We start from the raw sequence: 137,807 nt of genomic DNA, 5'->3' as shown, positions 1-137,807 counted from the left end.
AAGCTTCCAGAGGGCTGTTATTGGAAAAGCAAAATTGCACCGTGAGAGGTCAGGAGTTCCTATTCACCTCCCTGTGGCCACATAAAGAGACTTTCTCTTTGGTGGGACCATAATATAGTGTGGAGCAGCGGGATCACACTTTTGGTGCCACCAGTTGAAATCAATTTTAGAAAATAAATCACCAGTTCATTCTGACCATTTTAAGAGTTCTGCAAATACTTTTAGGAATGTCAGGCTGAAATGTTTAACTAACCCCACTAATTGCCTCTGCCATCCCTAAACCAACTGGAACTGATCCGGCACCCATAATATGTATCTAACCCTCACTCACCTCTCCAGACTTTCAGAGAATGAGCTTGGTAAGGTGTCGAGAATGTTACTTCGCGCAGACAGAATGAAGCACTAATTGGGGCACGCCATTCATGTCACTTCCCAGAGTGGACTGCTATTCACTTTGGTCCCATCAACCTGAGAAGATAATGAAGGTTGTTGCCCAGATTTTTGATACAAAGGTCACCCAGAGCAGAAAGAGAAAAAGAGGGAGAAAGAATTGGAAGTGGATCTCAGTGCCCTGAGTTTGACAACACTGTAGGCATTTGCTGGGCTGTTTCCTTGACCTCTATAAAGACAAGTCCTTTGTTCTGGAAATCCTCTATTGAAACAGGAGCCAAATGACTTCAGAGATCACTCACAACTTCCTGCCTCTGTCAGCCCTCTGCCAAGGAGCAGATGGGGGTGTGTAACAGACTGTTAACTTCCAATGAGCTACCTGTGGTCCAAGACCCAAGAGCTAAGTGAGGAAAAGATGATTGGTGGATTAGAGTTCAAGATAAGTGAGAGAGAGAGAGAGAGAGAGAGAGAGAGAGAGAGAGTGAGCGGAGGAGGAGAGGAGAGCGAGAGAGGAGCGAGAGAGAGAGCAGAGAGAGAGACGAGAGACAGAGACAGAGACAGAGACAGAGAGAGAGAGACAGAGAGAGAATGTGGTATACATGTGGAGAGATAGCACAGTGGTTAAGAATACTCACCGCTCTTCCAGAGGACCCAGTTTCAACTCCCAACACCCACATGGTAGCTCACAACCAACTGCTACTACGATCCCAGGGGACCCATAACCTTCTTCTGGCCTTACCGTCACAGCATGTTCATGGCACACAGATATACATGCAGGCAAAACACCCATCCACATTAAAAAAAAAAGTAGAATTTTTTTGAAAGAACCATTCCTGTTACACAGTACAAAACAAAACAAAACAACAACAACAACAAAACCTCAAAGGCTGGAGAAATGGTTTCAGTAGTTTAAGCATTTGCCATGCAAGCACGAGGACCAGAGTTAAGATCCCTCATAGGTACTGGGAAGGTGTGGTGACTCACCTATAATTCCAGTACTGAGGAGAAAGACACAGGGGATTCCTAAAGTTTGCTGTGAGTTCAATTGAGAGCTCCTTCCTCAGTGAACAAGGTGGAAAGCAATAGAATAAACTCCTGGCTTTAACATTAGACCTACACACACACATGCACATGCATGCACACACAAACATACACCCCACACATGTGCACCCACCCTCATCAGACAATCACACAAATGCACACCTGCACACATATACTAAGGGGAGGAATACTAAAATTTCACATTTATCAAACCAAGTCTCCAACTGCTATGGACTGCCTTGCGTACAGTCTCTCTATCTAACTGACTTGAAAAACCTCCTTGCATTAGTGTTGCATGTTTCTTGCCCCCATGAAGTCTATTTCTTATTGTTTGGGTCTGGGGATTCTTACAGGGGTCTGCTTGGCCACATTCTACTGCTCAGTGTTTTCAGAACGCTCACTCAGTGCAACTTTCATCTTCAACACATGTATTCTATTAGCATTTACCACTTCAGCTTATAGCCCAGCAGACACACCCAGAATGGTATTTTTCCCCAGTCTTGCTTATCTAAAAGTAACACAAGAATAACGTAAGAAAAGCAGCCCAGAGTATGGAAAATACAATGGAAAGAAGTCCACTTGCCTAAGAAATGCCTTAACTGCTTCTGCTTTTAATTCTTATGCTTGCGACTTTCAAAATACTAAATAATAAGCATAGGAGATTTCTGAATGTATCAAACTTATATTTAGCCCATTGTCTCCCAGAAATGAAAGATGAGGATTTAATTAACTTATTCAGCCATTCTCTCCTCTCCACCTCTTCTTCCTTTTATTTGATGTATTATTATTTTTAGTTCTTTGCTTGTTTATCTTTAATTACTTTAAATAATATACTTATGCCTCACTGTCTTACTGTAGCAGGTTCAATTTTACTGAGCCATGTTCTTGGGAATAAAAAGGATTTACTTCCTTTATTTTCCGCAACTAAAAGACCACATTTCACCAGTAGGCAGAAGCCTTAATCACTGTCAATTCCAAGCAAACTGGATCATTTTACATTTGAACTCTGCAAAGTCAGACTTAATTCCTCCTTTCCCTCTCACTTTTCCTGGGCAGGCAGCCTGTCTTGGGGATTCACAGGAGTTGAAACACTCGAGTGGATAGGCATTTAGTACTTGATTGACCTTTGTCCTACTTGGCATTTTCCAGCAGTCATTAGCCGCTCTGTTGATGTCCACGGTGTGTGTTGTTAAGGCTCTGTCATGAACTCTGCCTGTTCATCCACTTGTGTAGTGCCGTTTATGCTGTGTTCTGGTAAGGGACCCCTCTTTAGGAGCTGCAGAAATGACTTAGTGGGCAAAGCGCTGTTGCACAAGCATCCGGACCTGAGTTCAGATCCCCGGCGCCCAAGTAGAAAACCAGACGTGGCAGCTCACACTTGTAATCCTAGGGCAGGGAGCTTCCTGGCGTTCACTGGCTGGCCAGTCTAGCTAATTAGTGAACAGTAGACTCAGGGAGATATGCTGTCTCCAAAAATTAAGATGGGAAATTATAAAGGAAACACGTGGCTTCAGCCTCTGTGTCCACGTGTTCAAACGCAATCCCCCTGTACCGTGGATGGCTCCATGTTGCTGGGAGGTGAGGCCATGTCTGTGAGGCTTGCCATCTAGCTTGCTCCAGAAGGGAGTGCACTGCCTCTTAGTATTCCTCCATTTTTCCAACCCACTACCTCTACTTCATCATTGGGGTGAAGTAGAGGCAGAGTCCAGGGAGCCTCCAAGTCTTTATTGTACCTGTCATTGCCCGACCTCCTGACCTCTCTCTCTTCAGACAAATCCTACCTTTGGACACTGATTTTTTTTTTCCAGCTCCATGACAAGTTGGTTTTTTGTTTGTTTGTTTTGTTTTGTTTCTTTTGCATAGCCAAAGGCTATATGACTGTGTGTTTTGTTTTGTTTTTCAAGACAGGGTTTCTTTGTGTATCCCTGGCTGTCTTGGAACTAGCTCTGTAGACAAAGTTGGCCTCAAACTCATAGAAATCCACCTGACTCTGCCTCCCTCGTGCTGGAATCAAAGGTGTGCACCACCACCACCACCACTGACAGTTATATGGCTTTTAAGATAATGTTTCACAAACACGTTCAGAATTTTAAAAGCCAATAACATGATTGATGCACGTAACTATATCAGCACTCCTCTATAGAGTAAACTCAGAATGTCTTAGCCTACCACTCTGTCTTTAAGAGGAAGAACACAACCTCGGGATTGAAGAAACAAATGCTCAGGGAGGTGGGGCCAACTATTACCATAGGCAGATTCTAATGACAGATGTCAGTACTACCTATCCTGCTCCATCAAGCAGGGCTATTAAGAATCAGCTGCAATCTTTCCTTCCTTCCTTCCATTATTAACTGAGTACCAATTGGTCCTTAAAAATGATGCCCTAACCAAATATAAACCATTTACTTAAATACCAGCAAGTACAGAAACAGGCGATCCTGAACTGATACAATGGATAATAACATTATCGAAAAGTCTACATTCTGTCTCCCGGCAACACCATCCTCAAGCATGTGAGCCTGTTACCCCGTGTTGGTAAGATGGCTGTAACTCCAGGAGTGCATCTTTTGTAAAGAGGAGGAAGGGCTGAAGCCAGCTGTGTGTGTTTCCTTCATCCACGAATGCAAATATTCTCCTATAGCAGCTCTCTGTCACACACTAAACTGCTGCACCCCATCAGCAGGAGACAACACATGGTGTCATTCAGTGACTGTACCAAGCTTAAAGTCTTCCATCCCTAAGGGCTGGGCCAGCCTCTCTGCAAGGTATGCACGGCTCTTCCTGGGGTTAGGGATGGTCATCTATGGCTAAGGCAAAATGCTTCTGTCTTAGTTGTGGTTACTATTGCTGTGTGCAACATTCTGACCAAAGCAAGTTGGGCATGGAAAGGACTTAGTTTATGCTTCCATATCATAGTCCATCACTGAAGGGAGTCAGGACAGGAACTCAAACAGGGCAGGAACCTGGAGGCAGGAGCTGATGCAGAGGCCATGGAGGGGTGCTGCTTACTGGCTTGCTCACCAAGGCTTGCTCAGCCTGCTACCTTATAGAACCCAGGGCCACTAACCCAGAAACGGCTCCCCCCACCATGGGCGAGGACTTCCCCAGTTGTTTACACATTAAGAAAATACCTTACAGCCGGATCTTACGGAGACATTTCTCTCAACTGAGTTTCCCTACTCTCATATAACTCTAGCTTGTGTCAAGTTGACATAGAAGTAGCCAGGATAACATCTGATACACAATGGAGAAGAGGAAATAGAATAATTGGAAAAAAAACTCATAAAACCCGAACCAAAGCAAGACAGAAAGACACCTATTCATTCGAGAGGAGGCAGAATGAGAAGCCGTCAGAGAGATGGCTGGTCCACATATGTACCAAATCACACTGTGGCAAAGAAAACTGTTGGACCCTTTTCCACCCATACTGGGTCCTCTGCTTCTAGTTCTGTTCTCTAGCATACTTGTTCTTGGCCATTGCCTCCCACGGCTCATTTCATGCTGGCCAAGGTTTCCACCTCCAGAATGATGCAACGTCATGGGACTGAGAGTTAGTGATGAGTGGTGCTTCTCAGAGCAGCCATTTTACCCCTAACCTCCCTGCACCCCAACCGCCCTGGGGAATGTGATAAATCTAGAGAAAGGTTGGGTAGTTACAAGGTAGATTGCCACTGGTATCTGGTGGGCAGAAGCCAGGGATGCTATTATAATCAAAAGACAATTCTCTCACAGCAGAGAAGGACCTGGTCCAATACGTCAGTCAGGAAGAGGATGAGCAGCCTAAGTCAGTCATAATAGTTTCGTGCCCATATATGAATATGTATTACATGTATTATAATGTGTATACATGGTATATATGTATACACCACTATCCTTGTGTAATTCTTCTGCCATTTGAAATCTGAGAAAATGCAGCGCTAACATGGTGAGGATGGTGGAACAGAAAGATGAACGCCCAAATCTTGGCTGAGCTGCCCCATGTAAGAACTCTCCACTCCCGTCTCCAGATATTTCTTCCTATGAGAAAACAAATGCCCTACTTGCTCAAATCCATTTTATTGGTATTTTCTCTTCTTTGTGGCTGAGTGAGTCTTAGTTGCTACAACTTAGTCCTGCTCCCACTTTCCCATTTCATTAACTGCTGTGCTTAAATGAGGGGCTCTTCCTATTTTGTCCCACAACTGATGCTGTTCTTTTATAGTTAACAGCAAAATCCGGGGTGATGAGAGAGGCTTTCCTCTGCTGTTTGTGGGTACCCCAAAAGCCCATCGCCTTGAGAGAATTCTGGATGAGCATGTCAACACAGCTTTGCTTTATAGCGTTTCCTTCAGGAAAGCACCAGTACTGCTGCAGGTCTTACTTACATGGATACCAACTCGCATCAGGAGGCTTCGCTGTTTTCTCTTCATGGCTTATATCTGTTTTTGGAAAGCAGCCCTCTATTCTTGCCCAGTGGCTAAGCAGATGACCAGACAATTGGTTTGGTTTATAGGTAAGACCTCGATTTCTTGTACTGCATACAGAGCTGTGGGACCCAGCTCTGTAGCTCTTCAGCTTATTGTGAATTCGTGGCCCTTATAGGAAAACCACTAATGTCATTATCTAATGTTAACTACTTTCCGGGGCCTCATCCTCAAATACCATTAACATGACCTTGAGAACTGAGTTTCTAACATGTGAACTTTTGGTGGTGGCACATTCTAACAGTAGCACCGTTTGGTCCTTCCAGTTTGTGGGATTATTACAAAGCAAATGCATGTTCAACCTGCCATTTTCTTTTTTTTTTTTTTTTTTTTTTCCTTTTTTTATTATTAATTTATTCAAATTACATATCAGTTGTTAGCCCATCCCTTGTATCCTCCCATTCCTCCCCGGCCTCCCACTTCCCCTCCTATTCCCCTCCCCTATGTCTGTGACTGAGGGGGACCTCCTCCCCCTGTATATGCTCATAGGGTATCAAGTCTCTTCTTGGTGACCTATTATCCTTCCTCTGAGTGCCACCAGGTGTCCCCATCCAAGGGACATGGTCAAATATGGGGCACCAGAGATTGTGTGAAAGTCAGATCTCCTTCTCCACTTAACGGTGCAGAATGTCTTGTCCATCGGCTAGTCTGGGTAGGGGTTCGAAGTTTACTGCCTATATTTTCCTTGGTTGGTGCATAGTTTGAGGAGGACCCCAGGGCCCGCCTGTAGTTTTCCAAGACCCTCTGGATCCTGCTATTTCCTCATTCTCCCAGGCTTCTCACACTTAAAGTCTCAATAGTCCCCTCTGACCCACTTTCCTGGTAGGTAAAGTTTTTCATGGGGACGAACCCCTTGGACTAGTATCTCGATTTAAGTTAGTATATACCATTTAACTCTTTTTGCTTCTGGGTGAACTCACTCATTATGATAATTTCTAGTTCAATCCATTTGTCCACAAATTTCAGAATTTCCTTGTTTTTAATAACTGAGTAGTATTCCATAGTGTAAATGTACCACAGTTTCTTTATCCGTTCTTCTACTGAGGGACACGTAGGCTGTTTCCATGTTCTGGCTATTATGAATAAGGCAGCTATGAACATGGTTGAGCATATGTCCCTGTTGTGTGGTAGTGCATCTTCTGGGTATATTCCAAGGAATGGAATAGCTGGGTCTTGAGGAAGCCATATTCCCATTTTTTCTGAGAAAGCGCCAGATAGATTTCCAAAGTCAACCTGCCATTTTCAAACCAAAGCATGTTTTTTTTGTCTTGAGTCCAGGTCTCACTATGTACACAAGCTGGCCTCAAACTCATAGAAACCCACCTGTCTCTGCCTCCCAAATACTGGGATTAAAGTCATATGGTACCACACAAAGATCTGTTTAGCATTTCACTAATAGTTGGTTGTTTTCCACGTGGGTTGCTGTGTGTCGTATTATCCATTAAAGAGTAATGATATACTATGTGCCATCAAGTGACTATAGGGAAATAAGTGCCCAGCACAACCTTACAAATGAGCAGTTGAGGGCATATTCTGTTACACCCCTGTAGGCCATTTCTCCAAGAAGGCACCATATGTTAGCTGGTAACATCCAATTTAGGGAAGGGGGATGCAAAATCAAAGCCAAGGCTAAAATTCAACAATGTTGTAGAATCTAGTTGCTTGAAAGGATGGATTGGGGACATTTGGTGACATCTTCATGGCCATGAAAAGAATTGAAAATGATTTTGCCAGGGAAGCTAAGATAAACTCAAGAAAGAAAACATAAGTCATGTATCAAGAATGACTATAATGTTTTAAATCAATCTCAAAAAGCTAATCCCTTGATGTAGTATTTCTGTATTTCTTTACCTTTTAATCTGGTAATATACTTTCATGTTTGCCTATAAAATAGCACTTGAACATTCTGAGAAATTTACAGCAGTCTATGGGATGTGTGAATCCAGCCCCTCTGATTGGAGCAGAGTTTGACAAGTGGGTCCTCTGAAAGCTTTTCCTCTCATTAGCAATGTTACTAAGGCAACATGAACAGCAGGGCCGATCGTAGGAAAAACTAATCTCTAAATTTGAATCCTCGTGATATTCAGAGAGAGAAGAGATCTCAGAGTTTCCTTAATAATTACATTTAAGTTCCCAGAACTGTAATCTGAGTACCTCAGCTTCCAGCCTCCTCTTCAGAAATGTAAGTAGGAAGGAGATTGAGGGTCGAATAAAGCTCTTGGGGCACAGTGGTCAGAGAATGCCACAGGCAGCCAAGCAGGGTGGTGCCTGGAATTGTGTGAGCGACTCCACTGCTTGATCTAGCCAAGTTCTTGAGAAGCAAACAAGGCCTTGCCAGGTTTAGCAGTCACTGGTCTCATCCTCATCCCAATAGTGTATAGTGAGGCTTGGACTCCTCCTCTGTGGATGCAGCCTCTGGATGGGCACTTATGGTCCTTGCTTCCTGCAATAAGAGCCCAAGTAGTAAGGTATCCCTGACAACAGAAGGTACCAGTTGTCTTAGCCACAATGGTTCTGCCATTCATGGTGGCTACCTTCTCCCACCGAAACCCAGCGTTTCCACTCACTGCTGTGCATCAAAGCCTGCAGCAAACCTGCCCAACACGAAGCCATTTCATGTTCACTTTCTGACTTCTATAAATGCCTCCATGCATTTGTGGCAAAGAGAGTTTTAACAAAAGTCCTGTGAGGACTGTAAAAATGCAATACTAAGTAAAGATTTTATTTTTATATATAACCTGCTTCTTCGAGTGTTTCCAGTGTGAACATATTTTAAAGCTCTCCAGGCAGGACAGCAACTGCTCATTTGCAAGGTTGTGCTGGGCACTTATTTCCCTATAGTCACTTGATGGCACATATTTATCTCATTACTCTTTAATGGATCATAAGACATATCTAAAGAGAACAGACCACCTAGCGGGAAATCCTGCATGCGGTTGTCACAGAGCAACCCACGTGGAAAATAACCAACTATTAGTGAAATGCTAAACTGGAAAATAAGCACCTGAACACCACGTTTGCCCTGTAACAGAGAACAACACTAAACTGTTCAGCCTAATCTATCTAAACCCACAAAGGTATTTAGAAAAAGTGCTGTGACGTGCTGCCAGTTAGAGTTTGCAAGGTGTTTGCCCTTAGGTAGGTGAAGTGTTTTCCATTGCAGCTCAGGTTTCTTGGGTTGGTTTTTTTGTTGTTGTTGTTGTTTTAAAAGTTTTTTGTTTATTTATTGGTTGGTTGGAAGATTAACCTTGTAAGTTTTTACAATAACCGATAACTGTTCTTTATGAATACTATGTTGAAGCTGGCGAGATGGCTCAGCAGTTAAGAACACTGCCTGTTCTTCCAGAGGACCTGGGTTCAATTTGCAGCACTCACATGGCAGCTCATAACTGTCTACAACTCCAAGATCTGACATCTTCACACAGACTGACAGACATGCAAACAAACACCAATGCAGTAAAGAACAAAAGAAAGAAACCTGAAAATTATATATTGTATATATGTGTGTGTGTTTATCTGTGTATGCCTCTATCTCATTCTGTACCTAAGTCTCTTTACCTGTCTCTGTCTTTCTCAATAGCCCTATCAATGTGTACATGTGCGTGTGTGCATGCGTGCATGCATGCGTGAGCTCTCTGCAAAGGAAGAGCTGGCTGAAGTTCATGACCCTGCTTGCGCACGGCAGTGATGGCAATAGCACATTCCTGGAGGGACTTTGCTAACTATTGCTTTTTCACACTCGTGATTCAAACTGTTCAGTCAGCTAAAATGGATAACAAGTGACCTGGTGCAAATTACAGGAATTTGCAGGACAAGCTCCAGAAAGCACTCAGCCAAGTGCCTGTGCAGTTCTATTAGACAAGCTGCGGAATTCTTCTGGAAACGGGCCAGAAGCCCCTTTGACAGGGAGCAGTTCTGATCTGGGCATCTTTAAGCGTCATGAGGGAAAGCAAGAGCATTACTTGTGAAGAGAGTCACTTCCAGGGCCGCAGAGTGGTTGTTTTTAATTTCTCTATCGACCTTCCGTCATGATGAGTAATAATCCTATGGAAGAACCGGTTCTCCGCTGGAATGTCAATACGCAAAGCAGTGTGAGTGGTTTGTGGGTTTCCTTGCTGACTTTAGAACACCAGATTGCAAATGGCAAACTAAAACTGCACACAGCCCCTTCACAGTTCTGATGTACAGGCTTTGCGCTTGCTCTGTTTTCCTCTGGTGAGCACACTTGTTCTATGTAAGACAAAGAAGACCGAGTGTCTGCTGAGTGATCTTCATCTTCCATAACTGAATCTCTACTTCTGTTGGATACAGCAAAGGGCAGGAGAAAACCAAGTTCCCTGAACACTTAGCTGCACTCATTTGATGACCAAGCCTTTGCGTATTTTATCACATTTAATTCACATGCCACCCTAAGAGATAGTTTGCATCATTACTTCAGTTTTATGAACAATTTCCCCAAATCACAATACTAATAGATTTTGTAATATCTGCCCAGCCTCAAAGACCATGTCTCCCGCCCCCCCCCAACCATGACTTTATGTTCTTGAACCAATTCATAGTATTATCTAAAAATTGAGGGTTGGTGACTTTTCTTCTAGGCCTGCCTTACTGCATTCTTGCAGAGTACTGTGTTAAATTAAGCTATTGTAGATTGACGTTAAGATGCATTCTCACTCCTGAGATAACGTGAAGTAATTTACAAGCTGACGCATCATGTAAAAATATGACATTCACATCAGAAATAGAACTGTGTGCATCAAAAGAAACTAATCCATTCCCCCATCATCAGCAAATAGGTATTAGCCAGGCTTTCTCTAGGAGTCATCACGGGACCAATACGAGCTCTGTATTACACATAAATACATCCTCAGTAATTCACAGGCAATTAAGAAAACGAGGAAACACCTTCTATTATGAAGTTTGAATTTTCTAATAAGTTAAAACTATAAATTTCACATGAAAAATAAAGATTCATTCAACAAGAAAAAAATCAAGTAGATTAGTCATATGGATCTTTACAGAAAGGGCACAGAGTAAACCCTGCAGAGAAAATCAAAACTGCCATTTTGAAAAGTACAACGCATCCCATCCAAATGGGCGATTCTCCTATCGATCTCCCATATACTTAAGCTTTAGAGGAATTAAAGTCTTGGTCATCAAACATCATGGATCAATAACTGGCACACAGAAGCATTTCAGAACCATCTGACAATACTACCAGTTTCCAGACTCCACACTACACTGGAAAAATATATTTACACAGAAAATTTGGTTTTCACAAATGAACTCAATCAAAGATGGTATCAATCATGTGTTTTCCTCAAAATGTTACAATGTGCTTTCAAAAGCCAGATACAGAGGAGGTCTAAATTATTCAACACAAAGCACATGTACTAGACATTGCTTGGTAACTACCTAATTCCTCCGATGAAAGAGGTCCAGACACTACACCTTCTCCGCCCAGCATCATCCATTGTGGCCTGACTGACACTGAGAAAGAATGGGAGGTAATAAGCAATCCTTCACCGAAGTGTAAGGAAACACTACATTTGAAAAGTAGTGCAGTAGTAAGATGAGATCTGTGGCGCTCCCTGGAAATGTTGTTTCATGATTCTTTTCTGCTTAAAATACAGTCATCTTACTCAAAAACTCTATTTGACATTTTGACAGCCCCACTATTTCTTAGGCTTTGTCGTCACTGCTTTTAGGGAGCAAGAGTTCTGGTGATTGCCCACTTTCCTTCTGGACCACTCCTCTCACTTTTGCCCTCACTTCTCTTAGCAACACACCAGGGCTTTTAGCACACTGGCACCCACACAGAAAACAGACGTTTGACCCTGTGCTCTTCGCCATCTGCACTCACTGACGATGTCACCTAAATTTCCCTATGAAACTCTTTCACAGACCCACAACTCGAGCCTGTCACCTGAGCTTTCCAGTGGCTTGATAGTTTTTGTTTTTTTTTTTTTACCATCTCCCTCATCATTGTGACAAATACATGTTGACAGAAACAAAGTACTATTTTCTTACACTGTGCCTCACCTTATATGCTGTGGCCCTAAAGCTGCCACACCATTTTCCTTCCTATGCAGATAAATGATTCAATTGTCGTGTGCTGTTAAGCTTTAAGCCACAGCTTCCAGGGAGGCATTTGAACCCTACCATGTGTCAAAATGGGGAAGGAAGGGAAAAGAGGCAGAGACTTGGAATGACACTGAGAAGGTGTGTACATATTGGTTAAAAATTAGGCAAGGAGCCGGGAATGTGGCGCATGCCTTTAATCCCAGTACTGGAGGCAGTGGCAGGTGGATCTCTGTGAGTTTGAGGCTAGCCTGGTCTAGAAAGCAAGCCCAGGACAGCCAAGGCTACATAGAGAAACCCTGTCTTGAGAAAAACAAAAAAAAAACTAACTAGGGAAGGCCTTAAATCATTAATGTTTCTTCTGACTATGAACTGCTATAGTTTAGCAAATGTCAAGATTAAAAAAGCCCAAGTGTTATAGGGGGCTGGGAGAGTCTTTATTGCAGAGGATTCTGGGAGTTTCTACACAGAGACATACTTCTTTCATCTTTGGACATTTGCCATCAGTCAAGTCTACACTCCTAGCCTTGCAGCCATACACACCACCAGGCAGAATCCTGGCACGTAGGCTGCACCCCCCAAAAGCTAATCTAATTGAGAATCCCCTATTGCAACTAGCAGGACTTGGGGTGAAGCGCATCCATGGAAGAAGAGAAATATGGTAGAAGATCTTGTGCCTTCTCAGATTCCCTTTGCAACTACAGATTACTGATGGCAGCCACTAGGGAAAAGTGGCTTCTCGTCAATGAAGACATTGTGAAAGGAAATAACATGAGAACCCAGGACAGGGGTAAGGGGGCAGAGACACACAGAAGGTGGGCGGAACTGAGACGATGCTGTCTTTGGGTGAATGTCTGAAAACTGTGTGGTTGTCTGACACACTACTCTGCCAATACCACTGAGCCCTAAAGTCCTTGTTTTGAATTCATTTTCCTCCGGGTAGTGTTATAAGTAGAGGGAGAAACTGGTTTCCCAATGACGTGAGCTCATATGGCTGTCATATCCACTGTCTATTTCCTTTGGTTCCAATTAATGACTTGACCAAACTTATGATTGGAATTTAGACTTTAAAGCATCACAAATGAGTGGTACTTCTAGTGACACTGGGTTGAGAAATGCTAGTATAAACACCAACATCAAAGCCTCATTGTTGCACACTAGGATAAAAATGAACGCTAGTGGTGGTAATGCTAAAGTAGGGAACAGTTGTTCCAGAAGAATTGAGGGAAAGAACAGAACCAGTAGCAGGCAGCCAAGTGGCAGAGTTGAAGGTATGTGACCCTATGACTTCTTAGGTAGGTGACAAGAATGGCCATCTGCTAATGCACCATGGCAAGAGAAATGGGAACCAAGCAGAGCGGATAGCATATGCAACGCTGTGTTCACAGACACTGCAGATTAGGAAAAGCTGGTTTCTATTGAGCATGGGACCACACAGGCTCCAGTTCCCCCAGAAGAAAAGTTCCTGTGCACAGTGGAGATGCCAAGAGTTGCCAAGAGGCTTGAGCACTCTTCTTGCTACTGGGGCTGGCCAGCTTAGGCTGCTCTATACCTGCCTGCCCACAGTCACCTGGGTAGTCCAGGTAAAACACACTGACTACATTCGACAACTGCGGCAAGGCTCCCTGCTCATTGTGTGTTTCTGGAAATGAATGAAGGTCCCATTGTCACAGATGGGGTCAGTGTTGTTCTTGACATTTGGGGGCAGAGTGTGGGTTTGCCCCAGCACTGGCATACTCCCAAGTGAGGGAACAAACCACAGAGGACGGGCTGGGGTGAAGGGTGGCTGTGTCTTTCCCCCTTGCTGGCTCACCTTCTTACACACTCTGCCTGTGAATGTCTTTGAAAATCTAACAAAAGGATGTGTCCTTGTGGTGGGCACCAGCCTTTCAGATCTCCCAGCTGTGTGCTTGGAAACAGAGCTGCTGTGTTTGCCCAGAGCCTGTGCTTCTGACAGCCTACTCCCAACAACTGCTACAGAGATCAGGAATAAACACAGGCATTCCTAAAAGATCAGGGGTTCAAGGATGGGTATTTTCGCTAAAGGCTGTAGTTTGAATGTCTCCTCCCAAACTCATGGTGAAATTTAATCACCACTGTGTTAATATTAAGAGAAAGAATCTTAGCTGGGTGTAGTGGCACACAACTGTAAGCCCAGCACTCACGGAAGCAGAGACAGGTGGTTCTTTGTGAGTTCCAGGCCAGCCTGTTCTACAAAGTGAGCCCAGGACAGCCAAAGCTACACAGAGAAACCCTGGGCAGTGGAGAGAAAGAGGGGGGGAGTGAGGGAGTGAGGGAGTGAGGGAGGGAGGGAGGGAGGGAGAGAGAGAGAGAGGGAGGGAGGGAGAGGGGGGAGGAGAGAGGGAGGAGAGAGGGAGAGAGAGAGAGAGGAGAGAGAGAGAGAGAGAGAGAGAGAGAGAGAGAGAGAGAGAGAGAGAGAGAGAGAGAGAATATATGTCGAGGCTCTAGAGAGATTGTTCAGTGGTTAAGAGCACTTGCTCTTACAGAGAACCCAGCTTCAGTTCCCAGCACTCATATGGTAGCTCACAAACATTGTAACTCCAGTCTCTGGGGATCTGACGCCCCTCTCTGGCTTCCTTAGGCATGTATATGCATGCACACACATAAAAACTTAAAAAATTTTTTTTAGAGAAAGACTCTTTTCTTTATTTTTTCTCTTTTCCTTTGGTTTTTCTAGACAAGGTTTCTCTGTGTAACAATCCCTGGCTGTTGTAGACACTCTTTGTAGACCAGAATAGGCTGGCCTCGAACTCAGAGATCCACCTACCCCCAAGTGCTCCCCAGTGCTGGGACTACAGGTGTGTACCACAAGAGAGGTGCCTAAGTCATGAGGATTGATGTCTTCATCTCAGTGTTCATAGAGGTGAGGCCCTGATAGAAAAGATGAGCTTAGCCCAAGTGTCCTACTTATCTTCTAAATGCTTCTTGGCCTTCTATCATATTGTGTCATGGCGCAAATGCCTCTGCCTGCCGATGTCAAGTTCTTGGATTTTGCAAGTCTTTAGACCCAGACCATATAAAATATTACTATTTATAAATTATCCAGTCTGTGGTGTTTTGTTATTGAAGATGAAAATGTACTTAGATACTTCAAGATTCCACAATGGCTTTACTGAATTTCTCTTACATGAACAGCAGTCTAAGAACTACTGGTACCCAACAGAACCATCCACCTTCCATCCTGCTTTTATCTCATCCTTTTCTTTCTTCCCTTCTCTCCCTTTCATCTTTCCTTCCCTCTCTCTGAGGACACTTTCAGTTGCTTTCCCATTATCTCACTCAGATAGTTCCTGTAAGAAAGTTCTTGAATTTTAGTCCTGTCTTAACATCTTCTTGTTGATGTAGGCTATTATGGTTTGGATATGAAAGGCTTCCCCCACAAATGTGGGGTTTGTATGTTTGGTTCTCAGTTGGTGTTGCTGTGTTAGGCAGTCACAAACCATAAGAACCGGGGCCTATCCAAAACAAGTAGGTGACTGGAGGTAGGCCCCTGGAGACAGTATCCTTGACCACTTCCTCTCTGCCAGGACAGGAACAGCTACCTTCTGCCATGTCCTCTCACTGCTGTGCTGTTCTGCTTAAGGACCCAGATCCAAGCCACCATGGATTGACCCCTCTGAGACAGAGAGCCCAAAGAAGCCTTTCCTTCCTTGTTTCTGTCAGGAGTTTTGGTCACTGTAATGCAAAAGTGCACTATAGTTCCCAACATCGGATAAACTGTCTTCGAGATTTTTACAACTCAGAGTCTACCCACGGGCCTTGTGGTGATTTCTGCCATCATGGTAAGATGGCCATCCTGCAACTTGTCCTTTCTTGCCCTTCTTCTATCTGGGCTTTATGTCATTTTTCGCTTGGGACTTAATGGTTTTCTCACTTACCTCTCTCCTTACAAAGGTCTACTATTCAATCTAGTCCTATGTGGCTTCCAGAAATATTTTTCTGAAGAGAAAAACAAAACCTTACATGCATCACCATCCTGTTCCCACACCACCAGCTACTTGCCTTCATGTAAAGGCGAGCCTGCACCTCAAGGACGCTTCAGCTAGGCCCAGCCTTTCTTCTTCTCAGTCTCCTTCCCCTCTGCAGCCACAGGGCCTATCTTGACACACTTCATGTCCCTCATCCATCTTAAGAAGACCAATTCTACTTGCTAAAAGTCATTTCCTTTTGGAGCAGGATGCTTGCCTGGTATCTGCAAGACCCTGGATTTTATCCCTGGCACTATTTTTTTAAAAAAATGCCCATAGCCCAGAGTGGTTTGTCAGCATTAGAAACCAAAAGTAAATCTTACCATTAATTAACTCATAAGTATAATTACAAAAAACCAAAAGCATTGTTTGCTGTTCTGCAAAAAGGGATACTTGTGGTAAAGCTCAGACTGATTAGAACACCTATGATCAGTATTTTTTCAATATAAGAAAATAAAAAAGGAATGTTAATTTAAAACCAAAAGAATACTTGATGGGCATAGAAAATAAATGAATTAGTAGTCTATATAATAACATCCTATACTAATTCATTTGTTCATCTAATTGGGTGTCTCTACAGGTTCTCTGATGCAGGCCTCTGCCCGTGCCATGCCTTTGGCCACTGAAGGGAGGTTACTAATCACTTGTGTGACACTCCCTCTTCTCTGACGGAGCTTGCTAGGCAGAGCACAATCTCATTTTCTAGGGACCTTGCTTTTCCTTATTATTCTCTTTACATGTTGTATGTTTATATATTCCATCTCATTAGAGTTCAGTCTCCTGGGCCCGAGGTCCAGTTCATTAATTAAGGTGACCTTGCATGTCTATTCTTGACCTGTGATGTATTGGCATACATACAGAGCTAGCTTTCCTTTCAGCTCTCTTACCAGGCTATAGACTGTGGCTTCCTCGCTATCCTCCATCTGCCAGGGAGCTTGCATGCTAACAACCCTGCTATACGATACGTTGCCTAAGAAGACATCCTGCTCAACTATGCCATCGGATACCTAATGCCCCCATGTGAGTTTCTCGATGTTGCCACCTCCAATGGCTTCGTCCCATCGGAGAATACTGACTTTGTGGCACTCCCATTGATAGCGAGTTTCGCGCATTCGTCTCTTTACCTATGCTGCCCGAGCATCTAGTTAACCTTGTATTCGGTGAACATTGAGTCTCATCAGCACTTTGAAAGCATGGGTTTTGCATTAAACATTAACAGTTGAGATAAGCATTGTATACTCGCTGCCGTCCCCTGTAACCCCCAGTAACCCTTTGACAGGACCATCTGTCATCACAATCTTGCTTCTGTTAGAAGACTCTTCTCGTGGCTCTCACTGTAGCCTTTCTGCCACAGGCCCGCGGTAAATCCTATTGGTTCTTGAACTCCCTGCCTCCTGCCTGACACTTGCACGGCTCACATTCTCTGATATTCCTTGACATCTTGGCAGCTATATGGACCTTTACAGTCATATATCAACCTGGAGCTCCCCAACCTCCAACCAAGAAATTTCAACCCGGGACTTACCATCTTCCCATTACCAATTTTAAAACGCAACAGGCGGGAGTAGAGGTCTGATCTCCAGCCTCTTCAGGGGCGTGGGTACTTGATGGTGTCATCGCGGATGTAGCACTCAGGCATCTGCCAGAACTTGTCGCCATCCCGGGACATGCAGATGACCTCCCGCAGGTTGATGTTCATCCAGTTGTCGCAGTTTACCAGGCACCCATTGTACGTCTCCCCATTTTTCAGCTCCACCAGCATGGGGTGATTCTATGTTGTCTTCACCAGCGACAAGGGGAGCATCTTCTCAGCGGAGACACCTCCGATGCCGCTCGCGCTCCCGCCGGCAGCCCACCGCGCGCCACGGGCCCGGAGGCCTTGTCCACTGTCCTGTCCCTGAGCCGTTCTCTCGAACGTAGGGAGGAGGCCGAGGCAACTCAGATAGAGGCGGCCCAGGAGCCGAAGGCTCCACCCCGGATTCTAGTTTGTCCATTTTCCGAGTCAGCTTTTCTACTTCCTCTTCTGAGTCCTCCCCCTCTGAATCTGATGATGTTACAGATTTTGCACCTAACAAGTCCTTAAGTGCGATAAACATAGGGCTGAATGGTAAATTTCCCATTTTACTTTGTTTCACTTCGTCCTCTACCGGGAACCTTATTGCTCTTACCGAGTCTTTATAGTCCTAACCGGAACCTTATAGTCTCTGCATCCGAGAACTTTATTCGTCCCTCGCTTACCAGGGAACTTTCCAGTCGACTGCCCTGACCACCAGGAGTTCTGAGCGCTCGTAAATGACGAGCGTCCCCGTACGGGCCACCACTTGCCGCGATCCTTCCGACCAGCGGAAAATAAGGACACGACCCGAACGTTCTTCTCCAGGCAGTTTATTCAGGAACCTTTTCTGCAAGCTTCTTCTTGTCCCGCTCGATCGCTGCTCCTCCCCCAACGCCTCCGCGCCCCTTTATATCCTCTGTCTCAACCAATCAGCAGCCCTTACGTCGGTAGCTCCAATTGGTTCCCGACAAGGCGGGATGCATACGTCAGAGCAAAGCACGGCCCACAACCCGAGTAAGGACTTGTTTACCAGGAGCAGAATTGCAAGTCATCCTGCCTGGCAGGTTGCCAGGCGCCATCTTAGCGAGGGCGATAGCTTCAGCTTCCCACAGGATGTGCCAACTACTCCTTCTTCCTTCTAGTCAGATGAGCCTTGGGGAAAGTTTGGCATTCATCAAACACAAATCTTAGGGTCAAAGAAGTGGATAGATGATAGGCTCACCCGTGACGCCCCTCAGATGGCAGCCTGATATCCCTGACCAGCCTGGACAACACAATTCATGATTTTGGAAGTCTGCTACTTCTCTTTTTAAAAAGTGATGAAGTGTTGAAAAAAATTCTCCTGGTGTCTCAGAACTAGTAGGAGACAAAGTTGATGCTCGCCTTGGCTGTCAGGTATATGGTCATTTTACAATATGACCCCCATAAAGGCCAATAGCTTTTTTTTATTATTTTAGTCAGTTTTAATAAAAAGCTCTCAGACAGAGCATCCGTTTACACATATCTTGTAATAAAGAATAGAAAAACTGACTGACACTCCTTCTTTCCTATTCTTTAGCTACTGAACAAAAATACTGGTTTTCTTCTGGCAGTGGCTGTCATACTTTTATTCCAATTTAATTCACTCAGCTTTATAACTGAATTCCTGTTCACACAGAGTGAAGGCAAAGGGGAGTCAGAGAAACCTTAGCCTGCCTGCACTATTTCTTTTGTTGTTGCAGTTGGTATGCGTTTGAGACAAGATTTCCCTATGTAGCCCAGGCAGGCCTTGAACTCATGAAGCCCAGGCAGGCCTTGAACTCATGATCCATCTGCCTTGGCCTCCCGAGAGCTGGGATCCCAGGCACACACTGCCACACTTCCCTACACTGCTCTCTTTTCACTGACTTGTTACCATAGAAACATGTACAGATGCACAAAACTGGTGTGGCAGGTTCCCAGAGAATCTCTAGTTCCTGACCACGACCCATGGTGCTTTTGACTTCTGGGACAAGCATGTTCTTGCATGAAAACATGAATGTGGAACCTGCGATTTCTTAGGCTTTGCTGGCAGTCCTCTTTGATAGAAATCCTAGTGCCAGTGGCTTCATCCTAGTCATGTATGCAAGGCGGACTGAGCTGCTATACTCTGTAAGAAACCAGATGTAGATCTCTCTCTGCCTCTCTCTGTCTCTGTCTCTGTCTCTCTCTCTCTGTCTGTCTGTCTCTGTCTCTCTGTATCTCTCTATCTCTGTCTCTCTCTCTGTGTATCTCTCTGTCTCCCTCTCTCTTCTTATTTTCAGTCTGTCTTAAGTACAAACCTGTTTTTCTTCAAATAGCAACATTAGCTTCCTGCTAAAATATTATTTGATTTTGAGCTACAAATACATCCTGTGATCAAATTTCAAATGTACCATGTGTGCCCTGGAAAAATAATATTTAGCCAGTTCTTGATTCAGAATTGTTATCATGAATGTGCACCATTTGAGTTTTTAGTAAGCAATACTGGTCCGAGTCTAGAATCTACCTAATAACTCCAGACCCATCATTTCCTGGCTCCAAACATGGCTCCAGTTCTCTTAAGACACTCTCTTTACTGACGTGTTTTAGCCTGTGCTTGCCATCCAAAGAGCAGGAGAAACTTGACTCCAGTGCTTGTAGAAAGGCCTGGTCAAGAAGAGTCAATAAGTCTGCTACGGGAGCTAAGGGCTTTTTCTGTGGCAGCGTTCCTTGAGTGGAGTCCTTACCACTTAACTTCTGTGCCAGGGCTACATTTTACAGAATGGAAGATATAAAATGAGTAAGTGGGAAACTAAACTCTTTAGTAAGCCCACATCTTCAGGGACAGAAAAAAAAGGGGGGGGGAGCGGCTTCTGTTTACTGACAATCGCATGACTCCTAAAACCCATCATCTCCTTGAGACCTTTCTTTTGAAGGGCACTCACATTTCTAGTGATCCAGTGAGGCCTTGGGAGAGCAAAAATAACATGGCTGAAAAGAACAAGAATATCACACACAGCCATGACTACTTGACTCTGAAGTGAGCATTCTGCCGGCAGACTGCTAATGGCTTATAAAGCCCAGAGGCTCTGGGCAGTGCAGCGCTGTAGCGTGTGCGGGTAACGCTAGGTCTAAGAAATGCTCCTTTTTGCTGTGCTTACTTTCTCTACTTTGGACTTATCATTGTCCCTGTCCTCAAATGCTTTGCATTCCAGTTAGAGGCCAGAATTCCACTTAGGGTTCCATAGTGAATTCTGTGGCTTCATGTCTAAAAGACCTCATGGACAGCAATGTGTGGCCCAAATTCCTCCAAATTATATCCCATCATGAACACACTTTCCCGATACACAGACCCTCAGTCAATTAAATACAAGAGCAAACTAAAATCGTTTTTTGGCATATTGTCCAAAATGCAATTATCTCATTTAAAACAGGTAGATTTATTTAGAAACTGAAACATATTTTTCAATTAATGCACACAGGAAGTACCAAGGTGCCATCGGTGAGAACATTATCCAGGCTTTATACGGTCATTGAGAGGCGCTAGTAACAGCTGTTCTCTTAGTTCACAGGCCCCCAGCCTCTTCCCATGCTCTGCAGTATAAAAGTCACACAGCTCAATCAATCACTTCTCCAAGTACCACACAAACCTCGGAATTACTTCCTAAGGATGACCCTAGCTTTCTGCACCTTGGACCCATACCATGGCCAAATGACTGTCATTGCAAGTAGGCAGCTACTCACATTATATTAAATAGAATTCAATTGCCATCAGTCTGCCCACCCCAACCCATCCTCTCAGTGAAAAAAGTTTCATCATCAACTGACACATTCTGTCTTAAACCTAAGCCTCTGTCTGAAACCGTTAACACCAAACTGTCAACTGGCCAATTCTTGTCAAAATCTCAGATCAAAACTAAAAGGTGATGTTGATGGATAGTTACTTTAAAAATACATGTGATGTTTTAGCATGTGCTCTGGTGGTGCCTAAAGCCTATTGTTTGCTCTAACTCCTCATCAGACTCACATAGCTGGGCCAGGCTATTGCTCATTTTCCTCACACTCTACTGCAGGTGATAAGCCCCTCACTTTGACCAAGAGACACTAGAAGAAGAGCCCTAGATAGCAGATGGCGCATTTACTTCTGGAATATGTCACAATGGCATTGCTCTCTTGGTCATTCAATGTTTCCCTGATGACCCGACTGTATATGACACTTTGGAATCCATGCAAACATAATCTATAGCCATCCAGAGAGACATAAGCTGTGTCAAAATCATGGCGTCACTTACTCTGGGCTGCAGTAATGGGCAAGTTCCTCCAGCCCAGGCAACAACATGATGATGCCTAGTGGAGCTCCTTAACTCAGGACTTTATGGATGATCTATTAAAAAGACCAGGAAGGAACGATATACTGTATACTGTGCAGTAAACACGAACCTCACTTAGTTAAGATGACTCATAACACTGGACAACAGAGTTGTGGTGTCCATTACCAGACCCAAATCAAAGGCCAGCGGGGGGCTCTCAGAATAGGCTGTTTTCTTTCCCTCTCGCCTTGTTCCACTCCTGCTAACAAGTGTGTTGCACGTTGTTCTCATACCACTCATGTCTGTGCCCTTGCTCAAGGTCACACCACAAGCAGCCTTCAGCCATGCTGCACCCCTACATGCTAAAAAGAAAAAAAAAAAATCCAGAACAGGACAATAGGCTGCCTCTCTTCTCTGAATGCCTCCAAGCCACACCTGCGACTAAGGCAGGTCACATTTACCCATCTCAGAGTTGAATTCCACGTCTTCTGAGGCAGTCCCTTGGCTCCCTCAACAGCAAACAATTCAGCAAGGCTCCTGGCAGAACAGCTCTCCTCACGGCTTTGGCTCAGAGTCCCTGACCTTGTCTAGACCCCTGTGTGATCTCAGGCAAGGAGGGTCACTTCGCTGCGCCCTGACTTCTCCATCTAGAGACAGCTTTAACTGTGGTAAGGGGCCAGGAAGGACTGCAAAATTCGGTTTCTGGGAAGTGGGAGGGGAGGATTCCAGAGAGGAGATGACAAGACAGATGGGCATTCTTTCAATAAAAACGAAAAACCACACCTCTTGGTTTTTGTGGGGTTTTTTGTTTGTTTTTGTGTTTTTGTTTTGTTTTGTTTTGTTTGCCTTTCAGCACACTTACAGATACATTTGATATTCACTTTGATTGGGAAAGTAGATGTGATCTTCTTGCCCATAAGCTTGAATGTTTGTTTCCCTTGCATCTTTTGTGGCCACTTTCACTGGCTTCTTGGATCCTCATTTTTACACTGTATTTATAGGTCATTATTCTGTGTGGATTTTTTTTAATGTGGGTTTTGAGCTTTGCCTGAGGTTTAAAGGATGTCTCAGATCTTTTATGGAATAAGACATGGTATGTATAAATGTGTATATATGCTGACCCAAGCATTTTTATGTTACACCATAACAATATAGTCTTATAACGTTATCTTGTCTTCCTTAATACTCCCAGTGACCCTATGAGACAGACATTATGAGCTCCATTGCTAAGATAAGGCAGCTTGGTCTCAGGAGCAGCGTCCCCCATGGTCAGCGTTTGATGTACCATCCTGTCTCTTGAATCCCAATCCAGAGCTTTTTCTTCTATCATCAACTTGCCTCTCCACAGACTCATTAGCCATGCAGGTTTGCTTCTGCCCTGACAAATAACACCAGTGACAAGAGCATATCTGTACCATTCACCTACTACGTGGCAGGCATTCTATATGCATTATCTTATTTAGTGCTCCCTGGAAGCCAATGATGTGGTGACTGTATTACCCTTTATAAGCTCTCAGTGATGCAGAGTCAAGTGCCCCACAGTCACACACCAGCAAAAGGGGACTGGAGATTTGAACCCAGATGAGTGCAACTCCCAAGTTCTTGTTCTTAAACAGCACCCTGCAAGGGCATTGGTTCTGTCACCAAGTGACACTTCCTGAGGGTAGTGTTCAAAAAACTTTGAGTCTGTGTGATGTCACTGTGTGGCCGCGATTGAAGCAGACAGGAGCAGCAGGCTGTCCCAGCTTTTCTGACCTCTTCCCAGAAGGAAGGCTACACCAAGCAGGCAGCAGGGTCGCCTTCGCCACTAACCTGCTGTGGTTCATTAAAGCCTTGGGCCTTTATGATCCCCTTCGGATCTGTGTGAAAGGGTCACGATCCCAGGCTTTGTGTCCCAGTTCACGGTTCCCTTTATGTCCAACCCGAGGTCTGTGATTTTCTTAGCATTCTCTTGGCTGCCTGTTTTAAGATTTTTGACATAGGTGAGAGTAACAAAACTCACATAGTAGTACTGGCCATTTAGAAGCATCGGAAAACTGGGGAAGTCTAATTATTACCTTGAAGTCTGTTCTTTTTATCTTTGAGATTTATTCGGCTTTTAGACCCTTTTACCTTAAGATATGCTTTTACATTACAACAAACAAGAAGGGCTCTTTCTGAAAATATTCAAACAAGGACTTCCATTTCTTTTTCATCTTAGTCCGCGCACTGACTCTTTTCATGTTAACAAGACTGCAGGATTGCTCCTTTCTGGGCTGGCTGTCTACTCAGTTGGTCAAGACTCATTGCCTCTTTGCTCCTCTCTCTTTAGCTCCTGAGACTGCTGCAATCTTTCCTGATGGCTGACCTGAGGCAGCAACATCACAACTTCTCACAACAGCCTTGCTTTCCTTTAGGCTCTAGTTATTCATAACAATGAAAAAAATGTTATTCTATCTCTTGGGTCCTTCTGAAGATTAAACGAGGCAATGTGTTAACATGCTTTGGAAACTATATGCTGTCATGAAAACATGGGCTCACCCCCTGTGGTCCCTGGGGCCAACTTCTGATAAAGGGCATGAGTTTAAGGAACAGTGTATGTTACAGAGGTGTGTGGGCTTGAAGCCTAATTATCTGGAAGAAATTCAGAGAAGTCAGTAACTATATCATGATGTCTGCCAATGATTCCAGAACTGGGGTTTTGATGACTGGCATCTTTAATCCACCATCATAGCATGCCTGCAGGCACAGGAAAAAACCGCCTCCCTTTTTGAATGCAGCCTGCTTCCTGGTGGGATTTGTCAGTCTTAAAGCAGAGGTCAGAAAGTTATGGCCTATGGGACAAATCTAGCCTTGCCATCTGTTTGTATACCAAGCCAAGATTTTTTGTTTTGTTTTGTTTTGTTTTGTTTTTACCTTTCAAAAGAGTTGAGAAGGAATCAAAATAATATTTTTAATATGTGAAAATTACACGGCATTCAAAATGCCAATGTCTATAGAACATATAACTTTATCAGCCAAGTGTGATAGGGCACACCTTTAATCTCAGCACTTTGGGAGGTAGAGGCAGGCAGACCTCTGTGAGTTCGAGGCCAGCCTGGTCTACAACGTGAATCCAGGACAGCCAGGACTACACAGAGAAATCCTGTCTAAAAAATAGATAAATAAATAAAAATTTTAAAAAAGACAAAAACAAAAGCAGAAAAAGAAGAATTTAAGTTTATCACTAAAAATAGTACATATCTGCCATTTCTCTTACTATAAATACTGACATAATGTTAACATTTGCCTGCTAGGCCACAAAAGCCAAGCATGTCTTATGGGGGCCTTTAAAGTCACGCGAGTCCTGTCTTAAAGTACTCATTCTCCTCCTGTATTCCAAATCCTCACCGTGGTGAGGCTGCCACGCTTCATCTATGCTAAACCTCAACAGAGAGATGATTATCTCAACAAAGAAGGCTTCGTCTTGAGGATTGTTTATGGTTCCATCTGGGTGGGAAGGGCCAAAAGTGACAGAGATGCAGAACTCAAAGGGTTGGGGGTGGAAGAATACAACTTCTCTTGGCCCTGTGACCCAGATACTGCTTAGACCCGCGCAGTCGCAATTCTCTTCCTGGTCCTCCTGGTCATTGAGCTCAGCGCTTGCCTTTATACTTGCTGTATGACTGAGCAATCAATATCTCACTGATGCCATCTCAGGAGACAGGAGGAATGTGGTGCCATGGGGGTTGCATTTTATGACCCTTAACCTCCACTTAGACTTTCCTACACCCCCTGCCTGTCCTCCTCCCTTGTTCCCCAGTGCTCCCAGCTCTGAGAACCAGTAGGTTCTGGAAGCCTCTAGCTCTCACACCTTCCTTCTAGGCTTTTGTTTTTTCTCCCTTTTGCATGACTTTGCTCTGCCTGAGAAAAATTCACACACACACACACACACACACACACACACACACACACACACATACATCAACACACACACACACACACACTTACTACTTGACTCTGCCTTGCAATTTGCCTCCTAGGAGAGAGGGGCTATAAATAATATATGAGGTTTCCCGGACCCTGCAAACATTGGGGAGTGAACTGGTGCTTTGAAAGCCTTTGTTAGTGGTTTGGGAGTATTGGCAAGTACTTCTGTCTATTGATGGATTTCTTACCCATAAGATAGAAAGCAAGGCTGAAAAAAAAAAAAAAATAGAGAGATTCCTATGAGAAATCAAAGTCAAAGAATAATTTCCTCGACAATTGCCAGGCAGGACCCAGTACAAGAAGTTGACCAGGAGTAAACAACTGAGCCAGCCCAGAAAACAAGAAAACCAAGGTTAAACCCGGAAGTGTTGCGGTTGTGGATACGTACACATCAAGGCTGTCCAGCCATTGTCAACCCTTCACCTGGCCTATGGTTTATACTGCTACGTGTTATACACTATTTAGACATCAGTTAAGCTTCTCAATGTGGCCAAGGTCAGTGATGAGTGGAGAGAACTAAAGGAGTGGAAGGGTGTACAGACCCCGCCTGCACCTAACGACCAGGATGAATTTGTACAGCAACTTTTCGATGAAAGCAGATACATTCTCATGGAACGGAGGAAAACCAGTGAAAGGAAGCAGCCGTCAACCCCAGGAAGAAAGAACCAAGGACAGAATAACCACTGGTGACTTTCTAACAAGCGCCTATTCTGGGGAGTCTTCAATTTTAAGAAAACGAAAGCTTATTTTGTTGCCACCAAGTCCTTTAAGCAGAACTGACTTCTTAGCGGGTAAAATAACACTGATTAGCACAGCACTACAGAGGCCTCCAGGGTTGCGTTTCACATCCCCTTTGGACTTTGTCTGCAGGCGGCTAAGCATTCAGGAGAAAATCCCTTCTCTTTATGTGACTTCTCCAGCCGGATCATGTGTGAGACGATTTCTACGAGACAAACACAACAGACTGCCACACTTGTACTCTGCTTATCCGAGACTCTTCAAGTTTCCAGCTGATCTTTTCATATGGCTGATTTCTCCACACCCCTAAGTTGCCACCATTAAATTAAAAAATAAATAAATAAATAAACAAAAGAGGGAGAAGGGGGAGGGAGTCCCTTGTGTTACTCAGCAAGAGTTAGGAGATTTGTAAGTTTCTAGAAATCCTTCCAGCCCTGCTTATTTTGACAAAACTACTTAACACTTCAAGCAATGAACTACAGGGCATAAAAGTATAATCTACAGAGAAAACCTTAATCCTCTGTAGTAACCCATTTGAATCTCCTCAAACACATTTCCGTGTGGAGGCCTGGAGAATTAAGTCAATTGTTTGATCTGAGAAGAAAGGCAATTAGGCCCCTCTCTTGATCTTTCTGGCTGAATTCTAGTCAGGAGCAGCCACTGTTACCCACAGCTCCTGAGAGCACTATTAGTGCAACAATTGAGGTGAGCGTCAGTCTTGCCACCACTACGCCTCATAGTGTTTCATTAGGAGTTGTTTTATCGGAGAGTTTGAAATCATGGTGGGCTCCTATGCAGCATACAAATGATTAGGTAGCCGGATTAAAAACAAAAACAAGAAACCCCATCTAAAACTTTCTCCTAATCTATCACTCGAGTGATAGATAGGGCAGCCAGCTTCACTTACCCTTGGGTTGCTGGCAGAAATGGAGGGGTGGGGGGACAGTGATTCTCTTCAAGGGGATGTCTCTAGGCCCCAGATTTGTGAGTCAGCAATAAGAATCTAGCTGGGGGGGCACAGCAAGGGAAACCTATCTGGATTTTTGTTTTGTTTTTGCTTTTGTTTGTTTGTTTGTTTTGAATTAAACTCAGAATAGCTCCCAAAGAACTAAACAGCAGCAGTTTGGTGACAATGTGGTTGCAAATGAAAAGAAGATGTGTTATAAAAAGATTACGTAAGATTACATAAAGGTCACTAGTCTGTAGTGAAATATATTGGCTGGAGATAATGGGTGTTGGTGAGAAAACTGGTCCCAACCCTCCAGTTAGTGCTCTCACCAAAGACCAAGGCTTCCCTTCCTGTTTCCTGAGGCTGCTATTGTCTTAACACTGCAGGAGCTGATACCTGATTTGTCCACTTCCTCACAGCTTCTGCCTTGAGAGGTAGACAAAGGTAACGCAGAGGTAGACAAAGCCAAAGCAAAGGCACTGCTTCCAGCTGGGTTCCACTGGGCTTGTGGGGTCCAGTGTGGATCACTAGTTTGTGCTGAGTCCAAGTGCAGGAGATCCTGAGAGGGCAGGCGTGTTCCAATGGCTTCTGACAGGTCACTCTCTTCAGCTCAGCCTCGAGGCCCTTCAGGAGGATGGTGTTTATATAGGAAGCTACATTACTGCAGAGGGAGCTGAGGCTTGTGGAAGAATGGCAAAGGGGAGCCCAGCTATGTTTACTCACTGGACAGTGGTAGAGTCCACAAGGAACAGTGTAGAGCTGGAAGCCAGGACCTCAGAGGTAGATCAATGATGGTCCAACTCGTTGGGAGCCGTGGATTAGCGAGGGAAGGTAGGTAAGCCAAAAGGTAGCGACAATAAAGATACTGGCCCATCCCTTTAATCCCAACACTTGGCAGAGGCCCGTGGGTCTTTTAAGTTTCAAATCATCCAGGGCCACACAGTGAGACTTTGGGGACAAGGTGGGGGTGGGGCAGCAGGGGAGGAGAAGGAAGGTGAAGGAGAGAGGAGAGAAGGGAAGCAGGGGGACACACAGAGAATGAGTATGGACAGAACGGACCAAGAAGAACTCAATAATGGACACGTCATTGGAAGGACACGAAAGAGTTACTGGAGTTCGTACCTGAGCTGAGGCCAAAAAGGAAGGAATGATTAGTGAAGAGACAGCCTACTTAGGGCAGTAAAGGCCCTGGAGGGAAGAGAAGTGTGTTGTGGGTTGCATGTATGTAGGTGGGGGCTGTCTCCTGCTCATGTCCAATTTTGATGCCACTGTAAGAAAACTGGACTTTATTCAAGAGGCTACAGGGGCCTCATGAGAGAACAAATTACCCCAAACTTGGCACCCTAAAACATCTGCAGCTTTCCTACCTGACATAAAACTAACCACCTCAACCACCTATTACCAAAAAGAAATAATAATTGGGGATGGGGGTGCTTCTAAAATACACATTTGCCAAAAATTTCTAACCTCAATCTAAAAATCAAGGCTTCAGACCCAAGCTAGAGGAAACAGGAGGAAAATAGATGCCACAAGAAACCAATGTGTTACGACAAGAATATGTAACACTATGGATTGACCTAGTTTCTTCAACTGGTCAGAAAAAGATGGGAGTAGAGGACATCCCTAGGGCAAAAGTCACTTAAGAGTCTACAAAGACTAATGTGTACATACATCAAGCTTATCTGAACCATTCCTTGCACCAGCCAACTGAACATCTGCATATAGCCTAGTTATTACAAGCTCTTAAAAACGTGGCAATTTCATGATGTCACAATACTATTTTGGTTAAATAAAGCGTTTGACTTTAAAGTCTTTTTGTCCAAGGGAATACAGTAGTCCATATTGTGGGATAGGCCATTCCTACAGACCAGACTAAACCCCAACCTTCCAGATGGAACAGGTTACTCTCTCCTGGTCCTGTGTGGTACCCAACACACACCTCCGCTTCTGAACACTGAGCTCCCTCAGGACATGGACTTAACTTTGAGCCTATACACCCAGATATATTATATGCTACAAGTTCTAGTAGATCTCTGAATGCAGTGTTCTTTGGAAACCCCTAATTTGTACGTAGGCCTGTTTCATGGCTGTCAATTTTAACATCTTTCAATCTTCACATAGGAGAATTAGAGGCATGGATAAGCATCAACGCAAGAAGCCTGTTGGTACTGGTTCTGGGACAGTGCTTGGCAATAAGGCAAGTAAACCAGTTCTTTTTATATGGTTGAGCTGTTAAATATCAGGTGCAGGAGTGGACAAGCCCCAGATTTCAGCTGTGGCAGACAGGTGTTTTTCACATAGTCCAGACATTTATTTGGCAGCTCCTGTTCATTGTCCCAGATGGATAAACCAACTGCAAAATCCTGCAAGAAGTCCATCTAGGCTGGGCTGCACCCCCTCCATGAGCACCCAGAGTCACTTGGAGTCCCTTCATCTGCATATGTGCACCCATTTGACTGTTCCCTCAACCACACCCAATTAACTTTCAGACTTCATGGCCAACGCGCCTTACCTCCAGTTGAGTTACTGCACGAGCTTACTCCTCGGCAGAACTGGAAGATGACCCTGGGTTGTGGAGAAGAGGCAGGGCTGGAGTCTGGTGAGAGTGGCCAATCTTCCCTGATGTGTCCACGACAAGTGCTGTACTAGTATTTTATAGACCTCACTTTACTTTGGGAAGCAGAAAAGAGCCTGAGGACTATAAGCCTCAATAAAGACTCTTGACTGGTATGCTAGATTTGGCATTATTTTTAAACACTTAAGAGTCATGAAAACACTTAAAGAACAGTTCAAGCCCAGCTGGTTAGAGCTCTTGCTGCACGATGAGGTGAGTTCCATCCCTGAAGCCACATGGTGGAGAACCCGCCCCCAGGAGGTGTCTTGACCCAAGTATGTCATAGGATGCTTAACACAGACGTACACACATAGCCTTTAAAATTCCAAGTATATTCCCTTGCATTTTGCTTATAGCATTGTCAAGGCCACTCAGGAATCTAGCATTCCCCACTTCCTGTCCTGCTATCCACTGCACACATAACTTAAACATGCTGCTCAGATACAACACCAATGACATGGAAGACATGCTAGAACAAGTGGCTCAAAATGAGCTCTTCTCCCTCCCCAGTGCTGGCATGTCATCCTGTCCCCAGCTTCCCTGGAGGGTTCAAAGGAAGGACATGTGATATATATTTAGAACCTACACATCTTTCAGGATCATAGCTAAAGATGGTACGTCCATACAGCCACTTACAATAACAACTGCATAGCACACCTTACCATATAATTTAACAATGGCAGTGGAAACTGAACATATAGCATTCCACTGACTAAATGTTTGAGTAGTGTGTACACATACATCCACACAGCTCTGGCAGGATGTACGAGTCATGAGGGGTTTACTTATTCTGTGCTAATATTTTCAAAGTAACAATTTTTACAATGCTAAAATGCATTTTAAAATGTTCAATGATGCATCATTATGTAGATAAGGAACACTTCTAGGTCCCTAACAGGTTCATTCCTGCCTTCCTCCTCCTAATTCAATGACAGCCTTTCAGGGAGACTTCCTCTACCATCCCACTTAAAACGGCACCCACTGACTTCCCTGCCTCACTTGTTCCTTGTATATTTACGGTGTTCCTGTGTTAGCATATGAGCTCTCTGAGGTGTGAGTGTGGTTTTGTTCACTGTAATACCCCCAGAGCCTGGAACAATACCTGACACACAGCAGGCATTTGCTATGTAATATCTGCTGAATAATGAATAAAGACACATTTGTGTTATAAGTTTTGCTTTTATTAATAAGAAATCCTTGATGTTCAGTGTAAAATAACTTAGAAAGAAAGAAAGAAGAAAGAAAGAAAGAAGAAAGAAAGAAAGAAAGAAAGAAAGAAAGAAAAAAGAAAAAGAAAGAAAGAAAGAAAGAAAGAAAGAAAGAAAAAGAAAGAGAAAATGCCCTGTCTTTTTACTAGAGGGACCATTAGAGAAGCTGCTAAAAGCAATAAAAACTTTTCTTCCTGACTCCTAGCCCTTCCTACCCACTCCCCCACACACGTAAATTAAACACAACTTCAAGAGACTCTGAAACACCCCCCCAAAGTCTCTCTATCAACGTCTCCAAAGGACTGCAAATCCCACTGTGAGAGCAGCTGGCTTAAAAGATGTTCTGACTGAGCACAGCAATCTCTTCCCTATTCTGACGACTCAAAGAATATGTGACTCAGCCCGAGTCCTTTTCCAGCTCCACGAACAGCTAGAGGCTGAGGGCCTCTTCTGCGTAGACTCAATTCTTGGAATAGGCTAGCTTCGGTATTATCACACGAGCAATACAGAAACACCCAGAGGAAAGCAGAAAAACATTTCAAAAAGTAAAGCTGCTACCACAGGCAGTAAGTAACAAGTAACCAAAAATATCTGGTGAAGTGAGTTTGTCTCTTGTCAGCTGACAGTCTGAAGTCACAACCTGAAACAAAACAGCATCTATTCCATAGAATATGCCTTCCTGAATGTTATTCTCTAAAGAGCAAAATGAAGGGAGCAATGCACATCCACTAAATAGAAATCCAATACTCTGTAATAAAGACTATCCAGCTGGAAACAGGATGCTCAAGCAGTGAGACGACAACCGCAGTTTGACTTGGAGCTTTATTTCAATGGGCACACTTCATTCATTGTCTGCAGGCAAACTAGGCTAGGTCTCGCTGGGCAGCAGTCACAGTTCCTAGGCAAGCAAATGCAGCACCACTTCCGTGCCCTCCTTTACTTCTTTATGTCTTCAGCCTCATCTGGCTCTCTCTCTTGATGCTCTCTTTCCCACCTCATTTCTTTTAACTCTTGTCTGTATTTCCGTTCAATGAACCGCTTCTGATGAGCCATCTGGGGAAAGTTATCTGACACAAGGAGATACGTTTAATACTTAATAAAGGATATCCATAGGCGCGAAGATGGTGAGAACAATGCACACAAGTATATAGTGACCACACATAGTGATTGTGTTTTATAAAACAGATTAAGAATGATTTATCTTCTTTTTACTCTTTTGTTATTCATACACATGCAGAGTCTGGACTGACGTCTTGGATTCCAGTGTCAACACAGGCACCAATAAAGGCACCAAGCCACACAGCAAGTTAAAATAAAATAAAGACAGAAGGTTCTGGAGTGTTTCCAAACAAGCAGGTGCTTTAAGCAGCATTCTCTACAACTAGTGAATTCCAGGGAGAGAGGCAGAAAGAAAGAAAGAGAAGGAGGAGGGGTGGGGGCAGGGGGGGAGGAGGCAGAGGTTTATAGTTCAGAAAACTTCAAACTAAAAGCTTCCAACACGCGAGGTTACCATACGCATGTTTACCAAGAAGGAAACTTTCTCAGTAGAGCGAAACCGTATCAGAGGGACAAAAGGAAGCCACAGTCTAAGTCTCTGTGTCCAGTGATCAATTCTATCTTTAGTGTACCATAAAAGGCCAAGGCTCTGTCTGCAGAGGTAACTCAGGTGGAGAACTCTGATGGATAAAAGGAGATCTGCCACTCAGTGGTGCTGTTTAGCTATAGTTAGTTTGATATCTATCTGACCCTGCATAACAGCACAGACACCGAGAAAATATGGACTGTGATTTAGGAATTCCACAATTCTCTTGTCACATGCAGTGCAGTATTAGTGTGACAATGGACTAAGAAACCAAGCTCAGAATGAGAAACAGTCATTGTGTACCTAGGCAGCCAGCACTCAGACAGACAAAGGTCATATAGGAGATCCGCTATCTGGCAATGCATGGAGAGAGGACACAGCTGTGCTGGCCAGCTAAGGACTACTCTGTACTTCACACATGAAGAGTTGGAGGCGCCCTGACCAGGAAAGCGAGTCTGTTTCCTTGTTTGCTGTAAGGGCGGGGAGTGATGAAGTGCACTATGACCCTAAGTTCTTCTCTATACTGTGTGCCATCGTCACCACAGGCTGGAGAAGACACGGACAGGGTGGAGAAAGCACTTGGAAGACAAGCAGGGAGGCAGAAAGGCCTCGTGCACCTGAGAGCTAAGGCAGGAGCACAGCGCCGTTCTATCAGCAATGCCGACTCCTCACAGACTCTATCAACTTTGACTTTGAGTACTGTAAGGACTAAAAACAACCAACCAACCAACCCTGGTCAAATACACCCCCAAAACTCAGCTGTAAAGGCAAGGCTTCCCAAATAGGGCCCATTTCTTCGGTAGATTCCATCGTGTAACTGAGTTTGTACTAAAAGCCCTCTTGCTTGTATCAAACCATGAACAAGCTTTCAGAGCGTATCCACAGCGCGCTCTTCAGAAAAGCTTCACTGCATTATGTAGTGTGTGTTTTTATGTGTGCACACATACACTCCCCACTCCTGCCCTGCTATGTATTACGGCTATCATATTTTCCTTTATCTCAGCACAAGCATTTCCTATAGCTCTATGTCAGTTTCCAACAGCATTATTTCAACAGTTACAAACATCACATCTGGATAGTCGGGAATTGGGAAAGTATTGCCAACAGGCCAAATACAGCTTCCAATCAGTTTCTGAAGATAAAAGAGAAACACAGACATTTGACACCTCCTGCGTCTGTGTGCTACAGTGTCAGACTCTAGTAACCGAGGCTGACTATGACCTGTGAAGACTAAATACACCCAGCTGGTCCTTCACAGAAAACGTCTGCTAATCCTTAAGATATCCATTTACTGATAAACATTTGCTTACTGTTAATGTGTAGTTTCACTTTATTTAAACATTTTGCTATTATAAACCAAGTTGTCATGATTACCACAGTGTGTGAGCTATAGTCCAGAATCCAAGTATTTCCTTAGGTTGGATTCCAACCTAGAGGTAAGAACTTCTCTAAGGACCAGACATAATGCCAAATTACTGTCCAGCAGCTAAGCAATCCACTCCTCTCAGTATGTCTGGGATGTCCGTCTTGGAATTAGTCATTTTCCAGTACCATTTTAGAGCTGAATGCAAGCATCCAAAGTGGGATGGACTCTAGTGTAACTGGAAAACAGAAGCCCACTCTCCTTCAAGAAATGATGGTGCATTTATACAACCCATCAATGAAAACATACTCAAAAAAAAAGTCAATGTAAAACTCTTACTGTAGACTGCAGGATGCGAGGCCCTGGCAGCACTGCTGCTGTCCCCACTAACTTCCCTCCCTGACCCCAACAGTAAGCCACTGCCTGCTGATTTCCACTTGGCCCTCTAACAGTTCCTGGAACCTCTCAAACCTGAGAATCCTGGGCCATTTCACTTTGAGTTTGTGTATTCACCCTCTCTTACTCCTTTGGCTGGTTCTTGAAGCACTGGCCTATCATGCCCACAGGGTCTTCTGTGCAACACAACAGACCTCAGAGGAACAATGTCCTGTATTCACACCTTCTGTTTACAAGACTAGGCAGCTCTCTACATGGTCAATTATGCAACTGAAGTCTCTTCAACATGTCTTCACACTTGAGACAATGTATCTTCAAAACTAAATGCAGCACAATATAGACATTTATTATAGACAGTGAACAGACAGACAGACAGACACACACACACACACACACACACACACACACACACACAGAGTACCCACCAATAATAAGAAAAACATCAATAAAATACAGCACACCCACAGAAGTAAATAATGTGTAACTATTCAGAAATCTGGAGCCATTCTCTCTGACATACTAGACGAAAGTGAGGTGTCTTATATACACACATTAGCATGTGAATGTATTCAGAAACATATAATTGCCACCCAACTTAAATAAGACAATGGTTAAAAACTATACAGAAAAAAAAAATCTTTCCATGTATATGTTTATGCCTACATAAGATTCCCCACCAACCCCCAACCCTCTACACCCCATCCCTAGCCTCACAAGATAGGGTTTCTCTGTGTACACCAGGCTGGCCTTGAACTCAGAAATCTACCTGCCTCTGCCCCCTCAGTGCTGGGATTATAGGCATGTACCACCATACCCCGTTTACAGAGATTTTTAGTTTTTTATTTCATTTGTTTTATTTTGCTTTGAAGCAAGGTCTCATGTGGCCCAGGCTCACCTTGACCTCACAATGTAGCCTCAGGTGGCCTCACCTCCTGCTATGCTGAATCTACCTTCCACGTGTCACCATGCCTGGCTGATGTGACTACGGAAGTATGGGAAATATGGTCAGAAACAGAAGGCCACTTCCAGAGGGTTCTATGAGGAAAATAAAAACCAAACACACTTAGGAATGCTTTCTAAAGACTACAGTCTGCTATTTACACGGCACAGTCTCCTATCCTCTGTATGGAGAATAATTATGAACAGAGTAAGACCCCATTTGATCAGAACTTAGCCATTCCTCTACATCCTCATCCTCCATCCACACACACTCACTACATTATCAGGTATAAATACAGAAAAGGAGATAGGCTTACATTTCTCCAGTGCATCCATTGCTGCTCCCATTTCTGCCTGCTGAATACTGTTGAGTAAAATAAAAGTGAGGTAGATTTTAAAGGTTTTCTTTTTCAAAAACACAAATTATAGCTACAGATTCATTAATGCTGATTTTCATAGCTAGTACATAAAATTTCACATGATTACTTCCACCACATATGGAATTGCATAGCTAGGAATACACACAAGAGCATTCAGAAATGTCTTTTATTTACACAAAGTCTCTTTAAGGTATCTGTTCCACACTTTCAATATGTAGTAGAGTATCTTCCATTTTCATTACGGCTACAGTATTTCTTGTCTCAAAATACTCCATGGAAAGTTTAAATATGAATAAGATAAAATGTATAGAGAGAAAAACAGGCAAAACATAGATTAGAAGGTTCGAAGAAAGGAGATTTTACATATATATTCCCCCCCCCCCCGCTTTTTTCCTAAAACTGGCAAGCATGCCCACAAAGCTCAAGTGACAGGAAACATCTAATGCTGTGCTATGCACACCATGACACACCTAACATGCCTGCATTCTGCTGAGGCTGAAACTCGACAGAACTAACTTATGTAACAACTGATGCGGCCCCTGGTACAATGGCGTGTCCTGTGCAAGGCTGATCACCAAGCCTTTCAGTCGGCTTAGAGGGGACATTGGTCCTCCGCATTCACTGTACTGTAACCAAAGACACCCACCCCACAGCCTAATGTGAGCCAGACTGCAGAGGTTTTAAATACCAGGTAGTCTTCCCTGAACACAGAAACACACTCAGGGAAACTGTGCTCTTTGCATACCTTGGTCCTTTCCCGCAGCCTATCCTTTCTCCCTTAAAATAAACAGCCACAGTGTAAGTTCTAGCATGGGATGGCCCCACTGTCTGCAGAGTCCTGAAACAAAAGAACATTAATTATGATACAATGCTCAGGTAGTGTGCTGGAATATAACTAACAAAATAGCAAAGAAAAAAAAAACCTCATTCTTATTGCCTAGAAACAGTATATAGTATATAGAATAGACATAAGTAAAAGCATATAAAAGAGAAATAAAAGTAACAATGTGGGAAAAGGAAGTAGTTCAGTGTTTGATTTGCTAACCTAACAAGATTTAGAGCTTTGAAACAGTAACGTTTTAAAAAATCTGCATTGCAGTTTTACATTTTTCTCAGATAGGATCAGTGTCTGAGGGCTCAAGTGTGGATATTTGAGTATCACATAATTAACAAACTTTCATTATGAAGAACTGTGGGCTTTAGTTGGTTATTTTACAATGTTTATCACAGCTAACAGCAATAAATGGATAATAACACCTCAAGACACACCTGAGTGGTTTCACACCCTTTATGGATTCTTTCTAATGTTTAGTATTTTACCTAAGAGATCAGCAAACATATTTAATTTCTGAAACATCTGTGATCATTTTAGAGATATGCTATAATGGCGAGTATATAACAGCCACTAAAAAACAAAGCTCCAGGTACTCTGGATGTAATGACAAGATGCAGATTTCAAACAGAGGAAAAAAAAAAAAAAAAAAAAAAACAAAAAACAAAAATCCCTGATAACTCATGGAAAGGGGAAATTAAAAGTAGCCGAGAATGATGATGGAATGAACAGTGCTCATGAAAACTATGTAAAGCAAGCCACCATCTTGATAACAACAAACAACGTCACCATGGACTTTTGTGGGAGGATTTATAGACAGAGAGCACAGCAATTTCCTTTGTGTTTCCATATTCAAGGGGTGCCCACTGTGGCTTAAAGTGGTACTTGCTAAAGCCTGTGCTATAAAACACACAGCACCTTTACCACTGACCCTTCGCCCTTTGAAGGGGAAATTCTGTTATTTGTTCACATCACACAGCTTATTATGTTTATCAAACAGCTCAATATGCTATTTCTAAATATTTAGGACTTTCCTCCAATAAAGAAACTGTTTTACACTGACAGCTTCTTGCCATGGGGTGACTAGTCTTCTGGCCTGTTTTGCTGGCAGCACAAATGCTTATTACAATGTTGTGACTTTAGTTATTTTAAAGTTTGAGAAGTCCAAAAGGAGGAGCTTTCAGAAGGAGCACACCTGCACAAATGGGTGTGCTTAGAACCCTGTGTTCCCAAAGGCATGGAGTAAACAGTATTGAAACTACTAGGCTTTTTTTAATTTAGTGAAAAATACATATGTATATGCATGTGGGTGTGTTGGAACACGGTCCAAGAATGGAGTCATGTAAGAATTTTGAGCGCTTGTAAGATAACTCCAAGAAAATAAGGCAAAGAGTCTTTTGGCCTCAGCTTCAAAACACAGACCTGTTCTTGGAAATGTGCTCCCGTGCTCCTCCCAGGTGTAGCGGGTAGGAGGAGTGAGCTTACTTCAGCTGCTGCTAGTCAAGTGCCTCCAAGGGGGAAAGCGTGTTAGCCACCTGCGGCCTGCCCTGGTGAATGAGCGCCTTACTCGTGTGGTTTTTCCTAACTCTCAGAGTATAAACTGTCTGCTGCCCTGAGTAGCGTTGCCTACTGCATGAGACTTTAGTCAGCCTCATTTTTAGCCCAGCTCTCCCCTGTCCCTCTGGCCCTGGACAGCGCCTGGACGTTTACCTCTTTAGCTGGGGCATGCCCTCTGAGCCTGCCCAGCCTGGGTGCTGGAAACTGAACTTGGGTCCCTCTGCAGGAGCAGCAAGTGCCTTAACTGCTGAGGATTTCTCCAGCCCAGGGAAAATGGATTTTTAAGCTTCCTAAAATCGTGTTATCGGTGCACCTTGGGAGGCAGCCATGTACTCGGATGATTCTTTACTTTGCAAATCCCATTTAGCCCCCTTCTCAATCCAGAGTCAAATCTGTTTTTATGAATACTGGTGTCAAGTGACACAGTGACTCACCCACATTCCTTCTGAATGTCTGCTGGCTACATTCACAAGTTGAAGGCAACTTTTGATTCAAATTCCAGGAAAAAGCAAGGACTTGAGTAACCAAGTAGCAGCAGTAAACATTTGTTCCATTTTGACCAGGCTTGGGAAACACTCTTTCAGCTAACAGTCAGAGGCCAGCAGAGGCTCAAGGGAAAGTACAGAGTGGCACTCAAATATTGCTACAGACAACACAGTCTATCACCCTCTGGGAAATCAGACAATAGACACCTGTACAAGAGAATCACTTCATCCCGGGGCTTGAGAGATAAGTTGGGGGGCAGGGTTAAGAGCTCTTGCTGCTCTTGTGGAGGGTCCACGTTATATTCCCAGCACCCACACGCAGCTCACACCTTCTATAACTCCAGTTCCAACAGATCTGATATTCTTTTCTGACCTCTACAGGCACCAAGCACTCATGTGATACACATACATACATGTAAGCAAGGCATATGCACATATATAAATGAATATAGCTTTAAGAAAAAAGCAAGCACAGCACCTGAATTGCTATACCCTCGGTCTTACACTCTTAGTATACCCTCTCCTATGGGAGAAATGTATGTATGGGAGAAAGCAGAAACAGTCAAGATGCGTCCACTAGGGCTAGGGCGGCGCGCTTCAGGCTTAGCTGCTGTCACATGAGGTCTCCTGTTATCCTTACCCTCTGAGTTTTCCATTTAAGTACTGACTGAGGACGCACCCTGCCCTGAATGGCTGGCAGACAGCAAGCACTTACTTGTATAAGGGGATGTCCGGCTCTTTCCCTTCTGTCCTCAGTGTCAGGCAGCACTGCTGCAGTTGGGATTTGGGGTCATTCCAATCCTGATTCAAAATGAACTCCTGTGGGAATCCCCAGAGCATTGAGTAGTGTGTTTCAGAGCCGCCGGAAACAAAGCACACAGTGACGTAAACGTTAGCACTTACCTTCAGCCGTGGAAAGAAGCAGACGTTCATGAAAGTATGAACATATTCCAGGTCTTTGTCGATGTACAGTGCTGCAATAAATGCTGAAAAACAGATGGGAAACATGCAATTCACTGTTAGTTATGAGAAACAGCAACAACAAAAGGTTCTTAATTTTTCTTAATCTTGATACTTCATTGCATGTATGTATGTGTGCCGTAAACGCTCTTAACTGTTGAGCCATCTCCCCGGCCATAAGGGCTAAGCTTTTTCACAAGGTTTTCAACTTCTAAACACTCTTTTTTAAGGCATAATTATTTGTTTTTCCTTCAATTAAAAATAAACCCCTTATCACTAATACCAGAAGCATCAACATAGACATGTGGTAAGATACAAAATCACAGAACACAGATACAGATCTGCACTTAGCTGATGGCTAAGTGAATAGTCTAAAGAAGTGGCTCTCAACCTCCCTGACGCGCGACCCTTTAATACAGTTCCTTATGCTATGGTGACCCCCAACCATAAAATTATTTCATTGCTACTTCATAACTGTTATTTTGCTACTATTAAGAATCACAATATAAATATCTGTGTTTTCCAATGGTCTTAGGCCACCCCTATGAAAGGATGGTTCAATTCCTAGGTTGAGATCCATTAGTCTAAAAGTATACCAAATATTGTATTATCCTACGGATGGTATCTGGGAGTATAACCAAGTTAACACCAATAGACTCAAACACGAGCTGCAGGTCATAGACAATGCTAGAATAAGCACATCTTTGGACCTGCCACTCCCAACACCAATCTCAAGACCACTCATGTGTACCAGTTCCATGTTAAATTTCATAAACAGAAAAATAAGTGAGAAAATTAAAAAATTTTTATCTGTCCAAGTTAAGAAAAACTCAGTAACAACAGCATAATCTATGTAAGTAAATTAATAGGTGACAATTCCAAAAAATGTTAAAATAAGTTCATTTAAATGAATTTTAACCAAGTAGACAATTTTAACCAAGTAGACTGGAAGCACCATTTATAGAGCTAAAATAAAAAGGTCAGTGACACCAATCAGAACTGACTTTTGCTTCCCTTTAGATGTCTTGGTTAGACTGCCTTTATACTTTGTAAATAAGCTGGCCTACACAGTGTACTTTATATTTTATATAATTACAATTCTGAAAAATACTATAACATAAAAAGCTAGAAAGCCCAGAGAATAGTCTAGTTCTTTTGAAGTAATATTAGAAATAATAAAATTATGTATATAATCCCTTAACTAGCTATAAGGGAATTATTTGTAATGCTCCCAGACCTTATCAGAAAATGAAAAAGATGGTGTCTGTTTACAGTTTTGTCTCATTCAGAACAACAGGTGATGATTTTGGTGTCTAGAGAATAAATTATCCTTCCTTCTGTGTCCCTTTATGAAGTATGCTGGATAGCAACAAGCAAACAAACGAACAAGCAAGCAAGCAAGCCCAGAATGCTACGGTGGCTCTCAATGCCTACTACTTCTCATTGTGCTCTTGTTTCCCACAAAGGGACTTGATGGCTGAGAGCCGGGAGGGTAGGACAGGCAGCCACCCCTGAATGTACACCAAACCAACAAATGTATCACTCACATGTCTTAGTGGAAAGAAAAAAAAAAAAAAAAAAAAAAAAAAAAAGTAAAAACAAGTTTCTTAGACAGATGTGGTCACCCAAGCCTGCAACACCAACACTTGGGAGGTAGGGGCAGGAGCACCCCAGGAGGTCAAGGCTACCTTTGACTACACAGAGGCTAGCCTGGGCTATACAAAACATTGTTTGAAAGACCTAGAAAAAGAGAAAAGAAGTTCTTTAGCCAAAATATCATCATCATCATGAGAAGAATAAGCTCTCAGTTTAATTTAAACCTTGACCCTGAAAGTTCAGCTTCCCACTGTGGGTAGGACTCACATTCCAACAGGTCCGCCAGAGTCTTGGTTCTTAGGGCCACGGGTCTCTTGGTTTTATCGTTGGTGATGGCATATTCTTGCATGCCCAGCTCTTCTGCTACCTTGGCTTGAGTTCTGTTATTCACTAAAGAACTTCGTAACAGCTGGTAAGAAGGGATTGGGGCACAGTTAGACACCTCTTCAGTTCTGGTCTCTCTCTCTTGCTCCCCTGTTAAACCCAGCCACCCTGACAGTTTGTCCTGAAGGTCTAAGTCCTCTGCCCTCGAGTGACAATGACATACTTCAAATGCTCCTATTGTCTCGTAATGACTCACCCTGAGATACTATCTGGATTTAACCCAATTACTATCTGGATTTAAGTACCCAATTACTTATTTAGTAGCAGTGAGCAGGATTTGGAGAAAGGGGTGCACAGCAATCTGACTAAGATATGACCACTAAGAAGCTCAAAGCTACCAAATCAGGAAGCATTAAAAAAACATTTTACTTAAATATGATTTACATTCAATAAAATATACCCCTTTTGTGTACAATTTGATAGAATTTGGAAACCTTACCCTTTTTTACTACTCCAAACAAATTTCCCATATTGTGAAATAACCAGCCTTCACCAATGATTAGAGCAGGCACACTTACCAAGCAAGCCTGTGTTTATGGTTGTCTATGAGAAGCATCATACTTCATGACACAGATCCTAATTTTAATACTACATGACTTAGGGAAAAGACGTTTTAATATTATTGAAAGATCTATTTATTTATATCGTTATTAAAGACATATTATGTACCCTGTATCTCTGTCTTTTCATACTCAGACCCTTCATCTTTAACCAATTTTAAATATAACTTTAAAGATTTAACTTTTATTTATATACTGTGTGTATGCAGTATATGCATATATGTGCACCACAAGTGTACAGATGCCTATGGAGGCCAGAGGATGCTGGAATCCCCGGAGAGAACAGCTGTATGCCTCCCCACACAGCTATTAAGAACAGAACTTAGACCCCCTAGAAGAGCAGCAAGCTCTTTAATAAACCACTGAGCATTGCTCCAGCCCCAAATTTCAAAATTATTTATATATTTTAACCTCAGGAACTCAAAACAGAAATGTCTGCTAAGAATTTGAGACCATTATCAGCCCTCCAAGGACTATTCCATAGTAATGTTAGATACTGCCTAAAAATTGTTCTGATCTATCCCAAGTGTCCACACAACAAGCCAAATTTAAGCACTTGACACACACTAGAAGAGAGAAGGCAAAGGAGACTAGGGGAAAGAGGCAGACACCACGATGGGAATGCACTGAACTTTTAACAAGTGACATAATTATCCCCGATCCCTAAGACTCAAGGGACTAATGTACCGAAATCTATGTTTTCTTACCAGAAGCATACACAAATTGCTGTGTCCTGAGCACAGGATCAAGAAGAAGCCACTGTGAGTCCTGCTAGCATCACACCCACCACTGCTCCACAGTGCACTGTGTTTATTAGATACAAGTTTTATACTCTATGGCTCCACAGTGTCAACAAAGCTTATGAAAATCAAGATTTATTCTCAATGCTTGATATTGAATCCTTGACAATGGATAAATAAGGAACAATATGTTCTTAATTTGTCCGACAATGATTCATGAAGCAGAGATACAATTTGATCTTCATAAGCCTCACCTGCTACTGAATTTCAGACTGTAACTCTTTGCCTGTCTCTGTTCCATTTTCTTTCTAACTCCTCCTTAACTACAGCTTTTCTTTAGTACACTAGTTCTTTAAGTATATATATGTTATTTTGTACAGCCAACATATACCAATAAAAAGATAAAAATTAAAATGCACAAAGAAGCCTAAAATCTAAAAGGCCAAATGTGACATGCGATACAAACAATAGAAAACCCACCATAGCCATTTACTGAACACATGAGCTGGAGATGACTCTCTTTCTGTGGTTTAGATTTCAAGTTAAAGTAGGATAAGCATAGGGGAGGGGGCATCTGTGTGCTGTGCCTGTGGCATCACCTGCAGGATAAGAAGCTTATTTGGGAGTATGGTTATGTTGAACAAATAGAATCCACTTTGGGGAAGGAGGGAAACACCACGGGCTGTGTAAACGCTCTTCCCCAGGACCAATGGGCACAATGTAAGCAAACAAGAGCACACAGCAGTGATGACACGCTGCTGGCTGTCATGCCCAGCTGCCACCTTCCAGTGTCAGGGACCCAGCTTCAGCGCTATGTAACAATGCTATGTGACAGAGAAGGAACCAGGATACTCCCAGCTTTGCTTTAAGACAAGCCCTGGCAGATCTTAAAGCAGTGAAGTAGCTAAAAGTGAGGTATGCTAAGTTCTTGCCAAAAACTCAGAGTATAACCCAAAAGTCGGCAAGGAAAAAGGAGAGCAGTCATTAACCTCTATTGTTGCAGTCCACTTACATCTGGAACATGAGATCAACCAAGGTAAACAGGTATCATCTCGGGGTTCACAATGGGTTCAAAATGTCCTGCAACAAGTCTCTATTCAAGCATGAAAGCCCAAATGGGGGTTCATCCAAGGGACAGTTTCCATCTCTGTCCCCAGCTGAATTCAACCTTAGTAAAGCTACTATTTGGCACACCATGGGTCCAGCGAGGATGGGCACAAGAAGCAAGGCCTGCGGCGAGGTTCTGGGTTAGCAGGCAGCAGGAAGCAATGCTTCACAGGGGACCTGCTCCTCAGAAAGCCACACCTTGCTCAACCACAAGCATCACCAGGCTGATGGAGACGCAGGCACAGCACCCAGCTGCCCCCTCCCCCATGCTCTCTAGAGGCGCTGACCTGGGTAACCCCTCTCCAGAGTGTTTAGCCAACTTCAGTCCTAAGGCCTAAGATGCTTCTCCTCAGATACTAGTGCCCACATTTCTCCCAAACACCAAGGAATCAGAATTTTGAACTCTGAACTTGGGATGCTTGCCTTTTGAAAAAGTTTGTGTGGATTCTGTTGAACATAAAATTGGAACTGAAAAAGACTGAGTTAGTTAATGGGAAAATGGCTGGAGGGAATTTCCTAGGAAAATTAAACATAGTGGCAAAAGTAGAGACCACGACACAGCAAGGTGACCATAGGGGGAACTAGAAAGAAAATCAGAACCAAGTGAGGGAGACCAAGGCCACCAGAAGATGGAAGGAAGTGTCAATGTCCCAGCAAACGATATGGAATCCCCAATGGGGAAGAGGCAAGGCAAGATGTTGACACTGAAATTACTATTTCTACAGAGGCACTGTCTGTAGTGGTGGTGGCGACAGCAGGTAAGGTTTGCTTGCTCCTCAATAACAGGAAAAAGAGTCTAGAAAGCTTTGGAATCCCTCTAGGCTCTACTTTAATACGAAATCTTCTCGATACCCATTTCCTTGCTGGCTTCAAACTTCTCCCCTTTACCAAATCGTTACCTGTCTCTAATAACCTTTCTAGCCCTCGCTAAAGTTTAATTGCAAATCAGAAACAGTGAGGACGAGTACAGCTAAGACCTTTATAAAGCTGTCAAAGGGACTGTTGATCTCTGGTGCAATGCCAAGGGCCAGCAAGCACTCCAAAGCTCAGACTCTGGTTGTAATATTTCTGAATGTTCCCACAATCTCAGCAGAAGTCTCCCACACTTACTTTAAACTTAAATTTCCATAAGAATAAGATTTCCTGGATTAAAACACGGAGACTGACATTCTTCCCTTAACTTCCCTTGTCATCCTAGGTTGCAGAAGGAAACCACAGCATGAGACATAAGCTGCCCAAGAGGGCCACCTAGTGTAAGGCAAGCACACTTAGATCTATTATCTTGAGGGCTTTAATAGAAGACAGTGGAGTGAAAGCAAAATATACAATTAAAATTAACAGTGATATGCCACACAGGTCTTTTATACCAAGAGTGGTAGCTAGATGGTCTCCATTTCTATGACAATTAAAGAAAAGCTACACAGATGATAGGCGGCAGAACGCAGGTCAGACACAAGGAGCCAAACTATGTCAGTGATAGAGAACTCCTGTCAGGATGCTGGGGAATCCATCTTCTCGGGGCTCTGTTAGGTAGGGTACCTGGCAGCCTGCGTGATTTATACTCCAGCTGGCAGGAGGCAGCAGGGCAGGATGAGGTCACCACTTCTCAAGCTTTTTGTTTGTAATCTCTGCTCTCTTTCTATTATCCTGCATCCTTCCTCTACAATCAAGCAAACAGCTCCCACAAGTTCACTGTGCGGGTGCACTCCACCACCGGACACAGTGCCTGGCACACGGGAGGCACGGGATGAGCAGCTGCACTCCACCACCAGACACAGTGCCTGGCACACAGGAGGCACGGGATGAGCAGCTCCTGTTAACTCACCAGCGGAGCGAAAGGCTACGTAGAAAGGGTGCTAATTTGCAAGTGCCGTAAGACAGTCGTTCTGGCCAGAGTAAAAGGTTTCTTTGTGGCACTCTATTCTCACTGACCTTCCAGGTAGGCTTACCCTGAAGAACAGAAGCATCAGTGTATAGACAGAACATCTTCCCTAGACACCCCAATTCAAATTTGATTAACTATGGCAACTGTATATACATGATGCGCATTCCTTCCCCAACAGGCCCTTTCAGGACTCACTCACAGAGTAATACTTTTCCCCAACAACCTGAAAAACTTGGCAGACACAGTTACATTTGCCCTGTGTCTTTATTCTTTGTAAAACAAGTGTGTCCCCAACTAGCTCGATGCTAAGGCTCTCAGACGTGATTAACTGCCATCTTGTGCCTGTAATTACAAGAAGGAATCAATTACTACCCTTCCAGTGCAATTCCAGTAATCTGCACGCCTAAAAATTTTTAATCCTTAAACATTTCAAAGTCAGTTTCCTGTTCATTACTTGACACATAAAGTAACATGCCCATTTCTCTGGAGAACCGCCTCCACTGCCCTACGTGACTTACCCTTCTGCAAACCCTCCCTCGCTTACTTCTCTATCACGTCTGTATTGAGAACCTAACACATGCTGGGCACTACTGGGCTAAAGAGGAAACAAAACATGCTCCTTCAAAACATCTGGTCTAGCGGGGTAGGCAAGCTGAAGAAAGTGTGGAACAGGAGTGAAGAATTTGGCCTCGGGTGGAGTGAGGGGTCAGGGGCGTTTCTCCTACATCCAGAAGTCTGGTCAGAATTGCCAAGTGAAGGAAACACTAGAGGACACTAAGCAAAATAAAGAATCAGCTGCAGAATGGTTTCCAGGTAGAGGAACTGCATGTGCAAAGGCAATGGTAGAAAGGCCTGAACCTAGCAGGCTAGTGCAGAGCGGAAACAGCACACGACACACGGCTGAACAGGTGGCAGGGACCTGCTGGTTCTGTAGGCATTGTCCAAAGAGGAACCAAAGACCATTAATCTGGGCTGTGAAGATCATTCATTCAAAGCCTATCTGCCGAGTACATACAGAATAGGAATTTGGCTACAGGGACCTCGTAGAGAGGAGCATCATAGCACATGCTACATCCCCACTCTGGTAGGCCAGTGTCAAGACGATGGGACTAAACAGCATTTTCTTCTTAGATGTAAAGAGGTCTGATGCAGAGGACGCTTGTTACTGGTTGCCCTGTCAAACAATCGCTCTAGGTGATGCAGCTCAGAGGTAAGAGCACCTGCCTGCCATGTACAACCCCTGTGGTTCAGTCTCCAACACTGGAAGCAGAATTCCTCCACACACCGTACTGAAGACAGACCGCAGAGGAAGAAAGGGCCAATGTGACAGGAGAGCATGGCTGCACTTTAGACAACAGCATCAGCAGAGAAGCTGGAGCCAGGACTCAGAAGAACTAAGACAGTCGAGCTGACAGGCGGTGTGAACGGTGAGGAGGTATAATAGGAGACGAAGATGAGTTAAGGGTGATGCTAAGGCTTTAACAACTGAGATAATGGAATAATCCTTACTGGTATGAAGAATCCTGAGTGGTACCAGGACGGAGGGTGAAAACTGAAAACTGTTTTGCTTTAGACACATTTGTCTGAGGTACTGTTAGAAATCTAATTAAAGATGTGCATGTTTTTATATCTAGGTACTTGAGTGCCGTTATATTCTATAGATATGTGTCTAGAGTGTGAGAAGGAGATGAAGGCTTTGGACAGAAGTCAGAAAATAACATACAGATGTCTCAAAACCACAAGACACACAGAATGAGATCACCTATGGAGCAGAAGTCAAAGGAGGAGAAGAGGTCTGAGAACTGAGAACAGGGACAGTCTCGGCGTTAACAGATTGCGGATAAATGGCTCACTGGGCATAGTCCCAGGAGAGCTGTTGTGAAAAAGACTCTTCTGGCAGGAACACATAAAATGGATGGGATCACAGTACAAGCTGATAGAAGAAAAATGAGTTCATGCCATCCTGAGATCTGTGTCTCCTAAAGATTCTGGCTTTAAACTGTCCATCTCTTAGGCAGACTACAAAAATGCCTTCAGAAAATATCAAGGCAAGCTTTTCAAAGAGTAGCAGGCAGTCTGCAGGGCCTGGGGAGCCCACTCCTCTTGAGAAGGATGCTCCTTCTCCTGTGCTTTGTTCGACCAGAACCCTAAGCTGGGCATCTGTTACAACACTATGAATGTTCCTACTTCTAATTGGGTCCCCCATCAATCACATTCTTCCTGTAACACTCCGATAGCGATGAAGGGCGCACTTCAGTAACCCAGGTGATCAGGACTGGTGTGTGTGATGGAGATTAGGTGGTGACAGAAGGACATGTCCCAGAAATACTGGAGTAGCACTGTTAGGACTTGGGAGGAGAAGTAAAGGGTAGAAGCAAAGATGACTTCTAGGTTTCTAATGCACCGTACTGGATAGCTGATGTTATCCTCAGTGCACACACAGGAAAACTTCAAGAAGACCGAGGTGGAGGAATATTCTGCTCATTCGTGGCATCTGGAACTGGAGCTCAGGACACAAGTGAACCTGCAGACATCAGGTGCATGTTTTCTGCCAATAAGATAAAACTGCTGAACACATGGAGTAGACTGTCTGAGAGACAGTATATTAGGAGGAGGCATGGTCTAGCAGTGACCTCTTAGATCTGACATGTTTACTAACTGCAAGGAATATGCGGAACCTGCAAAGGATGCTAAGCCACAGCAGTTAAGAAAAGAGGCACAGAAAAATCCAGAATACGGTGCGATAGAAACCAATGGAGAAGCCATTTCAAGGACAGAGCACTCCTGTCAGTGTTTACCAGCCTTTAAATTACGTGCTTACGACAGATCAGCTTCGCCTTGCCTACAGATCTGCTGCTGCTACTCTTTTCTTCCAAAGGTTTCTGTAACGATACTTCATAAAGCCGCCATATGTATCGGAGTTTTATCATTGCTAACACCAGTCTAGTAAAAGCTCTGACTTTAAGACAGCAAGGCTTATAATTATAAATTCATTTTGTACAAAGCTATGTGTCTGCAGCAGGGTATGCTGGATCTCACCCATAATGCCCGCACTTGGGAGACTCAGGCAAGGAGACTGCCATGAGTTTGAGACCAGCCTGGAGTACAGAACCAAATCTTATCTCAAAACAACAAAACCAAACCAACTACACTCCTAGCACTGAAGTAACAGTGGAAAGAAGCCAGGGCCTGAATCTGCAGCACTGCCCTGGGCCTGGCTTTGCTTCACCTGCATCTCATGGCAGGACTCAGGCCTCCTGTGCTTAGTCTATTGTCTACTCAGGGCTGGAGCTAGTGAGGGGCAGCACATCTGAGAACAGGTCCCATCCCAGAAGATCTAGAGTCCGCAGTTAGTTATGAAGAGCAGGAGGAGGGTGCCGTATTCAAGCAGCTAGTTTCCAGAGTCCAGGAATCGAGCGTCTTCAGGCCACCTACTGGCAACTTCACTGATAAAGCTGGTACTTTTGACATCTATAAAGTCTCTTCTCTAATGGGGAAGAGTGAATACACAATTTGCTGTCGTCCTCAGCGAGATGTGAGACACTGGCTCTCAAACAGTTCATATTTTCTAAAGAATTCAATGATCAACTAAAGAAAGAAATCCTTGCCTTTCTAAGAGCAGCTCATTTTAAATGGCAGTCAACATGTTCACTTAAAGCTAAAGGTGTACTGCTGATTCCTGAGCACTTACCATAGGACACGGCAGGACATGGCGGACGACAGAAGCACAATACAGAGAGTGAACACTGACATGAGAAATACTGCTGAGAATTTACATCTAACTCCACGTTCTCTCTGCTCCCAATACTTACAGAACTAAGATCCAATTCTATTCATAGAAAACCATGCATAACAATTTAAAGAGTATGAAACTATTGCTGTTAACTTCATCACGATAAGGATCACACGGAAGAGCATTCAGTGCAGCTTTCCTAATAGATTAGCACCAGCTTTCCCAATACATGGTTCTCAAGCGGCTTCTCAGAGGTCACTCGCAGGCCTGAGACCACTGCTTCCCCAGACTCAGTTTGAAGGAAGGAAACACTGCATACAAAGTGCCTCCTACTAAATTCACAGTGGCGACATCCTGCCCATCACCAGACCCACGAAGCCTTCCTTGCCCTCTGTGGCTACAAGAATTTTCCCTGACCATGTACGTCTAGCAACTGGCCTGTACTTTTGTATCTGACATGTCCTACCTTGCATCGAGTTATACTCACTCACACTTTTATAGTGTGTGCATGCACACCCACAAAATTTACATGGCAGAGTATCTGTAATTACCTTATTTTTGGGGGATATGAAAAGTGACTATATCATAAGTCACCTTAGGTTAAGTTAAACAAGTATGTATGTGGGCCTCCTATTTCTTACCTACTACCGTGCAAACTTACAAGAGGCAGTAACTGAAGACAAACTCACCGTTAAGTGTCCTTCATGATGATCTGGGAAATGAATGAACAAGTACTCTGTGGCTACCAGCTGCATGATGGAGTCACCTAGAAATTCCATCCTCTGATTGTGTCCTCTGAAAAGGAAATATCACAGTAAATAAAACAATAAGTATTTGTGGATTTTAAAAAACCCACATAATTTTTAAGATTACTTTTAAAGCATAAAACTAAATATTATTCCCTGAACATTCTCAATTGTTGAGAATTTCTGAAAAGAATTTTTTAAATTTAATTTTTATTTAAATCATGGGTATATGTGGTGTGTATGTGTCTGTGTATAAGTTTGTGCAATGAGTTTTGAGTACCTGATATGGGTGCTAGGAACCAAACTCAGGTCCTGTGAAAGAGCAATACTACTTACTCTAACCACCAACCCATGTGTCCAGCCCAAAACTGAATGCTTTCAGGATTAAATGGCTACCAAATTAAATTAGTAAACAGCACCTGGCCAGAGGCAGAGTAATACCAATTGAAAAATAAAGTCAAAATTAGAAAAGACTTTTGTAAGATAGAGCCCCTAATTTTCCAAACCTATTAAACATGTATGTCCTTTATTCAAAGAATATCTGGACTTTACAAATATTTACAAAATCTGTGTCTTTTTTTTTTTTGTTTTTCGAGACAGGGTTTCTCTGTGTACCCTTGGCTGTCCTGGACTCACTTTGTAGACCAGGCTGGCTTCGATCTCACAGAGATCCGCCTGCCTCTGCCTCCCGAGTGCTGGGATTAAAGGCGTGCGCCACCACGCCCGGCTTGTGTCTTTACTCTTACAGTTTAAAGAGAGTTTAGAATTTTCCAATTAAGGAAGGAAAAACATTTTATATTATATTGCCCCACGTATACACTGGTACCTAAAATTTTGCTAGTGTTCTTATTTTTTTTCTTTTTCACTGTGCCGAGGACTGAACCCAGGGTTTTAATCTCTAGCAGAGTTTTTCTTATTTTCAATTTCAATAGTCTCAATAAATCATTTGTCTAAAGCAGGAGTTAGAAAGCCATATCCAGCCACAGCCTGCCTGAAAGTTTTACTAGAGTGGTCACACTTAGGTTTTTTGTTTTTTTAATCTATGGCTGTTTTTATAGTATTATGGCAAATAATGACAAATAGACCACATGGTCTGTAAAACTTCTACTGTTTAGTGCATGTCTCTGAATGGACAAAAGTTTTACTCCCTTCAGATCTCAAAAACATCATGACCACATCAAGATGTATGTTAATGGGATCAAAAGCTGCCTGGCTGCTGCCTACCACGCCACATGACTGGTGCAGCGTGTCTGCCCTCTCGGCTCGTCTGGAGGGTAGGGCCATTTGGAAGCTGCTCCCCTGCACAGTCAAGTGGACCAGATGAGCGCTCTTCACTCACAGGGTCAGGTGGTTGAAGCCCACAGTTCTCAGTGTGAACGCCCGGGCCAGAAGGCGGACATGAGTGAAGATCACTCCGATTGCTTCTTCAAACTCAGTAAGTTTTTGTAGAACTGGGGAAGTTTCAATAAGTTGTCGATCTGTATTTGGCTCTTGTAGCTACAGAAAAATAAATTTAAAACCACATGTAGTTTTTGTTACAAGAATAATTATCAATTCCCGGACACTGTTCTTTAAAATTCCATCTCCCGTGGGCAGAAATTTCTGAAATGCCAGATAAAACATGAAAGCCTCTTTCTCATCTCTTAGAATAGCAAACAAACCTAATATTTAAAGAAGGCTCAAATAATATTTTCCAATCTTCATTCAAATTTCAGGGCCAAGTTCTGTACACAGATAGTTCAAAATCCCTGGTATTAGACTAACTCTCTAAGGAAGATGCAAGTTGAAGAACAGCTGCCATAGACATATGTGTGTGTTTGTGTGTGTGCGCACGTGTGTGTGTGCGCATGTGTGCAAGCACATGTGTGAGCATGTGTATGCATGCATGTGTTTGTGTTTGTATGTGTGTATATGTGTGTGAGCATGTGTGTATGTGTGTGAGCATGTGTGTATGTGTGCGTGTGCTTGCATGCATGCACTGGAGTGTGTGCTGAGAACCTGTCTTTCTGACAAGTGTGCAGGTGATAGGCTGCTGTTGTCTGGGAACTGCCCTTTAAGAGTCACTGGTTTTGGAGTATCTGGACTACTGTGCATCGTGACATACTGTGTAAACTATTTTGGTAAATGAGCATCATTAAAACTGAATTTAGCTTCCAGTGGATATGATTATTCCACGAGACAGGTGGTGCTCCATGTAACAATGAGCCTTTAACAACTGGCAAAGAGAAAATTTAAGAAGTGTAACTAAAACTAACATATTCAACAACATTGGGCAACCTTTTATTTTTAACAATTTACAGCACTAAGTTGCCTTTTATTATCATAACCTCCATGAACAATTGATCATTAGTGATTACTATTTGTGTTAAATACATATCCACATGAAAGATGTGTGACCAGAAATGCATAGATGCATATCCTACACTAAATCAGAAAGAAAAATATAGAAACTCTTAGAGCCAACTGAGGAAAAGAATGTCACCATGTGTTGTAGATCTTTTGAACTCCTAAATCCTGAGTAAAAAGCTATTACATAGGCATTAAATTTTTAATGTGCAGTAAATTTTATGCAATCTGAATCAATTTCTAAGGCCCAAATTAGGTTATAATTTAGCAATATTAATTTAGTATTTGTTCTACTTTTTAGCAATGCCTAAAATTGCCCCTAACATCATTTTCCCCATAACAGCAGGCATGCGGGTGTGTAAGAGTTAACACAGCACACTCTTATGGAGAGGGCTAGTCCTGCACTCCCATGCTTTCCAGACCACGTGAGCACACACAACACATGCACATGGCCCTACTTACTTCCAAAATTTCCCTGACACCCAAACTAAAGTGCTAATTCCAGGGAAGAGACTCAGAGAATAAAGGTGGGAAAGAAGCAAAGAAAGCCATGGAGTTACAAGGTTCGCGGGGACAAGAAGGCCATACGTACTTGGAGTGGATGGAGAGGATAATTGAGCCAGACTTCTCGCAGGTCCTGGAAAATGGAATGATGCCTTTAGCGCTCAAGGGAGTCATTTAACACACTAAATAAAATGTCATTATTTGAAATACTAAACTATTTCAGATGCTGACTCCACTTACTGCAAATTCAATAGTGCTAGCAAACTAATTTTTTAAAGTGTATTCACCACTCAAACTGCCTGTAGTGACTCTAATTAGCCTATTAAGCTGGGGAGGAAAAGAGCCTTTTAAAACTAAGTTCCACATCTGCTGAACCTAACACACTGGATGGAACTAGTGTTTTATCCATACTTTTCCACCCACACCCCGAGACCTGGGCGTCTCTGCAGCTTTTGTGACACTCGCCTCGCATATCTTTTATTTCACTTCATTGTCATAAGCTTGTTTCAGAGGAAGCAGGACTGTCCCACATCAAGTTCCTAAGTCCTCCCCTCGCAACCATGAGTCCATGCTTTAACACGGCTCACACAAATGTTTATTTGACACACAATAATAAACAAACTGTACAGAAAATCCTGATATACTGTCTCGCTGGCTGAGTTAAATCTAAGAGCATTTATAATTCTAATTTCCTTGGGATTAAAGTGTTTTTCTCTGAGGTTCAGACTCTAGTGAACCTCTATCTAGACCTACTCTCAGGCCATGATCTAGGCTTTTTAAAATAAGTGAGAAAAATAACCTTTAAAAAAAAGTTTGTTTTTGGCAGGATACAGGAAAATTTAGGCTTATTTGTGACACATAAGGTGAGAAAGTGAAATAAAAGTCCAATGGTTCTGAACGACTTACAGAGCTTCTCAGACAATGTTTAAAGACAGTGTTTAAATATCAAACTGTTGTTTAAAGGCACAGGAAAGGCTTCTGTTAACCAAATCAATAACCTCTCCCTTTTACTCCCCAGAGTGAATTACACAGAATATCCCCCCCCAGCCCCCGCCCACCTGCTGTTCTCTCCCCTCCCACAGCATGAGTGCTTCCAAACCAGCCCCTGGCCTGCCTGTCTTACCGCTCTTCCCTTGCTTCAGTCTGGGTTATTTTATTCCGCTACAACGACCTCTCGTCTAAGTCATAACTTGGAATGCCTTATGGGCATCTTTTACCTCACATGCACTCGAGCAGTGACCGTCGTTCACTTTCCACGCTAAGCTAGGGAGTGTGCGGGCTCCGCTGCAGCGCTTAGGTTTAGTTCTCAGTCCATGTGGGTAACTTACTTGTTCTCTCCGAGCCTCTATTTCCACGGGTATAAAGCAAATCCTAATGCTGCGACCCACTACAGTGCGCTCCCTCACCTCAGTGAGGACGTAGTGCAAGCACTAAACCCAGCGCGGGGTCAGAGGGCAGACTCCTAGCAGGAACACGGTAGCAGCAGTGTCTCGGCCAGCCTTCCCAGCGTCCCCAGAACTCAAGGTTCACATGGACATCCTCATTCATTTTCTTCTTGCTGCCTCATGTTTTTCACTTTAAAAACATTTATGATTGCTCCTTGGGTGTCCACGGCCACCCGTCTTGGTGTAAATGTATGCCATCTTGTGACCAAACAATTCCCCTCACACCCGTTTCCTTGCATGTATCCCAGTGTAGCAGAGAGAAAATACACATGAAGATCTAGACTGGGGTCCCAGCAATACTGTTAATTAGCTCTAGGACTGCAGCATGCTTCTAGAAGATGCTTAAGACTGACTGGCCATTCATTGACATGGCATATTGGTATTAAATACCTATTATGCATTAGGTTACTAAGATAAATAAGACACAACTCTGTCCTCAAAGACACCTAATGAGGTGAATAAACAGAGCTTAGGTACCTGCAGTAGGTCCTTAATAGTGAAAAATCATCAGAAGCTACACCACAGGTGCCACTTTCTTGGACTACACCCCTTATGAAAGGAAATGGATACAGCTGAGATGGGCTCACTGAAGGCTGTTAGGTTATTACACCGAGATGGGAGGAAGTGGGCACCAGAGGACAGCCATCACTCTGCCCCAGGCTGCTAGAAAAGGCTTCAAAGAAGACTTGGAAGAATATGGAAAATCTAGCGAGTCCCAGCAGAGGGTGAGAACCAACTGTTAGGCAGACACAGGCAGAAAAGGGAATGTCTAAGGATGACATAAAGATTAGGCAAGAAGGAGACAGAAACAGGTAGAAAACATTGGATCTAGATGTTTGGTGCCAATATAATCCCAGCAGGAGGCAGAGATAAGTCTGCACCCTAAGCTCCTGGGGAGCCAGGGATACACAGTGAGGCTCTGTTTAAAACAACAACAAAACCCCACCCAAGCCTTCCAGATGTTACGTTGTACAGACTAACAAATGACTGAGGCAGTGTGGACGGCAGACAGTTAAACAGGAGAGCGATGAGAGGCCTTAGCAAGAAGCAGGCAGCTTTGAGTGGAGTGCGCCAAGAGTCACTTGAGTCAACAATGATGAAATTTAAAACTGAATGGAAACACGGAGAAAAAAAGCTTAGGGGGAGAGAAGAACCTGAGGTTTCTGATTTAAAGATAAAAATAAAAGCAAAATATGTTGGAAACTAAAGGTGACAGGGCCAATTCTAAACATGCTAAAATGGCAAGTCTGTGGAAGACCCACACCAGGCTGCTCAGAAGCAATTTGAAGAGATGCCTTTTCCAATATCTAGAAGGCCAGAGAAAGGCCTGGGTCAGAGAGGCTGAGGACAGATGTACAATGAGAAAAGAGAGGTGAAGATAGGAAAAATTACATAATGCCTTCCATTGCTGTAAGAGGGCCAGCAGGGCAGTCAAACCGAACCGTTCTATATATGCAAACTCACTGGTAAGCCTGAAAGTTATACAAACTAAAAGCAAACATTTTTTTAGAAAGAAAAATCACTTGAGGAAGAAAAGGAAAGACAGGCCTGCTATTAAGAGGGCTGGAAAGAGAGCACAGACAGGGAAGTTAACAGAAAACAAGGCTTCCTTCTCAGCCAGCAGCAAGAGAAACACCCGAAGGACCCTCTCCTTGAGACCCTGCTGCCTTCCTGGCACTGCCCTCTCACCTGCTTTGCTGCACCCTACCCTAAACAACCGCCTTCACTTCACGGCAGCACCGTATTTCAAACTAACCCTTGTCTGAATTTAGTCTCGCACATAGCAGCCAACCAGCATCCTCGTTATTCAGCATCAGCCTGGCCTTAAAGGGTGCCCCTCTCCCCACTAACAAACAGCCCTTCCTCACAGAGCTCGTCAACCTGCATTGCCTGTGTATGTTTCTTTTTTCCTGGCTGTGTTTGACGCGTGCGCGCGCATACATACACACACACACAGACACACGCACGCACGCACGCATGCACGCACGCACACACACACAGTTTGTCAATGTTTCACCCATTCAGTAGCTAGCAGATCCAAGCTAATTTAGAAGTGTCAATCAAGTAAAAAGTCTTAAGAGTGTATACATGAAAATTCTGTGGCAGAAAGTTATATATTACTGAGCCTTACTCAATTTTACAAGAGACACCAAAATGAATTCTGAAACTCAGCCGTTCTGGCTCTGATTTTCCATTTAGACACTTCTTCATTTCACCCTTTTAACAAATATCAAATGTTGGGCAGGTCAGCCCTGCACTAGGTGCTGGAGACATAGGATGAGCTTACTAAGTAGACAAACAGGATAGAGCAGTTTAAAGAAGGGGAAAAAAAAGTCTGAAAACACAAGTGGATCCAATTAGGAACATCAGACCCACACATGTGGGGAAGGAACGCAGGAGTGGGTGAGGTTAAGCCAGGACAGAGAAGCAGGATAAACAGGTGAGGAAGACACAAAAGAAGCAGGATAAGCAGAGGTGAGGAAGTCACTGAGGAAGCAGGGAAAGTCACTGGAATTGCCAACAAAGGACAAAGGCCAGAATACAATATTCTGAAATTTGAGAAAAAAGTCTAAAATATATGCCATCTGCCACAGACACAAATCAAGATGCACAGCTATTTGTGTCTGTAGGACAAAAATGTGGACCATAGGTCTACAGATAATCTCATATTGCAGGCAAATACACAAATATGAAAATCATCACATATCCAGAAAAATAAACTAATTCTTGGATGTAACATCGCAGTCATGTGTTTAAAGGTATCGACTTTTGACTACACACAGCCCTGCAATAACACCACCACCAGACAGTATGCAGAGGAAGGTCGCACAAGGTTCTGCAGCAGTGGCGTCCAGTGTCCCTCACTTCTCCACAGGCCAACTCATTCAGTTATGGTGCTATTTCAATTTGGAATAAAGAGCTGCCTTTTTCTTTCAATGTCAAATTGACTTGTTTGGGTACACAAAACATTTAGGGTGCTCTAGCACATGCAAGAGTGAGGGGGTGTCGCTAACAATATTAACAGCTTACAACATTAGCAACACAAACTATCTAAAAATCTTTTTTTTTTTTAAAACCTTGTAATTTGCTTTAGAAAAAAGTTCTCTTAGATTTATTTTTCTGTCGAAAATAGATGTGTTTTTTAAATCTACATCATTTACAAAAAAAAACCAACAAAACAAAAACAAATCATGAATAGACTAATATCTTTAACTAAGCCTGAATGGGGCAGGTCCTTACTTCTCAAAAAGTGTAAAATCATAATCAACTTAGAGAAACTACAGAGCACAACAACTCCTGTTGTACTTGTAATGCATATTTAATCTAGAAATGGCCACAAGGAAAGATGACCAGGTGAAAGGAAACCTCCTGGACAACATGTCGCAGAACTCTCCCACCTGCTCGAGTGGAGTAAGATGACTCTGGCGGGCTTGGCATGCCCCACCCATGAGAGAGCTGGCATTTAGTTTTCCCTACAGTCTTTTCAAAAAACAAAACGTCTGTATTGATATATAGCCGAGGAAAAAAGATGAGTGAATATAAATACCGGATCATTAAAGAGCAAACGCCCGAATAGCTGCTTGGCTTCCTCCAGGCTTCCCTCCAAGTACACCGCTCCTAGATGAAAGGGAGTGAATGTCGGGGGAAGGCTGCATTAATATTCTGAGAAAATTACACATCTCTATAAAAAGCAAAGAGGCAAGCCAAAACCAGTCACAGAAGAAAGCCTAGGAGCCAAGAGGAGAATGTTTTAAAGAAAACACTTCCCTACTTTTAGCTATGCTCTTGTGCTAAAATTCAGACTGAAATACAGATTTAATTGACTAACATTTGTAAGTAGAAGAAGCTAAATATGAACTCTGCTAAAAGATGTGGCATATGCCCCACCGAGGAGACAACGTGTGACCACAGTGAAGGACACACTTCAATTCAGTGTTTGTTTTTATAATGCATGTCTTAAAATACATATACATGCTAAGGGAGAAAAAGGACAGATGAAGCTGGAATCTAGACCAATGAAGGCTACTACTAATAAAAACCAGGATAAGCTACACTTTTAATTTGAAATAATTAAGTACTATAAATACACTTAGCATTAATCATAAGCTATAAGCACTGTAATAACATTTGAACTTGGTAGCAGAATAAACCTAGAGTAGAAAAGTCATATTGTCTTGAAATCAGAATTTCACATTTGTCTTCAGAATGGCTACATTTCCATGCCCAGTGTTGAAATGCTAACTAAGAGGCTTTTGATCACTAAATATCAGCAGTTATACAAGGTGAATGCCATAGCAGCTGTGGCTGAGGCACTGCGGGCTCCAGGCTGACTGCTCCACACTCGCTTTTCCCCTTTCAGCAAAGCGTCAGGACAGTCACAGGTGTGGAGCTCACTGCTGGGAAGGCTCAGTCTGTGGACCTCTACTCTGGACTGGGTGCTCCCAGGACTGGGATGATTCTTTCAGGAGCTCCTTGAGGAAGGGATGCTCTGTCCACCTCTGACAGGGAAATGCAGGCCAGAGATTGGACAGCTGACAACTGATGGACTAAAGAACCGAATCATGTCCGGTTAGCCCTGAAGCCAAACCATAACAAATATTATGTGGAGAAGGCACAATACTCTCCTATGATAAACTCTCTGGAAACAGAGCTATTTCTGAAAAACAGACCCTGCTGGGAAAGAGTGCATAATTATTAACATTCTTTTGCCACTATCATCAATATGAAGCTATAATAGGAAACTTTTGTGTTCATTTTCAAAGGAAGGGAGCAAAAAGAAATACAAAGGACTTTGAGAAATAATGTACTAAACCATTTACTTAAAAATCAAAAACCGTCGATAGATTATAACATTTTATTATAAAGTATATTTCAATTACTAGCCAATTAATTCTCCATTAATTTTCCTGTAACAACAGCTAACCATATGCTGTAAATACAAAACCTTGGTGAAAAGTATCTACATCAGCCTTGCTTTGCAAAAACAAACAGTAGTTACATAAATTTTTTAAATGGTTTGTTCTTTAAGCTATTAAAATCAGAAAACTTGGCTAACAATTTAAAACATGTTCAAAAGCCATACTGTGACCTTACTATAGCAACTTAGTTCTGTTTCCTTGTGTGTGTGTGTGTATGTGTGTGTGTGTGTGTGTGTGTGTGTGCGTGTGTGTCAAAGCTAGAAATCAATCTACATATAGATTCACCTCAATTCAGAAAGTGCTAAGTATGGTCTCAGACACGAAGGGCACAGTAACTAGAAAGCATGATTGATTCCTCAGACACTGCAATAACTACAGTGCAATGCGGTGGATGTTCGCACGCTTTAGGAACAAGCAATTCTATTGTAAGCTTCTACACTGAATTTCATGCACTCTCAACAAGCTCAATAAATAGAAAAGGCAGATTTTAAAGAGAAATTACCTATCAATGCTTCAAAACAATTGGCCATGGCATGCCGGAGGTCTGATTCTCTACAGAGGTCGGGCCCGTGGGCATACAGCATAAATCGATCCAGTTCAAGTTTCTACAAAATCCAAAGTGACAAAAAGTGAGACCATTCATTTGCCAAAGGAACCGTGCATCTCAGGGTGAAGGCAGCGATGGTAAAATGCACTGGTTTCTCAGGAGCTTAGTCTACCATTCTAAGAAATCCTTATGATCAATCCTGACCAGCTATGTATCTCCCAAATTCCAATAGTCAGATCTGGGGTCAGAAATGACTGGATCTGACTTTTCAAACCCAAGTGCAAACCAAGTCTGAGACTACACTAAAAAGGCGCTGCTACAAGAACACGGGCGTCTGCAGAACAGACACCTAACCCACGGGTCTGGCCAGGATCCTGCCTCCTTGATCCTGAATAACACAGCCCAGACAAAGTCTGTATCACACAGAACAGGTGAAGAAATTCCAAAAATACTTTCAGCTACATACAAATATTTTACGTGAAAACTCAAGGAGCTATGTTTCGCACACATGTCCCCTTTAAGAGGCTGCCACACTCATCTTCCTTGGGCTCACGGAGACTTGCCAAGTAATCACTGGATTAATCTTAAAAGTTTTATTCATCTGTACTTAGTAGTGTTTTCTTTTTTGGATGTAGCCTTAGAAAATGTGTGATCCCATATTGGACTAGGACTTGTTAAACCCATTAGTTTCTGCTTCTTTTTCATATGTTGACGTTTTATGGCCTTGCCCTTTTTTTCCCCTTTATTTTTGGGAGACAGGGTCTCACTGTGCAGCTATGGCTGGTTTAGCTCCTTTCACCTTCTAATTCCACCAGCAAGCCCAGCTCTTCTGCATTGGTTTCCACATCCACTCTTTTCAAATCCTAATATATAATTAAATATAAGACCTTTTAGATCTAGATCCAAACAAATAAATACTTCCTTATAAAATTCCTGAGACTGAAGTGATATTTTTCATAAAAGGAGACACATATAAATATTACATAAATATGTAATAAATCTGTTTTCATTTCCATAAAGTTAAAATTTAGAATACTTACTAAGCAAAAGTATGAAACATAGCTACAAGCTACAAGCTACAAGCTACAAACTAATGAACAACTTAACACAGCTGGAATCTCATCAGCCCTCGGATTAAAGACATCCAGATTTTATGCCTCACTCTCTATGATAGGCATCTAGACCCACTTGTATTGGAAGCACTGCTAAGAATCTAGAGTATAAAATATATTCAAATCAGTTTTGACTACCACAAATATTAACAGCAGAAAGTTCCTTAAAAAGCAAAAAACTACTTGATCCCAAAGTGCCTGCGTTTATACTAGAATATGTAAACGTCATCTGTTTCACAGGCTCACTGAGAAAACACAATTGCTTGCTATCTCTGGAGTCTTGCTTGAGAGCAGACTGCAAACTGCACTTCTACGTTATAAACAGTTATTCTGGAGTGCTGAGGATTTCCAACTTTTCTTATCCTTGTTTTTCTATGGAGGCATTAGCAGAACTCTGAGAGAGTGAGCACTAGGGCTGAAGTGCCTACGAGTCACAGCAGTGGATGCAGGGCCACTGCTCTAGAAAACGGTGGGGCCACCATGCCTTCTGCTGGAGACAAATGCTCCAGGGAAGCTAGGTGATAGGAGTCCAATGATATAATTTCAGTTTGAGGAACTTTGTAAGAAAATATTCTCTAAGCATGGGTCTGGTTCTACAAAGATTTATATTTAATATTATATTATGATAAGAAATGAGTAACTTCAGAAATCAAAGTGAAGGAGAATACGGTCATCATACTTTGAGACCTCGGTGGATCCACGAGGGTAGACCTGGTGAAACCTCCTATAGGAACACATGCCAGCCAGTCATCTCTCAGGGCTCTGGATAGCATCCGCTGTGTTATGTAACGGCTTGCTTTCAGGCTACAGCAATTTCCTACACCTAGTAAGTGCGCTCCCCACTGCCATCCCTGTGTCTGAAGAATAGCTGAGCAACTTCACTACAGCCCAATGAAAGAAAAACAAGCATGGGTGGGCTGGCAGTTCTTGGATGTTATATACTTCCAGTCATGAATATGAACTACCAGGAAACATTTGAAAAACCAACTGAACACCAAAGCAGTTTTACATGGCACTTGGATTTCACTCACTAGAAGGCTGCTAAAATCAAGTTAGTTTCCTTTGTTGCTTATAGTGTTTTACTAGGTTTTTTCATTTACATTAAAAGCAGTTTATGGCCTACCACTGAAACTGTGATAATGGTAATACACAGAATACAACAATGCTTTCTTGCTAACACAAAAATCATAGGCTACAATTTGTTACATTTTTAATGTTATTAACACCTTGGCATGATCAAATCAACAGGCCAGTCACAACACTAGTGTTTTCCAACTTTTATATCAAAGTGAAACAATAGGAAAAGAAACTACTTAAGGCAAAAGCAAAGAGAAGCTTTGTCAGTCACGCTGACATCTAGAGACCTAAAAGCCTTCATTCTTTCTGGTGTTGCATAAACACAAAGGCCTATAAGATGTGAGAATTTATCATCAGAACAACGGCAAACAACAGCAAAAATAACCAGCTACTGCAAATGTATTGACATTTTGTATGACTTCTCTGACTTGTGAAAATTCATAATCTCATTTAATTCCATAGCCAGCATGTGTGGGGGAAGCTGATGTGGCTCCCACCTTATAAACCAGAGAGTGGAGGCTTGGGGAGAGACCAACTCACCTGCTGCCACCTAGTATAGAGGAACAGAGATAGACAGAACCCTGAGGGGTCACCAAAGCGCCCATGTTCCTATCTGCTATGAGATACTATGAGACATCACATGGGAGCGGAAATGCCAGATCAGCCCAGGTGTAAAATCCTAGCATGAGTCTGAGTTAAACAGAGGTTCTGTCAGCCACTCAGCTAAGCCAAGGAGGCAGACAGCCTAAACCCTAAGTGTTAACTAATGGGATTCATGATTTGGAGAGTCTCAAAGGTCTAAAAGGTTTCCCTTATGAATGGGAACTGTCTGCAGTATTCTGTTCAGAGCTATAATTCTGCCTGTTAACATAAATAAAAAAATTGTAATACAGAAATAATATACAAATTACACAAAGTATTTCATTTCTTTTGCACTGCTCCCGTATTACTTTCTCCCCCAAAATGGTTAGCCTGCTCATGTGCATCTGTCAGTTTCACGTTACCTCCCTGTGGAGTTCATTAGCTGTTGGTGAAATTCACAAAGGTACCAATCAAAACAAGCAAACAAACACGACCCCGCCCATGGTATGTCTATAAACTAAGATTTCCCAATATGCTCTCTCAAGAATGACTCATTCAGCTGCAGACATCTGTGGACTCGAGGAGAGGGCTGACAATACCTTTGCAAGCATGGCGAGGTGCTGGTTCTGAACGATGGCAGTCCGGTAGGTGGCCAAGCCTCCTTCTTCCAAACTAGGGAACAAATAGTACAGGTGGACACTGCCGGAAAGAAGAGCGGTAGAGCACATAAATACGCATCATAAAGCTGTCTGTGGCTCTGTGATGCAGAGGTGACACTGCGTCTGCAGCAGACACTAGTCGCATGAACTAACCTAAAGAGTAAATGACTTATGCACACACTGAAACCCTAATAGCCACATTTACTCATATGTCTAACTATATTTCTGTTAAAACATCTCTCTGGAGGTAGATATGGTGACATGCGTCGGTAATCCTGGCATTCTAGAGATAAGACACAAGAGAGTCACCACAAGGTCAAAGCCAGCCTGCTGTACATGGGGAGTTCTATGCCAGTCAGGGCTGGGTAGTAAGACCATGGCTCATATGCAAAACCCAATGAAAAGGTTTCTCTGGGAACCGATAAGGATACAATCTGTCATACTTTTGTGACTAAAGAAAGCAAACATCCCAATGTCCAAACTTGGGACTATAAACAGATGCTTTCACTGGGCAGGATTACAGGTGGGCCCTGAAGACACTCCCAGGAAGCCCTGAGTGGCAATGCAGTGGGGTAAAGTGCACTGAAGCACAGCAGCCAGGAATAGAGCCGTGACACAACGGCAGGTTCTAGGCGATGCTGACTGAAGGGAACTCCTCAAGGGCAATGTGTGGCTAAGGGTGAAAGGCCACACAGAAAACTGAGCTGGATCACGACTGCAGCTGCCCTCTCCTGCAGCACAGCATTTCATCAGATCTGCTTCCCACCAGGAGAGCTAAGCTCATTTAGTCTTGGAGGATTAGGAAATGGCCCCTTGTCTCTATGTCCTTAGGAAAACAACTGACCTAGAGAGAATAAAAATAGTTCAAGATTGTTCCAAGGGAAGCATGTGTCACCTCCCTTAAGGAAAAGACTGTGAGCACGAAAAGACAAAATGAACTTTCCGGTCAAGATCTCTCTCTCTCTCTCTCTCTCTCTCTCTCTCTCTCTCTCTCTCTCTCTCTCTCTCTCTCTCACACACACACACACACACACACACACCCCTAGTATTAAAATTACGTGTAAGCATTATTTCTCTCAAGATTAGAAAGACAGACAGGATCAAAGGCAAATCCTGAAAGAAGAAATGACATTTAAAATATCATCCTTTCCCTTTCAAATGGAATATAAGCTCTGAAGCAGCTAGACCAGGGCCAGCTGATCTCCTGTGGCTGTAAGCAACTTTAACACATGCTTGACAGGACAGAGACATCAGCCTTTCATCTTGTAATCTCATTCATTACAGCAGCAGCAGCAGCAGCAGCTGTCAGAGCAAGAGCCACAGACATGTGGCTTTTAAGCTTTACAGAAGAGAAGATTCGTGGTGCTTCAATGCCTTGCTTGGCTAATTACAGAGGAATTGCATAACAACCATGCAACCTATCAAATGTAATTATGGGGGGGTGGGGTTGGGGGGAACCTACTTACCTGGTCAGAAACTCGACAACAGCATCTCCTAGGAACTCCAGCCTTTCATTGTGGTTAATCCTACAAAGAGAATTTAAAAGATCATTTAGAACAGCACACTTAGGGCCAGTAAAACGATTCAACAGGTAAAGCCATCGCCAGGATGCCTATATGGGGAATAGAAAGGAATGAGAGAAAATTTAAGATACACATCAATTTATGCCTAAGCTGAGAAAGTCTTGATCTCGCTGATTTTTTTAGAATGTAGATGGATGCATATATTGTACATACACACATATTAAAAAACAAAAACAAAAACAAAAAAACCAAACAGAGGCCTATAACAAACCTCTCTACCTCTGGCCAAATTTACACTTTCTCTTAGAGGACATCTTGGGTTTGTTGTTGTTTTTACAACTCCATCAGCCAAGAGTGACTGGGAAGATTGTATGTTGTTTATAACTGAGCCAAGCATGGTGGCGCATGTCTGTAACTCCCACTCAAGATGCTGAGGCAGAAGGACTCTGAGTTGAAGGACAGCCTGGACTACTTAGATTAGGGCAACATGGACTACACAATAAGACTCTGTCTCAACAATGAAAACAAAGAAACAAACAAACAATCAAAAAAAACCCCATGACTCCCAAGTGTCTGCTATTCGAGAAAGCACCAAGGAATAAAGACATATTTAAAGGTAGAATGAAGCAACCTCAAATTATCTTGATATGTGTGTGTTTTTAATTAGTCAGCTGTTGGTTTAAGAAGAAAGAGAATTGCCAGGTGTAAAGGCTCACACCTTAATCCTAGCACTGAGAGGCCGAGGCATGAAGAATGCCATTAAGTTCAAGGCCAATTTAGGCTACAGAATACTACCTTGTCTGTCTGCCTGCCTGCCCCATGTATGTCTTTCTCTTCACATACACACAAATTATAAAAGAATGGTAAGTTGTTTTCTTTTTAAGAAAAAAAATACATTATGCTGTTCTTTTTCATGAGCCATGAAAATAAAAATCCGTTTACCTTAAGGGATTTTTTTTCCCTAACAGTTCAAAGTATCACACAGCAAAGTTCATCTTTGAGAAAGCATGAAGCCCTGTTGGGAGTTGGCAGCACGGTAAGCAGACAGACCACATCTAAACCTCAGGCTTATTAGAGACAGTAAGACAGCAAGTCTAAGAACAGGAGCTACTTGAGCCACATGGCTTTAAATGGACATAGTGTGGTGGTTTGAATGAGAATGGCTGCCACAGGCTCAGAGATTTGAACCCTGGTCCCCAAGGCGGAACTATCTGGGAAGGACTGGGAGGGGTGGCCCTATTGGAGAACATGTGTCACTGAGGCTGGGTTCTGAGGTTTCAAAAGCCGGTACCATTCTCAGTGAGTTCTCTCTGCCCCTGGCTGCCATGCTCCCACCAAAATGGTCATGGCCTCACCATCTAGAAACGTGAGCCTCAAATCAAACACCTTCTTTTATAAGCTGCCTTGGTCACAGTGTTTTGTCCCAGCAGTATAACATGCAACAAAGACACAGAGTAGGCAAGCTACTGGTGCCCACAGCAACAGCAAACCTTCTGTTCCTTCCAATGTTCATGCTGTCACCAGCTTCTTCACCAATAAAGCAAGATCCAGGCTGAGATGTTTGCTCAGTAGTAAATGCTCTGTCTGTTTTTTGAGAACTGAATTAACACTCTGTACACCAGCAAACAGTGTAGGATGCCATTTATCCCATGCAAAGCCATCGTGGCATGGGCCAAATCCAAGGGTGAACACCCAACATTTTCTCACAGTCTCAAGCAGAGCTCTAGGATCCTTGATGGTCAAAGGAAACACTGACCATCCTTAGGAAGTTCTCTCACTGTATGTACATGGATTTGAGTGAAGCATGGAAAAGGCCACAGCCTCATCAGACCTCAGGCCTGCTGGACTTGCATGCATCATGTGAACAATGCTGGGTGGAGAATAAGAGGAAGACACTAACCTTTCACACACACACACACACACACACACACACACACACACACACACACACACACACGCATCATCTGTATGTACACACATGGACACATACATACCACACACAAACATTAATTATAGTGAACAGAAATTCTTTGTTTTAATACTTATTTACTGAAGTGTTTTCCCCATGAAAGGAAGTGATTACAAGATGAAAAGGAGAGAAAAGGAGCAGGACCACAGACATTCAAAACCCTCACTGTCTAGTAAAGAAAATTAGCTCTGCAGCATGATCATATACGCAAAAGAACAAGACACGTATGATGGAACAGACACCAGCAGGCTTTCCACAGGCCACCTGGGAATTCCACAGCAAATGTAACATGACAACCAGCATGTGAGGAAGAAAGAATGGCTGACAACTCAGAAGGCCTGTGGCTCTCCACAAGAGGAAGACATGCCCGTAAACATAGGCCAGGGCCCGGTCACATGAGCTGTGACTGTCAGGTGGTGGCACAGCCTTTGCTCAGTTGGTGGAAGCTTTGGAGCAGACAACTGCTAACATCTAAAGCTGAGGCTCAGAGGTAGATGTCTATCCCAACAGCAGCTCCAGAGCAAACAGGCAGAATGTGACCGGCCACTCATGATGGCACTGCAGGGTGGGCACAGGGTCCAGGGCACCAGAAGGAAAGTTCTGTCAAGAACTTAGTGGACCAAAGTTCTGGTGTAGGTGCCTCTCTTCTTCTCCCCTTGACCAGTATTAAAAACACTCTCTACCCAACGTCTCACTTGAGCTCTATCCACCAATTCTTAGGCTCCGGGGAAGTGTGCTTCAAAGATAAGCAGATGCTTCCAAGAAGAGACAACTGCATCCCATTTACAACAGCAACTAAGAAACAAACAAAGAAGGCAGCAAATAGTTTAAAGTCAACTCAATTATTCAAGCGCACAGTACAAACTGACCTATAATCCCGAAACAACGGCCCGAGCTATCCTGAGCCCCTAGGTAGTTTGCACGCTTCACTTTTGATCTCCACTAAAGCACTTACCAGAGCTGCTCCTATATAATTCAGGTTCCAAGCATTCTCATCCTACCCCAGGCAATCATGCCTCCCGATGAGTGGGGGTTTTGTGGTACTTGGCTTTGGATCCCCTAAAATACCTACAAACTGCCTCAAACTAAAAGACTCTGAATAAATGTCTGTTGAATTAAATTTGTACGAAGCTTCTTAAGTCTGGCTCCTGGGGCTGCACAGCTGCAGACACATAGCAGCAGTCACGCAGCAGACCCCGCAGCAAGGCCAGGAGGCTCCTTCAGATTAGACACTTGCGTCAATGCTACAGCCACAAAGCCCACATATTCACGGCAAAAGTCAAAGAATGAGAGAAGCTATTAGCTCTCTGTCAATGGCAGTATGAGAGCATTCTGCCTGCCTCCTCTGGGTTGCTGTTGCAGCCGGCCATCTAATGACTTCTGCTGCCTCAGTTGTAGATCTTAGCTGCTGTCTACACTGAAGTTTCAAAACAGTAAATTCAGAAATGGCATAATTCTGAGATTGCATTCTTTTTGCCATGGTTACATTTCTCGCCCCACCTGCCCCGCTGTTCCTTCTCTGCCTCCACTCTCCTTCACACGCACAGTCAAGCTCAGACCCCACACTCTCTGGAAATGAAATCCAGAGTGCTATGAATGCTAGGCATGCACGACCCAACAACTATGTCCCCACAAAACCTGTCTCTTTTAGTAGCAGAGGACAAGGATGTGGAGGAAGGAGGAAGAAGAGGAGGAGGAGGAGGGAGCCATCCTGTGATGTCAACAATGAGCACCATCAAAAGATGTACATCAACTGGGGTGGGAGTAGATGCTGCATTTTCACCTGTGATGTGCTCTGTTAGGGAGGCATGCAGCGTTCCTCTTATTAAGAACTGGTCATCAGGAGCTAGAAAGATGGCCTAGTGGCTAATACCACTGGATGCGCTTTCAGACAACCTGGGTTATATTTCAGCACCCATGTGATGGCTTGTAACTGTAACTCTACTTCCAGGAGACCTGCCACTCTCTTCTGGCCTCCACAGGGACCAGCCTGTGCACAGACACACTTTCAGGCAAAACATTCATACATATAAAATAAACTAACAAAACTACAACTGGTCATCGCAGGCCAGTGGGATAAAGCAAGTGAAGGCACTGGCTGCCGAGCCTGCTGATCTGAGTTAGAGCCCTGGGTACACATGGTGGAAGCAGAGAACGCAGTCCCTGCTAGCTGTCCTCTACTGTGTGCCCTGCTCCCCTAAGCAAAAATGTAATACAAGTACACAAGAACTGGCCACGTGGAGTGCACGACATAAACAATGTAAAGAGGAGCCAGGGCTTGCATCCCCAGGGTGTGACTAGGTAGCTCTGAGGCAGGTCCTCTGCACTCTCAGGCTCTGAAAGAGCGCCACAGTGAGGCATACACAAAACTTCACACTAGAATTTTAAAGCTCGGCACTGCTTTTCTTTGTCTCTCTTTGGTTTGTTGTTTTTGTTTTTCAAGACAGGGTTTCTCTGTGTAGCCCTGTCTGCCCTGGAACTTGCTCTGTAGACCAGGCTGACCTCAAACTCACAGATCTACCTGCCTCTGACTCCTGAGTGCTGGGATTAAAGGCATGTGCCACCACTGCCCAACTTTTCTTTGTACCGCTTAATTGAAGAGAAAAAAAAAATGGAGCTAAGACAACCTCAAAAGAAAGGAATTTGAGGCAAGCCAGTTGAGAAAGAAAACTGGCACACAGGCCTACAACAAATCCAACATCAAGATTGTTTCCTATCTCAGTGGTCCTAGTTTGCTTGACATAGCCAAGACTCAGCCTAAGGAGGAAGCTGCCCAGGTCAGCTTGTGTCCTTGTCTAGGAAGGGATGTCCTGATGTAAGAGGCCCCATCCACTTTAAGGCATCAGGTTCCCAGGCAGATGGCTCTGAGCTGTATAAGAAAGCTAGACTTGATATTCTGAGAGCATATATAGGGGGAGGAGATCTCCCTCAGTCACGGACATAAGGGAGGGGAGAAGGGGAGAAATGGGAGGGAGGGAAGAATGGGAGGAAACAGGGGAAGGGCTAACAATTGAGATGTAATATGAATAAATTAATAAAAAAAAAGTGGGAAAAAAAAAAGAAAAGAAAATACATTATTTAAAAAAAATAAAGGTTACAGTTTTGACTCTATATTTCTTGGACACAAATTATGTCAAAATGAATAAGGCCCTCAAATTGTATTAAGGATTAAATTTCTTTTGTAATGGATAACATTATATAAGGAACAGAATTGTGAATAAATATAAATGGTGATTAAAAAAAAAAAAAAAAGAAAGCTAGTTAAACATGAACTTGTGTGTGAGGGAGCCAGCAGGAACTTCAAGTTCCTAAGATTCCTGCCCTGACTTCCTTCAATAAATAGGCTGTAACTTACAAGCTGGAACTAACCCCCGCCCTTCTCTAAATTGCTTTTGGTCAGACTTTTTATTTTATTATTATTTTAATCACAGCAACAGAGGTGAAACTGGAACACAAAATTTTTCAAGCAATCATATCAGTGCCCTTAAAAATTTTAGAATTTTGGAACACTTAGACTTTTGGATTAGAGCTACTCAAAGTGATAAAGTCAATGCAGCATTCTAAAAGGTTTTTAAAAACTCAAACTCTAAAATGCTCTCAAATATTTCTGGTCCAAGAGTTTCAGATAAGCAATTATCAAGCTGCATGAAGGATAGAAAAGGAAGGTGTGGAGGAAGGCAGCCTCTAAGCAACTGCCGTAGCTCTGTCTTCCCTACCCAACCTGAGCCTAGATACAGGGAGCAGCCAAGGCTACTCAACATTCCCACCTCCCATCTTAAAAGGGAAGCTTCCCTCGAGCGCTCTCCTCAAGCGGCTTTCAAAATACAGTCTGCTCTACTTTACACACTAAGTAATGCTCCTGCTAGCAACCTCAGAGTCTGATCACCAACCAGACATGTGATTCTATTCAGATTTCGTGGGTACGCACCACATACCTGGCAAAAAGCAGCCTCAGGAAAGTTTACCATGGCTTACAGTTTAAGAATAAAAACAGGGTAGGTGGTGGTGGCAGCGCATGCCTTTAATCTCAGCACTTGGGAGGCAGAGGCAGGCGGATCTCTGTGAGTTTGAAGCCAGCCTGGTCTACAAAGTTAGTTCAGGACAGCCAAGGCTACACAGAGAAGCCCTGTCTCAAGAAAAAAGAAAAGAAAAGAAAGAAAGAAAAGAAAAAGAATAAATAGAGTACATCACAATGTAAAAGGCCCTGATGCCATCAGGAGCATAAGGCAGCTGGTGACACTGCATCTGCCATCAGGGAGTACTGATGGACCAGAAGTGGGCCATAAAACCTTAAGGCCTACCTACTCACAGTGTCCCATTTGCTCCAGTAAAGTGCCACTTCTTAAAGGTTCCACAGTTCTCCAAACAGTGCCACTAGCTGGGGACCAAGTGTTCAAACACACAAGTCTGTGAGCGACACTTCACATTTAAGCCACGTGATGTGGAGCTAACGTAGATCCAGCCCACTTCCTTCCCAGATTCTTCAAGGCCTCAAAGCCAAACAAAAACAAAGATGTTAAAAAGATAGCTTTTGTGAAATTAAGAAATAAGGAAATCTATTCATAATAGCCAGAACATGGAAACAGCCTAAGTGTCGATCAGTAGAAGAATGGATAAAGAAACTGTGGTACATATACACTATGGAATACTACTCAGATATTAAAAACAAGGAATTCCCAAAATTTGTGGACAAATGGATTGAGCTAGAAATGATCATAATGAGTGAGTTCACCCAGAAGCAGAAAGACTCAAATGGTATATACTCACTTATATCTGCATACTAGCCCAAGGGGCATGTCCCACGAAAGCCTTCACTTACCAGGAAACTGGGACAGAGGGGAGGACATCCTACTGGGACTCTAGATGAGAGAAGCATGGGAGAATGGCAAAGTAGAAGGATCCAGAGGGTCCTAGAAACCTACAAGTAGAACATTATGATAGGCAGATTTGGGCCCAGGGGTCCCGCTCAAACTAAGGCACCAGCCAAGGACAATACAGGCAGTAAACTTTAAACCCCTTCCCAGATCTAGCCAATGGTCTTAACAGTCTCCACACTTGAGTGGAGAGTGGGATATGACTTTCTCACGTACTCTGGTGCCTCACATTTGACCATGTCCCCTGGAGGGGGAGACCTGGTGGCACTCAGAGGAAGGACAGCAGGTTGCCAAGAAGAGACTTGATACCCTATGAGCATATACGGGGGAGGTAATCGCCCTCAGTAACAGTCATAGGGGAGGGGAATAATGAGAAAAGGGGGGGGGGGGGAAGAATGGGAGGATACAAGGGATGGGATAAACATTGAGATGTAACAAGAATAAATTAATTTTAAAAAATTATAAAAAAAAAAAAAAGAAATAAGGAAATCGACCAAGGGCCTGTCTTAATGTAATATGGCAGAAAGCAACAGAGGAAGTGCACACACACACACACACATACACACACACACACATGTAAATGCACACATTCACTATATGTACATGCTCTATACTAAACACTCACCAAAATTTTAAATTAAAATGTTGTTTAAGAGACATAGGGAGGCAGGAGAGATGGCTCAGAGGTTAAGAGCACTGACTGCTCTTCCAGAGATCCTGAGTTCAATTCCCAGCAACCACATGGTGCCTCACACCCATCTACAATGTGATCTGATGCCCTCAGATGTATACACAGGCAGAGCACTGTATACATAATAATAAATAAATAGATATTTTTTTAAAAAAGAGACATAGGAACACTTATACACTGCTGTTATGAATAGAAAATGGCGTGGCCACTTGAAAAACACAAAACAAAAGTTTTTTAAAAGATAAAACAGTTACCACATCTCCAAAACACCATTCCTGGATAAATATTAAGAGAAATCAAAGCATATGTCCACAGTCTATCAACTACTGAGTGAAGAAACAAATGTGCTGGATTTCACACCATGGGATATTATTTAGCACAAGAAGAAATACAGAATATTTGTTACAGACAAATTTTCGGTTGAGAGAAGTAAGCCGCAGAGACGAAGAGGAGCACAATGCTGCTCAGGCAAACGGTTCAGAAAGGTGTGAGCTGAGAGTGGCGGTTGCTTAGGGTTGGGGAGGCTGAGGGATTCGGGACTAGCTTTGGGCATAGGGTATTTGTTTTGACATAATAAAAACACCCTGAAATTAGACAGCCACAGTTGAAGAATTTTATGGACATACTCTCCAAATCATTTGATTGTACACTTGAAGTGAGTAAATTATAGAACATGATCATTACTTCTGATAAATCTGCTTTTTAAAAATTTACCTTGAAGGAGTTGGATCATCTTGGCCGAGGCGTGACATAATATTTATTAGGGTATTAATTCCTATTAGAAAACCACAAAGATACAAATAGATAATGTAAGAAACATTTTAGAATATCTATGATATACAGAAAGGAATTTTTCTCACCCCAATTTTACTTTAAAAAGTTTAACATCTTCATTCAAGTATTTAAAATACTTGCTAGAAGAAAGAACATTTTCTAAAATATGCATCTTTATTATGTAGCTCGACCCGCAGTGAGTGTTACTGAGTGTGCGTGAGCGGCACTGCAGTGCGGGGTTATGGAGCCTGGGGAGCTAGCCCCAGGACCAGGCCGAATCTGAGCCTTAGGAAGCAGCACAGAGCAAACAAAGTGGCAGCAGTGTCCTCCAACCACCCAGACAAACCTTTTTTCCTCATGTGCATGTGGTGAACTTTTCTGTCTCCATATTTGGGCTGTCGGATTCCGCAGTTAGACAAGGAATTCCTGGCATGATCAGGATTCATCCCAAAATTTAAATGATGGCTCGGATGAGTCATGGCCAGCTACAGTTTTAATGGGACAAGCGCAGTTTAAAAACTGGACACAGAGACACCGCCTTAGATTACTTCAAGCGCAACATTTGTGGGCCCTTAGCTCCTTCAGATCAAATCTGCAGAACCCTGCTGCAAGCAACCGCAAACAACCCTAAAACAAGGCAAAGCAATCCCCAAAGCCACCCTAAAACCCCACCGCTTTCAGGGGAGGATTAGAATCCTGGGCTGTAGAAAGAAGAGCCATAAACAAAGGTTGTATCTCAAAAGAGCTTTGTCATCTCCAAAGAGAACGCACTTTGCCCTTTAAACCCTGCAGGGTTCCCTCTTCCATCCCTCCTATGTGACTTCAGAGAGAAATTCTGTAACACAGCAGTTCTTACCTGTAGCAGACAGCGGTCTTGGAAAGTATATCCTATCAACTTGTCCAAGTGCATTAAGCATTGATGGTACCGGATGTGGTGGGTCAGAACAGGCAGCATCATTGCATGCTGGGGAGAAAAGTTCAATATATTTAACTCCTAAAACATTGTTTATTCTACAACAAGTAAGAACTATTTTATCCCCCCAAATTCCATCTCATACAGTCCTGCAGCCGGTGTGGTGAGCTGAGAGCTGCCTCCCAGGAGCAGTCTACTATAGTTCCTAAGTCTCTGGAGCCAGAGTGCCTGGATCTGGTCCGGACACTCACTCACTGTGTGACTTGGCACTATTTTTCTCTGCCTGTTTCCTCACCTGTAAAACAAGGATATTAAATATAGCTAACCTCAGGGACAGTTAAATGGATAAAAAGTAAGTGCAAGACTTGTTTTGCATGTACATGTGTGTATGTGCCTATGTGAAGGCCCAAGGTTAATTTAGGTGTCTTCCTCTTACGACTCCCCCCATTTTCAAACAGGCCTCTTACTGAACCTAGAGTTCACAGGTTCGGCTAGACCCCCTAGCCAGCAAAGTCCAGGGATCTACCTGTCTCTGGTCCATCCCCCTGGAGTCACAGGGATATGCTATCCCACTTAGCTTTTACAGGGGTGCTGGAGACCTGAGGCTTGAACACTCTCTTACCCACTAAGCCATCTCTTCAGCCTGTATTTATTTGTTTGTTCATTCATTCATTTATTTACTATTTGTTTTAAATCCAAAGCTTTGCTATATACCTAAAGCTAACTTGAAATTTGCTTTGCAGAAGGATGGCCTTGAATTCACAATCCTCCTGCCTCAAACTTCTAAGTGCTGGGATTGTGAGCATCATCTAAGGAATAAGTCTGGTGTATGAGTAGGCAGCAAGACAGCCTCAAGGATACCTTTCTGTGACTCCTTGTCTATCATTTCAAGGGAATAAACTAACACACGTTTGTACACTGTAGGGTCAAGACATTGTGTTTGTTGAGCCTCAGAAAAAAAGAAAGCTTTCTCCAGAACACTATCCATGTATGCAATTTTAATGTGTGCATAAACCCCTAAGGCGCACCATTATCCTTTAAGAGCACCACAGCCACATACCTAGCAAAGCTGCCCGAGGTCTACAGCTTCCTCCTCAGCACTCAAAGGCAGCCTGTACAGACCGCTAACCCAGTCAAGGTAGCACAAGACTCAGAACCTCAACCACTTTTCATCTGGCTAAAGAGAACTTATTGGGAGATGATCCCATGAAAGGCGCACCCTTTTCTTTTCTTTAACAATGTTTCCCTAGAATTCAAGAGAATGAAGGAATCAATCTTATTCATCATAATCTGGAGGGTGGGCACAGCCCACAGAATGACTAACACATGCTTTTCATTTTAGTCTCTGAAGTATTTTAAGCTGGCATTATTAAAATACACATGAAGAAGGGCCTACTCAAAGCTACAGACATCAGTCTGTTTTTTCTTTCTTTCTTTCTCTTTCTCTTTTTTGTTTTGTTTTGTTTTGTTTTTTGTTTTTTTGTTTTTCGAGACAGAGTTTCTGTGTAGTCTTGGTTGTCCTGGACTAACTTTATAGGCCAGGCTGGCCTCAAACTCAGAGATCCACCTGCCTCTGCCTCCCAGAGTGCTGGGATTACAGGTGTGTGCCACCGCATCCAGCTAGTCTTATCTTATTAACTTAAAAAGAACATTAGGTCTGGCAAACAGGATCTACCTGACAGCAAGCCTCTCACGCCCGTGCAGCTAAGTAAAGTATCTACTGAGCACCCACAAGTGCAAGGCCTCCCTGTGTCTGGAAAATAAAAAAAGAGGAATGCATAGTTTTCGCAGCAAGGGCTTCCAAGAGACACACTATTATGATATACACTACTGTCATTTTGTCAACTTTGTTTTTCTAAATGCAACATCTAAGAAATATGACAATTTGAACACAAAGCACGCAGCCAATATAATACTGATTCTGCCACTTAACCTGCATGAAGAGACTCATATGAACAGCCCAGTGTTAAAATGCAATTACCAAGCACCTTTACTTTCCTCTTAAGCCATGGCAAGTGCTTGTGTTTATTTAAAACGGAGAGAGACAGAGAGAGAGAGAGAGAGAGAAAGAGAGAGACAGAGACAGAGAGAGAGACAGACAGACAGACAGACAGACACACAGAGAGAAAGAATGAGAATGTTCCTTTGAAATAGGATGAGAAAACAGCAACGCATAGTTTTCTAGTGAAGCTCCTGGTGCGAGGTGAGGAGCTAATGGCTGTTAATGGCTGCTGAAGAAAGGTCACCTGTTCCTTGGCAGGGATGCGGTGAGCCACTGGTGATCGCCTAATGCCCTAGTAGATGGCCCTGCACACATACACACTAATTGGACTTAATTCACTATTAAAAAAGAATAAGAGGGAGGAAATGACATAAGTTAGGAAGATAGACAGGAGGCTGGGGTGGGGATGGGGCTTGAGGGATGGATATGACCATGAAACATTGTATACATATATGACATTTTCAAAAACTTAAAATGTAAAGATTAAAAAAAAAAGACTACCAAAATCCCTGAACAAGAGCACTGTGTAAAGACAGAGAACTATGGTGGCATCAGTATCTACCTGAGATAAAGGGCCAAACAAAGAGGAGGCCTAATGAACACAGGGCAGGGGAGCACAGCAGGTAGATCTAGCACGAGGCCGTGAGGGTCTGCAAAAACACAAGCTCAAGAACCACAGAAATCTGTCCGCCTCTCCTGCCTCAGAACGTACAGGAAAATATTTCACTTGGTTTGCTTAATTTAAACAACTTAGAAAACAAACAGAGCTACAGAGAACAATTATAATTAAGTCTCATCTAAAGATGCCAAGAGAAGTGTAAATAACATTTTTTAAAAAACAAAAAAAAATTTTTTAATGAAAATGGCAAAAGTTTTATAGAAGTGAAAAAGATGAGGAGAAAGGAAGATGTAAAGAGACAAAACTCCACAGAGCACAGAGCAAGTGTGAAGACCACAGACACAAATTAACCCAAACGGCAGTCACAATGAGGGGTGTGCAAACGTACAAGAATGAGCATACAAGCAGGGAGAGAGGCACACACCTATACTCCCAGCACACACTGGTTGAAACAAGGATCTGAGAGACTGTCCCAAAGCATCAAGTAAGCAAGAATGAATGTGCACTAAGGGTGCCATGGCAGTGACATACGGGAGGAGGAAAGATTGTAAGATCAGGCAGACAACAGCTATTTCCAATAATAACGGTTTTAAAGGAAGGGACTCTGTGCTTTAAAGCAACTGTGCTTAGAAAAACCAAGTGAGCGTGAAAACTACAGTAGGAAAGAAACGGAGCAAAACAGGGTATACCTTCAGACTGGTCGCCCACCATCCAGGAGCCATTTTGTATCTTGCAACTTTTGCTCCCCAAAAGTTTTGTTTGAAAATTCACTTTGAAGTTAACCAAATATGTAAGTTTAAAAAGACTGGATATGGGGCTAGAGAGACCTCAGCAGTTAAGAGTACTTGCTCTTCTTGCAGAGGACTCGAGTTTAGTTGTAAGCATACACATGGCGGCTCACAACCATCTGTAATGTCAATTCCAGGGAACCGGACACCTTTTTCTGACCTCCATGGGCTGTAGTGCACATGCATACATGTGGGCAGAGCACTCCTACACATAAAATAACTGAATCTTTTTAAAAAAGTATGTACACTGAAGGTCTCAAAGCTCTCTCCCATTTCACAATGTATCAGGTTCTCAGGACTCCCTGCCACGGTGCTGGTGCTGTTACACTGCAAAACCCAAACCCAGAAAGTTCATGATTCTTTTTTTTTTTTTTAATATAATTTAAAAATTTTATTTTATTAATTTATTCTTATTCCATCTCAATGTTTATCCCATCCTTGTATCCTCCCATTCCTCCCTCCCTCCCATTTTTCCCCTTATTCCCCTCCCCTATGACTGTTCCTGAGGGGGATTTCCTCCCCCTGTATATGCTCATAGGGTATCAAGTCTCTTCTTGGTAACCTGCTGTCCTTCCTCTGAGTGCCACCAGGTCTCCCCATCCAGGGGACATGGTCAAATGTGAGGCACCAGAGTACGTGTGAAAGTCATACCCCACTCTCCATTCAACTGTGGAGAATGTCCTGTCCATTGGCTAGATCTGGGTAGGGGTAAAGAATTATTTATTTATTTAATGTATTTCAGTGCTCTATTTCCATGTATACCTGTACGCCCAAAACGGGCACTAGATCACATTACAGATGGTTGTGAGCCACCATGTGGTCGCTAGGAATTGAACTCAGGACCTCTGGAAGAGCAGACAGTGCTTTTAACCGCTGAGCCATCTCTCCAGCCCAAGTTCATGGTTCTTAAGTAATCAACTATGAGTTGTCACTGAGATTACCAAGATTTTTTAGTAGCCTGCTCACCAGTCTGCTCATTATCTATGATATCACCTTACAACATCCTGTTTGGTTTTGGAGAAATACTACCAACCAGAAAAATCAGGTGATGACTTCAAACAGTCTGAGGGAGAACCAAAGCAGGTAAAATAACTGCACATTAAAGTAAGAAATATTGTCATGCTGGACATAGATGCACTGCACATAATCCAGAAAGGAAAGTGGTCAGCTGGCAAAACACTTGCGGTAGCTGACTATCCTCCAACTACTTCCAACTCTTTACAAACACTACGTCAACAGCAGCTCATCTTACTGCAAAGGCAGTTAGCTTTGACCATCACTCAGAATGTTAAGCGTCTAACAATATTTTAATAATTTGTATAAATTCTAACGTTCAATATAATTAAATGGCAACGTGAATTTTTTTTTTAATTCATTACAATGAAATGAATACCTACAAGTGCATAGTCTGAACTTATTAAAATACGTGCTACCATTAAATAGACACGTGTGACCTTGGAAGTATTTTGTTCGTACAAGACTGAAGGAAGTGAACTTCATAACCTGCCCCAGTCTGTGCTCATTTCCCTTTACTTCTCTTACTTTAACCAATACCAATCATGACAAAAGAATCAAGTACAAAGCCACAGAACGTGCCGGCTTGGTGGAACATCAACTCTGGTGTAAATTTCAACTACAAGATAGATAAAAATGCTTACTAATGAATCACTGACAAAAGAAGAAATGTTTCTCTATCCAGCTTAAGGGGGAAAGTACTGTCATTACCAAACAGGAAGTGCACACTGTGTTTACTGATGCCTTCAGTTCTCTGCAGTAAGTTTGAGTCATCAGCCCATAGACGTCACATTTCTGGTAACTCTCTGCACATGTGCTGCAATGTGGACATACCTCTGACGACAGATTTGTCTTCACCCAAAAAGAAAGAGATTGACGTTCCACCTGTGCTCCTCCCTACCGCACCTCCACACTACACCCCACAGCATCAACACAGAAAACACAACCTAAATAGCTAAAAAGAAACCCGTGTTTGGTGTTCCATTTCACGTACGGGTATAATCCACAGAAACTTCTCAATTAGAAGAAAACCTCATTGCCACCGCCTGTAAAGAGGAGATATGTGGGCATGACTGTTTTCAGAGGAGTGTCATCACCTGACAGACATCAGAACGAATGCCAGTTTTCCAGAATCCTTGACTACTTAGCTCCACAGTTACTTCTCGCCGCATTGTATTCTTCTGTCGTATTTTCTGGAGTGCTTCCTGGAAAAGAGCTCATTATAAGTAATCCAACAGCAGTGAAGCAATACTAAGCCAAGCATTAGAAAATAAAAGTCCCTCAACGTTGTCTTTACATTCAGGCACTAAACCATCTTTATGCAAAAGGACAATATTTTGTCTGAGATGAAGGCAGTGATGTGAGATGCTCTGGGTACAAAGCAATCTTTTCTATTAATCACGTGACAGAAATTCTAGACTAAATCCTACTAACCCAGCAGATTTGAACAAAATATGCTTTTACAAATGAGAAGCAATATACGGCTTGGGATCTGAATCCACCCTTTAAAAAGCTTGATATATATATATATCAAGCCTTACATTAAGCAGTTCCATTTAAGAAAGGCAATAAATCAGATACCTACATGATTCTAAAAGTTGCCTAATCGGTAAAACCCTTATAGTCTTGACGCAGGGTACATTTAGAAGGGACAGAGGGCTAGCCAGGAAGAATGGCACAACGGTGCACACCAATAGATTGAGCACTCACAGGCTGTTAGCAAGATGACTGCGAACTAGAGTACACCCTGGGCCATAAAATGAGACTTCACTGAAGAGAGGGGATAAACAATGACCTCAGGCTGCACCTCTGTGACACAATCAGGAATGAAGTCTTCCTTTTCACTGCCCTTCGTATACTTAACTGTACAAAAAAGTTGTATTTGGATGCCTATAATTTAATAAAAGTCCCAGGAATTCATGATGAAAACAGTAACTTTCAACACCTTCACCCTTGCGTTCCTACCAGAGGCTACCTAGCAGGAGAGGGTGTTCAAGGGCACAATTCAAAGGTCCACACTCGCACCTTTAGCTTGGGTGCTCAGCAGGCCAGGCAGCCTCTCAGCCTTGGCGCCTTCCTTGATAAAGACTGAACTGGCTAGAGTCACACGGAGTAACAATATATTCACATATTTTCCCAGCTTCTAAGCCACATGCTACATACAGTAGAATAAAGCCTCACTGAGAAAAAGTCTTGCTAATGTAAACTAAAACAATCCTGGAATAGAGACGAAACCTACTTGTTAGTAAAGAATATGGGACATGAGATATCAAGCTTTACAAAATAAGCTCACTGCTGGTCTAGAACTATGGGAAGATGGTCTTTTACAACTGTACCACCCAAAAATCTAGGATCCAATGTTCTGCGATGTAAAATTAGGAGTAAAGGTTGATTGACACATTTTAGGCTCTCTCTCTTTCTACAGAAGGCATATTTAAATGTGGCAGGGGCAACATGCTCACCTTGCATGCGTGTGCTTAAGTCCCTGGCTCAGTCACCAGTACCCAACCAAGCAACAGGCCCCTTTATGGGTAAAAATGGGCCACAGTGGATGGCCCCACGCCAATCAAATACCAGCAGCACTAACCAGAGCCAGTGGTTACAAAAGAAGGTTACATGAAGTTACAAGGGAGACCTGGCAAGGAGGATCTGCGAGCAGAGTTGGGAGGACGAATATGGATTGGATCCAAACACACTGTGAACATGTATGAAATTCTCAAATTAAAAAAAAAAGTTCCCTTGAACACTAAAAGGTTTTTAAGAACCAATCAATATACTAAATTACAGAGAGAAGTAACCCTAACTGCTTAAAACTATATTTTAAAAATCTTATTCTAGAGCTACAGCACAATGCAACCAACATGCGCCGTCACTGATTGCCAAGGAATTGATTCCATACCCACCTCCCTCTGAGCCAGCTTCTGTTTGTCAGTTTGCTTCACTTTGGGACTATTTGCTAGGAGGTGGCGAAGTTTCACATAACTTTTCCATAATTTTTGGTACCTAGGAAAAGGACAGATAGTCACCTTAGACAAAGAAAAGGCAAAATCTACAGTGAAAAAAATCAACCAATTATTCTGATAAGCCTGCTTGCTCATACATACGTTCCTTTAAATACTTTACTGGCAGAAAAAGCTCATTTTAAAGAGACATGGGGTTTGAGAGTTCGGGAGCTGGATGACCAAGTGATCTGGAGCCTGCTGACTGAGTGACTGATAGATTATTTCGATTAAAAGTGAGGTTCACACTAAACTGATGAGTCTCTGGAAACAACTGCACAGAAGACTCATAAAACCACTTCAGCCGATGGAATTATGGTCCATTTCTTAGTGTTACCTCTTTCTAAGTGTTTATTTAAAATTAAAATAAATCTTTTATGAAAAAAATCCCTTTCTTAAAATAGAGATGGGCAGTTCATGAGCACTAGAATGGAGGGCACCTTAGTGCCAATAGTCCAGCCACATTGGTGTACCCACTTTTCAACTGGAGCGGGGACAGGCAAAGAGTATGTGCATCCGAGTATGTGATAGCCTGGGTTCAGCCTGAGGGACACTGTTAAAGCGATCTGGGATGCAGAGACTATGTAGGCCTTTATCAGTTCACAGCCCTGCCTTGAGTTGACAAGCGCCTAGTCACATTCTACTAACAGTCTTCTGACAAGACGGGATTTTCCAAAGGCTTCCTGCCATGTTGAAATCGCTCCTTTCCTGGCCAGAGCCAGGCCTCTCTCCTTTTTCAGCAGCTTTAGAGAACGGAGGAAAGAAAGAAGTACTTACACGGGGCCTGGTTCACTGCTTCCTACTTTTATCCAAAGAGGGAAAAAAAAGAACAAAGCCCTTTAGCCTCTTCTAATATACGTCAGCCACAACTGCAGTTATGAACTGAAAATCTCCCGTGCCCTTTTCTCCCATTTTAAAATCCTTATTTTTTAAAAATTAAGTCAGGAAATTGTTTATTTGTCTAAAAGGTAGGAAATTCAAACACACCTGAAAGGTCCTATCTATCTCCATTCCCACATATCCTCATCTTCTCCCAGAAAAATATTAGTGTGCCAGTTGGAAAGGCTCACATCTGCAAAGTAATATGAACTCTAAGAGTAGGAACACACCGGTACATCCCACGCAGCCCGACTCTGTGTGCGATCTGCCAACTACCCCCATGCAAGGAACCACTATAGTGCTACTTGCCATGAAGGGCACTGAGCAAACGAAAAAACAAAACAAACAAGAATGAGTGGATCTTATTATAATGATAAAGAGCTCCCTAAAGTTTACATCCATGCAGGACTCTTGCTGACAAGACTGAGTGATTTAGTGTGGTTAAATGTGGAAAGAAACTCACTCATCACAAGCTACCGAATCTAACTTGTACATCTGGAAACATGGTTTGTTTCACGTCTAAGTTTTTAAAAAAGGAAGACGTCCGCTAAGGTACTCCTCTGCTAGTTCAGTTGTTAGTAGAAGGTGAAGTTGGCCAAGACAAACACCGAGAAATATCTTACTGTGGGTCTCCTGCATAACTCAACTGTGCAGGGCGTATCCCAAAGTGGACGATAATTGGAAAAGTAATCACTTCAGGGTTGAATTGCTCACGGTCCAGTTGATCAATGCGGACAGAGCTTGGTTTCTAGGGAGAAAAGAGTATCAGCATCATTTCTTTCCATCACAAGTCCTGAGGCACCAACTTTAACCTAAGGGATTAAGTGTTTTCCCCCTAGGAAAGCTGTTTCTAAACAGAAAAATTCCTTAGTATAGAAAATCCTATACTATATTTAAAAAGTGATATCACCCTGCATACAAATCTTTGCGCCTATTTGGTATAATGAACAATGATTTTCTTTTTTTTTTCCTCCTAGTCTAAACAGAAACCTTTAAAGATTAAACTTTTTTTTTTTTTTTTTTTTTTTTTTTTTCGAGACAGGGTTTCTCTGTGTAGCCTTGGCTGTCCTGGACTCACTTTGTAGACCAGGCTGGCCTCGAACTCACTGGGATCCGCCTGCCTCTGCCTCCTGAGTGCTGGGATTAAAGGCGTGCGCCACCACGCCCGGCTCAAAACTTTTAAGAGGACACCTGGTCAGATATAACTCTCCTCTAACTCCTCACAGGGGAATGGCTCTACATCACAGGAGAGGCGCAGGCTCAGTCTATCGTGACATCATATTCAAATAACTGAAGCACTGCTTGCTGTTTAACACAGATGTCTCTATTTAAATTTTCTACTAGATTTTAGTGTACCTTTATATCCCTTAATTCCTCACTTAGAATAAAAGATTTATTTTATGTATGAGTGCTTCATATGCATGCATGTGTATGTACCGCGTGCGGGCCTGGTACCCTTGAAGGTCAGTGCACTGGATCCCCTAGAAGTGGAGGTAGGACAAGGTGCTCCCTACTGTAATTCAGCCTGCTCAGCCAGCTAACAAACACAGCTAGATGACAAAGAGGATAGATTTGCACACATTCATTCACATTGTTAAAAAATAGCAGCAAACTTTTTTAAATATATGTCACCTAAAAATAAAAATCTCACAAGCTTGAAAAAGTTATCTTTGTCCTAAAAAAAAAAAAAAAAAAAAACCTTAGATGGCTTTTCTCACAGGTAACCTAAACATAAAGTTACATGAATATCCATTAGCAGTACAAATATGTCATTTAGGTCTCAAACTGTCTTGTTTGGGCATAAAGTGACATGCTATGTTTTTACACAAACTGTACAGGAATTCTACTGAGTTACGCATGCGTCCGCTGCCACACTGTGTCACCACGACCTACAGAGGCCCTAAGTACCTACAACTGCAGCGACTCAAGTGGCTGAGGTGGGAAGATCACGTGAGACTAGCCATCCAGGATGAGCCTGAGCCACACAGCAGGGTACCATAAACAGAACGGTAATAATCATCTCAACCATCCCAAGAAGTGATGTGTTAGCACAGGCATCTGGCCCAGAACCCAGGAGTGGAGGCAGGACAATCAGGAGCGCAAGGCCAACCTGGGTCATAAAATCTTGACTCAAAAAACCAAAAAATTTTTAAAAATTAAAAATCATTTCTGAGTTATAAGGACAGTGGGTTGGGGAATGAAGTAAATTCTAGACTTTGGCCATAGTCCACAAATCTATCATGCCATCTCTCTCTAAGAATTTAAAAGTGTTTTCACTAATGACCAAAGTGTTCTCAGGCAGAGGCAAAACTGTCAGGCAGGAACATTAATTATTTTAAGTCTGCAGCAAGAAAGTATTTAATGTGACCATAATGGCTTGAAAAACTTAATAAATTTCCCAATGTCCTTGCCACTGGGCCATCTTTCAAAATGAGTACTGTCCAGGATGAAATGCAGTGTCATGGCTGCTCTGCCCTGTGAGTACCACGTACACTTCTGAAGAGGACGTAATGAAAAGCTGGTTCTACGACAATGAGCTATCTTTGCATAAACAGTAAGAAATAACTGACTTCATCTTCATGGCCCTAACCCACACGCCTACTTTCCAAACATCTGTGCCTGCTCTAACATAAGCCTTTTATCCTGACTGATCTGCTTGCTTTCACTATCTACAAAACAAGCTTTTCACCACCTCAAGGCCGTACATTAGTCACGCCAGTAATCAACACAATTTCTTCATTTCTGTTAGTTTTCACTGGAGCATTTATGGCACATTGGCCTCTGCTAAACCTAGAGGTTTCAGTGTGGGAGCTGCTAACTAAACATTCATCGCAGGCTCCTCACGTTACAGACAAGCTTGAAATGGCTGTGGCTCACATAGTTGTTCATCAGCAAACCAGCTGCATGATGACTGGATGACAAGTAAGTGACCCACACCAATGCAGCAGAACAAAGTAGGAAAAACCAGAAGCACCTGGGACCTTTTTAAAATCCTAACTTCCTGGGGGCTGGAGAGACGGCTCAGAGGTTGAGAGTACTGGCTGATCTTCCAGAGGTCCTGAGTTCAATTCCCAGCAACCACATGGTGGTTCACAACCATCTATAATAAGATCTGGTGCCTTCTTCTGGCATGCAGGCATATGTGCATGTGGAACACTGTATACATAATAAATAAATAAATCTTAATTAAAAAAAAAACCTATAACTTCCTGGGCCCATTGTCTGGAACATATAGAATGAGTCAGTCAGAGTATTCTTAACTTCTTTCAAATGGCTTCCAACTGACCATAAAATTTCAGGAAAATTGAACTATGTTGTGGAAGCCAGCCCAGGGTGATATGTTCCCAAAGAGACCACTACAAAACATGACAAATCACGTCTTCTACCATCACCCACTCTCTGATTTATCTCTGAAGTGGCCAGAAGAAATGAAAATATATGAACCTGTTTATAATGAAAACAAAGATTCATTGCCACATAGTGCTATTATATTTCTCTTTTTAAAGATACTTTATTAATTTTGTGGTGTTTAACAGTATAGCAACAAAAAGTTACTTTCCTTTTCTAGTTTTAAACACAGCTTTGGATATATAGTGATTTAAAAAATAATATCTATGTGACAATGACCAATAACAAAAGGTAAGTATCACAAAATAAAACCAAATGGGTATCGACATGGAATCTATTACAAAAAAACAAAAAACAAAACAAACAAACAAACAAACAAAAAAACAAGAATTGGCAAGAAACATTTAAAATATGAATTGTCATTAGAAACTAAAATAAGTATGAAATGAGGCAAAATACTGATTTCCTCCACTACCAAACTGACAAGGTTTTTGTTTTGCTTGGTTTTGGAGCTAGTCTGAGCAGTATGAAGTAATGAGTATTCTCATATAACCTGCAATCCTCTTGGGGTGAAATCTGCAGTGTACATCGAAAGGCTTAAAGGTACAGACATCTTTATGCAGAATAGATATACTGGTCAGGTGAAATAAATACACCCAAATTATAGTACTTTTCTTATTTACTAAGTATTCAAAGAAAAATGACCCAAAGGACAAGAAGCTAGCATTCTCAAGATGCGGTCCACGTTGGTACTGCTTGTGTGGAACATCCAAACAAGGAAAGAGGATGACTCACAGCCCAGGCTGTGTGAGCACCAGAACTTACCGTGCCAGGGTTGGTAACTATCATGCCTTTGCACTCTTCTGCATATTTCTGCCACTCAAGCTCCTCCCATTGGAGCATGTTGGCAATTTCCTCCTCGGGTACCAAAGCCTTGCTACACCGGAGCAGGTAGAGGAGAATCTGGTGCATTGATAACACTTCTTTGCCTCCATCTTGGGTGAGAATACAGGGTGGGTGGGAGAGGAATAAAGCTACTCAATCAACAGCAAAGTGTCAGCTCACTGAGGTAAAACAAGACAACGGGTGTGGAAGAGCACATATAAAAAAGTAATTTAAAATTTACATTGTTCAGCCAGGTGCCAAATAATACGAACGCCATTTGTCTCACTGATGAACAGTGCTCATAAACCATCTCATTTACTAAAATGGGAACAACAACATTATAAATGATAAAGGCTTTATTTGTAAGGTATGAATACAAAAAAGGGTGCTTGCCTAAATAAATTTAAAGTAGCCTAGCATAAGAAATCACAGTTTATAATAAACAGAATCATATTATGTCTAAATATTTTATCATTCTTTCTAGAGTAACAGATGAAAGCTTTTCAGCAGCAATGTTACTGTCGTAGAGAAATTCTAAGCTTTATGAGATATTTATAGATGTTTTCAATAAGACATTGCTGCATTATGATCTAATTTGGGGGTGCTAACGTGCTGCACCTGCCATGATGAATGGAGCTGAAGAGCTTGTACTAGTATCACAGAGGATCGTTATGGAGTCAGTACAAGGATAAAATACCAACTGTCTGAGGTTTACAAGTACAGAGAACTGAAAACAACAAAAGACATAATTTAAAGTAGCTCAGTAAAGGATAATCTGTACTTTATAAACCAAAGGCACATAGTTCATGTGTCCCCCACGATGGGGGCTGCAGGGATCTGCTCTTCAGATTCACGACCAACATGGACAACACATTCTGTACCATGTTCTCGATCCACCCAAAAGGAGCAGAGCCCGCCCAGGGACTCTGAAGATTACTACCCTCCCCTCAAACTTCAGGTGCAAGTTAGGACCAAGCTAAACACTGAGTGACCAAAAAGGAGCAAGAAGACCCTTTTGGGTCAGAGGAACTAGGGGCACCTCAGAATCCAGAGGGTAGACAACAAGAGGATCAAGACTGTACAAGCTGTGCTGGCTGAGAACCTTGGTGGGCCAGCATACTTGAATGAAGGAACATAGACCAACATTTCTACGTCAGGTGTTGCTCTGGAAGTGCACACTGCCACCATTTACACACATGTACATGTGGATATCCAATTCTCATCACATCCACACACTCACTCACTCACACTTACTGAGTACCTGCCGTGTGCCAGGCACCATTCTAGAGGTCCCGGGAATACTGGCAGTGATCCTCTAACGTCCTAACACTTACAGCCCAGTGCAAAGGGACAGATAGTTCAACGCAACTGTATAGTAGAGCGGATCGAAAAGAACCTCCCTGGGAACAAGGAGACGGGCAGCACGGCACATGCCTGTAACCTCAGCAGTCAGGAGGATACAGCAAGAAAAGTGCGACTTTAAGGCCAGCTTGTGCAACACTTGGTGAAAAAAAGATATTACAAGATTGTCTAGTTAGAGAAAGCACTAAGAGATACACGAACAAAAGGATTGAGGAGATGCTCAGCAGTAGAGGTCTTCTCTAGCATGTGTAACACTGAGGTTTACCCCTCAGCAGTGAAAGAAATACAAAAACAAAAGACAGAACTTCAGCTGAGACCCACCATGCAGCTACCTGGGTGTCTTAATCTCCTTTCCCGTGGATGTGATAAAAACACTCTCACCATAGCAGCTTAGGGAGAAAGGGTTTATTTTAGCTCACAGTTCCACAGGCTGCATTACATTTTGGGAAAGTCACAGCTGCAAAAACTAAAACTGGCAGACACAGCAGAGCCACAGTCAAGGGCAGAGGGGGAATGAACCGTGTGCATGCTTGCACTTAGCTAAGCTTATCTTCTACAGTCCAGGACTCAGGAATGGTGTCACCAACTCTTAGGCTAGGTTTTCCTACATGGCTTAGCATAATCAGTCAGTCACGCAGACATGCCCACAAGCCCATCTGATGTACAGTCTCTCAATGAAACTCTTTACCCAGGTGGTCCTAGACCACGTAAAGTTGACAGTTGAAACTAGCCATCACAATGGGTAAAGAGCATCTCATAGAAGAATCAAGCAAACTCCAAAGACGATGAGATGGGTACATTCCCAGGAAGTCATAGGCCACTGTGTAGGGCACAAATTAAGCAGAAGAGGGCTAGAGAGGCAGCAAGATGTCAAAGCTTGCAGGACTTTATAGTCCTCACTACGAGCTTGGTGCTTTATTTTGCAACTGGAAGATACTTCTAATTATTAGGTGCCAGACTCTCTGAGTGGGCCCATGCTGCAATCATGCCCACTCAGCAAAATGCACAACCTTAGGCACACGAAAAGCACATATGGTAATAACAACCAGTCACAAGGGTTCTAAAAGAGGTAATATCCTGAAAACAAATTCTCTTCATCAAAGACCATGAGCCTCTTAAAAATATATCTAAATATAAAGAAACTACCCAAAGATTGTTCATAGTAGTGATATCTTTATTATCTTATGACAAGACATTTATCTTAAGGCAAAGTCTCATGGTGTTACAGACCGAAAGTTGTTTTCCTCAAAATTAGTATACTGACATCTGTCCTGGTTTCATGTCTGTGGTTGTGATAAAATACACTGACCAAAAACAACAACAACTTAGGGGGACCAGCAACATGGCTCAGTGGGTAAAGGTGACTGCTACCAAGACTGATCACCAGAATTTGACTCCTGGAACTCACATAGCGAAAGAAGGAAGCAGATCCCATTAGGTGTCCTCTGACCTCTACAAGCATGCCACGACACACCTGTGCATGTGCTTGTACCATCATGTGTGCAATCACACAGAAATACCCATAGTAAGCAAAGAAATTGTTTTTTTTTTTTTTGTTTTGTTTTAAAAAAAAGCTCTTTTTAAAGGGGAGATAGAGTTTATTTTAGCTTGCAGTTCCAGGGTATGGTACTTTCTGGGGGTTGGGGAGTCAGAGCTGTAGGAACTTGAAACAGCTAGTCACATGACATCAACAGTTAAAAGCCTGTGTGCTAAGCTCATTCTTTCTTACACACTCAGGTGCCCACACCTAGCAAATGGCAGAGCTGAGATTTCCCACGTCAACTAACACAGTGAGACAACCCTCCACAGGCATGTGCACAGGCCAGCCTAATCTAGACGATGCCTCGTAAGACTTCTTCCCCGGTGAGTCTAGACTGTCAAGTCAACACCAAAACAACATCTTAATCTCCAACGGGAAGGTACTAAGACACCAGTCTGTTGTGACGGGATATAGCCAGGCAGTAAACTGAGTACAATGCACTTGGAGATCGTTTTGGGGTGGGCATGATCACAATACCATGCTCCTACAGGAGAGAAAACCTGCCTTCCCTGCAGCTTATCCCATCCTCTGCATCTCTCCCTGGGGATGCTGTCTTTGAACTTATAAGATGTGGGAAGAAAGCAGAGGCTGGCGCTACATGCTTGTACTCTAGTTCTTCAGATGCAGAGGCAGGAGGATTATTGCAAGTTTGAGGTCAGCCTGAACAACTCTGCTAAGTTCTACCCTGAGCTACAGAGCAAGGCCCTGTCTCAGAGACAGGGATGGGGGAGGGAAAGAGAGACAGAGACAGAGAGAGAGAGAGAGAGAGACAGACAGACACAGACAGAGACGGACAGAGAGAGAGATTGATTCTGTCTTCCCTTTGTTTTCCGTTGCACGAGAAAACAATGACGGCATGCTAATCTCTCATCTTCCAATGGGTCTGAGGCTAACAGACAGATAACAGATACTATAAAGCAAATGATGACTGTACACGGCATGTGCCTACAGACAGAACAACAGAGATGAAGACCCGCAACACCTAAGCAGTAACTGCCAGACTGATTAGACTCAGCAGAAGGAAGGAGAGAACACACTAATGTTTGTATGATGTTTATAATCTAAAGTGAGCTAAGTGTATCTAGGAGAACTGTGGGCTACAACAGTACACAACAAGGCCAAGACACTGTACAGAGCAGAGCACTGTCTGCCTTAGGATCTGGAAAGTTTTCATATTTTGATGAGCGGTGGTAGGGAGGCGTGGGAAGAGGGGCAAAGAGAAACAGACACAGCTGTAAACAGCAACAGAACCTCTCTGCATGCAGTTGTGCCTGGCTAACTCCACAGCACTTCACATACAGTGAGATGGGTGAGAGGTATCTAAATGAAAAAGCTAAAAAGAGCTACAAAGGGAATTACTTAAGTCTACAAATCAACTGTCTCTTTTTAAAAAATCTCAAATTCTAGGCTAAATAAGTAGTACTGGCCAGTTTAGAAGAGGAATAGCTGCAAGATTAAAAAAACAAAACCAAAAACAAACAAACAAAAAAACAAGGCCAATAAATACTTATCAAGAAGCCAACTACCCAGTCTCCAGTTTGGGCTGGGAGCAAACTTGCTGATGAGAAGGAAGAGCGTTTTACAGCATCATCGAAACTGGACACCATTACACCAGCAAACAAAATGTACATCAGGTGCAAAGCTGCTACTGCTGAAAGAGAAAATACACTCATGCTAAACGGCTACCGAACAATTCACATGGCAGCTACAAAAAGATAGTTATTTACATCTGTGGAAGAAGTAGAAACCCAGGACAGGCAAGTTGAGGTGAAAGGTTTGTCCAGGAAGGGGGCTGAGGCTCTACGCCCTATTTGGTACCAGGATGTAATCTTCATGGATGTATTAGAAGAGGCAGACAAAACAGGAGTCCTGTAGCAGCCCACGGACTACACGCAGCATTCCTCACAGCCCGCCCAGCAATGAGACACCATAATAAATATTTGTGGAATGACTTCCTGAAGCAGATTAATCATATGGCCACTTGCTCTCATACTGCCATGAATTTACCAATGTTAATGAATTGGCTCTTTGGGTTTGTCTGTTTTGCTACATGTTTATGTTGAGGATTTATGGAATTATGTCACTGACGGCAACAAAGTAATTTTTATCTTGTTGGCTAGGATAAATAGGACACGATACAAATGAGAAATTAGAGCGGGTAAGCTAAGGTTAGCAGGAATTCTGCCAGCTCTGACGCTGGAACCGTGACAACGGCTCATTATTCGGGAGGAAGTGGAGTTAGTGTTTCAGGGAATGAATCTGGACAGTCACTAATGAACTGACAGACTTTATAAACTGTTTCTTAGAGACCCAGCTCCCTCAGATTATATTGCTTCATTATTTATATGGTTATTTGGGAGAGGGGGGACAAGTGGTTAGGGAATCTGTGTTAAGCATATGGCAGCTCGAACACATATTTGCCAATTACAGGACAAACAGTCAATTCAAAGAAATATAAAAATACTTTCCCCTTCCTTTACACTAACATAGTCCCACCATGATGACTTGGGATGATTTTATTTTGTAAATTTGGTATTCACAACAACTATTTTTTAATTTCAAAATATAATGTTATATTAGGAGCTGGATGGATGGCTTAGCAGTGGAAAGCACCTGCTGCTATTGTAGAGGACCTGGGTTTAGCTCCCAGCACCCACATGTGCATAAATAACTCCAGGTCAATAGGACCCAACGTACTCATCTGGCCATCAGGCATGCACACTGGTGCACACACATGCAGGCAAAACACCCACCCAATTTTTAAAATTTTTAAATAAAATAAAAAACTAAAGATGCTGTATCAATTGAAGTCCCTCCTCCCCCACAATACACACATACCCCAGCCCACTCCTGAATATTCTTGCTTCCTACAAATGTTGAACTATCTTCGCATCCTCGTGGCTTCCTGCCAGCCATACCTGACTACTGCCCAGATGAGGCCATTTCCAAAGATCATTGATAGACAGTCAATCTGCAAAACTAACTCAGGATTTTCCACTTCCCTCCAATAAGGATGTGGGCTTTTCTCTACAGGTACTTCCTGCCCCAATTAGTTAGGGTCAGAAAAATATCTTAAACTGGTCCAGTCCCTCCCACTTATTCTGCAGCCAGAGGGCAGGATACTAGAGGAACAAATGAAAGAAGATTCCTAAAATCTAAAAAACAACTTGGTTTCTGGCAAACTGGCACACACTGAACAGTTCCTAGTTTACAATCACAGGCAGGGATTTGTACAGATGTGTGAGCAACTGAAATAGATGCCTTCAAATTAGAATAATTATGACGACTGATAAAACTTTAGCATTCAATTTAGTATTATAATACATTGATATTAACAGACAGCAAACCAGGTATGGTGGTGCACCTCTTTAATGCCAGCACTAAGGATGCAAAAGCAGGGGTGAGGTGGGAGGTGGGAGAGGGGTTGTAAGTTCAAGGACAGCCTGGTCTACATAACGAGTTCCATGCCGGTCAGAGCAACACAGTGATACCCTGTCTCAAATTTGTTTAAAAAAAAAAAAAGTAGTAAGTGAAAAAAATATTTTACAAAAATCTAAGTAGAATGAACAGACCACAAAATACTTGAAATATCAAATAAAACTATCCAGTGTCTCAGAAATTCAAGCAGCATGTACATACTACAAAGGCACTGTTTTCTGTGAATCAGATGGACAACACTATAAAGGGCAGATAGTCATATTCAGTCAGCATATAATTTTTTTAAAAGAATACTTTCACAAAAATTCTTGGCCAGAGATACAAATTGGCTTGTACTTTTCCAAGAGGTAATCTGGCCACTCTTTCTTATTTAAAGTATGTGTGCTCTACTAACAAAGCAATCTTATTTCTGGAATTCTATCTTTAGGAACACACGAATGCAGATGGACAAACGCACAATCAGACTACTATTGAGTACGCTATAGAACAGATCAAACAGGAAGCCCACAAACTTCATCACTTGAGGAGCTGTCAAAAAAGAGTAATATCCATCTGTAATACACACTTCTTTGTCAGTGTTAAAAATGTCACATTTTACACGGAAAAGTGTGTGAAATATTTTGGAGTAAAAAAGCCAGGTTACATAGTGTGCTCAGTATACCCTCATTTGAAGAGTGAAACAAAATGCACCTCACACGGGTTAAAACACAAGTGGAAGAGTATGCTAGGTTTGCAATGTATATTCTAGTTTGTGTGCACGAACCAAGGGCAGATGATTACAGGCATATGACAAAAACACTCCAATGCCATCAAGAAATGTCTTTAATAAATAGTAGGCCACTGGGCGGTAGTGGCGCACACTTTTAATCCTAGCACTTGGGAGGCAGAGGCAGGTGGACTTCTGTAAGTTCAAGGCCAGCCTGGTCTATAAAGTGAGTCCAGGACAGCAAAGGCTACACAGAGAACCCTGTCTCAAAGAAAAAAAAAAAAAAAAAAAGATAAAATAGTATGAAGTAATTGATATCTATGCTGAAAATAAAGAGTTTGAGCCTATATTTTATACCAATCATATAAAAAAGTCAAGACAGAATATTAATTTAAAATGAAAAACACATGAAAGAAAATTATGACATTAGAATAGGTAAAAATGTGATCAAAATACAGGAAGCTATAGCCATGAGAACACGCACAATGTGCAAGGTTAGGAGCTTCTGCTCCTCATGAAGCACCACGCGCAGCTTATGAAAAAGCATCTGCAGAGAACAATTCACACAGACAGGCAAGGTGGCCTGTGCCTATGATCCCAGCACTTGGGAAACTGAGGCAGTGTGACAACTCTGTTTCAAAAGAGGGAAAAGGGGGCTAGTGAGATGTTTGACAACCTAAGTTTGGCACACATGCAAGCACACACGTACACAAGTTAAAAAATAAAAATTTTAAATTAAAAGAAAAACTCCATAGATGGTATTTTGCAAATAAACATAGGAAAAGACAGACATTACTCAAACAATGGGCAACATTTGAACAAGCACTTCAGGAAAGAGTGAGTAAGCAGATAAAGTGATGCACCCTTTCATTAGTGACTAAAGAAAAAAAATCATGTGGTACACTATCAGAAGAGCTAAACTGGAAGGAGAAAGAAAAGAAAGGCACTGAAACAGCTTGGGGCCTGGCCCAGCAACAAACACCAAGGAAAGAAGTGGTATGGGAAGGAATGCAAAGTGTGACACGAGTGAGGTGCCCAGGGTTGAAAAGAATGACCTTTTATCCATGACTGGTGGCACCATCATTTCTGAAGACTGAGAGAACTATAAAGCTTACTATGAAACACCTATAATTTCCATTTCCATTCCTATATATAGCTCAGAAGACATGTGCAAAAGACTCAGGCCTTTAATGAATATATATATGGAATTTTAATATACATATACTTCACATATCTATGAAATCTGACAGTATTAAAAAGTGCATCGATCAGTTACGTTTATTTTAACTATGCGTTATAAAATGGCACAGCCAAATACAGTATCTGCAACAATAGACTTCTGCTAAACATATTTAACAAAAGATAATACAGAATTCTAGTTTCTAGTCCAAAAACAAGTAAACCCACTGCACAGTACTGCAGGCCGGAAGGTTCTGGGCAGTGAATGGGTAGGTTCAGAGAAGCTTCTCAGACACTGGCAGTCTTGAGCTGGGTCCTGAAAACCCGGTCACATTTACTTCCTAAAAGTGCACTGAGTCCTATAGGATATGTGTACTTGTCAATTTTTTGTTGTAGTTTGATTAAACCTTTTCTTTAAAAGAATGATAGAGATACAGTCCAAAGACATATCACCTTGAACACACCCGATCTGATGTGCTCTTAGAACTTAGGCAGGGCTGGACCCAATCAAAACACAGATGGGAGAAAAAGGAAAGAAAAGTACTGGGCTTAGTGAGACATGCCCATAATCTTAGGAGGCTGAGGCATAAGAAAACATAGTTTGAGGCCCACTTGGGCTATGCAGTTATAAGTTATAAGGCAGCCTGGGCTACAAAGTCAGAATGTCTTTAATTTTTTATTTTTATTTTTATTTTTTTTTGTAATAAATAAAAGTAGGTTTGGGGCAAGAACAAAAACATTTGAAAAGCACCTTCATGAATAACTAGGCACTGTCAGGCTGGAAAGATGGCTGAGTGTAAGAGCACGTACTAGTTTTGCAGAGGGCCTGGGCTCATTTCCCAGCACCCACATGATGGCTCCCAACTATCTGTAACTCCATTTCCAAGAAGTTTAATGTTCTCTCCTGTCCTCCATGGGCACACACATGGAGCACATACATACAAGCAGGCACTCACACATGCATATGAAATAAAAGTACATAATTATTTAAAAATAAATAAGGCACTATTATGACTCACTAAATAAGATGGGTAATTAAATATTTTAAGGAGTCCCTGATAGGTGCAAGAATCACATTATCAGCCGGGCGTGGTGGCGCACGCCTTTAATCCCAGCACTCGGGAGGCAGAGGCAGGCGGATCGCTGTGAGTTCGAGGCCAGCCTGGTCTACAAAGTGAGTCCAGGATGGCCAAGGCTACACAGAGAAACCCTGTCTTAAAAAACCAAAAAAAAAAAAAAAAAAAAGAATCACATTATCATTGATAATGCAAAGAGCAGATGAATTAAACATAAATAGAATTAGAATTCATTAGAATACAGGCATACACCTGTAATGCCAGCATTGGGAGAGACAGACATCAAGATGTCAGGTTTGAGACTGCCAGCAGAGAAGAAGTGAGGGACAAGAGGGGACAGGGAACGGGCAGTGCTTACTCTTGACCTCAAAGGAGTGGCTGGCTTAACGTTTCTTACAAAGGAAGAAAAGGATGCAGAAAGGAGAGATGAGGAGGGAAGGACCTGCCTGGGCGTAATGTTAAAGAGTAACAGTGTCCTTTTCATGGCCACGTAAACTGCTGTGGTTCCTCTGACAAGAAATCTGGCGGCACTACAAAACTATAAAATGGAACCTTTAAAAATACCCATCTGCTCAAAATAGATGTAGGACTAATACAGTAACTTTATTTTTAAAAAAACAAGCTCATGCATAGAAACATATAGAAATATATATCAAGTGTGCCTCTTAATTCATTTCTTAAAATGATCTTTAATGAAGTCATACTGTGAAAAAAAAAATCAACCAAGTGCCAACAAGAAGAATTTTACAATGGGCATTGTTCTGTAGCCTTCAGAGTTTTAAAAATATGTATATTTTCAGGGGCAAGTCTAATACAAAAGCAAATCCTATTTAAAAATAAAGCAATAGACCTTTTAGTTTATGACGGCCTAAATGTTATCCTATAGTTATGAGAAGTATTTGTACACTGAAATCCAATAAAATAAGATTTTTCTATATGACAGTTTTAAAACTGCCTACTTTCTTCTAGATTTGTTAGGTTGTAAAATGCCGAGAGGCAGCAAGGTACAGAGAGGCCAGCTTTTCCGCAATGCCTCTCCAATACTATTTTCTAAGTCACTTGTTGTTGAAGCTCCATTATAAAAGCAAAGATGCATTCGCCTGAAATGAAACCAGAGCAACAAGGAAAAAAGCTTCTAAGAGCATTTCCCAAATGAAATCAACACTAACAATAACAAAAGCACAAATGATGCTCTCCTAACATAAACGTAAGCCAGTGTGGTGGCCTTGGTGAGGCGTCCTGTCCTCAAACTCTCCAGGGATTCAGGCGGCAAATAAAAGCAACGAAGGAGGAAGCAAAGAGGCAGAAAACAGGCAGAGTCCAGAGGCCCAGGAGAGTACAGCGCTGCTCTGCAGGAGGCGGCCTTGACACCAGAGGCTTCCATGGACTGCACTTGGGGGAGGGCATCTGGCACTGAAGCAAAACTTGTCTTGAACAGACTGAGAGAACTTGAAGAAGCCAGCATCTGTCAAGTTCCTAGGAAGGTTCTGGAGCATGAACACCAGGCAAGCCACCTCAGAACAAGAGTCAGAAGCAAAAACATGACTATGGGGCTGGAGTTCCCAAAGTGACATGTGACATGTACACACAAATGGAAAACAGCAGCTGTATTTCCTTCCTCCAACTCCTGAAAAGGCAGGTGGCTGGAATGATGGCACAGGCAGTGGTAATGGCGCAGGGGACTAAGTGGCAGAAGGAACCAAGTGAGAGAATTTAGTGAAGAAAGCAAAGAAATGTCGCTGTGCACACCAGAAGGGGTGGAACCCCCTGAAACCACAAGATAAGGGAAGCCAGAAGCTGTCACCCAGGTGAAATACTGGAGCTCAATTCTAGGGACAAATTCATTTAGAGTGTTGGCACGGATCAAGGTTCACCCAAGGACTCAGTGGCTGAGTTGCAGCAGGCATCAGAGTAGAAAAAAGGAAAACACTATACAGCTTAGGGAAGAATGGTGAGAGATGCTCACTCAGCTAGTAGCAAAGCTTTGCAAGATTGCACAGCACTGAACAGAGCAAGTGATTGATAAGATCAGAGAAAGACACTGGATGACAGAAGACTCCAAGAAAAAGACTGCAAATAAGGCTTCCAAAGATTTCATTAAAAACTCAATCATCAATGAGACAAATATAGCCAGATCTTGTAAGTATATTCTTGAAAAATGTCAGAAAATAATTAAACATTACTTTACAAACTAAGTTATTCATTTACTTATATATCTTAATAGGACAAATTATTATATATCCTTTCTCACTGCAAAATAATTAAAAGTATATCTATGAATCTAGAAAATAATCACCTATAATACTATCACCTTAATATAACTACTATTGTAATTTTAGCATAGCTATCATTATATTATAAATTTAATTCTCACTAATTGTTTTCCAATTGGCCATAAGCAGTATTAAACAATGCATTTTTCTATAACACTTCATGACATTTTACTAGGTACATTTTCAAAATGTTTTAATCACCAAAGTGAGGATTATGATAAACTATGAGAGGCATAAATCAACATGTAAAGTCTTTTGTTTCCAAGTTCAACCTGAGAAGTAGGTAATTAACAGCATCCAACATGGAAGCATCATCCCTAAAGACCGTAAGGAGAGGGGCAGGCTTATTTTCAGACACATAGTCACACCAGGTCACTGACAAGTCAAAAGATTTACCTGGAAGAAATCTTACAAAACGTGGCATGAAATGAAATCTTGGACAGCAGGGAGGGCTGTCTTCAAACAAAGGACCTAAAGCAAACAAGGAAAAAGCAAAGAAAAAAGAAATCAAACAGCCTTAGAAAGCAAACAGTGCAACTTCATTCCCAAGATTTATGGGAACCACAAAAAATCACCACCAGAAGCAGGGACATAAAAAGTGCCACTCCCCTCACTCTGAGTCAGCCGCTCAATCAATCATCAGCAACTGCCTCTGCATCCTGTGAGGACTGCAATGAGGTGCCTACAGCAACTCAAGGGGAGCGTGAGAGCCAAGGAGTTGGTACATACCAAAAATAAAACCATCTTTTAAATTAAAAATATCAACGTCTTTGTTAGAATTGAAGTACAGCATTATATAAAATGCTTATATGATAACTCCTTCCATTTTTAGTTAATACATTAGAAGAACTAAACTCTGCTGCTAGTTCAGGAAACCACTTATCAATGCACTTGGATTTAAAACCTGTTCATTTATCTCATTTAAAAACTAACTTCAAAAAGTCTTCCTTCAATATACAACTCTCAAAAAAAAAAAGCAAATTTTAAAATCAGCTGCAACAGACACCTGCAGGGTTAAGTCTTTATTCTATGCGTGCAATATGTTTTCATGACATCGGTTCTCTAACTTAATGAACTGTTAGATTAACAACTTTATTACAGTACTGGTCACTATATTTAAAATATTAACTGAGCTGTTTTCCCTAGTGCACATAAACCAAGGTAGTTATATCAGTGATAACTGGTCCATCTTCTTAGCTAATAACAGGCACTGACAAACTACACAAAGCAAAATCCATTGCTACTTATTCATGTCGAATGATAACAAGTATTCCTATAGAAACCATTTTTACTTAGGTATTTACAAAATAAAAACTTCAACTATGCCCCCACCATGTCATGTGAGTTTATATATGCACTGTGACATACGTCTTAGAAGCATTTCTCTTTTTTTAAGCCCTATGATTTACCTTTGAGATTCCAGTCATATAATTCCAAAATATCTCTGAATAGGAACAGTGAAAACAGTTCAAGTCCTTTCACACAAAAATTCTGAAAAATAAGTTGAAATCAATTACTATAGATCTGCAAATACATATTAACTTGTCGTGGCCAAGCATCTCTAACGTGTTTGTTAAAGAATACTGAAAGCACTCCCTGCCCAGCTCGGCCACTCTTCTGAAAGGGCTCACCAGTTTCAAATAGGAATGAAGCAGACATATTGGTGCTAGGATTTCTACAAAAATGTCACCTCAGCCCTTTTTAGTGTTCAAATAAAATCTGAAACTTAAAGTCTTCCTTCTATCACGTTTTTCTAATCTAGATGTAAAGTGCATGAGACTCTCCTAGAAACATTTTGTTAAGTGACATTACACACACACCTGCAAGCTGACTAGCCTGCCCCTCCCATCCCACCCTACCCACACATCCCAGGGACACAGTTGACCAGCTACCAAAAAGCAGAAGTCCTCTGTACCAATAAACTTCAATCTCTTAGCAGAGGCAGATAAAATTTCTACCAAAATTACTCCTGCCAATGAGCTAAAACAGATGTCCTATCTGTGAGTCTTGTGTTGTAAGTCTTCCACCTACTTGTTTTGCTCAAGGTTCATAAATCATCTTGCATGAAATCTCATCAAAGTCATAAAATTTTACAACAATAAGCAAAGGGTTGTGACCTTAGAACCAAACAAGCAAAGCAAAATTTAAAACTAAAAATTCAAAAATAAAAACTACGCATAGAAGGAAGGGCCAGCCCTTGCTCTTTCCCGCTATTTAAGTGCAGGGAGAATGAACAGGGTGGACCCAGGACGCCAGAGGCACTGACTTAGCATGCACATCAGGCACATTAGGCCTCCCCATCACTCCCCGCTCGCCCACAACAGTGCTTCCCTGTTAAACAGATCCCAAGAGCCAAAGGCTCCAGAAATCGACCCCAACTCCAGGCATCAAGTACACATGCTTGTTTGCTGTCTACTTGTTATTTCCTAGTGTGATTTGTTGACACCACTAAATTCAAGCTCAGGCAATGACTCATTCTGAGGTTCACATTAATCTTACTTTGGAATTTAAAATCTCTTGCATATATTTAGATAAATCTGCTGTTTAGCATCCGAAATGAAAAACAATTAGGGGGAAAAAATGTAAATATACGGGAAGAAAAATGAACCAAGCACTGATCTTGTCACCAGAGATAATGAGTAGGATTATTTTAACAGCCTCGGCTTCAGTTTCACTATTCCAGGCCTCCCTGTGATGCTGGCTGGGACCCAAGGTCTGTCCCCTAAGCAAAGCTGGGAACAGATGTACAGTGACTATCAGCGGAGGCAGCATACGCAGCTACGGGTTCAGAAAGAGGTCAGTGAGTTTACAGTCTGAACCGTGGCACCAGAGCGACAGTATCATGACCCTTCTGACAGTGAACATGGTATTTTAGGGGCCTCCAGTGGCAAAAAGCTGGAGCGGACCAACTTCCATTGTGGCTGGGGTTTTGTTGCTGCTGTTTCTTTCGTAAGAAAAAACATAGAAACAGAGTAGAACACATTAAGCTACTAGGCACTCATTCCTCTTACCTCAGGCATCATCTCTTCAATGAAATGAATTGTGTAGTCTATGTTGAAGCGAATCACTTTACACAGTGGGATCTGCAAGGAGAGGAGTTATGACTTCCCTGAATGTCTCTGCAGGGGAACAGTGCAGGGTCTGCTGTCTGACTCAGGGGCCCATGGACTAAATGAAGTTTTACCTTTGCTTAACCTTGGGCATGACGATCAATCACAACTTCTGCTTTCTTTTGTTGTAGTTGTTGTTTTGTTTTGTTTTGTTTTTGAGGTCTTACTCTTCAGCCTGTCTGGTCTGGAGCGCCTGTGTAGACTAGACTAGGCTAGCCTCAAACTCAGAGAAATTTGTAAGCCTCTGCCACCTGAGTGCTAGCATTAAAGGCAACATGTCACTATGCCTAGCCCAAAACTACTGTGTTCTAATGGCAAGAACCCAGCACTGACCACCCACCTGTGAGAGATGGGAATAATACTGGTGCCTCACTAATGTGATGAGGAGAGCAACACAAACACGAAAACAAATAATAAAACCAGTCATGTACTAAGTTTCCCTTTAATTCTTCACACAGATAAAGAATGGCAGCACAACAATTTATCAGTTATATAAACTCAGTTTATTGATCACAATGCATCCGCCTGTCTGGTTCTAGGGCAAGCGCAGCTCGGCAGTAGTCAGTACAACAAGACTAGCCTAATGCTTCAACGTATCAACTCACATAACTGTCACAGGTCCCCTAAAAGATAGTTTTGACCATGAAGCACTTGGAGAGAGGAAAAAATTAAGACAGAGAACCATCAAGTATCTTGCCTAAAGGGCCAGGTGGCTGGTGAAGTAGGAATTTTGATTCTAGACCCAACCCTGACCTACCAGAGAGTGCCCTCCCCTCCTCGTTACTAGCCTGCTGCCCAAAGCGTGTGAGAAATGGAAGGCTCAGCATGGACTAACCCGCATCTGCCCCAGCCTCCCAGAGTGTCAGCCAACACTGGCCTGTATCTAGACAGAGAGCTTCCCTTAAACAGATTTCTGAATGAGTAAGGCAAAGAGGAAGGGAAGCAAGGAGGTTACTGAACTGGCTAGCTGGGTACAATGATTGAAACCAGAGGCCCTGTGGATGTGTTACACGCTCTTTCTGGCTTAGCAATCTGTCCGTGAAACAATGTAATCACTTTTACAAACCACAGCTGTCAGAAGGAAACAAATTTTAATTCTCCCAGCAAAAGAAATAGTAAGAATATAGAAAAATAGTCTTACAATGCCATCTACTGGGGGAAAAAAAGTTTAGCTCTTAATCTTTTTTTTCAATGCGGTGGTTGCTATATTTAACTTTCATTATAATTAACCGTAGTGTGGGATTCACTGTCAACATTCTGGGCATACTGTGTCCTCAGTCCTCAGCTAATAAAAGCAATATGCTTAATACACTATTATTTTTCCAATCTACTTTAACCCCACAGACATTTAAAATACTTGAGAGTTACAAATTGGTACATGATTTAACCTGGTTTTAAAATATCCATTCTTTACTAACGTTCTATGTAAGATTCATACTTTAGAATGAGCCATAGGCCCTATCTTCAAGAGCAAGGATGCAGGGTCCAGTATGACGGCAGAACTCCTATAGCCCTAAAGCTCCTGAGGCAGAGGCGGGAGGACCGTGAATCCCAAGTCAGCCTGAAAAGCAGAGACCCTGTCTCAAGGGAATGTAAACTAGTACAAAGAAAATGATACATTGTGAGTGTGGTTAAAAACAAGCATATGAGGAAGCATAATAGGTACAGGTAATGTTTGGGTTGCTCTGCCAGACCAGTGGAAAACCAGACACACCTCTATAATACCAGCCCTTGGGAGGTAAAGGCAGGATAACTCCAAAACTGAGGCCAGCCTAGTCTACATAGTAGATGCTAGGTCAGCACCAAAGAAATACAGCAAGAATCTGCTCAGAAAGAGTGGAGGGAAAAGGAAAGAAAAGATACGCAGAAGCATGCAGGTGAGGAGTGCAGGGGCTAGAACACAGGAAAAAGGGACCTGCTGAAGTGCTTTCAGCTCTTCAGAAAGCACAGCACATGCACGCAGCGAGAAGCCAGGTGCTGCTGGGGAGAAAAGAACCCTGGAATGCTGTCCTTCAAAACCACACCTGGGCCAGGGTCTACCGCTACATCTCAACCTCTTTCAAGCCCATTCCCACGGGAGACTACTGCAGTTTACACTCGAGTGTACACAATGTACACTGTGGGGATGCTTACAGAGAACACAAAGAGCAGAGGACCAGACTACGGTCTAATATACCCGTCCAGGTACCAAATAGTGATGACTGGAAACAGAGGCAAGCGCTAAAGATAGTTCGGGGACGTTACTGACCTATACACTGATCGTTCTTTCATGAGAGGAAAAAACTGAAAACAACTGCTAGATCCCTGGGCTTCTGTCAATAGGGAGCTGGCAATGGCATTAATGCAAACACAGAAATCCAAAGACCTGTCCCAAGTAACTCAAACCCAACAGGAAGAGAAGTTGAAAAGTTTGGTCTCAAAAAGGTTGAGTACCTGCCCTGGCTGGTGTTATGTCAACTGCAAGTTAGACTAATTTGGGAAGAAAGTCTCTCAGTTGAGAAAATACCTCCATAAGATTTGCCTATAGGCAAGTCCATGGTGTAATTCCTTCATTGATTGATGAGGTAAAGTGCAGTTCACTGTGGGTGATGCTTCCCCTAGGCCGGCAGTCCTAACTGCTATAAACAGGCTCTACAAGCCAGGAGGCAGGGCTCCTCCCCAGCCTCTAGATCAGTTCCTGCCTTGAGTTCCTGATCTTCCTGATTTCCCTGGATGCTGGACTACAAGCTGTAAGTAAAACAAACCCTTGCCTACTCACGTTGCTTTTGGTCATGGGGTTTCAACACAGAGACACCCTGATGGGACAGAGCTGGGCAGAGCTGCTGGAGTGCACACAGGAGGGAGAACATGAGAGGCCTGCCACCATACAGAAGGCACGCAAACCTCTCCTCCTCCTTCTTAGCCTGTGTGAAGGACAACAGAAGGAAGCAAACAGAACTACCTCCACCTCCTTGCTACAAAACTCACTGGACTTTGTTCTTTGAAGTCCTCTCAGTACACACCCGGGGTTTCCATCCACACCACCAGAGCCCTTCTGAGAGGCACAGGCTGGAAAGGCATCACTCCTTACCAGCTCACTCACATCCTCATCTCTTTCTAAGACTCAAAGAGAACTTGCCCTCTCTGTATACATTGCCCACCCAAGAAACTAGTACTTCAAGTCACCAAAGCAGCCTCCACCAACCTGCAAAACAGCATGAATGCCTAGTATTTCTTAAAACAGCTTTGAGTACTTAAAGTAAGCACTACTGTATGCTGATACCAATTCCTACGCCACAATAGCAAAACTGATTAGTTCAGCACCCCCAGTCCATACAGTCAACCCCTACTTTTTCTAGGCAGCAAATGAATGAATCATCACTAGTCAGAAAAACTGAAAAGCAACCAAGTTCTTGATTATGGAAACAAACAATCATGGGTTTCCTTGTACATATGAGAAGGTTACATGACACTGTGAGCTAACACGCTTCTTTTAAACTTGACATTGTCAAAGCCACCAACAATATCAGGTATTATAAGTAACCACAAGTGTACTACAGGACAGGATGAAACTCTTCCAGAGTGCTACACACTTAGCCAACAAAGCTTTCAATCCACTTCAGTTCAAGACCTTAAGGTTAGCTGCCACAGCTAGCTCTGCAGAGAGTGCATGACCATCACCCGCAGGCCGTTCCTGCTGATGGGCTTGCTCTAAGAAATGCATCCAACGAGTAATGCAGTTTAAAAGCCTCTTTGTATGGGTGTCTATTTGAAATTCAAGATGTCTTTGATGGCTCTAGCTCCTATGAACTTTAGAATACTCAGTTCTAAATTTTACTTCTATTATCAACATCACTCAAGAAAATGATAGTGAATAAAGTGATTATGAAGTAAAGTCCTCAAGTTTTTAAAAGAAATTCACTATATAAATATATGCTGAGGTCAAAGATTTTGTTGTGTTGGTTTTGGTTTCATCTCTTACATAACACATAAAAACTGAATTTAGTACAATTGCCTCTCAGTGTCAAGCCTTGTGCTGGGAAACTTTTAAAAAATTATCTGTAAAGAAAATAAAAAGATCTTGTACTTGCTCTTGCTGTGAAATGAAAACTGCTCTAGGAAAGCAAATGTATAGTTCAAACCAATTTGGACCACACAGCAAGGTCCTGTCTTACAAAAAACAAAAACAAAATAAAGATTCTATTTTAAACATAAGCCAGGGGCTGGAAGGATGGCTCAGTGGTTAGTAGTACTTATTGCTCTCAGAGAGGACCTGAGATTGAGTCCCAGCAGCCATGTCAGGCAGCTCACAACCTCCTGTACGTCCATCTCCAGGTAATCAGATCCAGGGCCACCTGCACTCCCATGCACAGACATATACATACATACATACATACATATATATATATATATACATATATATATATATATCTCATTATATGTATAATATATTATATTATATGTATATATAACGTGTGTGTACACACACACATAAGGAAAATTAAATCTTTTCTTTATTTTAAAAAAAAATATTGGTCTGATTTTAGCTAAAACCCTAGGCATAGCTATTATCAATAAAGTTCAAAGAACCACGAGTCTAAAGAAAAACAAAAAAGAATTAAAAAGATTCAAACCATTCTGTTTGTTATCTTTCCCAAAAGGAGAGGTGCCAAACACCATGATGAACACTTGCCATGTGCCACTGCATTTATCCCCCACAATAATCGGTGACCTAAGCAATTAGTACCCTCTCTTACAGCTGATGAAACCAAAGCACACAGTCTATAGCGTCAGACCCTAGAGCTAACAGGTGAAGTGACTACAATTCGAAAACTGGTAGCTATGAAGCCACACTGTTTTCTTCTCTGACTGAGGTGGCCCTAAAGGCAAAGCTACATGACGTCTATGAAATTCAGAGGTAAAATGATGGGTAAGTTTAAGTATTTTCATGCTAACAAAATTGGTATCTTAAAGTGGAGTTTAGTAGACTACAAGAACTTCTAAACACCATTAAGATTCTAAGACTGAAACGTGGTAAACAAAGACTTTGATTAAGATACACACATAGCAAAGAACCCACTGAAATTCTGAAACTTTATAGTGTCTTACATGACATGAAAGGAAAAGGAGAAATACAGGGAAGAGGTCTACATGAGGAAGCATTAACATGTAATGCTAATGGAGAGACAAAATACACATACTTTCTGATAATAAGAATCTAGGTTCATAGATAGATAGATAGATAGATAGATAGATAGATAGATAGATAGATAGACAGACAGACAGACAGAGATGTGCATATGTGGCATGAAGGCAGGAAACTGCTTGGGGGGCGAGAAAGGAACTAACAGTGGGAGAGGAGGGACAGGAAGGGTAGGGAGGGACAAATATCAAAGTGCTACAACAATAAATGTGTCTGAAAATATCAAGGACACCTATGATTTTATATGTGTATAGTACAATGATCATTATACTTCTGAGAAAACCTCTCCAAACATGCCTGCACTCGGAACACTCAGGACACTAAGGCAAAGACCCTGGGCTGTGCAATAGAGTCCACGCTACTTGGTGAAACTCTGTAGGATTATGATACAATGTAGAATATGGAAAATACGGAAGCGCTGTTTTAAGTTGGTATCACTACCTTGAGTCTTATCTACTTAGTAAAGGGATGGCAGATGGAAGCAAGGTGGGGGTCAAGGTTTGAGTCTCAGCCTCCAGTGGACAAGTTCACGTTCAAGTAAGCATAGTAAGGTGACCTTTCTGACTGTAGACAAGCAGCACAGCCAAACTCCCAAGGTTCCATGGGGTACTCAGGCCAGGTACAGTACGGCCACACTCTTCCCAGGGCTGTCAGCTTCAAAGCAGGCTGGCTCGGATGCGCAGACACAGAGCATGCCTTGGAGCAGCAAGCCTATTACTACCATCACAAGTCCTTGCGTCAGACCCAGGCTGAACACAGGCACAGCTCCAGGATTCAAAGGCAGAAACCACGCGAGGTTACCTGGGCTAAGTGCCCTCAGCAGGTGCTGATTCTCTTTCCTCTGCCCAGAGACATGGGTTAGCTTCTCCTTAAAACTCCAACTTTCCTTTGAAGGACAACAACCCCAAAATAATTCACTACATCACTCCACAGTTTATCCTCCCTTTTCAATGTTTCACACTCTCAAACTGTTACTCCCACACGTTTACTCACACCGTTTAATGCAGCCCAACCCTGTGACTCATTAGCAGACTCACAGGCCCACCTGACACACTGCTGCAGCCACCCTCCAGGTCACGGGGGCAGGATGCAGAGTAAGTGTTCTGAACACATAAAGGGGATCTATTTTGGTTTGGCAGAGGAGGCCGGAGGCGCAAGGCGGGGGAGCGGCTGGCAAGCAGGCACTTACGCTGGTCAGAGGGGCATGCGCAAACATGGAGAACCCTTCAAAGATGTACTCATGGTCATCGTACTCCACAACTGTTGGCCTGTCCGTCTGAAACAAGAGCACAAAACAGGGTTTAAAGTGACGATGCCATTCGCATGTGCAGGAATCCGCCCAGACACAAAGTAACCCACGGCAGAAACAACAGCAACTTTGTAGACTCAACATTTTCCCAAATACCAGGAAACATACACTAAAAATTAATCTTAAGTGGAAATCTCTGACTTGATGAATTCTCTGACTTCAGATGTTATATATCACACTACACAGTTAACTCACCAATAATGCCTCATATGTACACCGTAAAGAAAACTAAAGGCCATATTATTGCTGCGTTTTCTAGATCTTCGGCTTCTTTAATCCCACAACACTACCAGTTCTACTTTACTGAACTGTATTTCTGAACAGACCAACACCACAATTGCCAGGACCAGAAGCTAGAGAGGGAGCTAGGGGCCCCAAGTGCCAGAGGCTCAGCCCCACAACTGCATGTCCCCCATCCCCAGGGAGGAGACCCTCAGACCCTGCAGTAGAGGGGCCCATGCCATGGCAACAGCTGCAATTACATGAAAGCAGAATCTGTGATGACGTGATATAAATGTCATCTCAGCAGGAGAGACTCTCCCCTTATGAGTCATTCTTTTGATACTAAATGCCAAATGTGCAAATGTGGAGCAAATTCTGAAGATTGGTACCCTAAAAGATACTTCTTACCTAGGTACTAGTTCACAGATCACCTTTGTAAAAACTGGGAAGAACTAAAGAGTATCTATATACACATTACTTCTTCTGTCAATGTAACTGCCACTATTTATTTGAGTGACTCAACAAAACTAAATTAAACATAATGAGAAGATTCTGATGAAACAAGGATTAATAATGAATGGTACAACCACTCCGAAAACCAGGCTGTTTCTTGGAGTATTAAATATAGTTACCACATAAATCAGCAGGTTTAGTCCTGAGTATATGCCCAAAAGATATCAAAACATATTTATAGAAATAGATTTTATTAAAATATAATTAAAACTTACTTCCCCTCCCCTGTCCTCTCATCCAATCTCTCCCACTTGAAATTTCATTGTATTTTATTTTATGTGTATCTCTGTGCACCATGTGCATGCTTGGTGCCTATAGAAGCTAGAAAAGGGAATCAGATCCCCTGGAGTGGAAAACACAGATGGTTGTGAGCTGCCATGTGGGTGCTGGGGGCCTAATGTGGGACCTCTGGAAGAGCAGCAAGTGCCCTAAACTGCTGGGTCATCTCCCCAGCTCCACACAAATACTATCAGCATCACTCACAAGAGCAAACAATGGACACAACCCAAGGGCAACAGCTGAATGAATGGACAAGTGAGACATACTGTAGCCATATAACACACACATATACACACACACACACATACATACATGTACACGTATACACACACACACACATACATACATGTACACGTATACACACACACACACACACACACACACACACACACACACACACACACACACACACACACACACACACAAACCCTCTAAGTAAAAGAAAAGAAACACAGAACAAGCAGCTACCATATGGTCCCTAGGAAAAGTCTAGGCTAGAGGAGTCCACACACACATGCCACCTAAAGGATATTATGTTTCTTTTAGGATAAATGTTCTGAAGTTAGACTGTGGTTGTTTTACAACTATGTAATTAGGATAAACATCACAAATTATACACTTCAAATGGGTAAAGCTGATGACACAAGAAGTATAGATAAATAAAGTTATTAAACTATGTAATTATGAATAATTTTGAAATCAAGACTTCTCAATGCATGTAACTAGAACTAATAAATTTTGTAACATGAGAGACGATGCAGCCCAGCCCAGCACATAGGCACGTACACTAGAGCAGACGCCTGGCGTCTAAAAGCACGCTGCTTAGTACCTGAGCAGCTACTCAGCTTCATCTACAAAATATGAAGTAGTGTCCCAAGCGGGCAGCAAAGAGACTACATCCACGCAAACGTACTCTGTGAAAACTAACTGACTGTGTCGACCACTTAGGATGCAGGATAACCACACTATCATACTGTCACGTCACACACCGGACGCTCTGATTTGGTCAGAAGACGCTGGGCTGCACACTGACTTGGAAAACATGTGGAAATGCCCTTCTTTACTCTTCCCATCCCAATGCTCCAATGGCAGCTTCCTAACTCACTGGCTACTATAAATTTGGTCAGTGCATAGAAGCAATACAAATAAAAAAGACATGATAATATAGTAAAGGAGGAAGGTTGAAATAAAACATTAGCATGATAAAGCCAAATTTTATCAACATCATGATTTTAAAATAAAAACAATGTAAGAACTGGATCAGATGCTAGCGTGGTGTCTTGTGCCAATAACCCCAGCACTGTGGAGATGAGGCAGGAGAAATGCCATCAGTTGGAAGCCAGCCTGGACTACATAGCTAAATTCCAGGCCATCCTCGGCTAGAATGTGATATCATTAGAACTTACTAAAAAGTTGGTAGGAGGGGAGACGGTAATCCGATAGTGGAAAAGTCGTCCAGCGTTGTTTGTCATAGGACGACAGGGCTTGATTGCCTGGGGGAACAAAATGAAAGATTTTATAAATCAAGTAGAAATATTTTTCTTTAAAATAAACTATACTGTCAGCTTCACATCTGACTACTATTTCCATGTGTGTTTCTTCACAGACTAATAGGAAAAACACTATCCACTTTACTGTGTATTAGCTAAATAAATAAAACAACGTGGCTGGGCGCTGGTTCTCACCCTTGCCCACATGTACTAGTGAAGTAGGGACCAGACTGACCTGTGAGTTACAGTTCAGTATGACCAGAGGGGTCCATAGTCTTTACGTTCCCCACAAATACATGATCTCAGTGAATGCGTAACTGTCACCAGTTGGGCACTTGGGGGGACACAGCTACAATCCCCAGTTCATATACACAGTGGGAGCCGTTATTGGTATAATCTGGTTCTAAGTCAGTGCAAGTAGATAAGAGACTTCAGCATCCAGGAGGGTCAGGATGGCTCCTGAGGCTGGCTACCTGGGAGCCCCACTTGGCCCAAGTTCCAGCAGAGACTGCTCTACTCCCTCTGCATTGGGTCTCTCCATAAGGGTGATGAGCCCACAAAGGCCTCCAACAGTGGTATACAGTAAGATGGACTACTGCTGTTGTGGCTTCTCTGCCCTTCCCAGGGCAATCAGGCCCAGAGGAGGCTAGAAGGTATGCCTTCAGATCTGCAGACTGTTTAGTCATGGTGGGTAAGCTTTAAAAACAACTGTAAAACATTTCATCCCATGATGACCTGATGAGGGCTGTCCCAACGTCCTCTTGTCCCATGCAGGTAACACGTGCAAACATCCACTGGCACATGCCTGAATGTCTTAGTGGTCCTTGTCCTTCCTTCCTTCCTCACTTTAAGAGTTTAATGTGAGCAGAGCAGTGCTAAGGGGCACAGACACCAGGCCACGGACAGCTACAGCAGCAGAGTTCGGGAACAGGGCATGCACGCCCTGCCAGGGCAAACCTCACTTTACAACAGCATTCTTACTACTTTTGTAGTCAGCTACCGGCTGTGGTATTTCTTGGCTTGCGAGTTGCAGACAACATCTTTTGGGTACAAACCTAAGTGCACCATCACCAGGCGCATACCTCTTTGTGGACTCAGTGTTGTCTAGGGTGAACATGTTTTCATCTGAGCCAACCGTGTATGTGGCAGCTGATTCCTTAACCATATCCTAAGCGGTGAAGAACCACGTCTCACTCGGCATACTCTACAGATCATAGGGCTCCTGATCTGTGGAGCAGAGCAGTGCAACTCTGAGGCGAGCTGGGAGACTTGAGCCCACTCCAGTTATGTTTGTACCTAAAGGATGTAGTCTGCAACCTACCCTGGAAGAACATACATACAGCACAACTGCACTGCACCATAAGAGCTGTGGCATGTGAACACTGCACCAACAGCCCCTGGCAGGCATCACAGAAGGGGGCCCTCTCCAGGAAAGGCCATGACAGGACGTACGGGTGAGGTTCAGTGATTGTGTGGGCGTTGCTGGGTCCAGCAGCAGATATTCATCTAGATGCCCCACTGGCAAACAACAGATGTAGTTTCAAATGCAGACAAGCATTTCCTTAGCCTTCTTGTTCAGTGGCATCATGATGCCAAGGCCTTTCAGAACCAGCCATACCCCTACACAGCAGGGACTAGATACATGCTATCTGTCAGTCACTCTGCAAAACAGGGGCACACTTCCCACCAGACAATAGCATGCAGACTGGCCTCCAGCGACTCACCAGCCGAAGGGAGCCCAAGAGTGATCTTAAGAGTCATTTTACCACATTGTGAATGGTAGCTATTTCCATAACAGAGACAGAAAGTACATGTAGAAAGTTGAAACAGGGCAAAAGCAAAACAAAGGCACCAAACCAACGGTGGCACACTCCAAATTTCCCGGTCAGAGCCAGTCACTGTTCCCTCTCCAGGCTCTCCCACAGACATGAGTGGGATCCCACTGTTCCCTCTCCAGGCTCTCCCACAGACATGAGTGGGATCCCACTGTTCCCTCTCCAGGCTCTCCCACAGACATGAGTGGGATCCCACTGTTCCCTCTCCAGGCTCTCCCACAGACATGAGTGGGATCCCACTGTTCCCTCTCCAGGCTCTCCCACAGACATGAGTGGGATCCCACCCTCATCTCCAGCTATCACGCCCAGGACTCTTGTGCTGGTTCATCTCATCAGTGTCCCTAGGAGTGTGTCACTTCCCCTTCGGTTCAATTGACATCACAAAAGTCTTAGGCACCGCCCAACGCTCTGGCAGTTTATCCTGGCAGCACCACCATAAAACACATGGCCAAAGTGGGTCAGTTACAGGCATGGGACAAGTAACGGACTGACTAGAAGGGTCCCTACATGAAGCTGATCTTGGAATCTGGGATATCCATCCTGCTTTCTTACGCCTATATTCAGCCTAAGGTGGTTAGCAGGCATGCCCTGCTCTTTGAAATGACTGTGCAGAGGTTTTTGTTGTTGTTGTTGTTTTGTTGTTGTTGTTGTCTGGTTTTTTGAGACAGGGTCTCTCTGTGTAGCCTTGGCTATCCTAGACTCACTTTATAGATCAGGCTGGCCTCGAACTCACAGTGATCCGTCTGCCTCTGCCTCTCAAGTGCTGGAATTAAAGGCATGCACCACCTGCCCAGCTTTTTAAAAAGTTGCACTTGCACTAAAGAGGATAAGTCTCTTGGAAACACAGACCTGAGTTGTATCACACTGCATCTAAGACACCTTAGCTCTGCTTCCAGAAAATCTAATATATAGCAGAGTGTATTAAAAACATGCAAGCTAAGGAAACAGGGGAAAGATGGCATTTCAGAGCTGAAACACTATCCATCTAGCAAAGAGCCCCAACACTGGAGGTGAGTGAAGTACCAATGCTCCCTGCCATCAGGTGGCCAGACGATTGCCATAGTCAGACTTCAAGAACTGAGGGCAGCACCACTGGAGGAGCTGGTCCAACCCACCAAGTATTTAGGACTCCAGAGCAAATGGTATCTACAAGACTAAGTAAGGATCACCAGGCATGGTGGTGCACACCTTTAATCCCAGCACTGGGGAGGCAGAGGCAGGCAGATCTCTGAGTTTGAAGCCAGCCTGATTTACAGAAAGAGTTCCAAGACAGCCAGGGCTACACAGAGAAACCTTGTCTCAAAGGGGGAAAAAAAAAAAAAGAGCAAGGGTCACAGATTTTAGAATTGGAATAGAAAAGTCCCCCTTAATCTGGAGGGCTTACTAGATCCCAGCGTTTCCCTGGGGCAACTCATAACCATTTATGATGAAAATGGGAAATTAATGCTGCACTGCATACATCTTGAGAACACTTAATAACATACATGAGCCTTCCAAACACCTTTTAGTTTCCTTGACAACATCCTGGATCTACTCAAAGCCCAAATATTTTCCCTCTGTAATTGTCAGTAACAGGGTCTATAACAGGGACCATGAAAAGATTATTTTGATGATCTTATTTCATCTAATGGAAAAGAATAACAATGGCATCTGTCTACTTCTGACTCCTTGATGCTTACATAAATCATAACCCAAGGCAGTTACCTCTTCTCCAGGATAAATGCTGTGTCGAATTCCTGTGCGCCTTGCTTTTGCACTGCATTTGCAAAGTGGTCCATCATTCATCTGTCAGAAATAGAATGCAATTCAGTGTTATTGGAGGAAGAGCCACACAAGGCACACGATGCTTCAGAAACTGTGAGCTTTAACGTCATGAGTACTGAGGCTGTCAAGATTAGGAGATTAAATGGATGTTCCAAAGCCAATAAAGCTGCCAACTGTCGATAACAGCTGATAAAAGGAAACTGTATGACAACGCTGGAATCCCAAGTCATGTGTGCAGCCAAGCAGGACGTATCAGTGTCAGCACACTGTTTGCTCCTATTGTCTCCCACTCTCTGAAGGACTTTCTCCTTTTTCTTTTCTCAGAAAAAAAATGCCGTTCACACACAAAGACAGGTATACTTCATATCCTAACGATATGAAGACTTTGAATTAGTCTGCTCTGAAGATGACCTACAGAATAAATGTTCAAAAAACAAATATGTATGAAGCAGAGGGGTGTTGGGGGGAATGTCCAGAAGAACTTAAAAAAAAAAAAAAAAACAATTACTTTCCTTTTCTCGGTTTCCTTGTCCTTTTCTCAGTTAAGTGGGCAACGTTAAATCCTCAGACAGAGCAGAACGCACCAAGCAGAAGAGGACAACTATTACAGAATCTGTGAGCTCAAGTAACATGTATTTGAGAAAGGACAAGTAATACACCTAGATTTTAAGAGAAGGGCTGGAGAGATGGCTCAGAGGTTAAGAGCACTGACTGCTCTTCCAGAGGTCCTGAGTTCAATTCCCAGCAACCACATGGTGGCTCACAACCATCTATAATGTGATCTGATGTGCACTGTATACATAATAAATAAACAAATCTTTTTTAAAAAAAGAGAGAGAGAGAGAAGAAGAAGAAACTCCATGTAAGGGATGCACCACTGGAGTGGCTGCAGTGCCGCCCCACTAAACAGAAAGGATCATAGATGTGTGAAGGCCAAACATGAGCTGAAACCAAAATCTCCAGAAACGTAACAGCCAGTTTCCAGGCCGAGGAGACGGCTCAGTCGTTAAAGCACTTGCCTCACGGGTGTGAGGACCTGAGTTGAGAACCCACACACAAGGCCAGGGTGCTGGCGCACGCCTTTAACCCCAACACTCGGGAGGCAGAGGCAGGCAGATCTCTGAGTTTGAGGCTAGCCAACAAAGCAAGTCCAGGACACCCATGGTGAAAGAGAAACCCTGTCTCAAAAAACAACAAAAAAGAACCCACACACAGCCAGGCATGGTGGCACACGCCTGCAATTCTAGAACGGGAAGACGGGCGGTAGAAATGAGCAGAGGCCTGGGAGCACAGACCAGCTGGGCTGGCCCAAGAGGCAAAGTTCCAGGCCAATGAGAAAATGTGCTGCCAAGAAATGGTGGGCGGTCCCTGGGGACTAAAGCTGAGCTTGTGTTCTGACTAAACTCCATGCACATACACACGCACCCACACTTAGGTGCAGGCGTGCCGGTTCCAGGATTTTATCTAGTATAAGTGTACTAAAAATGAATTGTTTTTTTCATTCCCTAAATAACTACTACTGACACAGTGTTATATTGCATTAGGTATTTTAAGTAATCTAGAGATTTAAAGCATAAAAAAGGAGTGTGTTACTTCTACATAAATACTACACTATATTCATAAGACTCTACATCTGAGGATTTTCGTATCTGTGCAGGCCCTGGAACCAATCTCCCTAGACACTGAGGGGGATGGTATATTGATAGGTATATATATTTTTTTAAGTTCTAGGGATTTGTAATTCATTGCACTCAATTAAAATATAAATGAAAATATCTTGATGAGACTTTGGCAAGAAATAGTAAAGGGAAAAACTTAAACTCTTTGTAGCCTTTTGGGAAATCTAAAGCTCCAGGAGGTAGAGCAAAAAGGTAACAGTACCACCTGAAAACAACGTTGGGGTATGACCTGAAGCAACAGCTGGCAAGAGAGCAGCCTAATAACTTCCCATCACACATCACAGCAGACTCCTAGTGCCAGTCATGGCTCCAGGGGAGCGGACAAGCAGCCCACACTCCTGCCATGCCCCCGCCTGCGCCCGACATGGACAAGGTTCAGGCTAGGAGGACAGGAAGCCAGGCACAATACAGAGAACAGCAAACCAACAAGGAGCCCTCCTAGCAAGGATGAGCAGAGCAGTAACACACGCAGCAAGGACTGTACAAGACTGCAGGGCCAGTGCACAGTGCTGAAAAACACAAAGAAGCAACAATGCACTGCCAATGTCTGTGTCACTTCTACCGCAGAAAACATAACTCCTTCATGTGGATAAAAAAGAAACTACTAAGTGCAGTAGCATCTGTTTGGAACACCAGCACTCAAAAAGCTGAGGCAGAAAGAGTCGCAAGTTCAAGGTCATCCTGGACTATCCATAAAAATATGATGGTTTAAAACACCTTGAAAATTTGCAAATGTTTCTATTCAACTCCAAGGCATAACAAAGTACATTTTTCTCAGTCACTTCAATTATATTAATCCTTTTTTTTAAAACTGAAAAGTGGGGCTGAAGAGATGGCTCCTCTCCCATGCAAGCCGAGTATACCCATTGGGTGGCTCACAACTCTATGTAACTCCAGTTGCAGAGAACCCACTGCCCTGTTCTGGCCTCCGTGAGCACAGGGCATGCACGTGGTACACAGAAAGACATGCAGGCAAAACATCATACACTCAAAATAAAAGAAAATAACAATAATAAATTTTTTTAAAAGCTTGAAATAGTTGTTATCTAATAAGAATCAGAAAAAATTCTAACTATTGCAAATGATATAAATTTATTCATAAACTGTAACTGTAACTGGTAGATTATTGTACAAGCAAGTAGAGACATGTCTTATTATGTGTAACAAATTCATATCCATACAAGACACATTTTCATGTGCACTGTGTACCTGTGAGATACAAATGTGTTAATGAAGATACCATTTTTAGAGGCAAGCCCTGTGGCACAAGCCTGTGAGCCAGCACTGAAGAGGCCAGCCAAAACTACAGTTAGATCCTGTCCCAACAACACCAAATATCTATTTACAGATATTGTTTTCTATCAGATATTATGTCAAAACCAAAATAATCAAAAAAGACATTTTTTTTAATGTTCCAGCTCAACCAAGAAGAGAATTTACAGAAACCCACAGCTGTAACCGACTAAAACAAATGTAATCATATAGATCAGCTCTGTTCATAGCTCAGCAGCAACGTCCCCTCCAGGTGAACTGCCGTAAAAAGGCCACATTCCTCCCTCCTCCCGCCATTCATCTGCCCCTACTGCAAGTTTAATGACTATCACCACTACCCCATACTGCACGAGGTCACAAACGCTGTCAACGTGAGTCAAGAAACAGCTGTTCTGTGCTCACAGTTTGCAGTTGAGCTCTGAGGCTGGAAGGAAAACAGCTCTGAAAAATGACACACAGCCCAGGGAGCACAGTTCCATTTCAACACCAGCCAGCATGCATCTGCTCAGGCCTGGGTCGTAAATGTGATGTGTAGGGTTTGTGACTTGCACAGCAAAATCATAGAAATGCCCACACCTGGCCCGGGTCGTTGTACCAAAGTTCATCATGGAGTCGGTCGGGGTGAGCCTTTTTGCGCTTAATCTCTGCAATGACATCGAACACCTCCGAGTCTGAGCTGCTCGAACAGGTGCTATCCTCGTCTGACTCACACTCAGATTCACTGGAACTCTCTAGCAGAAGTGGGAGAAAGCACAGCAGAAGTTCATGAATGTAACAAAATGGTTCTGCAAAGACTTTCAAACACCCTAAGCCTCTAGAGGTAAGGGGCGGCTGGATCACTGCTTACTCCGCTAGGAAAGTTTTGAGGGGTCAGTCAACACCAAACCCTGCTAAGCAATGCCATGAAAACACACAGTTCAGAATGCTGCCATAATCTAGCTGGGAAAACCATGAAAATATAGATTTTTATAAAGAAAATGAGAGGCAATAATGACCAATATCAAATTAAAAATAACACAGTAGCTTTACACTTGAAAAATGGTATTGATTCAATGAACAGCTAGTCTACTGAGCCCGAAAGGTCAGTGGCAATTTCACAGAAGGAGCAGTTGCGACTCAGCCACTGGGCAGAGGAGGAAGGGTGACAGAGAATAGAGCAGGGTCATGTAGTCAGGAAATGGAGACAGGCCTGGGGTAGGCTCTGAGCACAGCAGAACCACACTGGGAGGGATGAGGGTAGAAGCACCCCCAAATGCTAGACTCTAGGCTACGCATGAAAGCCACACTGAAGATCTTACACTTTCTCTCTCAGTAATAACAATAAAAGATGTTAGTCCTTTCTGAATGTGGTGGTTCACGCTTGTAGAGGCAGGGGAGTCAAGAGTTCAAGGCCATCCTCTGCGACATAGTGAATTTGAAACCAGGTTAAACTAAATGTGACTCCCTCTCAAAGAACAGAGAAAGACAGAAAAGAGTTTAGTTCCTGAAAATAACTGCATGAAAACAGAGAGTTGTGATGTGTGAAACAAGCCACAAGAGGCAAATACTACGTGATTCCACTTAGGTGAAGTGTTCGAAGCCATCAGATTTAGAGACAGAAGGTGGTGGGAGTTCAGGGAGATTGGGGGGGGGGGGGTGCTTTCTGCACTTTTGCCTAATGGGAACATTTCAGTTTTACAGGATGAAGAGGACTGCAAACTGGCTGCTGGCAATTCACATGTACTTAATAACAAACTAGATGAACCAAGTGGTTACAATAGAAAAGTTTGTTGTGTTTTATTATAACTTGAAAAAAGAACCAGAAATTAACAGCATAATAAGAAAACCCAGTATCACAAAGTTTATCTTAAATAGACAATACTGACTGTCCCATTTTACAGTGGGGAAGCAGAGACACAGAGTCGCATGCCCAAAGTCTTTTGCCAAAGTCACTTAACACATAAAGACAAGGCATCTGAGTCTACAATTTTGCCACTACTGCACGGCATGAGACAAAATGAAACTGAGCAAGTGAGAGCCATACAGAAGAGGCAACAGCATATGGGATGTCTCACTGGGATCCTCACCTTTTGGCCAAGATCAAGTGTAGTAACATCTGTGCGGCATTATGTTAGCTGCTAAGGACACAAAGTGGCAAAAGGCATTTCTACGGGCATTTCTATCCTCAAAGATAACACATTAGCACACTCTGTAGCCTGCGATCCTGGCCCGTAAGAGGCTGCAGCAGGAGGACCACCATTAGCTCAAGTCTAGCCTGGGCAAGAGATTAGATTCCAGGAGACCTGGACTGCAGAGCGAGAGCCGGTCTCAAAACCCGGTGGGTGTGGAGACTCTCACTCTACTTCAAACCTAGAAGTTACACTTAAAAAATGTACATCGACATTAAAAGAAAAAAATCTGTGTGAGTAGGTGGACTTCACACAGAAGTGACAATTCCTCATCAAATACGGAGCACTCCACAGTAGAAAGAGCCAAGTGCATACCGCCTGCCCACTGTCAAGGGTTGAGGGCACAGGCTCCTTCCTTTAGAGGAACGCAGGAATACAGCATTTTCTGACTCTAAGGCTAGACAAGGCTGCAAGAGATAGACTTGTTAGCCTGCCTTATAAAAAAAATAAGCTCTTATTCATTCTGGGATGCAACTGAGAAAGTAAGGCCACATTGTTGGCTGACTATAGCTAAGGAAAATAAAACAACAGAAGGAAATATTTCAAGTTGGAATGCTAAAGGTATTTCCCCAAAGGCCAGGCCTAAGCAGTAATAAGGAGCAGTCTTGGGCTCTTCCACTCACCTAAATCTTCATCTAGCTTTGTCTTCGGAGGCTCCCACGGGGGCCGAGCAGCTTTGGCCTTCTCTTGCCTGTTCCCCAACTCTTCCTCAAATTTGTCATATAAGTCACGGAGCCTACTTGTTCCAACGACAGTAGAATCCCCCTTTTCAAAGTAAAGGATTAATATGAGAAGCCATAGTAACAATCGCCATACCAAGAACCTTTAACTACAAGATGCCATTTTTAAGCCCCCAGTGCAATCAGTATTTCAAAGGGAGACGCCACACACTGGCGTGTGGCCTCTGACGCAAACACACACTGCATGCCTGACAGCATGGGAGCTGTTTGCCTGTGCCCGTTGCATAGGACATTAAAAAACACCACAACCCCTGGAACAAAAGCAAAGACCCCTTCCCTCCTGTCTGCCCTATAAGCACATCTAACAAGCACAGGCCTTCTACAACAAAGTCTGCAAGGAGTCCTCTGCTGCTGCCCACTCTCCTTCCAGAATGAAATCACTGTAAATGTCAAGGCCATTTGGCCTAATAGCCTCAAAATGTAAAAAGCAGATCATTCACATTTAAAAGTAAAACCAAAGCCAGGCATTGGTGGCGCATACCTTTAATCCCAGCACTTGGGAGGCAGAGACAGGCAAATCTCTGTGAGTTCGAAGCCAGCCTAGTCTACAGAGGGAGTTCCAGGACAGCCAGAGCCGTTACAAAGACAAACCCTATCTCAAAAAACAAAACTAAAAATAAAAATAAAAAAATAAAAGCAAAGCAAATGACGATTATCTACCACCCAGAAGAGGAAGTGACTGCTTTTCATCAGTCCCTCCCAACTCTCAAGACTCTTGCTGCCTTGACAGTTCTGACATGTTTCCCACCTTTCTGGGCACCATGTGTGTGCCTGGTGCCTTGGAGGCCAGAAGAGGGTGCCAGAGTTAAAGTTGTTGTGAAACTGCCACTGGGGTGCGCGGAATTGAACCTGGGTCCTCTGTAAGAGCACTAGGCTGTCTCTAGCTCCCTCTTCTTAGGTCTTGAGCGGTGCACTATTAGCAGGGAAGCTGATAGGACAGCTGTGGTCTGGCATCTGCCTTTGGGCCTTGCTGTCCCTGGCACAGAAAGTGGTAAGAATGGCAGCTGTCATGGCAGCAGGTCTTGGGAATGAGGAGAAATGCAAACGGCCCCCAAGGTTGAGGAGCCCACAGGAGACATCAAGCAATCAAACTAGAACCTCTGCTTGATAGCACCAAGAACAAGACTCTGCCAGCAATTGAACGAATGAGAAAACATTTTCTCTAGAGCTCCAGAAAGAACAAACTGCCCTTCTGACACCTGGGTTTAACCAATGAGATGCAAGCTGAACTTCTGACCCCAGAGCTACGAAATGATAAACATTTTTAAAGCTTTATTATGACAGCAATGAAAACCAAAATCAGTGGAGAGGAGTGGCACAGCTCTGGAAAGAGAAGAAAGGGGAACTTGGGCAGGGTACATGTCCTTTTAGCCTACAAGCGGACAGAGGTAAGAACACGGTGCTACACAGTGCCGTTCTGGAACTGGAGGATTCTCAAGACAACATCAGAATGCTACTCTCAACCACTAACCAAACGCTGGCCATGGCCTCCCTCTACACACCTCGTAAGGAAACTAAACTGACTCATTCAAGAAGCAGTCTTACTTCTATGGAAGCAAGCCTAGCTAACAGAACACAGACACTGTGGGGCTCAATTAGGACAGTATGAGCAAGCTGGAATGAAGTGTCAGCACCATGAAAGCGCCCAGCATACGCACTCTCCCACATGCCATGCCTCTATGAATCCTCAAATCCTTTTCTTCCAAACTCAAGGGGATCCTTCAAGCTCTGCACCGGTCTGGGTCAAAACAGAAGCGACTACATATTCAGTAGAGGCTGCACTACAGGGCCAGCAAGATGGCTTAACAGGGAAGGACACTTGCTGCTGAGCCTGACAACCTGAGGTCAGTCCCCATGCCTGGTGGGAGGGAACCAGCTCCCACAAGCTGTCCTGTGATCACACACGTGCGTTGTACACTCACATATACAAAATAAATAAATGGTTTTTTTTAAAAAACTGTACTTCAAATGTGGGTTTTTAATCTTTTCCCAAATTAGCAAATAAGTATGATCACCGCCTGCTAGGTGCTGGCAGGGAGACGTTGCTCTTAGGCAGCCATGACTAAGAGACTCAATCTGTACTCTACTGCACACTATGCTGCCAGGAATTCTGGGACACATGTTTCAAGAACTTTACATGACCTACAATACTTCATTACAAGACAGGCTCTGTATAAGTAGAGAGTAGACCCTAGGTGTTCTGAGCACACTTCGCGTAGAGCAGGGTCAGCTATGACATTTGGTGGGCACATTAGATATATCTTGGGCATACGACAGCTTCAACTTGCAATGGTGTTGTTGAATGCAGCCCTGCACTAAGTCAAGGAGCATCTATCTTCACAAAATCCCAAAGAGCAGACCGCATCTTATCTGATCTCATGCACTAGCCCCACCTGGTCCCCTTCATGAGCCTAACCCACTAGTCACTGTTCCACTCACTCATTTAACTAGTGAGCCTCATTCCCTGTCTGCCTTGTATCAGCTATGAGCCTAATTTATAATTATGGGGCTAGCATAATTCTTACAGGAAGGTCGATGATGTACTCCAAACAAAATGAAACCCAAATCTTTACCTCTCATTTGGGACACACACACACCCCACTGTACACGAGGTATAGGTTAGAGGTTCTGACACTACCAGTATTAAGGCCATTAGCATCAAAGAATGAAGAATAGTTCAAGCTACTACATACTCTTGGCCTTTGGTGTTTCTCAAAGCTTTTGCCCCATAGTGATTTTCAACTTGGATGAGAAAGTGCCCTATGGGCCATGTATAAACACTTGGTCCCCAAGTGGTAGCTCTGCTTGGGAAGGCTATGGACCCTTTATGAGGTGCAGACTAGCTGGAGGAGCCATGTCTCTGGGGAGCGGGCTCTGAGCGTGTACAGCCTCACCCTGCCTCCAGCTCTTGCTCTTTGCTTCCTACATGCCACTGAGATCTCTTTTCTACAGCCAGAGCATCCTGAAGTCGCCAGAAGACACAGAGGTAGGGGCCTGGCTGGTACTCTGACTACTGCTCTCAGCTTCCCACTCCAGCCAGCTGCTGCCATGCCAGTCTCTGTCATTTTGGCTAAGCCTCTGGAACCATGAGCCAAAGTCACTTTCTCCCTTAAGTTGTTTCTGGTAGTGATTATTTTATCACAGCAACAGGCAAGCAACTGATAACAGGGAACAGATGGCCGCATTTGAAGTCAGTTTTGGTTCTCACCGCTGGGGAAGGGTGCTATTAGCATGAAGTGGATAGGGCCTACAGATGCTGCCTGCAAAGAGTTATCTGGCCTAAATGCCAACAGTGCTGCGGTGGAGAAACCCTAGTGGACAGTCTGCCTCAGACCTACCACCTGATCCATGGGGTCACTGGAATAATAGCTTTCTGAATGTGTACATCGAATCCACACAGGCTTAAGAAGCTCTTCGTCCTCCTCCTCAGTTTTGTCAGGAGGCGCCTCCTCTGGCTCTTTTTCTTTGATGGAAGTGTAGCTCTTCTCTTTGCCAGAGCTCTGGCTGTCACTCCATCTGTCTTTTTCCTCCTCCCAACGAGCTCTCTTCTTCTCTCTGCTTGGAGAACGACTTCAAAAGAAGGGGGTGGAGTAAGTTATTAAAAATAACGTTCCATCGATCAAGCTCCCTGGTGCATTTCCACCTACATGCGAACGCCATGCCAATGCACCATGCCAGCTTTCACTAAACCAGTGATTCCCAAATGCCAGTCTGCGAGCATCAGAATCACCTGGTTTATCTGCATAAAAATACACATTCCCAGGCCCTACCCCCAGATTTACTTACTGATTCATAATCTCCGGGGGTGGGGCCCAAGAATCTGTATTTTTAACAATCTCCCCAGGTAATTCTGGTGTGCATCCAGCAGATTCAGGAGCAACTGGTAAACCATAACTCCTGGAAGAAAGAGATACTTAGAAAATATTTGGAAATCTCTACTTATGGACAATTTAATCAGTTGCCATGGCAGCAAGTCTTGGGAATAAGGAGAAACACAAACGGCTCCCAAGGTTGAGGAGCCCACAGGAGACATTAAGCAATCAAACTAGAACCTCTGCTAGTTTTGAATCTTTCATATACTCTTTGCCAAAATAATTTTTTAAAGCTTCTTAAAGTGTGGCCTCCACTTGGCTATGGATTTAGCCTGGCAGCTAATACAAGGGAAACAGCACTAACACTCCCACTCTTGCGCTGGACAAACAGACTTGAGTATTACTACTGAGGCAGTCGAAACTGTGGCTAATTTTGGTCCTCAAAATACTAATGTCAACTTAGTTAATAAAGAGGATAAGAAATCTACTACCCTTGGATTCCTGGGGCTTAAAATACATGAAGATTAAGCCTACAGATGTACTTGAAGGGAAAATCCATAGTGTAGATTCTAACTTAAGCCTGTGAAATTTAGATAGGACCTAAGTCCTTCAAAAAGACAGCTAATGAGAGTAGCCACCATGTTGTTAAATCAGTGGCCCCATCATCCACTAATAAAGTTAGTACTATCCAATGAAGTTTACCCTTAGATTAAAGGCAAAAATTATTTTGAAACAGGCATGGTGGCTTGTTGTGCTCTGAATGAAATGGCCCCCATAGATTCCTAAGAAATGGCACTATTAGGAAGTGTGGCCTTGGAGTGGGTGTGGTCTTGCTGGAGGAACTGTCACTAGGGGATGGGCTTTGGGGTTACAGAAGCTCAAACCAGGCCTAGTGGCTCGCCCTGCCTGCCTGCTGCCTTCAGACCCACACGTAGAACTCTCAGCGCCTTCTTCAGTGCCATGTCTGCCTGCCGTGCTTCCCACCATGATGACAATGGACTAAAGCTCTGAATGGTAAGGCAATCCCAGTTAACTGTTTTCCTTTATAAGAGTTGCCATGGTCATAGTGTCTCTTCACAGCAAGAGAAGCCCTATGACGCAGCTCATGCCTGTGACCTCAGTGCTTAGGAGGACAAGACAGGAAGACTGTTGAGTTCCAAACCTCCCTGATACACCAGTTAAGTTCCATGCCAGCCTGGGACCAGATGAGACCCAGTCTAAAGAATTTCTGTAAATTCATCACTTCTCAGCTCTTTGGCAAAGATCAAGTGTAAAAATGTCTATAAATTCTAAACACCTGTATTACAAAATATATCATTAGTTTGGTTAGCAAAAACCAAAAAGCTCTATTCAAAATAAAATATGCAGGGCCAGTGAGATGGCTCAACAAATAAAGGTGCTTGCTGCCAAGCCTACAAGTGTAAGCTCCAGATCAGAGTGGTGAAAGGACAGAACCAACTTCTAGGAACAGTCTTCTCACTTCTCCACGCTCACACACAGAAAGGAAGGAAGAGGGGGTGGGTACGCGTGTCTGCTATAGAAGAAGAGAGCGTCTTCCGGGTTCATTAGTACATGCCTACAATCCCGGCATTGAGGAGGCAGAGGGAGGAAGACTGGTCCAAGTTTGAGCCTGACTCGTTGAAATACCAAGTTTTAGGCCAGACAGAGCTACATGGTGAGACCCCATCTCAGTAACAAAAAAATAAAAATAAAAAGCAAAGAAAGACAAAGCATAACCATATAACAAAAATTATCACAAATACCATTATAGATAACAATCACCTTCTGTGAACATACTTAAATATTCTTAATCAAAATCCTCTATCTTAACACTACTATATCCGAAGCACTTTTCACAAGTTCTGTTCTGTTCTGGCACTTTGTAGGCTGGGTCTCATGTAGCCCAGGCTGGCCTCAAACTCCCTATGCAGCTGAGGGTAGATCTGAACTCCTGACCCTCCTGCTTCTACCACAAAAGTGCTGGAATTAAAGGACGAAGCATCACACGCTTTTCTTCTCCTCTTACGTGTCTGTACTGTAATTTTACAAACCTAGTGCTAGTCATGTATGTCAGCAGTTTTCTCTGCTGTGAACACCACCATGGCTTCTCTGCACATCTGTCAGATCAATCACCAAAGTGTGCGTGCTGTTTTTCAGCCCTCTCTGCATATACCCATCAAAACACATGCCCAGCGTGGTGGCGCACGCCTTTAATCCCAGCACTTGTGAGGCAGAGGCAGGTGGATCTCTGTGAGTTTGAGGCCAGCCTGGTCTACAGAGTGAGTCCAGGACAGCCACGGCTCTGTTATACAGAGACACCGTGTCTTTTTTTTTTTTTTTTTTTTTTTAAGATTTAATAGCATCTATTTTCATGAGGCATGTCTAAGAAACCTTGTCTTGAAAAAACAAAAACAGAAAAACAACACATGCAAGTTCCCATTTCCATGCATGTCATCAAAATAGTTCTTTTAAAATCTTTGCCATTGTGATGAAAAAGTAAATTAACGCAATTAAATTTTGTCTGATAATATATACACACACACACACACACACACACACACACACACATATATGTATATATAAAACACATTCTGATTAGTCTACCTGCCCCTTCTCTTATAAAACTTTGGGGTGCTTCATGAATTTACATGTCATTCTTACACAGGGACCATAATCTTTATAACATTCTCATTCTTTTGGGATCTTAGCTGCTGAAGTGTGCATACCACCTATGCCATGACTACAATTCCTGTCTTGTAAATATTCTGGTCATGTTACTGCCCCAAACAGAACTCATTTCCTTATCTCTTTCTTCACCCCTCACAATAAGAAACACCAGACCTCAGGATGATGGCTGGCTATTCGTTCCCTGCTCCAACACATGTGATCAGTTATCAAGTGCTCATTACTACTGCCATGAGCTAAGTGTTGCAGCCATCAGGACCCCTTCTGCGGCAGACTGGTACTGTGACCTCCGGGGCTGAGCATCTCAGACTCGCAGAGCATGTCTCTACACTCAGGCCTCCACACACATTCTTCTCGCTTCTCCTTCAGGCCTTGTTCCCTACTCTGCTCCTTCAGGCATCAGTAAACTTTCTCTATGTCCACTCCATACTAGATCTTTCATTGCTGGGTTCCCAGAAGAACATGAGATTGCCCTATAAAAAGCCCTGGACTTTTATTCTCCCCTATTAAAAAGTAAGTATCACATTTACAACAGCACAATACCTACGGGGAACAACGATGCTGGGTTTTGGGTTCTTTTTTGTTTTTTTTGAGACAGGTTGCCTTGGAACTCACCCTGTAGACCAGGCTGGCCTCGAACTCACAGAGACCCGCCTGCCTCTGCCTCCCAAGTGCTGGGATTACGGGTGTGAGCCACCACGTACTTCACCTGCATCTCTATAATACTCTGTATCACACTCAGCATATACATCTTCATTTGCCACTTTTAGCTACAGGCTCTTTCAAAGAACCAAGCTTTGCATGTATTTCCAAATTTAGTTACGTTGCTATAGTGGTTTCAATTTCATTAACTTATTTTATACTTAAATTGCTCTTTTATTCTTTTCTTTTTTTTTTTTTTGAGACAGCCTTACTCCCCAGCCCAGGCTAGTCTGAAACTTAGCATTATAGCACAGGCTTGCCTGAAACTTTAGTGACCCTGTGTCAGTCTCCCAAATGTTGGGACTACAGGTGTAAGCCACCACACTCAGTTCCTTACATTGCTTTTTTTATCTGATTTTCTTATTTGCTACCTATTTTTAAAGTCAAATACTCACATAATTATATACAGTTAACATTCATTTCATACTTATTTTAGGATTGTTCTCAGTGTTTAACGTATTGTATCTCAGTGACACTTCCCTAGCCAGTAGGGAGAATATAATTACTCTTATTTTACATGTAAAGAATTATGGCTTAGGGTGGATAACTGTACCTAGTATCAAAGCTGAGAAAGCTAATAATCAACCTTCAGTGTGTGAGACTCCAGGACCTACTCTCAACAGCATGAACTAAGACCACAGATTTACTTTTACACATAGAAATGATGTCTTAAGCTATAGCAATCATAATTGTGATGTTTAGTTTGCTAAAAAGGGTAGAACTGAATACTTCACTCTTTTCTCTCAAACAAGTAAATTTAAGAGCATAATTATGAATTTCAAGCTTTTTATATAGACTTATATTTTTAATCTAGACTTATTAGTTCATAGTCTTACAGCACTGAGGATGGATGGATACATAGAAACCTGCACACATACACATACATACACACATACACACACACACACACACACACACACACACACACACACACACACGACACTTTTTCTAATTTGGGGACACTTATCAAGACTTTTCTCAAACACCATCAGTGTCTGCATTATACTTCCCAGGCCAGAGCTGTAATGAAAACTTGGCAGACAACTGCACAAAAATTTGACTTTTAAGAGATAATCCTTCAATTGCTTACCTTCCAGATCTCTTATACTCTTTTTTGTAGGACCTTTCCGGAGACGGTGATCTGCGGTTGTCCCGGTGCCTGTGTCTCTCTCGTTCCCGCTCTCTTAAAGGAAATAATACACAGAGTTGTTTTCAGCAAAAAGACTCAAAAACACCACCATCTCTTCACTGAACTATCTTCTAAAGAAATGGCCAACATCTAAGAAAATGTTAGGGACTATTCCTACTTAGTCACCCTGAGTTTACTAGAAGGACACACATAGTCTCCACATGGGGAGTATTGGAAGTCATCCCCAGCGCGGAGCACTCAGCAGAAGCCATCATGATCTTCTCCAGACCGCCTAAACCTATAGCAAACGCATTCAAGAAAGAACTCCTTTACCTACTGGTTTCTAGAAAACCATTTATTTAACAAATATGCAGACTCAAGGTCTAATAGCAAAGATGAGAGCATGTGGCATAATCCACGAGCTGAGCCTTATGGAGAAGGGGCCTGCAAGACTGCAACGTGAACACCTGGCTTCTACTTTCCTCTAGAAAAGAGACCCAAACAGAAGATTTACCAAAAGTGAAAAGGGAATGGGAGACGCAGAAATCTTTCAGTAAAAACCTATAACATAGTAACAGCGTGAGTCTATCTGGCAAGTGCAGTGAAGATCGAGAATAAAGATCCAGTGTCCAGGGTGTCTGCATCAGGACCACCAATCTAAGGGAAGTCAGCACCCAACTGAAGGAGAGGGAAGGGGCAGATAGCTAAATAAACTTTATTTGGAGTTTTAAGGTTTAGCATATTTATCAAATCTGACAATCTGAAATACTCCAAATTCCAGAACTTTCCGAGCAGGATGTAACACCTGGACTTTTCAGACCAGGGGTCAACAAGAAGAATTAATCTAAAATGTGCTGATCTCAAAAACAGCCCCATCCCATATCCAACTAGAAGAAACAGCAGCACAGTAAAATCAAGTCCAGAAGACTTCAGTGGGGACTTAGAAATTACTACACAAGATATTCTTCCCTTAAAGATGACCCCGTTCCCAAGAGGACTACTTCGAATAACATGATTCTGGAATACACAAGCCTCAGGTGAATACCAGCAGCCCAAAGTAAAACACACAGAGGCGGAAACTCATTCTCCATCTAAATATTTCTAAAACCATAGTTTCCATGGAGGGAGTAGTCTCAACCATAGAGTAAGGGCGTCAAAGACAGGACGTGGCTGCTGAAAGGCAGCTGCTTCTATTTCCAAAGTTAAAAGCCCAACTGAAGAACATTCTGTGGGTTTGTTTCTTTGTTTTTGTTTGGTTGGTTGGTTTGGTTTTTCGAGGCAGGGTTTCTCTGTTTTAGTCATGGCTGTCCTGGAGTCACTCTGTAGACCAGGCTGGCCTCGAATTCACTAGATCCGCCTGCCTCCACTGCTTCCCGAGTGTAGGGATAAAGGCATGCACCACCACTGCCCGGCTTCCGTGTATTTTTTAACATTTAGCCAATAAATTTATATCTAAGAATAATCTTTCATACAATTGCTCCGTCTGAGTGGGTAGACATTCAAGAGACTAATTTGGATACAAATGGACGTAATGAACATAATATAAATAGATGTAACTAGATGACAAATCTACTTAAACTAAGCATGTGTGTGTTATTTGTATGCAAGTTTTCCCAACATTCCTCCTTTCTTACAAACATTAAGCTGTTACTTGATCTTCCACGGTAACAAATGCATGTAACTCTTTCAATCTTGCAGTATTCAACCATACTTGGGGCACACGCAAGCAAGCACAGAAGCACTGCATTCTCCTGCTCTGGGCTATGGATGTGTTGTCCTGCCCTGTATTCCCACAATGGTGAACTGTAACCTGGAATGAGAGGCTGAAATAAACCCTTTTCTCCCCTAAATTGTTTCTTTAAGAGTATTTTATCACAGCAACAGAAGGAAAACTGGATAGAATGCATCTGTTAACATTTTTTTGTATTTAAAAAAATTGGTATTGGGGGAAAAAAAACAACATAAATCTAGAATTAAACAGTATTTTCAAATACAATTTTTCTCCACAAGAACATTTCTGTGCAGGATAATGGCTAAAGCCACTGTGAGATATAATTCTGATAAGCAGTCTTGCTTCACTTGCCAAAGGCAGCACCAAGAGTCAGAAAGCAAGCTCTATGCCTGAGCTGGGGATGTCCGTGCATCACCAGTTCCCAAAACAAAACACAGGGCTGTGCTCAATGATGACCACACGGAGCTAATTTAAATCTCCAATGATTAAAAACAACATGAAAAGCTTTCATGCCATGGGATCGTCACTAAAGCACAACGGTGTCACGAAGAGGAAAAAGGCTACATTCAATCTATACTGGTAATTTCGAAACATTCCTTTTCTTCTTGTTTTTTTTTTTTTTTTAAACAACTTATTTATTTGTCAGTCCTCTTCTAAAAAACTCAGAATCATGCCTCCCCCCTTTTTTTAAATAAATCAAAGTGCATGCCAAGTGGTGGTAGTGCCTTTAATACAGGCACTCAGGAGGCAGAAGCAGGAGGGTCTCTGAGTTTGATGAGGTGAGCCTGGTCCACAAAGTGAGTTCCTGGACAGTCAGCACTACACCAAGAAACTGTCTCAAAAAAAGTGAAGAAAAAAAAAAAAAAAAAGGAAAAAGTACACGTTTTTGTTGGTCTGCGGACAGAGAGAAGCTAGCTGTGTCTGCACCTCTTTGGCCTTATTAAAGAACTCCACGTGTGGGCTTACCTGCTCCTCTCATAGCTGCGGTGGCGAGATGGCGTTCTCCCCCGATCATAATCTGACCGGTAGCGGCTGTCGGGTCTTCTCCTTTCAGGGCTGCGGCCTCGCTCCCTGCGCTCCAGGGACCGATGCCTCTCACCTCGCCCATGACTGTGATCTCGATGCCTGTGGTCATCATAGTGCTTAAGCCTTTCTGGGGACCTTCTCTCACTCGGAGCCTTTGGGAGCGAGTATGGAGAGAGGTGTCTAAAATGGGGACTGCTGCTGTTATTAGCACTGGGTGGGAAAGAACTGGAGTTGTTCTGAAAACTGTTGAAATTGGGAGGTGGGAAACTGTGTGAGTACCCAGGGGGATACTGGTAATTAACCTGCTGCGGCACGACGGGCGGGGGTGGAGGGTGGGGCATGGAAGGAGGGGGTACCATGAAGGGGAAAGTGCCTTGTCCTTGTCCGGGAGGCGCTCCAGAGACTGGGGGGTTATTGGGACAAGGCACCGGAGGGGGCATGGGGGGAAAGCAGGGAGGCACTGGGAAGGGGTGCCTCATCTGGTGGTTGGGAAAAGGGGGCCTCGCTGGGCAGGGTGGGAGAGGTCCTTGTGCCGATGGTGGCATGGGTGGAGGGAAAGGTACAAAGTCTGGGCGCGGAGGCATAAAATTCGGGGCTTGAGAGTTCGAGAACGTGGCAGAAGGGGCACTTGGAGGGTCATATTGGTATTGCGCAGGAGACTGCTGAGGGTGAAGAAGTCTCAGATTCTGAGGCCTGAAAGCTGGTGCTGAAGGTCTGGCTCCATGCCCTCCTCTTCCCCGGGGGCACCCTCGTCCTGGGTGGAACGACATTCTGTGACTTTTTAGAGAAAAGAAAAAGAGAGATCAAAACATGGGCCTCACTAAGTCCCGCAGCGTGGAAGAAGAAAATGACTCCTGAAAGTTGTCCTGTGACCGACACACACAAAACAAATGTAAATTTTTAAGTAATTTAAAAAAAAAAACCTAATGGGATAGGGAGAACGTGGGTAACCAAGTTCAAGGCCCAGAACACATAAAAAAGGCAAACATGGTGGATGAGCTTGTGATCCCAGAGCTGAGACGGCAGAGATAGGATGATTGCTGAGACCCACTGGCCAGTCATACAGTAAGAGATGGGGTCACAAAACTACAGTGGGGTGATGCCTGAGGTCACCCTCTATCCTCTGCACATAGACACATCACTATGGAAACAGGTTTCCTGATGAGCCCCAAACCACTTCATCATTATCACCAAAATATGCAGCCCATACAAAATTGGTTTCCCTAAAATCTCTTTTTTATTTCCTTTTTTTTTTTTTTTTTTGAGGGGGAATGGGGTTAAGATGAAGTTTCTCTGTGTAGCCTTGGCTGTCCTAGACGTACTTTGTAGACCAGGCTAGCCTCAAACTCAACAGATCTGCTTCCCTCTGCCTCCCTGAGTGCTGGGATTACAGGTGTGCACCACCATGGCCAGCTTGAAAGTCTTTATAGCCAGCTTTCCTTTCTCCTGTCCCTTCCACACAGCCCACCACCACGTCAATCCTTGGACCACAGTTGCCCTCCTCCATCCTCCGTCATTTACTATCATGTCCACCACGTCAATCCTTGGACCACACAGTTGCCCTCCTCCATCCTCCATCATTTACTATCATGTCCACCACGTCAATCCTTGGACCACACAGTTGCCCTCCTCCATCCTCCATTTACTTATCATGTCCACCACGTCAATCCTTGGACCACACAGTTGCCCTCCTCCATCCTCCGTCATTTACTATCATGTCCACCATGTCAATCCTTGGACCACACAGTTGCCCTCCTCCATCCTCCATCATTTACTATCATGTCCACCACGTCAATCCTTGGACCACACAGTTGCCCTCCTCCATCCTCCGTCATTTACTATCATGTCCACCACGTCAATCCTTGGACCACACAGTTGCCCTCCTCCATCCTTCGTCATTTACTATCATGTCCTCCACGTCAATCCTTGGACCACACAGTTGCCCTCCTCCATCCTCCGTCATTTACTATCATGTCCTTGCCCAGATTGCACTCTTATCCTGCCCTAACCCAATCCACACACTCATTTTCTACAGTCTGGGTGCACCTTGCTATCACTCCCTTTTCCCCACTTCCTATAGGTTGCCCAGCCCAGCATCTCAATAGCTTGTATTTAAAACAACCTGCATTGCTCTGTACCACTCTGCTTTAGTCACCAAAAACCAGGCAACAACTCACATTTAAAATGAGCCAACAATTCATTCTCTGAAGGCGAAGTAGAAAAGAGTACTGTTGAACAACACTTAAGTGGGCAGGCTGAGGCACACATTACTTCAGTCAGTTTCTGCCAACACACCCCTGGCACACTCCAGCAGCCAGTTTATTGTCCTGCCACTACAGCTACTGACCGCTTTCTTCTACGGGCATCCTTACTCGCATCTCCATCTCTCCTCAATATTCACAATAGCTTTTTCTCCTATCAGACAGAAACACCTACACCATCAGAACAGATGTTACACCACCTTACCAAACTCCTCTGCATCCAACCCCAGGCCCAGTTTCCTGCTCCTGCCAAAGCTTATCTCCCTAGAATCACCATCTCCAAATCCACATCTGTGACTAGGGGGCCACTCTCAACCTGCCATCTCCCACCCTTCCCTACCGCCAGCCCCTTCACACCAGCATTTAAATGCCCAGTCTACTCAACACTGAATGCTTGCCGTGGCCGCCAGTTCTCCCTCAGCTTTGTACTTTCTCTTCTTCTTCATGTTCAAGCTTCCTGAAAACGCTGCTATGGATTAAATGGGTTTTGTTTCCTCAACATTCCTATACGCCTACATGTGATACATAGAGGAAGGGGCTTGAGGAAGTAACTGGGATTAAAGTAAGCCATGGGTATTATTAAAGTAAGTCATAAGTGTGGTAGTTTGAGTGAAAACAGCTCCCACATGTCCATATGTTTGAATGCTTGGTCCACAGTTAGTGGGACTGATTGGGAAAGATTAAAATTGCTGGAAGAGCTACGTCACTGTTGGTAGGCTTTGAGCTTTTTAAAGGCCAGACGAGGGCCAGGGCCAGTCTCAAATGCTTTCTCGTGCAAGAATTTCCTTATTGGTGGTGTCTCTTCACAGAAACGGAAGAGTAACTAAGACAATGGGGTAGTCTAACAATGAGGTTACTACCCTTATGTAAAAAAGGTGAGAGCGTGCCCTGTCTCTACCCGGTGAGGGAGGGCATAGCAAGAGAGCCACATGAACATCAAGTCAAGGGTCTTCACCACGAAAGCAAAGCTGAAACCTGACCATGCGGGTACCCTGACAAAAGTGTGCAGTCCTGGATTAGAGCCAGGGCCTTTATCTCTACAGTTACTGAAAAACGAGAATGCTCAACTCCCTTCCCAGTAAACATCAGACATACACCAGGGAACTGTCATCTTGAAAGCTTTTCCTCCCTTACCCCATTTAACTACAACTTCATTTCAAAACTGACATAATATATATATAACTATACCTTAATAAAAAGGTTTTGGGGTTTTTTTTTTTTTTAGCTATAAAATCTCTCTCGAACCCTGGCTTGCACAAAGACCAGCCTGCCTCTGACTCCCAAGTGTTGGGATTAAAGTCATATACCATTACTATTCAAAAGGGGGGCGAGGGTGTGGTGGTACATGCCTTTAATCCCCACACTTGGGAGACGGAGGCAGGCAGATCGGCAGGCAGATCTCTGTGAGTTCGAGGCCAGCCTGGTCTACAAAGCAAGTCCAGGACAGCCAAAGCTATATACAAAAATAAAAAAAAAATTTTTTTAAATCTGTCTCAAAAAACAAAAAACAAATAAATTAAAAAAAAAAAAAAAAGAGGCCTGGAAAGTAGCATAGTGGTTGAGCACTTGCCTACCATATGTATATTTCCTGGGTTCAATTCCCGGCACTGAAAAAGAATAAACTTTTTAAATAAATAAATATTAAAATAATAATAATAATTCCTACCATTTTTTAAAAAATAGTCCCTGAGTATTTCCTTAATTAGCTACAATATTATTCTTGCTGATCTTTTAAAAACCCCCACACTACACATAAGTCTTCTGTGATGGCTACTCTTGGTTGTCAATTTGACTAATCTGGAACTGAAACCCAACGGAGGAGGCCACATCTGTGAGGTGCTTTTGCACAATTGGAAGTGGGAAGAGCCACTTCTGACCCAGACGTCTTTAATCAATCTGTAATCCTGATCTAATATGGCCACACCCTCCGCTGGAGACCTGCATAAGGACATGGAAGAAGAAAGCTTCTGCTCTTTGCCTGCTTGCAAAATCCAGCATCTATTGAAGACCAGCTGAGACATCCAGCCTCAGAATTCCTGGACTTTCCATTCACAGCCGGGCACAGTTGGGTTAGCTGGGCAAGAGTCTGCAAGTTATCCTAATAAATCCCATGTCTATGTATATAGACATCCATTCTATAAATTCCTTAGCTCTAGGGAACCCTGACTCATCCACCTCCCTTAGACTTCCTGCTCTCACAGTGCTCTGTGCTGCTGCTTAGCAGGTCCTACAAGCATCACGGTCAAGCAGTTAACTATGGAAGCCTGTCTTCAGTGCTTCCTTGCAATCAAGAACTGCAAGCTCAATCAAGGGACAGCTCTAGCATGTTCTGTCACCTCTTCCAGTGTGGTTCCTGGCGCTACACCCAAAGTGCTAATGAGTTACTACATAGATAAAAGGATGAAGACAGCCCCTGGCCTTCCCCTCAGTATGAAACTTTGCCACCCTCTGTGGCCCACCACCTCTTCTCCAGGCTCTCTAAAGTGCCATCCTCAGCAGAGCACTTACCACGTACTGCCTTGCATGATGTATCCGCTAGAAAAGCAGCATCTTCCCCTCAGAACGCAAGTTCTAAAGACAGGAAGAATAAACTGTAAAAGCACATTTTCACAACGGCCAGAGCTATAAAGTAAGGTTTTGTTTTTGCTTACAATTATCTTATCAGTAATTTGTTTTGTTTTGTGTTTGTTTTTCCAGACAGGGCTTCTCTGCGTAGCCTTGTCTGTCCTGCCATCCAGATTAGTTGTGCAGTTGTGCTAACTCGAAACTATCGTTGCTAAACTGACTGAAAGCACAACCACCTCCCATCTCTGGTTTAATTAAAGATCGAAAGAGGTGCCTACTGCTGAGGGAAGACGTACCAGACTTATACTTCTGGATTTTTTGTTGTTGTTATTTTGTTTTGTTTTTAAAGGAAAGCAGGAAGATCCTTACTTCCTAGAGAATGCAAATTTTTAGAAGCTTTAGTCCCATGTAGAGTAAAAATATATTATTCTGACCACAGCATCATTGGCCATCAGCATTTTAATGAATGCTTTAAACTGTTCTGTAGGCACTATAACTGTGTAAACACTAAGTGTATATGTTTGTATACATTTTATGGCAACTACTGCTACAAAAAAAAGCTTGGACATTTACATTTTTGTTTATTCCATGTATATATACCACATAGGAGGCTAAATAGGGAGGATTTTTGAATCTGAGGCCAGCCTGAGCTGCATAGCAACATCCTATCTCACACAGTAGTAGTAGTAATAATAATAATAATAATAATAATAATAATAATAATAATAACAACAACAACAACAACAACAATAACAATAACAACAACAAAAGATCGAAGGAAAGATTTCCCCCATCCTTCACAGACACTCTTCCCTTCACTGTAATATAAATTAGTCATAAACCAAACACAAAAATCAGTGAAACTGGCTTTCAAAATCAAATATACCCACAACCTTCCTAACACAACAGATACCATTCTTTACGTTCATTCTCACTTCTTCCTACAGAAGAACATGGTAAACAGAAATGAACTTTGGCTAAATGCTTCTTTAAAAAATAAAAAAATACAATACTGGGCTGTGGTGGTGCACACCTTTAATCCCAGAACTCGGGAGGCAGCGACAGGCAGATCTCCAAGTTCCAGGCCAGCCTGGTCTACAGCACTAGGACAGGCAAGGCTACACTGAGAAATCCTGTCTCATAAAACCCCCACAATTAAATGCAAAAAAGCTTTAATGTAGAAACAAATTTCCAGGGACTAGAGAATGCCTGGGCAGTTAAAGAGCACCTGCTGCTCTTTTGGAGTTCAGTGGGTGGCTCCCAACGGCCAGGAGATCCAGTGCTCTCTTGTGCCCCTGGAGGTACTTACACACACACACACACACACACACACACACACACGTATGTGGAGCAGTGGTTCTCAACCTTCCTAAGGCTGCAACCTCTTTAATACAGCTACTCATGTTCTGGTGACCCCCAACCATAAAATTATTTCATTGCTACTTCATAACTATAATTTTATTACTGTTATGAGACATAATAAATATAAATATCTGATAAAGCAGGATATCCTAGACACACTGTGCTGGCTATTCTTGGCTGTCAATTTGACTGCATGGAGCGCACACCTATGAGAGATTTCTGCTTAATTTGAAGTGGGAAGACCCGATTCTAGTCAGGATCTTTGAGGAAGGCAGACATACCTTTACTCCCAATCTCTAATCTAGATCTAATGTGGGTCACACTCTCTTGCTGGAAACCTGTATAAAGACATGGAAGAAGGCATCTTTTGCTCTTTGCCTGCTTGCTCTTGCCTTGTTAGCAAGTCCATTTATTCAC

General features: G+C 43.0%; 1 protein-coding gene across 2 annotated transcripts; it reads right to left on the bottom strand.

Annotated features, from left to right (window-relative positions):
• Window positions 1-31,513: 31,513 nt before the first annotated feature.
• Window positions 31,514-136,031, bottom strand: Drosha (drosha ribonuclease III). Of its 2 annotated transcripts, XM_051150987.1 has the most exons (33): window positions 135,972-136,031; window positions 131,143-131,979; window positions 128,406-128,498; window positions 123,903-124,013; window positions 123,455-123,686; window positions 120,000-120,141; window positions 117,785-117,939; window positions 114,198-114,278; window positions 110,575-110,661; window positions 108,035-108,121; window positions 101,565-101,636; window positions 99,963-100,044; window positions 98,950-99,024; window positions 86,920-87,089; window positions 83,370-83,494; window positions 81,772-81,871; window positions 79,966-80,073; window positions 74,389-74,496; window positions 73,879-74,017; window positions 73,473-73,533; window positions 65,168-65,227; window positions 63,642-63,741; window positions 60,227-60,329; window positions 58,353-58,423; window positions 53,449-53,493; window positions 51,850-52,007; window positions 50,454-50,559; window positions 41,623-41,764; window positions 39,703-39,785; window positions 39,515-39,618; window positions 36,671-36,763; window positions 35,863-35,909; window positions 31,514-32,332 (listed from the first exon to the last, which is right to left on the bottom strand). In XM_051150987.1, exons 1-33 carry the CDS (start codon window positions 135,986-135,988, stop codon window positions 32,202-32,204), a joined length of 4,125 nt encoding a protein of 1,374 aa, XP_051006944.1. In that variant the 5' UTR covers window positions 135,989-136,031; the 3' UTR covers window positions 31,514-32,201. The 2 variants fall into 2 exon arrangements, with proteins under 2 accessions (XP_051006944.1, XP_051006946.1); XM_051150989.1 differs by lacking the exon at window positions 123,903-124,013.
• Window positions 136,032-137,807: the final 1,776 nt, after the last annotated feature.

This window comes from Acomys russatus, chromosome 9 (genome assembly GCF_903995435.1).
Source record: "Acomys russatus chromosome 9, mAcoRus1.1, whole genome shotgun sequence".
NCBI classification, from domain to species: Eukaryota; Metazoa; Chordata; class Mammalia; order Rodentia; family Muridae; genus Acomys; species Acomys russatus.
The sequence above is the reverse complement of the archived record's forward strand: the minus strand, read 5'-3'. Positions and strand labels throughout refer to the sequence as shown.

Bases quoted from the DNA above. Each gene is read 5' to 3' on its own strand.
- Drosha (XM_051150987.1), bottom strand. The intron at 123,687-123,902 runs GTAAGTAAATCT...CTTCTTTTGAAG, and splicing joins CCCCCGGAGATTATGAATCA to TCGTTCTCCAAGCAGAGAGA. The intron at 50,560-51,849 runs GTGAGTGAAGAG...TTTCCTTTTCAG, and splicing joins GGCTTCAACCACCTGACCCT to AGGACACAATCAGAGGATGG.